The 127,447-nt window shown below is 35.9% G+C and overlaps 2 protein-coding genes across 7 annotated transcripts; one reads left to right on the top strand and one right to left on the bottom strand.

The window, feature by feature from the left end:
- Positions 1 to 13,502: 13,502 nt before the first annotated feature.
- On the bottom strand, positions 13,503 to 39,453 carry LOC131432917 (calnexin-like). Of its 4 annotated transcripts, none has more exons than XM_058599509.1 (7): positions 39,341 to 39,453; positions 38,263 to 38,766; positions 25,333 to 25,466; positions 24,484 to 25,072; positions 24,286 to 24,426; positions 14,341 to 14,472; positions 13,503 to 14,022 (listed from the first exon to the last, which is right to left on the bottom strand). In XM_058599509.1, exons 2-7 carry the CDS (start codon positions 38,758 to 38,760, stop codon positions 13,696 to 13,698), a joined length of 1,821 nt encoding a protein of 606 aa, XP_058455492.1. In that variant the 5' UTR covers positions 38,761 to 38,766; positions 39,341 to 39,453; the 3' UTR covers positions 13,503 to 13,695. The 4 variants fall into 4 exon arrangements, with proteins under 4 accessions (XP_058455492.1, XP_058455493.1, XP_058455494.1 ...); XM_058599510.1 differs by having other exon boundaries at positions 39,345 to 39,441; XM_058599511.1 differs by lacking the exon at positions 14,341 to 14,472 and adding an exon at positions 14,118 to 14,237 and having other exon boundaries at positions 39,271 to 39,418.
- A 14,379-nt stretch (positions 39,454 to 53,832) lies between these two features.
- Positions 53,833 to 114,234, top strand: LOC131432919 (E3 SUMO-protein ligase PIAS2). 3 transcript variants are annotated; one of them, XR_009229993.1, is made up of 12 exons: positions 53,833 to 54,183; positions 87,567 to 87,730; positions 87,789 to 88,362; positions 88,418 to 88,658; positions 88,719 to 88,824; positions 88,888 to 89,016; positions 90,550 to 90,716; positions 90,807 to 90,904; positions 90,968 to 91,145; positions 113,305 to 113,403; positions 113,485 to 113,639; positions 113,750 to 113,791. XR_009229993.1 is itself a non-coding variant. In XM_058599513.1 (12 exons), exons 1-12 carry the CDS (start codon positions 54,142 to 54,144, stop codon positions 113,775 to 113,777), a joined length of 1,932 nt encoding a protein of 643 aa, XP_058455496.1. In that variant the 5' UTR covers positions 53,833 to 54,141; the 3' UTR covers positions 113,778 to 114,234. The 3 variants fall into 3 exon arrangements, 2 of the variants coding, with proteins under 2 accessions (XP_058455496.1, XP_058455497.1); XM_058599513.1 differs by having other exon boundaries at positions 113,534 to 113,639; positions 113,750 to 114,234; XM_058599514.1 differs by lacking the exons at positions 113,305 to 113,403; positions 113,485 to 113,639; positions 113,750 to 113,791 and adding an exon at positions 91,514 to 96,856.
- Positions 114,235 to 127,447: the final 13,213 nt, after the last annotated feature.

Below are 127,447 nucleotides of genomic sequence, written 5' to 3' on the forward strand. Positions count from 1 at the left end.
TAATTTTGCTTATTAACATACCCGCCGAGAAAAATGTGCCTCATCCGAGAAGATGATTTTTTTGGCACGCATTCCGCAACATTACAATGATTATATATATATATATATATATATATATATATATATATATATATATATATATATATATATATATATATATATATATATATATATATATATATATATATATATATATATATATATATATATATATATATATATGTATATATCACTATTTTTTACCTGCAGCTTTTAGTGGAATGTATTCAACAGTTTTACTTTTTCTGTACCATTTAATTCCACTATTTCACTATCACGTTATTACACTTTCACAAAGTCACTCTACTTTAATGAAGCATAACAAACGTTACAATACAGATACGCGTATTTCGGAATGTTACTTACATCCTTCTTCAGTGTATCGGTTTTATAAGTTTGTTTGAAAGAATGCTGTAATGCTGCTCCTTTTATACGAAATGTCTTATTGTCAACGGGTAAAAACGGGAAGAAACAGGTAGTAACAGACGGGTAAAACGGTAGTTTGATTGTCAGCGGAGGGCAACAAACTGGAGAAGTGGGATATTAAGGGATTAAGTATTACCTGAATCTATTTGTATCTTATGTGTCGGTAATAGCTTGAATAGCCAGGAGGGCTTATTTCCTAGGTCACGATTCAATAAAGAAATGGAGTTATTTTTGAAGATTTCTAAACTTTCAGCTGTGTTTAATTTCCATGGGTTGGAAATTTGTCTTATGATTTTTATGTCGTTGGTAGTGAGTTCATGATCTTCAGAAAAGGCATGTTCAGCTACTTTTGACTTGAAATGATGTGGTAGTCCTTTCTCTAATTCTTTAGATGCTTTCGCTATTTCAGCGACGTGCTCTTTGAAACGAATGTCTAGAGTTCTCTTTGTTTGTCCAATATATATTTTATCACAATGAGAACACGAGATTTTGTATACCCCAGATTTTTTCAAATTATCCGTAGGATCTTTTGTGGAACCTAGTAAATTTTTCAATTGACAGTTCATGCTGCTGAATACTAAATCCAAGCCAAATTTATTTAGTTTTGATTTCAAAGGATGTGCGATGTTTGGATTGAAGTCTACCGATATTCTTTTTAAATTTTCCGATGGGGGAGACAGACGCTTTTTGGCTTTTGTTTACTGGTTAAGATATGTGCTAGAAATTGATTATCAGGTATGAGGTGGAACCATCATCATCATCAAGGTCGAAGCAGCTGTCGTTCACACAAAATCTACAATCAACTCAATATTCTATCGATATTCTTCGTTCAAAAAACTAGCCCATGTAACTGAAATAATCACAAATACGATCACTCAACCCTTCCATTGACGAAAAGGGAACGATAATAGTAGGGGGTAGGCTACGATTTTCAGATCATACCTTTCACAGCGAACATCTATTACCATATTACGTTTTCAGTTACAATACGAGTCCACAGTCAATACACCAATACACACCTTTCGAGCTCATATTTTGGAAGACAGGCAAGTATATCACAATCCGTTCAGAGACCCGTTAATTTAGATCCAATATACGACTACGATTCCTATTATATAGAATCTAAGTTCAAAATTCAATCTCCTGTTAAAAAGACTAGAGAAATCAAAAATTGAAAGAATACATAAGCAAAACACACAGATACAATCTATTAGTATATCTGTCGGCGATATAGATTGGTAAAAAAAGATTGGCGAAAACTTGATCAAATCTATTCTGGATTCTTTGACCTTCCGTTATTATTAAACACAAAATCACTAAAGAAACGCAAAAAGTCCACAAAAATAGATTGATAAATTGGAGGTAAGGAAATAAGCCAGTAAGTGAAAAAATCGTATTCGTAATTGTTACAATACTTATTAATACAAAGTTTGTGAGAAACTCTTGAAATTGCAACCAAATTTATTCAAAAAACTACAAGGATCAGCCCCAGGGGTTGTTCGAGCCATTGATGTGGAACAAGGCAACCAAAATTTCTAATGATCTACAATCAAACAGTTCAATCAATCGTCACACTAATGATTCCGCAGTTGCACGAGAGTGTGCTTAGATTAATCTTGATGAGGAACCAACACTGAACATCGTTTGTCTTAATTTGTATTTGTTTTATAGCCGACGAAATTACACCAATATCCCAAATGTATGCATTTATATCTTTTTACATACTTGCGATACGGATTTGGATATTGAAGTTTCTCTTCGAAAAGCTTGTGTTCAAGTTTTGTATGCAAGCAGTTATTTTTATAGCGTTAAGTTTCTCGACCATTCTTCGATTTTGGTTGAAGCGATAAATTTTTTCTCATCATCAATCGAGTTCATCTTATAAAAATTAAAAATTAATCTTAAGCACTCAAAATTTACCCTGAGGTTTTGTCAATTTTTCCTTGAGTTTCTGATTTGCAATCCTATATAGAAAACAAAGATGTGTTCCACATCAAAACCATTTGTTTTATTAAGGGGGATAGTGTAGCATGTGCACACCACATGTCATCAAACTCAATGTTCCTGCGCCTCTAGACACCAAATTGAGTCATGTGCACCGGGCTCTCTTGACTCTCGATTGAACTTAGATTTCAAGTGTCTCCCGTAAAAAGAGTGTAATTAAGAAAACGGTTAATAAATGAGTCTTTATCAGAAAACGAGTGTACTACCAGTGTACAGAAATTATTATTAATGGCGATAGACCCCTTGCAACGTTGTTCTGCATTAGAAAATTGTTCGAAAAATTATTCTTCGACGTCTAGACACTTGGGTCGAGACGATCGGTTTGTTGTCAGATACTCAGTTTGGCTTCCGTAGAAATAAAAGGACAAATGATTGTCTTGCATTGCTTTCGTCTGACATCCACGTTGCTTTCGCTGAAAAACAACAAATGGGACCTGTATTTAAAGACATAGAAGGTACTTTCGATTCAGTTGCCATTGATGTTCTTTCAGACAAGCTCCAAGCATCATGGACTTCCAGCGGTTATAAATAATTATTTGCACAACCTTTTGTCAAAGAAGTGCATGTATTTTTCAACTTTCAGAATTAGCTACATGTGACTCCCGCAAGGCTAATGCTAAGACCGCTTCTCGATAATTTTCACGCGTACGGCATTGACAGTTGTCTACTATTCACATGCACACTGAGATAATTGGCAGATGATGGTGTGGCTTCTGTGGTTGTCGGTTCTGTAGCAGAAAATCCCCAAAGCCCATTTTAAGATACCTTAGATAACTTGCCCGTTTGGGCTGTTCAGCTAAGTATCAAATTCATAGCGGAGGAAAGAGAGATTCTTCTTTTCAATGAAGTATTTTCCCGCTCAGTTTCAACTATATATTATGAGAAGAATGATCGCCCAGGTATTAACTTTCAAATACCTCGGGGTGAGGATCGATTTCCAAAGCACACATGAACGAAATGTCAGCAAGGAGTAAGAGTTTTCTCCGAACAATAACAGGATCTTTGTGGGTTGCACATCAGGAAGATCTAATAAAATTGTATCAGACAACGATTAGTGCGAATTTAGTATCAACGAAATTCGAGCGAATTCAGAATCGTTGCTAGCGTATTTCCTTAGCCTGCATGCATTCGGCACATACAATGAGTCTTGAAATTCTGATGGGAGCTCTTCAATTAAAAGATCGCTTTCGTCACGCCTGCTAATAAGATGTGAGGTACTGAGTCCTCTGGTTATTGATAATTTCGAAAGAATAGTCGAGCTTCAATCTCGAACAAGATTCATGAGAGTATATTTAACCACGTGTCACAGGAAATCAACCCTTAAACATATATTAATTATAGCTTGAGTGTAATCGTCACATTATCTCCAAACTATTATTTCCTCTTCACAGATAGCCTGAGTGCAATTGAAGCCATTCGCTCAAACATGGCTGGCAAGAATGAACCGTTTTTCTTGGGTAAAGTAGAACATTATCTGAACGATATATTGAATAATAATTATCAAATCACTATAGTCTGGGTATCATTGCTCATTACTCCATTCCAGATAATGAGAGAGCCGATAATTTAGCCAAATCTAGTGCTCTTGAAGGTGAAATTTATGTGCGACCGATTGCGTTTAACGAATACTATAACGCATCTCGCGAAATGACCCTTGCCAAGCTTCTTGGGATAAAGATGATCGGGGTCGGGGGATGCACTCAATCATTCCTAAAATATCGACAAAGGCTAGATTTGAGTAGTTATGTCCAGACTCATGTCCAATCATTACACGTTAGACGCAAATCTCCTTCGTATCGGACTTTTCGTGACTAACCATTATACTTGTGGTGAAGGTTATCAGGATATTGATCATGTCGTTTGGACATGCGTGGAGTATCGTGATGGCAGGTCTTAACTAATAAATTCTTTGTGTACTCAAGGTAAACTGTCTCAAGGTTGACACCATTAACATGAAACTCCTTTCAATTTATTTTTTTATGTTAGTCTCCTTCCTCTTCCATGAATTCAACCAACAGCCAGCTATCTTACTTTGAATAAAAGTGATCTACTGATACAAATAAACCAGAAATAGTTATAGGATCATGTTCAGAATACAAAAAAGCTATTTTGGTGAATATTTAAGGAAACTAGTAGTGATAAAACCATACTCGAATGACTACACCCAAACCTCCATTTACGAACCTTATATATGTATGTATATATGCTTACACACTCGCCCGTATGCATGTATGTGTATATATTTGTACATATAAATGATCGCTTTTACTTTACCAATATTTATACGTATTATGAAATACAAATATTTGCACACATGCGTACGTATATTGATACATATATACATATATAAGTTACGTAAATGGAGGTTTGGGTGTATACGACTATATACCAATGACTATATACGAATGACTATATAATCACAGACTAAAAGACAGGACACTCAAATCAGATTCTTCAATCGTTTTAACGGTCATTTCGAATATTCCTTTATTTGGGACAGTACTCACATGTGTCATGATGGCGCCACGTTACCCTATCAAATAAATCCTGTCTGTCATCTAGACTGTTTATTTTTTTCATTTACCAACCGAGTTGCCATTCATACAAAATTACCTGTAATGTATTGATGTAATGTAATGCATACCTCCATGCGAATTTCATGCATATTGCCAAAACTAAATACAGAATTGTGCCTACTTCTCATCCTACAACGCAATACAAAATCGAACCCGTTTTGTTACAATATTTACTTGCTTCTGGTCTGCCGTCACTTAATTTCGGGTGAAAATTACCAACACAATCAAAAATAGTCTAGATGAACAACGTTGAGTAAAATAAATGTTTACCTTCCACCATCGCCAAAAAAGTTAAATATATTATCAACGTAATCCAATAATTTATTGTGACGATTCATTATCAAATATTTTGATGAAATCAGGCAACCCTGCAAGCAGCTGATCGGTGTTGACAAACGAAGGGAAACCAACTAGTAAAAAACTTTTACGTAACACAAGGGGTGTACCGATAGTTCGAATGAATTCGAACGCGACTCGTTTGCACAAAATATTCATATATCAATAAACTTCTTCAAATAAATGCTAAGCCTTGTTGAAATCAGTCACATTATTGTGATTAACCTATGCAAAACGCTAGAATGTATGCCAGTTTAGCTTCAAACGATACGTGTATTCGAACATCATTCGTACGAATGAAAAGTCCCAACTCCTAAAAACTCCCTCTATATACGTGCCTGATTACGTCAGCAAGAATTGCATACGTCGCACAGTGGTCCAAAACTGGAAAAAGACGGTCAAAAGTCAGTACTGACTTTCCCTGATTTTTAAGAGCTATCGTGTCTTCGAAGAAGTTTCACAAGATTATATAACGCTTCTTTTGAAAGTAGCACCTTAATTTTTGTTAAGAAGATAGTACCAATTTCGAATGAAAATAATTTTTTTTTCACAAAAAAATTTTTGTTTTCTGTCTCATTTTGAAGAAAAAAACATTTGAAATATTTTTGCTGAAGATACAAATAATGTAAAAAAATATTTTTTGAGATAAATTCACTTTATTTTAAAAACATTTTGTTTGGATTTATTATTACTCTATTACCTAAGGATCTACTACAAAGTGCTCATGCTTGCACGCGCAACTTAAGCAAATTGATGTAATTTTTGTTTTATTCACTTTTTGACAATTAACAATATTAGAAATAATCTAAGTGGAACTCGATGCAATTTTTTAGGCCTTTTCAAAGTTAGTTTTAAATATTGAAAATCCGAAAAATTATCAAAAGTTCAACACATATGTTTTCCAAACAAAATATGAAAAAGTATTGTAAAAGTACAATCCTTCAGAGCAAATTCAGCAGCTAGAATTTATATATGGAAGATATATAATAGAGCAGAAACTGTAACAAACGTATCCCCAGCAAGCCGTTCTAGTTTTATTTATTCCACCAGTTCTTCTGTCAAATTTAAAGCTGGTCTACGATGCCGTTCTATTTTTTGTATATTTGCTCTTCAAGAGCCGAAAATCCGTTCAGCTTGTAGCTTGTTTCCACCTTACCAGCAGGGATGCCAGGTCATTATTTCAAAAATCTGTGATCAAGCCAAAAACCTGTCTGTGCAAAGTCTGTGCACGTTTCCTCGTTTCCATAATAACTGATTTGAATCATTTTAGCAAGCAAAAAAAAGGTCTCACTATTTCCTACCGCTCTGTAATTTTTGATGCTAAACTGTGATCAATTTCAAAAATCTGTGAAAATCTGTGCCATTTTTTAATCTGAGCAAAAGGTTGAAAATCTGTAAAACACAGAAAATCTGTAAAACACGGAAGATTAATATCAGCTCACTTTAAAGATTCGATTCAGCTCAGTAGCGAATTGCCCATCTCTACGCTTACTGCAAAAGTGAGTTACAGAAATAGCAGACGCGTGACGCCCTCCGTTTATTAACCCATTCATGGTTTCAGCATGGCCATAGTGAAAATGAATCACACGAATATTCTCAATGGAAAATAAATTGGATTAGGAATATATTCTCCTATAAGTATTGTAAAAGTTTGCTGCATTAAGTTGCATATTTCGCTTCGGTACAAGGTTTCCTAGGGAAAAATCGGTAAAATTATGTATAACTTTTCCAGAAAAGAATAAACCTATACATTACCTTCTACAAACTTATAGGATTTTATATTTTCTACAATTATTCCAAACAAAGTATGTATAAAAAAATAACTTGAAACTAGTTATGATTAGAAAACTAGTTTTAAGGGGGTTGTCATAATTCAATAACTAAAACTAACTTTGGAATGGCATAAAAAAAGTTCCATCGAGTTCCACTTAGATTTTTTTTTATAGTATTGGGCATCTTTTCCTATAAATTTTGTAAAAATCAGCTGCATAAAATTGCATATTTCGCTTTGGTGTGAGGTTTTATCATAGGTAAAAAAGGTAAAATGTTGTATAACTTTGCCAGGAAACAACAAACCTATGCACTATCTTCAACAAAAATATGGGATTTTTTATTATCTTCAATTATTCCAAACAAAGTATGCATAAAAAGATAACTCGAAACAAATTATAAATAAAAAACTGATTTTAAGGGGGTTGCCATAAAAACACTTCGTATATCCGAAACGGTGCGACCTACACTTTTGGTATATTTGACGAAGTAAATTATTTTCAATAGTTCTAAAACTTTGTAGAAGAAAAAAAAATTCTATCTCTTCAGAAAAAAAGTTATGGTTATATTTTTTGTCAAAGTAGGTCTTGAATAATTAGGGATAGAATCAAATTACGCGGTATATATTTGTGAATAATTTCTTAAAAGCAACTATATGCATTAAAAGAACGGTTTGGCAGCTACTGACTTATGTCCACGTTTTTATTGATTCGAACCTCTGTGCGTCGTGAAAAAATCATGAAAAACAGGAATTTTAAGAAAACTGTGGTTCAAAATAGTAAAGCTTATTGATCAAGTACACTTCTTAGAAATTTCGCATAAATAGCAAGCAGCTCTCTGTACACCAAATTCTTTTATTAACACTCCTAATACCAAGCCTAAAAAAGTTACGCGAAGCACCAAGCCTCAAAAAAAGTTGGAACGGTAACTTTGAGCTACCATAGCTCAGTTGTTACTTGACCAATTTCGATAAATTTTTCACCCTCGAATTTTGTGAAGTTTGTAGATTATTTTAAGTATATCATTATTGGCAATCTTTTAGGAAAAACTAATGAAAATCAGATTTTCCCGTTCCAAGTTTTTTTTCGAGCTCAAAACGTGCCCTATCTGCATTCATGCGGCACCTGCATCGCGAATCGGATATTGAGAACTTCAACTTTACCGAGTCATAACTTTGTTGTTAGTCAACCGATCTTCCAAATTTGTTCACCATTGGAAAGGTAATACTTCCAGAAATAAAATGCACTGAAAAAACCGAAAAATAGGGTTATCTACCCAAAGTTATAATGAAAACTGTAGATAGATGACCTAAGAAAAGATGAGACTTTTTAGTATGATCGTAAATAATTCGAAATTCAAAGCGATGACCTATATATTTTTATACATCATTCGATTGCTAGTGATACCAGCTACAATTTTCGCACAATTACCATTCCTACACAATCAGAAGAAAACATTGAGAAATCGATGAATTTATAAATATATATGAATTTTTCATTTTTTTTCACATGTTTGTATATAACTCGAAAATTAAAGCGATGACATGTACATTTTTTTGATTCAAAATATTGAAATCATTACCAGAAACAATGTATTGATGATCAAAATTATATACCCGTCCAAAGAATCTCAAGAAATTTGGTACAAATACAGAGAATTTGTGTTATTGGGAAAATTTTGCCAAACATGAAATCAAAACTTTTAAATTTTATGACATATATTTTTTTATTATTTTAGTTGGAAATTTATTATAAACAAAATTTACAAAAAAAAACTAAAACTTGGATTTCACTGAAAATTTTTAAATTTTTAGTAAATAACCTAAAACTCTTAAAATATTTTTGTATTGGACAAACGATCTAAACAATTTTTATGCACAACACAAACGCATTTGATAACTACTAAAATTCTGGTTTTGTTGTAGGTTTGCCGTAGAATCTCGAAAATTAGATAAAAGATCGGAAATTTTAAAATTTCAGAGTTAAATTGCATTGCACAGTGGTCCGGATCCACAATTTAGGGGGCTTTGTGGCTTAACCTTATACTTTAGAGCTATGATGTCTTCAAAACAAATGATCAGTGAAGATAAACCATATGTCGATGTACATAGTATTCAGGTGGCTCTTATTATTAAGGTGATCCAAAACTTATTTTCTGGATGTATTGAGATAGAGGACTGCATTGCAACGGTTTTAGTGTTACATTGAAATAATTTTAAATATTCGTGTTGTCACAAAATTTATTTTATTAATAGAAACAAATTCTACGTCTCTTTGAAACAGATGAAATCAAAACGGATTCCAATATTTTCACTTTGATTTGCAGAAACGTTGGAACGCAATATATATCAGAAATTTTGAAATTTCCGATCTTCTACCGATTTTCTGAGATTTTACGGAAAACCTAAAACAAAAAAACCTAATTTTAGTAGTTAACAATTCCGTTTGGGTTGTGCATAAAAATTGTTTAGATCTTTTGTCCAATACAAAAATATTATTATTTTTAGAGTTTAGGTATATTTACCAAAATTTTTAAGATGTTCAGTGAAATCCAAGTTTCAGTTTTTTTTGTAAATTTTGTTCATAATAAATTTCCAACTAAAATAATAAAAAAATATATGTCATAAAATTTCAAAGTTTTGATTTGTTTTTTTCTTGGCAAAATTTTACCAGTAATAGAAATTCTCTGTATTTGTACCAACTTTCTTGAGATTCTTTGAACGGATATATAATTTTGATCATCAATACATTGTTTCTGGTAATGATTTCAATATTCTGAATCAAAAAAATGTACATGTCACCGCTTTAATTTTTGAGTTATATAAAAACATGTGAAAAAAATTGAAAAATTCATATATATTTAAAAATTTATCGATTGTTTAATGTTTTCTTTCGATTGTGCAGGAAAGGTAGTTGAGCGAAAATTGTAGCTGGTATCACTAGCAATCGAATGATGTATAAAAATATATAGGTCATCGCTTTGAATTTCGAGATATTTACGATCATTGTAAAAAGTCTCATCTTTTCTGAGGTCATCTATCTACAGTTTTCATTATAACTTTGGGTAGACAACCCTATTTTTAGTTTTTTTCAGTGCATTGTATTTGTGGAAGTAGTACCTTTCCAATGGTGAACAAATTTTGAAGATCGGTTGACTAACAACAAAGTTATGACTCGGTAAAGTTGAAGTATTCAATATTTTCTATGCGACGTTTATGCCAAAGGAAAGAAAATTGCAAAGCAGATAGGGCATATTGGGCGCGTGAAAAAAACTTGGAACGGGAAAAATCAAATTTTCATTGGTTTTCCTTTGCCAATCGTCTGCTACAAAGTTTTGGAATCAATCTACGAACTTCACAAAATTCGAGGGTGTAAAATTTATTGAGATTCGTTGAAAAACAGCTGAGCTATGACAGCTCAAAGTTACCGTTCCAACTTTTTTTGAGGCTTGGTATTTGGAGTGTTAATTATCTAGTATTTAGAGCAAATTCAGCAGCTAGAAGTTTCATATGGAAGATCTATAATAGAACTGGAACTGGAATATGAATGAATTATGAATTCTTGTTCATTTGTGACGTCACGATAAAAAGTCTAATATTCGAAGACCTACTCAACTATATTTTTCATCCCAGAGCTCCATTTTACTACACACTGATGCAAATAGACGAAGCAGTTACAGATGTGCCTCATGATGTTCTTAATTCTAATATTCCGCTTATAATCGAAGAGATGGTTGAAGTCGCATTGCATTGAAGTTGTCGTTCCCTGCTGGACTCGACGGTATTCTCTCATCTATTTTGAAGCGTTGAGCACGTGCTCTCAGTTATCCACTTGCAAGACTGTTTAACCTTTCAACTCTACAATGTAAGTTTTCTTCTCGATGGAAGTTCTCCTGTGCACAAAGAAGGTGATAAGCGCAACCTCTCCAATTATCGAGGAATAACGTCATTGTGTGTTTCCTCAAAGCTGTTCGAAATTATTGTGAACGATTTCCTGTTTTCCAGCTGTAGTAACTACATAGATAACGGGCAGCATGGGTTCTATCCGAAACGTTCGGTGTCATCTAATCTCATGTTGTTCACTTCGAAAAGTGTGCAGAATATGGAACGCAGATGGTAAATCGACGCAGCTTATATGGATCTTAAAGCAGCATTTGACCGAGAGGAATACGTCTATCAAAATGGCAACGTCTGGGAATCTCATCGATGAGCATAGAATGGTTCTGAGTTTACCTAACAAACCGTTCTGTCAGTGTAAAAATTGGCTCCTCGATTTCAGTAGTTTACTCAAACTGGTCTGGAGTTCGGCATGGCAGTAATCTTGGTCCGTTGCTGTTTTTGATTTTCATGAATGATTTTTTTCTACTGTTACCACCGGAATGCAGACTCTCCTATGCCGATGACACAAAAAATTTTAAAGTTGTCAAATGTCTTCTGGATTGCTTTGAGTTACAACAAATGATACAAACGTAACGTTGAATGGTGCTCGAAAAACTATTTGTGTTTAAGTGTGACACGAGTGGAGAATGAAAACGATCTTGGTGTCATTCTGGATCAAAATATGACTTTTAGACTTCAATATGACGAAATTTTAACCAAAGCCAATTGTCAGCTCGGTTTCATTATGAAGATTGGCTCAGAATTTCATGATTCATTATGTTTGAGATCCTTGTATTACTCACGTGTACGCTCATTACTAGTCAAACGCTGTGGTATGGTGTCCATACCATGCTCTTTGTAATACCAGGATTGAAGCTGTTTATCGAAAATTTGTGCGATTCAACGAGTTTTTCAAGTATTCCCATATTAATATGCGTCCTGTGTATTTAATCAACACCTACTTAACCTTTTTCATATTGTGCATCGTGATTATTTTAATCCATTTAGTTCATTAATTTGATCAACTTAATTTAATCATTAAGACAAACTATGTCAGATAAATCATAAGAAACAAACAAACAAATATAATATGCTTCAAAACTTTCGCTTAGCTTTCAAAGAAAAAAATATCATAAGTAAATCGCTTCGCGTATCCCAGAGAACACTCGATACATAGGCTCTTATTACCAGGCATGGCAAAAACACGGATCCGTTCTGCACGGTACTCACCTTCACTAGTGAGCACACCACCAGGAGTATTGAATGCTACGCTTCGTGCCCGTGTTGAGAAACACACACCGAACGCAGTAGAAAAAGCACCCGTAGCGGTGGTCGTGTAATTGTCAAACACCGGTGCTTGGATTTTCGGGCAGCACTGAAGTCGAGTGTTCCTGACTTCGGCAAACACCGATGCAGAGTGTTTTCGATTTTGCCATATACGTTGCTTGTACTATAAGTACCTATAGCGCCACGGAATGACGAAAAATGCGTTTGAATGATTAATTTTTTTTTCATCAATACGCGTCTGATTGAATTCAATTGATTGACAATATAACCAACGCATGGGTGCTCTTCGGTGCCTTCGCGAAATTGAAAACACTCGGCTCCGGTGTTTAACGAAACTGAAACACGCGGTTTCGGTGTATGCCGAAGCTTGAAACACCAGTGCCGGAAATAAAACAGCGCCACGAGCACCGTGGCTTCGGATATTGCGTTTCGTGTTTCTCTTTGTGCACTGGCACGCAATGGCATTCTCAATACACGCGGTGGCGGTGGTTATATGAAGCACGCCGTGCAGTGCAGTGTTTGGACATGCCTGCTTATTACCGTTCTCACTTCCACATTCACTTTCACTTCACTTGATTTTACCTATTACCAGTATCACACACAATATAGTGATCACTGTAGTTGGTGACGTGATATTCATAACATTAAGCTCACTCAAGTAATTACCTTTTCTCTGAAGTTTCTGCCGTAATAAAGGCCTACATTCACATCACTTGATTTTCTTCGAGAAGCGATACCGGTAATAAGGGTCATACACTTTTACCAACATTTTATATATTAACATATCAGGTTTTGATATATGAGATGGATGATGGAGCTTAGATGATAATTTCCTTCATAAAAATAATAATACAAAATAGCAAAAATATTTGTAATACATACAACTTCCAATGTTCTATTCACTGGGTGATAGAAGAGTTTCGTGAATAAAGTGTATAGAACAATAGCGTGCATCTACACAATCTATCGGAATTTAACTAGCGACCAGAATTAATAGATGTTACGAGCGATCAAGGCGTCATGAACTAATTCGAACAATTTATAGCGGATGAATATTTTTTTGTTTTATTACGATGGACTGGATGAAAAACATTCTTTATGATAATATTATGCTATGCTACCATTTGTTCAAATGCATTCAAATTTTCAATAGTTGTACCACTTGAATAGTTTTACTGAAAACATGATTGTATAAAGAACCTACTTATTTATTTGAGGCTACTTCCGATTTACTACAGATATTGGTATTATTTGTATAACAGGATGTCGAAATAATAATACAATAAAAATAATCCATAAGCTTAATATTACATTGCAAGCTGGTATTGAACTTATTTAAAACAATCATGTGAACATTAATTCATGATGAAAGGAACCGATTCATTCTCTTCTAGGCTTTCGTTTTTTGACCCCCCCCTCCAGTTCTTTGGCACTGTGGCTTGTTTCTTTCGGGAGTTCATATTCAGCGTCGTTAGCATCAACGACTTTTTCATCTAAATCGTCTTCTTCATCATCCTCATCCTCGTCGTCCTCATCGTCATTCCCGTTTTCCTCATCTACAATACTTGGCTCTTCTATCTCTGTCCTTTTATCATTATTGGGTGAGTTGAGGTTAGCTTTGCTATTTGTGTGAAGATCCGTTTCGTCACTATCTGGTAGATATTCATCAGTTTTTTTAGTCCGAGCCGATACCGATTGTGACGATCCCTGTACGAGAATAAAAGATTAGTACGTGTATTGTATCTAATAAAATTTAATCAACCGGTATCGAGACTAATCGAATCTAGCACCAATTTGCCTACCTTTGGAGAACAAGCTAAATAAATAATAATCGCTAGAGGTAAACCTAAGACTACCACTAGGACCGCCCACATCCATGGATTTTCATTGATGAACTTCAAGGCGCGGGAGACAAATGTTTCCTAGATAAAAGCAAAAATACAATATTCTGTACAAAACTAGCGATACAGGGTCAATAATATTAGCATGAGCATTCTACTATATATGTTTTTCATTTTCCCAAACCTCTTTTTTATCTCGACGTCGAATTAAGAACCAAATATATGCAATAAGTGGAATGGAACAGTAAGTAAAATATGCCAACCAGTAGCTGGGTTTGTATCCCATATATCTCATTACACGATCCCAAAGAGTATTCTGTTTAATATGATTCAGAAGAATGAAAGCAAAATGAAGCATTAGAAATACTGCTTAATATGTAGAGTAGTAATATGTAAAAGGATGTGAAACAACGATCAGTTGAAGAATTTTCCAAGGAATGATAAATACATGAATATAGTGATGAATATATAATGAAAAAATAATTGAATAAATAAATGAGAAAAGTTATTTGTTTCTATGTTCGGAGTACAAAAAAAAAGCGATTTTCACGAGGTTTTCTGGCAAAAGGCTGCCACTTTCAACTGACCTATTCATACTGGGTCAAATGCTCCGAATAATTAAGTTCTCATGCCTCTTTTATTCCTCCCATACTATAAGGTCATAGCATGGTACAAATCTACGTATAACTACGAGAGCGTGCTACTTGAACCAATTTGTTCTGATTTCTAATAGGCATATTTCAAAAATGAAACTAGAGAATGGTGAACAGATGAATTATTTAAATAATCGACCTTCGAATTTAAATAGAATAATCGTCCAGCATGGTAGCCGATCAGAAGCGCGCATGAGCTCTGCGTGTCACTATACTATTGTCCGAAAGAAACAATGCATAATCAGTCTAAAACGATGACCAAAAACCCACTAATAAAATTTCTGTAGCAAGTAGATCAGACCTGGACCTGTTTTTGGTTGTGTGTGTATGTGTGAATGTAACAAATTATGGCCGAACAATTTGAAATGAAACTAGCATCGATTTCTCAAAGATGATTAAATCAAATTACACTAAACTCTGTAATACTCTCCACGCGGATTATAGCGACTGCTTCAAGTTGATCATTTAGTATTTCGGAGGTCGCAAGATCGCTTCTCTACGAACAACCTCAATCAAACAAGGAATCGGGAATCAAAACAAATTAGTTCAAGTGACACGTTCCCCTGGTTATTTTGAAATGTGTGCCCTGCCATACCTTCTCGTCATTTTCCTTGTGGGAAGGGAAGAATAAAAGTAATATGAAATAGACTTCCCTGGAAGAATGTGAACGTTTTGCAGGTGCCGAATTGCACATTTAATATAAATTCCCAAAGGATTATGAGATTTTAAAAAGGCTTTACCAGGTAATAATAATTCTCGGTTTTTGGAATAGGCTCAAATCGCCTCTGTTTAGGTTTTTTTTTCTAAATATTTCTTTAATTCAAGCTTTGAACATTTCCTTGTTCAAAGAAATAAAATTATAATAGACCCGATAATTGAATATTGAAGTACTTTTCGGATATCTCGATGTATAGATAGGAAATATTCATTACTACTAGTACATATAAGAAAAGCATATAGCCTTCTTCTAGTCATCTAGGGGTTTTGGTTACACGTAACCGATTTCTTCCGAGCGCACATGACTGTTTTTATTATTTTTTGGCAGAGAAGTCCATCTCCTCTGTGTGACAAAGACCAAGTAAAACTTTTTCCCTCGCACTGACAACTTCAACAAGAGCTCTTCTCTTTTACATATATACACTGTTGTATAAAGTGTGCACGCATCATGAGTGCGCGTGTTTATTTTATTATACCTCTAGCACTGAATCGCACTGAATGCTAGAGCTGAGCTATCAAATTCTCTGAGGTGGATGCAGATACTTTCACAGAGATGTACACGTCGGTGAGCATTCTGGTGTATGGTTTGCGTGGAAGATGCGTGGGGCATACGAAATCAGTAAAACAAAAACAATTCCTTGCAAGTTTTTCCTTGCAAGTTTTTCATAGCAAAGTCAGATCTACTCTCTATTAATTGAAGTTCACAGAAGTGTTCGCTCACCATCACGCGCCAGTGATCACTTGGGTGTATTTAGGCGAAAGCACGTGAGAGCGATTCATGCGAAGAGAATATGATTCTCTCGCACCAGCTTCTTCCAACACAAGTACACACTCAAAGTCTGTCTAATGGACACTGGGAAGAAGTGCGCTTTCCTTTTTGTTTGGAGCACACCAAATGTATCCGCAGTGTGAAAATGAAACTTACGCACTGGTGTGTCACTTTAGTGAAATACCATCACTGTTTTTTGGTGGAAAATAAATGAATAAGGAACAACAATAATAAACAAAAAAATGTCATTAATGTATCTGTTACCCAATAAACAATAGGTACATCCGTCGTCATCCTATTTTTGAAATGCAGCATGTTTTCAATGCGTTGATGAGCAAATAAATCAAATGATAGCTATAAAAACGCACAAGATATCGATCTATTTTTTCCTGATAGGATTCTAAATGCTAGGCATCTCTCGTGGAGTAATCAGAAAAATAAATAAATCAGAAAGTATGAGTTCTTCATGATAAACTCTCCGGATTTTTGGCAGTTTTATTTCCAATAGCCCAACTAATCTATGAGAAATCCTACAATTGTTCTGATTCTTGCAGATCAATGTGACATTTGTAGTGAGCTGACTTCGATTCAGATCATCTTCAGGGTTTCAAATTCAGCAATGATTATTTCAATTAGTTATGTATACTGCCGGCTAGGGTACTGATTTCTTATCGAAAGCAATGTAAATCGTGAAATCCTAATGGTACATTGAGATTTTGCCATCCATTTTGCTAGTGTGATGAATACTTATTATAAAAATTTACAAAATTCCAACAAAAGCAAATTATTCTTATTTTTCAAAATTTTCATCATTATGGTTCCTGATTGTGAAAAATTGTGTAAGGTTGTGCTTGTTCCTTTGTACGAGGAATTTCGCGCAATCGAAAATTATATGTTCTGATGTGTTTAAGCATTCACAAATTTCGCAGTACATTTCCTCTTGGATTCCCATTTTGCTAAGCCAAAAGGGTGAATAGTCATGGCCGGCTAGAAGTCTGTTTAGGGTTCTTGTTTCGGTATTGCTGAGCTCTAAGTTGTAAAATCATGGTTTCGGGTTGATTCCGGATTGTATTTCGAAGAATTTTCTTCCTTTACCCTGTTCTTGAGTGTAGTTAACATACTACTTCTGAATATCAGCTGTGATGTCGTCTTTTATCATGTTGTATGCGTCATGATGTAGTATCTTGTTTCTGGTTACATAATCTGATTGTAGTCCAGCCTTCACCAGCCTGTCCGCTTTTTCGTTGCCATCGATTTCCACATGTCCTGGAATCCATTGAATGCAGGTATGTAATTGTTCAGCTGTTTTGATGATGAATTGGGTGATTTCATCCCTTTCTTTTGCATGTACCTGTCTTTTGATATATTCGCAACCTGACTTCGATCGAGTCAGTAAGGATTACTGCTTTTTCAATATGATTCCGTACATACGTTGTTTTCTAATCTAAGGCTAAGTTTGAAATTATTACTTTCGTCGAACATTCCAATTGCGCAGACTTCGTTGTTCTTTGAAGCATCTGTGTAGATCTTCCGATGGTTCTTGTAATGGCCGTGCAGCTTACCTAACGTGAGATGCTTTCAAGTTTTGGTTGACGTGCACTTTTTCGTCCACGTATTTTCATTCAATTCTGTTTCAACTTCAAGGCTGTTTTGTGTGTTCGGATGTACCGCTTTCATCTTTGCAATCCTATCAAAGGTCTCGTTATACGTAATGAAAACTTTTTCTAGAACGATTAGTTTTGCCAATGTTCTGCTGTTTGCTTGTGTGAGCTTTTGGACCTGCGACCACACCGGAGATTGGAACTGTGCGTGCTTTATTATTTCTTTGGCTATCATAAGCTTTCTGCGGAAATGCAGAGGAGGTTGGCTCGCTATGGCACATAAGGTGTTTAGCGGTGTTGTTTTCGAGCAGCCGGTGATCTTTCTTAGACATGTGTTGTTTCTTATTGTTAGCTTATCTAGGTTGCTTTTCGAAGAATTTGCATATATGGAAGCCCCATATTCCAGATAGCTTCTTACAATTCCGTTGTATACTAAACCCAACGTTTGTGGGTGTCCTCCGCCCCTGATATTGCTTATCACTTTTAGCATATTGCGTCGTCCTGTTACTATTCTTTCAATTTCTCTGATATGAGCTCCGAATGTTAGCGTACGATCCAATGTCATCTCAATGAACTTGTGTGTATTTACTGATTCTAAGGCGATATCTCCTGGTTTAACATCAAGTATCTTGTTATTCCTTTTAAATAGCATGACTTTCGTTTTGTCTATATTAATTTTCAGATTGAGCCGTTCCGCCTTGTCCTTGAACATATTCAGATATTCCTGAGATCGGAGCTGTACCTCATCTTCATCTTTTCCCTCAACAATCACCAAGAAGTCGTCCGCATATTGAACCAGGATTACACCGTTTACTATGATATCGTGTAGTTCTGAAGTGTAGATGTTAAATAAAGTTGGTGACATCACGTCGCCTTGAGGCAGACCATCGCTAATGCCGGAACGATTGAATTTTCCTCATGCTTCATTCTTACTCCTCCATGCCTCTTCCACTTCTGTCGACCACCAGAATTTGGGTAAAAAATGGTTTTTTGTCTTGCTTTCTTTACAATTTTTTTCATTTCCTGCTGTATAGTAGATATACTGTTCACTCGCGTAGCGTCCAGGTTTGTTATGCTTTCCTTTACATATTTCCGATTGACGAAGGCTCTCTTTGTGAGTATGAGTGTGATATATATATATATATATATATATATATATATATATATATATATATATATATATATATATATATATATATATATATATATATATATATATATATATATATATATATATATATATATATCGATTTCGATGGATCTGTTGTATAACGAATGATGAACGACTATTATCGCTCCTCCATAACCGTCACTTCTTGAAGAAAAATAGTTATTGTAATAAGGAATTTTGTATTTTTAACCTTCGAATTCTTTCTTTGTCCAACTATCAGATATTAATCTAATGGAGTACTCCTCTGTTATAATAACTTTTCTCTATACTTTGAATATTGCATTGTAGAATTTTACAGTTATTTGTGCGATGGTTGTATCGCAAGCATTTTTGGCAGAAGATGACTCTACTGACAAAAGATTTAACTTTGTTTGTGCAGCAGAACATGCGGACTTCCGTGGGCAGCTGATTGCTACGGAATGTCACCCCAATCCGTGTCGTAGGGATTTTTTGCTCATTCTCGAACTTATGAAGTCGAGTTACGCTTAGGATGGGTACAGTACAGGTTATGTTATCCATAATTTCTTCTGATGACATCTCTACTGGTACGCTGGTTATAACGCCAGAAACAGTGAGAAAGTGCTTCGGGATATACGCTTTGTAGTTTTGTGTCCAAATTGCTTGGTTAGCTTGCATATGGTTTGCTGTATATGAATTTGTTACGATTACAAGCACTTTGTTTCTTCCCATCGATTCGAGATTGAGGATATTTTCCTTGTATTCATTATTCTGTGACAGAATTTTTCCCACGGCGAGCTTGTTTTTTACAACATTCTCATTTCTCTCTGCTAGTTGCACAATTAATCTGTACGGTCCTTTGTCGATGCTCTCGTATTCAAAAGTCTGCCATTGTCTTCCGTAATCTTTCGTTTGCGTCGATCCGCCTACTGGATCTGGATCTCCAGGTCCTGTCATTTCTCCGGTAACTTTCTACTTCCTCGACTCCCGATTATTTGAAACAAAAACAGCTCTTGTTTTATTGAAAAACCACGTTTTTATCGACTTCTCTAAAAACACGTGTATCTTTAACCTATAACAGTACGCGAATGTTGCAGTTTGGTCACTTGCGAGCATATACTCGTTTTAAGTGAAAATTTGAGACCACAAGCGAGTATGGATAGTAATCAGTGTCTGTTCCAAAACTCAGTAACCTCAAGACTGTTTGCACAAGGTAATGCTTCTTGTTTCAGGAACACATGCAGTGGTTTAATGTAAAGGAACGCATCAGTAGGAGCTATCGTGGTCACTCCCGTCATCACTCTTAGAACCACCCTTTAGAAGTAATTTAGCTTTGATTGAACTGTCGCAACTTTTTTTTTGCCACTAGACAAAGTATACCAAAGCTAAAATTGGTCTAACAACATTTGTTTAGATTCAATGAATGTATCTGGGTTTAGGTTCCAAGCCTTTTGAAACAACTCCTCCGCATTGGGCACAAACTCATGAATTCAATTCTAAGTACACAAAATATACTGTATACTTCATATACTGTAATTTTGAGTGAGTTAGACTCATCAACAACATTGTCCAAGTCAATAAGAGATTCAATTATTTGATAGTATCCGAAAAATCCAGTAACAATATGTGACAATAGCCAACGAAAAGTTCAAATAAATAAAAAAAGATATACTTATTAACATATAATTCATGTTCAAGCTCATCGGGGACAAGCCAATTTATCATCACATGACAAATTCGGTTAGAGCAGAGAGCTACGTCCAAAATCTTCTCTTTTATATCTCGCAAAGTTGGACGTTTACCTACACCAACTCCCAGCTTTGAATGATAATTTTTGAAGCCAACAAATTTTATTGTAGTAGAATTGTTGTCAACCATATGTTAGATTGCGTTCATACTATTTTGATGCGCACAGCGCACGATTGTGGAAATGAATTTCTGTCTGATACTAAGAATCATAAATTTCTTAATCCGGAACAAAAAGAAATTCAGAATTGTCTGATCCTGAGAATCATAAATTTCTTAATCCGGATTCAAAAGACATATTGATTGACATGTTCATATTGATTTTGCAATGTAAATACAATTGAAACCCATTGAAATGTCGTTGCATTTAATATAATGAATAATAGAACCAAATAGCCAAATAGAACCAAAAAACCAAAAATGTTGGCTTCATGCCAGTTGCATGCAGATAACTATCGTACCAACGGGGGTGATCTGTATTGACTATGTACATATTTGTACTGATCACAAACTCCATCAATTCATATCCTCTCAAAATATGTGAACTGCAGGGTTTGGATGAATGAAGCAGTGAAGATGAGTATACATGCTTCACGGTGTATGATATTCATGAATATACCTGCTTTATGAACCATGTCGCTTTTGAGGAAGCGTGAGCCTTGTTGCTTTATTGAAGTGGCTGTCCATGCACGAGAATAGAAGAGAGCGAACAATATTCACCCCTACTACTGTTTCTCCTTCTCTCGGTAAGAGAGAAGCTCTAGCCCCATAATTCACTGCAAGCAAATTAGCTTCACGGTGCAAGATAGTGATGAAGATTGAATATTCAGTTTTTGCTAGCAGACTGATGACTGGCTCTTAACTGTCGCATGTTTCTTCGAGGTCCGAACGCGATTCACATTTGTTTATACAGAATTGCACATACAGGTGTGCACTGCCACCGCTCGAGCGTTTATTAGAGTAAAGGTTTTGCTGTAATGGTAACATGTGTTTCTTACAGCTCTCGAAGCTTATAGCAATACACAATGAAAATTCAACGAAAAAATGGAATACGCGGAATACTGATTAAAAGACTTATTCTTCATCCTACCCATGCACTACTACGATTAAACCCAATTAAACACTGTTCAGCAGGAATTTGATTTACACAAGTAACAAGAGTTCAGGAGCTAGTTTCTCTTTAACAGCCAGCAAACGAAGCGTTTGTTTGTTTGCAGTATTTGGTGAGATCACCAGATCGCCATTGCGAATTGCTTCGCTCCTGTTACTTCTGTTTATAATATTCAAGTATAACTAAGAATTCTTACCCTCTACTAACTTGACACGAGTTGAATAAGTGATATGCAACAGTTTTCGTGGCATAAAGTCATCATTAACAGCCGTTCGCGTCGGAGAGCCAGTCATCAGCCTGTTAGCGAAAACTGAGTATATAATCTTCATCACTTACTAGCCCCGTGAAGATCGTTAGCCTTCAATGAAGTGTTTGTGACAAGAACGACGTTCAGGACCACGAGAGAGCAAACTATATTCACGGCTACTGTGCTTCATGAAGACTCTAAGCACACTATACCATCTGTGCATATGAGGAATATATTTGCTTCCACTAGCGTTTTGTTTGTGTGGTTCTTTTTGGCTGGAAAGGCGTCCTCTGTGAGCGGTGGAATTGTTCGCTCACAATGCAATGGAAACTATATATTCATTCACCGGTGAATGGATATTCCAAACCCTGGTGAACTGTCCCAAATGATGGGTGGAGCATTCACATCACTGTTGATTATCTGTTTTAACCCATTATGTCCTAGCGTATGATATATCATACAAAAAAATGTTCACTTTAGATGTTTATTACCTAACGACTTCACTAGAGCACTAGTTGATAGTGTACACTTCTAATTGCTTTGTATATTAAAATTGTTTCCAAGTGTCAACGTTTTATTTGTATTATAATCTTGCAAAGTTCACACAAAAGACCAAAGAAAAGTACGCAACATATTCGTTTGAATATTATGTTCAAAACCATAAATAATGCTTCCATCTTTTGACAAACCATTACCAAATATTCAAATTAGTCATTTCTGTAGCGAAATTCCAAAAATATATGTTAAACAATAAAAAATTGTTGATAACATTTGAACGTATGATATATCATACGGTGGGATAATACAGCAGTATTTTTTCCAAAGCGTACCGTTAACCGATAAACTCGAGCATCAGAAGTGTCTGATAAGTTAAAGTCTTTCGAAAATCTCTTGCCATCAGCAAATCAAATCCATATTGTTATATATTATCGAAATGTCGAATATTCAAAAACATGGCTGTAAAAAATAGTGATAAAGATAGGGACCGTTTAGGATTTGACGATTACGCGAATATGGAGTAGAACGCTAACTTAGAAAAGGAAGTATGAATACCTCCAAAACTTATTAAACATTGGAAAAACTATCAAATGAGCTTACGATACTTCCAACAAATCGTACAAATATCTTAATTATCATACAAATACAAATCTGGTAATCCATTTTCCTAAAAATGAAGAAAAGGAAACAAATGAAGTTATTTTTTGATTTTCGATTACACAGGTTTTAACCTTAAAGTCATTCACCACTTCGGGCCAGAAAAACTTTCTGACCCTGTGTGCGGGGTCGAGAATCGAGCCCATGTAGGCTGAATGAAAGGCATCGACAAATTAAATTGTTTATTGCAGCTTACAATACAATATATACAAATAATTATATTAGCAATCACAATCCGCAAAAACCGAAACGATGGTATATTTTGGAAGAAATGCTCCAAATATTTGTGTTTATATTGTGCCTTCATCTCCGATAGTACTTTTACAAGTACTATTTAAAGGACATTGACTAGTGTATATAAATACCATTTTCAAAATATAGACATACTGTATTGTCCCAGCGTATGATATATCATACATAGGCTAATTTCGTTTGAAAATATTTTCAATAGTGATTTGGCATTTCCTAACATCTTCAACTCAAAATATGATGGTATTGATGATATCAACTTTTTTGAAGTCATCGCTCGGCGTATTAATGTCTTGTGAGCTCTGCAAGAACAAAGCCATTGTATTATGTTCATGACTGAATTATTTAGGGATGGAATTATTGGTGTAGATATTTTTTAAGCTTCATGGTTTAGAATAACTCGGATTTTTTGAGTGAGCTTATTAGAGGGATGACCTAGTCTCTGGAGCGACGCGTTGGGTTGATTAGAATAACATACTAAATAAGAAGAGGAGAAAAAATTAGGTAAGACCATGTGGTGTCGTGACGTCCTTCAATTAACTACGTTTTGGTTAGAGTTACCCAAGTAGGGACAAAATGCACATCTATCCAGCGGAAAATTCAGTTCAGTTTTCGTTACGACAGACTACCACAGAAAAACTTGATTTCGTGTTTTTTGGGTTACATACTTTCTGATTTTTTTCAATAATTTAAAAAAAATAACGATGTTTGTCGTTGAAAGTTGTACACTAAAAATTTAAGAGGTTACTTACTGCTTCACGGTCAATAAGTTTTCGTTTTAAATCATAAGTTGATGATGCCCAGTCTCGTGCGACACTTTCGTCGTCAGTTATAATTAGATTATCGAATAGTATGTCACTTGACATAGACCACAGTTCAATACCAACAGCAGCCTATAAGATAGAATATTAAAATTATTATAGGATTGTGATTGATGTTCAATTTCTTACAATAGTTGTCAATTTGAAGGGATTCTGATCTTCGAAAAAGTCTGGATTAGGAATTTTTCTAGGAGCCCATTTACCCTGATAATTTGGATTGTCGATCAACGGTGCCCGCCATTTGCCTTTGTAATTTGGATTCGATATCAAAGGAGTTTTCCATAAACCACACCCTACAGCTTTTTCACATACAGGGTTGGCAATCAAAGGTGCTTCATAATCACCATCTATTTCTACATCCCAATCAGCTGGTTTCTCTGCATTGGGATCAGGAATCATTTCTTCGACATCATCAAGCCATCCTTCTGGTTTAGAAGCGTTTGGATCTGGAATTTGTGGTGGTTCATCTTCATCCCAATCTTCAGGTTTTCGTGCATCAGGATCAGGAATTTTTTCTCTTTCATCCCAATTTTCCGGTTTAAAATCATCGGGATCGTCAATTTCCTTCGGAGGATTAACCGGAGGTGTAAACTCTGTGAACAACGATCCTTCATTGATAATCTTGTGATCGAAACGAATTATGTAGGTATTATCTGGACGTAGAACGAGTTGATAGAGATGAGGTTGTTTATCTTTGAATGGGTCATCCAGGCGGTCTCTATAAGAAGTAAAAAGATTAATTAAATGAATTAGTAGGGTAACGGAGGTATTTTGACCATTCTAACACATTTTGGCCCGGCTCCCAAACCTGTTTGTATGAAAAATAAAGTGCAAATTCATGCCTAATATGTCGAAGAATTGAATAATCTTTAAAATTCTGAAACTCTGAAATATGTACCCCGGACCAAAATTCATGAAAGTGGCAAAAATACCTCCGTTGCCTTACACCTGCTTTTTATAACAGCGCATAGAACTAACTTTGCTTTCCTGCAGTGCTTTTCGGTGATGGTTCCATTGATAGGATTCACATGTCGGAAAATAAAATGCAACTTAATGTCGTTTCCACATTTGTCAGGCCCGAACATGATCGTATAAGGTGTTTTATCTCCAAACTGTAAATAAATTAAAAAGAGAATAAATTCTATATATATATATATATATATATATATATATATATATATATATATATATATATATATATATATATATATATATATATATATATATATATATATATATATATATATATATATATATATATATATATATATATATATATATAATCATAATTTGATCATTTAATCATTTGACAATATGCAAATTCGAGAGCATGGTTATTTTTGACAGATCGATAGTTATTTTCCAACACTGAAAAGAATCTCGCAATGAAAATTCTAATACTAATTCTTTAGTTGAAATTATTTCCAGTGCAAAATAAACCCAAATAACTTTCCACCCGTCAAATTTTGAAATGGGCCACAGTTTTAGTCAAATTTAACTACTCGACACCAAATAAGAATAACCACTCAAGTGTCAGATTTTAACCAAAAGTTAAAATTAACCGCGAAATGGTTCACAGCCTTAAAATACCGATAATTGATACAGATAAAAACGGATTATCGTTTTTGGCTTGGATAAGCATGAGAGAAGGTTGTCGTAGGACCTTTTTTTTACTTACTCAACTGAGCTCCGGCGACATTTTTTGGAAAAATGACCTGGCAACGCTAAACTGTAAGGTTGATCCCTATCTGATGGTGACCCGTATCCCGCCTGCTAAATGGTGAGAACATAATAAATAGTAATATTGAACAGATCATCGTATGAAACACTACTAAAATTTGAATGTTTAGTGTAATTATCACAGCATCTTTATTTTATATTTTAGTTTTCATTATAGCTAGTTATAGGTATGTCAGATATCACACTACGGTTTGCGGCGTGATGAAAGCCATAAGCCAAATGTAAAAAAAATCGATTAATGCATACATTTTCTTATCAATCAATGAACTATTAATGTACCAAATATGAGCTAATGTTTGTTTGAGAAATTCCTCTGAAACTAACATTTTAAAAATGACACATCAAAAAAATAGTTGTATTGATCATGTTTTGTTTATGTTGCCTTTCAAATGCATACGATAAACAAGGGAGTATGAACATCGAAAATCAAAGCAAACATGCTCGTACATAACTGTTTAGTGTGAAAAAGGTTTTATTGACGACACGACCCTGTACTCTGAAGGAAAATCGGCTTCAAAATTGTTCGTTCATGATTTACCATTAGTTACCATAAATTGAGCGGTCCCTCGCTATTGACAAAACAATCTTATCGAGCAACACTGTTTAGTTGCTACGAACTAGTTTCCAAGGAGTCCCAATATAAATAAACAAAGAGTTTGTCTTCAGAAGTTTGCTACAGGTGGTACAAACGAGAGGGTCGGGTTCAGGTTTCCCGTATCTAGTGCAGCGAACAATCTCCAAAAATTCAAATTGACTCGGTCGGTTAAGGGACGATACGGTTAGATTTCGTGTGATGAATATATTGCTGTTTTGTCTGAACCACCGATCCATTCTGGTTCCGGGAACAAGAATCGATCACTCATGAGGCATAAAAACATATTCCGCTGCACTACTGATATCGAGGGAACCGGAACGTTATCGATTAACACGAGCAATTTTTACAATTACATTAAAATTTTTTTTATTGCTACATTCGTCAGCTATACCACTGTCCTCTGCTTTGGTACTCCATACGGAGATATTTGATACGCTTGACAAAACAGCGATCGCTCATAGACATCCAAAGTAAAAACATCGATGCTACATTTGTCAGCAAAATGTGGTCTATGCATTACAAGAAAATACATCGCTACAATTTTCATTTTATATTTTAAACTAATGCATTGAAAATTTTAAAGCAATTGTTTATGTATGTATGAAATAAAATGTGGAGATGAGTCGATTACGGACACTTCATTTGTTTAATATAAACGTATTATTGAATAAATGAGATAAAATGTTTTCATTTACAAAAATCAAGCAGCTGGACAGGTATTCTGGGATAATATCAGTTTAAAATTTTCCAAAAGTTTCAATTAGTTTGCAGCACAGCTTTTGTATTATACTTGTTGTTCGGCTTTCGAACGGGTAACCTGAAAATAAACAACTATTCTAAACAGCTCTCGTAATGCATATTTTTTTAATACCTTACCTAGAACTGATAGACATTTTTTCGGCTAGCACAATCACATATCGGTACCATTTTAAATTATTTTTTTATTTTTCAACAGAACAACATTGGTAACTATGGTTCTGTTATTCGAAATAAACAATTTTTGGCTCTTGTTGCCAGTTTCAATATTTTTTCAAGCGATTTAATTTTGACATTACCAGTTGCTGAGGTGTAGTTAAATTTGCGATACAGTTTTAATAGACGAGTGGCAGGTCGTGTCGTCGGTTTTATGGGTTTTATCATAAATTAAATAAACATAGATTTCCCACTGTACGGTGACACTAACAGCACCTCTAGTGAGAAACGGGTGTACTTTTTCCATAAGCTACTGTGGTTGTGTTAAATGCGCAGGCAACTTTATGCATGCATTTTAGGTGCATTTATGCACCCATTCTCCACCAGACGGTGCTTTTGCTGTCACGGGTTGCTCAACTACACTACTATTACACTGGGAAATCTATGCTTATTTGATTTATGGTTTTATGCTATGCGATTGGAAAAGGGCTTTAGAAAATTTTCTCGTATTCGAGTCTACGACCTACACAATTTATAGTTATTTCAAAATACTACATTTTTTATTATCAGTTTGTTTAGATTTTTTTCAGATCTCTCAAAACATGTTAAAATATACAGTATCCTGATGTACTAACTGTTACAAAACCATCTCCAAGAGAGAAAAAAGGATCATGCTGTAGTAAAAACAGATAAAAATGGTGAAATTTCATCTGATGGTCAGTATGATGATAAACCATTTATCCCAACTGGATCGGCAACAACAGAGCGGCATCTTGTTTCGAATTTGGATACGAATGACATCATACGTGATTTGGGACATTGTCATCACGATTGAAACAATGGAATCTTGTAGAAAGTGGCTTGAAAATAACATCCAAAAGAAAAAAAACACTGAAAGAATTATATTCAATGGAAATTTTGAAGTTGATGGCGTTGACAAAAATCTCGTATACTGTAGTGATTTTGACAAAATGTTTAAATGCTTTGAAAAACAACACCAATCGAAAAATTGGCGCTTATTCATTTATGAATCGTGCAAAAGTGAATCTTTCTGCAATCATGCTTATGCAATAAAAAAATTGTCTGTTAACACAGGTAGTAAATTTAATAAAAATAATTTAATGTTATTACACAACGGAAATCAATTACCATCTGTAATTTTGGCATATTCTACAAGCATGAAAGAGGCATACGAGACTCTGACGAAGATCGTTAGAGTAATTAATTACTATAAGCGTCAATGGGAAATTGTCTCAGACCTTACAGTCCTAACAATTCTTTTTGGGGTGCAAGGAAGTTATACAATATATCCGTGCTATTTTTGTGAATGGAATAGTCTTGCAAAAAATCACTATGATCAAAGAGAGTGGCCATTGCGAAAGCGGAAAAAGCAACGTTATCAATATTGCACTGGTAGGAGCTCCCGGGTTGGTCCCGGGTTGGCGGTTCAATGTATAAGGCACTGGTCTTACAAACCAGTTGTCGTATGTTCGAGCCCCGACATGGAAGGATTCGTAGTGTCAATAGAATCGTAGCACCAGCCATGCAATGGTTCTGTACACTCTGGATCGGCTGCGAAGTCTGTTAAAAACAGAAGGTCAAATTCCACTACAGGAATGTAATACCAAGGCTTTTTTAGGAGCTGACAAAATCATTTTACCGCCTTTACACCTAAAACTAGGTTTCATGAAGCGTTGTACGAAAATTTCACTGAAAAATTAAATCAAGTTGAAAGAAGAGCATGGATGGGTTTCATTTTACTATGCAACAACTTTTTGGGCAAGAAAAGAAGTGATGACTACGTTTCCATTGTGAATGAATTCCTGCAAGCCTACGGAGAAGTGGTATGTAGAATAGCCATCAAAATTCATTTTTTGCATTCGCCTTTGAACATCTTCCCGGAGAATCCTGGTAAATTCATTGAAGAACAGGACGAAAGTTTTCATCAAGAAATGACATTTATTTAACAGCGCTTTTACGGCAGAAGCAAACAACAAATGTTGGCAGATTATTGCTGATGACTTAAGCGAGAAACGAGTGATTCTGCTTTGAAACGACGAAGATCGAGTGAGCATTTTTAATTACGGTTTAAACACCTCATAAAATAACAAAATAAATTGATATAAAAATGAATAAGTGTTGTTCACTTCAAATTATAACAAACTGGCTCAATCGTTGAATTTTGTTTTCAAATTTCATTTTACAAACTGAGTAAAGGGTCTGAAACCAAGTACGCAGGCTAGGCCATATTTTCTATTTTGGAAAAAATAGCATAACAGAATGCATCACATTTATACGATAGCTTCGGATGTGGTAATCGTACTGGAGCAACGAAATACCGCATTTTTCGGAATGATTCAGTACGTACGCCAAGAAGCGATCGTACTCTTGAAGATCCGTCAAACCGTGTTTTGAAACATCGGGCATTGCGGAGCTCTCGTGAGCGCAATTGAATCAAACAGTGTAGTAACGTAAAAATACATATTTTCGTTATAAAAACATCACACACATCTAGTGATAACAAACCGATGATTTCTAACGGTAATCGTTGAATTATTTGTGTTCGGTCAATTATTCAATTAATCTGTAATCAACAGGTTATTTTTTGTCCCCCCTTTGGAAACCGAAAACGGTTTTTCAAATCTTGTGGAGCCAGATGAATCTGACTCTGACGGAAATAGTGAAGGTACTACCCAAGGCTCATAACGGCATTCCTTCCAATAGCTAGCACTTTTTTAAAGCAGTTATCAGCTCAATCTCCAATTCACTCAGAGTTTGTATCATATGATGGATAATGATACAATCAGTATTAAATATGGGTAGTACGACACGGATCCCAAGACCTCCTGCAAGTCCAAGTGCATTTGATTTATCTCTTTGCTGGACTTCAATTCGACTAGATTCATCTGGAAAATATTTCCTCATTTACATGGTAAGGATCATTTACCAATCATCATCTAAATTAGCAGTAACAAATGCATTGCTAATACAGTTAATATATTTGACAAAACATATTGACTGGATTAAATACCAAAGTAGTATCTCTAGTATTTTAAATTGAATGGAAGAGCTCTTCCCACTTGAAGAATATAACTTCCTCGTTTGCTTGATTCTGGAAACCGCACCACAAGCCCAAATCAAACGATTCCCTGGTCCAACGACTAGCAGACTCCCAACCCTTGGTGGGACATAGAGTGCTCCGATGGTAAACATGCGAAACAAAATGCTTGCAAGACGGAAACGGGGAGAGGGAACTACTCTAAACTATGAAAAATTCTTGGTTTTAGAAACCAAGTACAAGAGCATACTTCGGGCCAAGAAATGTAACTATTGGAGACATTTTGTCGAAGATTTGTCAAAAGAAACCTCAATGAGCACTCTTTGGAACACGGCCATACGAATGAGGAATCGTAACGTAGGAAATGAGAGTGAGAAATACTCGAACCGATGGATATTTGATTTTGCGAGGAAATATTCGTCATTTTTCTTGTAACAATAACGCTCCTGGATTGGACAGATTTAAATTCAACTTGGTAAAGAATCTGCCCGAGACGTTTGTTGGAATTGTTCAACAAGTTTCTTGAGCAAAATATTGTTCCACCTGACTGGAGGCAAGTAAAAGTTATCGCCATTCAAAAGCCGGGGAAACCAGCTTCCAATCACAACTCATATAGACCCATTGCGATGTTGTCCTGCATCAGAAAATTGTTAGAAAAAAAAATTCTTCGACGTCTCGACACTTGGGTCGATACGAACGGTTTGTTGTCAGATACTCAGTTTGGCTTCCGAAGAAATAAAGGGACGAATAATTGCCTTGCATTACTTTCGTCTGACATCCAAATACCCTTCGCTCAAAAACAACAAATGGCATCTGTATTTTTAGACATTCAAGGAGCATGTATTTTTCACATGGCGATTTGGCAACATTCATAATTAGCTGCATGGATCTCCGCTCCTCTATACTTTTACGTACATGACATTGATAGTAACCCCATGCAAACTAAGACAATTGGCAGATGATGGTGTGGTTTCAGTTACTGGATCCAAAGCTGTTGATCTGCAAAAACCATTGCAAGATACTTTATATAACTTGTCTGTTTGGGCTGTTCATCTGGGTATCGAATTCTCTGCGGAGAAAACAGAGCTGGTCGTCTTTTCAAGAAAGCATGATCATGAAAGCTGCATGCATTCGACACATACAATGAGTCTTGAAGTTCTGGCGGGAGTTGGCCTCTTCCACAGCAACCATGGCAGCGAGTGCATCGCGATTTCGCCGGACCAGTAGATGGAATCTATTACCTGATTGTTGTGGACGCGTACAGCAGATGGCCGGAAGTTATTTCTACTAAACGAATCACCACGGCCGCAACGTTAACCATGTTTAGAGAAATTTTTTCGAGGCATGGCATGCCGGAAACGTTAATTACAGACAATGGCCAATTCGTTCGCGAACGATTCAAAAGAACTAGTTCATTTGAAAGAATGAATGATCAATAGTTCTTTTTTTGAGAACGGTAGTTCTTCAGTTGAAAGTCGTGGACTTTTTTGGCTCGCGTAAACCTTTTTGAATCTACGAAACCTCAGTTCTAATGAGATCTCGGTGTCATTCAACAGGCAAATTAACTATGAAAAGAACGAACGAACGGCTCTCGAGAACTAGTTCTTTTAATAGAACTCTGCTTCACTGAACGGTTCTTTGAAATGAACTGTTTTGCCCATCTTTAATTTGAAAACACCACCGTATCATCCACAATCAAACGAACTTGCTGAACGTTTTGTGGACACATTCAAACGGACACTCAGAAAAATTATGACGGTGGGAGAGATCCTTCGGGAAGCAATTGATACTTTCCTTCTGTGTTATCGCTCCACACCATGCCGTAGTACACCGGAGGGTAAGACACCAGCAGAATTGTTGCTGGGCAGACGATTGCGAACATCCTTGGACCTATTGAAGCCTCCTACAGCGTTTTACAAATCAGCAGACTCCAAGCAGGAACAGTTCAACCGAAAGCATGGGACCAAAAGTCGGAAATATTTGATTGGTGAATCGGTTTGGGCCAAAGCTCATCGCAACAATACTTGGACTTGGGAGTCCGGACAGGTGCTAGAACGAATTGGTCGGGTAATCTGCAACGTGTGGTTATCATCAGAGCAAAACCTTATCAGGTCTCACTGCAACCAACTACGAAGGCGCTATGGATCTGAAAATTCAGACAAGCAGCAGTCAACCGATATTCCCCTGAACATTCTTTTAGATACCTGAGGACTTCGTCCAGCACCACTTGGGCAGGCGTCTCAAGGGATTATTCTGGAAACTCAAACAACGAATACAGAGAACTCAATTCCCCAGAATACCGAATCTAGGGAGATTCTACAACGTTCCCATACACGCACAACGAGTCAACAAGAAGCGGTAATCTCACACTACTCTTCGCGGACTATAAGAGTACCCGTGAGATATGATCCTCATCATCTCTATTAAAAGGGGAGATGTTGGGAGCAACGTTGCCAGGTATACCGATTTCTCGGTATTTATACAGATATTTGACTTCTATACCGCAATACAGATATGGTATTAGAATCCCGTAACATAAGTACCAGATAGATTTTTGCCCCAAATACAGATTTTTGGTAAAATGACCGGGCAACGCTGGTTGGGAGGACCACACTAACGGCAACACTGTTCAACCGGTAGCTCACAGCTTTTGATGACTGTCAAAAGCCCGTTGACGTTATCGTGCAGGAAACACGCACAGCTGTTATCGTTACGACACTGTACTTCCGATCATGGCTCTCAGTAAAAGTCACATTTTAATGTATAAATTATTTTAGTTGTTTTAAATAAAATATATTCGTTTGCTGAGAATTCACCTCGTTTTACATCACAACATTGATTATGTAATTAACACTGAAAACTGTGTCAGCCTTTTTTATGAGTAATGAAAGAAAAGATTACACAAAAATTTCATTTATGATACTTTTTTATACTTCCCTTCATAATAAAAAATGATGAAACTTCCTTTTTCGACCAGAATGTTTTCTTCTGGATGTAGACACTTCGATTAATGCAATAAAGAGAGACATAATTTATTTTGGACTAAACTACATTTTTTCGTATTAAATAATAAAAATTCGTTAAAACACAGAAAAATCGCCCTCACATAACTAGGGGAACGTGCCACTTGAGCCAATTATCTGATTCTGATAGTTCAATGCATGTTGCTACTAGAAATCGAGGAGTCCTCTGCATTTCCACATGCATCACAGGAAGGGATGTTAGTAAATTTTCCAATCATATTCTTATGTGTTTATTGCTCTGTATAACCGGCTACCGAGAAAACGTTGCAATTTTATCGCGTTTTGTATTAATTGGTGCTTCCTACTAAAATACGAAGTTCCTTCAGAAACTCGTGAAACTTCGGATAGCCAACTAGCGGGAGGTTCGCTATCAATTCATAATTTAATTATTGAACTTAGTGTTTAACCCCAAGAAAAATAGATTCACTGATCAAACGTTCCCCGAATAATCAGTTCAGTTTAGTCTAGCTGATTTTCAGTAAGGAGAAATAAAATAAGACATTCTAAATATAAAAAATGTAAAATATCTCTAAGGAAATATCTCACCAGTACCCTGGTTCTCCTATTCGCATTGTTGCAAAAAAACTCGAGATGACACACCACTACTGAAAAAATAAAATAAAATAAACACTTCAACTGGAAGTGAATGATGATGATTTCAAAGTTAGATCAATTTTAGAAACGAGCAACCTCAAGATATAAACCTGGACAAAAAAAAACGATTTAATATTATGATGATAATTTTCGAGAAAGAGAATTTTGATCAAGAAATGTTGAATCAGTAATCTTGAACCAGTAGACTCAGTAATAGTGTAATTCTTCGTTGAAAAGCGTTGATATTCTTCGCAAAGTGTCGGTAAATACGATGGTAACAATACAAGGAAGAAAACATGTGAAACATTTTATTTTGTTCCTTACATTTATTCTCACTTTCGTAAACTAAGAATAACTGGATACGCAGCAAAATTCCACAATTTCGTTCATATTGTAACTTTATGTTATTAACACATAAATGAACATTGTCATAGTTACATCGCGTGTAGCGATCAGACGCTTGTTGTTTTGATTGAGTTTATCTTTGATACTATATGATATTGCATCTAATAATGTTATATACAGGGTGATTTTTTAAGAGCTTGAGAACTTTTTTAAACAATAAAACGCATAAAATTTGCAAAATCTCATCGGTTCTTTATTTTAAACGTTAGATTGGTACATGACATTTACTTTTTGAAGATAATTTCATTTAAATGTTGACCGCGGCTGCGTCTTAGGTGGTCCATTCGGAAAGTCCAATTTTGGGCAACTTTTTCGAGCATTTCGGCCGGAATAGCCCGAATTTCTTCGGAAATGTTGTCTTCCAAAGGTGGAATAGTTACTGGCTTATTTCTGTAGACTTTAGACTTGACGTAGCCCCACAAAAAATAGTCTAAAGGCGTCAAATCGCATGATCTTGGTGGCCAACTTACCGGTCCATTTCTTGAGATGAATTGTTCTCCGAAGTTTTCCCTCAAAATGGCCATAGAATCGCGAGCTGTGTGGCATGTAGCGCCATCTTGTTGAAACCACATGTCAACCAAGTTCAGTTCTTCCATTTTTGGCAACAAAAAGTTTGTTAGCATCGAACGATAGCGATCGCCATTCACTGTAACGTTGCGTCCAACAGCATCTTTGAAAAAATACGGTCCAATGATTCCACCAGCGTACAAACCACACCAAACAGTGCATTTTTCGGGATGCATGGGCAGTTCTTGAACGGCTTCTGGTTGCTCTTCACTCCAAATGCGGCAATTTTGCTTATTTACGAAGCCATTCAACCAGAAATGAGCCTCATCGCTGAACAAAATTTGTCGATAAAAAAGCGGACTTTCCGAATGGACCACCTAAGACGCAGCCGCGGTCAACATTTAAATGAAATTATCTTCAAAAAGTAAATGTCATGTACCAATCTAACGTTTAAAATAAAGAACCGATGAGATTTTGCAAATTTTATGCGTTTTATTGTTTAAAAAAGTTCTCAAGCTCTTAAAAAATTACCCTGTATGTGAGTCTGTCCATCTATTTATTATTAAGCCGAGGAGGCCGCATTAATATAACTTTCAGGATTTTATTTTGAATTTTTTTGTTTTAGTCCAGGTGGAAAAACAACTTGATCAAATAGGTACTACATAACAATTTATTGTTCTTGTTACATTTAGTTTGGATTTTGCTAAATCAGACCATGTCAGTTATTAACCATTCAGCTGGATTACAGTTAGTTGTTATGGGCTAGTGCTAAAAGATTATTAATTGTTTTTACCATATTTTATGAAAAATAGGTATCTATGGTTATCTTCATGTCACAACTTTGAACTGAATCCATTCGCACTTCCAGTGAAACCCTCAACGAGTGAACACGTCGAATCGTGTTAGTGCGAGTATTTCGCGAGAAAGAAAGGATTTCCATCCGTACTTCGGTGACTCCACGTTGTCACATAGCGAGGGTTTCACTTGTAGTCCAGTGAAAAGAAAGTCCATTGGACTATAAACGAAAACTAACTGGCAATATAGCTAAATCGCTGTGCCATCAATCGGCGTCATCTCAAGTGAGGTGACGCCATCAGAAGTCTCGAAGAAGAAGAAGAAGAATCCATTCGCAAGTCACCGTCGACAAATGAATTCAGTTTTCAGTAATTATTTCGAACCGAGTTAAATGTGGCAAATTGATTACCAAATCACCGAGATACAAGTGCTCCGAATTGGGCCCGGAAAATCTATCTCAGAAAGTTTTAAACTAACCTGTTAGTTTCTAGATGGTCAGACCTGGGACTGGCAAATCATCCTTCAATGTACATCTTCTGGGAACCCCAGAATCCATTGATCAGTACCTGCGCTGGCCAGGCTTGAATGTAGATCGCCTATAAGGAATCGCGTATATACTACTGCGCACTTCACAAGTGTCACGGGAGTAGGATATTTGTTAGTATAAATTTCAGTAATGTATTCGCGCGCAACTCAATATTTTTGGGGTTCATAGGCTGTGAACCTAAATTTTCTAAATGAAACTGCCTGCTAGCAGACCCTGTCAGCTTGGAGCGAAATCAATCTTCAGTTCAACAACGCCATCCCATGGCATCACATTCAACATATCATGTCAATTGTATGGGTGCGCAGCCCTGCTATTTTGGCGCGCACGAATTTGACATTCCTCGTCCCTATACTTCTATGTATGAGATTCGATGCGGACTCACCTGAGGGCGACATGCTCGCAAAAAAGGATGTTGCCAATGATTTGTTCGAGAAATGTGAGAGCTGGATATCTTGTTAATATGATGTCTTTGCTGCTAGACAGTAAACGAGTGAATGGGATTTCGACAAAATAGTTGATTAATTGTAGTGACATATTGAAATCATCCGAAAGCTTTATAATTATTCTATAAATTATATAAAAATATTTAAAATAGCCAAAAAAAAAGGTCACGCGCGTCTGGATTGTTTACTATTTTCATTATATAATAAATGGAACCCAGTGAATCTATTCTTGGTTAGGTTTGTTTTCCGCCGGATTCCACCCGACATGTAAGCTGACCCTGTCCGGAGAAAGCCACTGACAATTCAGCGAGCAAACACATATACTTTACAATCCAACCATCACCTCACCGGACGACTTGCTTTGTTCACAGGCAAGCATTTACTAAGCAAAGAAATGTTAATCAGCATATATTTTTTGATTCCTCTTTGTGTGAAACTTTATATTACGCAGAGCGATGCGTTTTTATGCATTACGCGAAGTTTTCCTACAGCGAACGCAACAGATCTGCTACTAAATGAAATTCGGGGTGTAGTCCAACGATCGAAACCGTCGGCCGTGCACGAAATACTCATAAGATGTATTTGTTCGTCAATCCGATGAAATTTCACTACACGGTCAAAATTATTAAGATTTTGATACTCGTTGATACCAAACAGTAGTTCTTTGGGTAGAAGAATCATGTTCTGAGCGGTTCTTTCAAATGAACAGTTTTGCCCATTCATAGTTGATACGCTAGATCAATAACTTATCACTCTCTGAGTGTAAATTTTGTAAAGGTGCCTCATAGTAATGTCGTATTCACGACAGAGGAAACAAACATGTCATCACGAATTATCCTGGTACTGTGTGATTGAGTGTAGTTCCTAGCCTTTTAAGCTAATTCTTATGAATTTATGTTATGCTAGACCTCATATTACATCTCTACCGATCAACACAGGTTCGCGCCTAAACACTCGACAAAAACCAGTCTTGTTTTAACATTTTGATCATCCAGAAAATGGAGATAGGGCATTAAGTAGACCCGATTGGTTTGCGGCATTTGATAAAATGTATCATGCTCTGGCAAAATTGAAAGGCTCAGTTCCACGGATGCTATCTAGACTAGTTGAAACTTTCGTTGGACGCGAAATGTCGGTAAAAATTGGTGACACTACTTCTGAATATTTTGTCACTATGTCTGCAATTTTCATCTATACATGTCTTGGGGATTAATTGAATAACCTTATGCCTAACGATTAATATTTCATAGGTCTTTGTGCCATTGACAAATTTAGCATCTAAAACATACCTGCTTAAGATCTGTGGTTTCTTTTCCAGCTGACAGCAATTTGATGTACGATCCACCACACTCCTGTCCTTCCTGTAAATTAACTTCATATTGCACCACCAGCGGCTTGCTGTTAAAAACGAACGGTCTGTCTAGTAGAGCAGAAATTGCGGCATGTTTTGCTTTTGATTTTAATACCAATCCCAAGTCTTCGTGTAGCAGTGGTCTTAGAGGTAATTCTACCTCCCATTCACCGTCATATTTTGCTATCTCGTCAGCAGTATCCATTTTTTTTGCCTGTGATTTTACCCAACGTTTTGAAAATTCAAATTTATTATCGAAATGATCGGCAAAATAAAATTTGGCAGGTTCAGCATTCGGGCTTTCATATTTCAGGTCATTACGAGAATTGTCGAACGAAGTTACATCTTCTGGGCTGTCCACCGAAATACTGTCATCGGCAAAACTTTGTTTTGTCACCAGTACCAGTACAGCGAATAGACAATAAAAATATCTCATGTTCCCCTATAGAAAGAATATATACTCTTATTAAATTGCTGGTTGTGTCACATGTAATCAATAATTTTTCCCCTTCTCACATCCATTTTCTCATCTCTTCGATAATCCAATTAACTAGTGAAATAATCAATAGTACAAAGCTTTTCTGTGGAATATTGCTCTAAATCAATAAACCCGAACCGGTCACTTATGCGGCTTCCGAATTTACTTAATATATATTAAAATACTTCATCTTTGAAATTTTCACACAGTAAAGATTCGCACGTATTCTTATTTTATTGGAAGAGATATGGGGTGTCTTTCGGTAATATACATATACACATATATATATATATATATATATATATATATATATATATATATATATATATATATATATATATATATATATATATATATATATATATATATATATATATATATATATATATATATATATATATATATATATATATATATATATATATATATATATATATATATATATATATATATATATATATTTATCACCTTATTAGAGAATGCTTCGCAGACGTTAAAAAGTCTACACTGTAAAACTACCGCGTTCCACCAATATTACCTACTGAATTAATTTCTGCATCAAAAGTCGAAAACTAAACTAGCTGAAGTGACGTTTTGTGCAATAATGAATGAACAATTGTATTCTCTTTTTTATGCACACTTCCAAAAATATATTCAATTTCAAACCAAAAGGTTCAAAACATATACCCCCGCATACGCATAACTGCCAGATGGCTGACTAAACGCTGCCAGCTGGCAAAATATGGCTGGCAGACACCCGCATGAGCATGGCTGCTAGACGGCTGACTAAACGCTACCAGCGAACAAAATATGGCTGGCAGACATTCTGGTGACCGACTGCCTCACCGCTGCCAGATATACAACTCAAACGATACAACCGTATCCACCAGGATTTTTCCACATTGAAATCTTTGACATTTTCAGCGAAGGTGAGAAGATGGAAACGCTCGGCTAACTTAGATACAAGCGACTTTGTTTTGTCAAATTGGATTTGACAACCGTCACTGAATCAATTTTGGTAGCCGTCTGGTGGCCATGGCTGCCCAGGTAGCCAAAACGCTATGCGGGCATTCTGATGACCTACACGCTTAGAAAAAGTTACTCAAAGTTTGAGTACTAGTTACTCATTTTCAAATGATACATGGAAACGTCAAAAATTGAGTAGTTATCATCAATGATATTGAGTAACTCCTACTCTAAATTTGAGTTTAACGCAAGAACTCGTTTTTTTGTTACTATTCGCAAGATCAGTCTAAAAGTTGTAATAACTATTTGTAGCAACAGGTTGTATTTTTTGTTAATGAAATCGTGTTTTTCGAGGGTGAGTCCGACGCACGATGTAAAATACCTGGTGATCACGTTTTTCTATGTGTTAGTGCGGTTGTCATTTTATTTTGGAATAACAGAGAGACGTGAAGAAGAAAAACGTAAACAAATGACGTTTCGGGAGTTGCTTTTATGAAAATATTTAGAGTTGATTCTGTTTGCGAAAATATTGACAGTGAAATGCGGTGTTTTGTTCCGGGATGTTTCAATTTTTAATGCTCGTGTAAGGGCCGCTAATCGTTTTCATCACCTGCATTTGAAATGCCACCCACAGCATAACCACTCCATTATCCATAATAACTGTAATAGATACCACAGTGCGATCCGCCAAATCCTTCCTCCAACGAAATGAACAGAATCGGATGTGTGTAAAATTTTCTATATTTCGACGTTACCTTGCAAGTCCTTGAAGAAAAAATTTTCCAGATTTTCAATAAGTGCCAAAGATTCGCAAGGCTGCGCGACAACTGGAGTAACTTAGAAGTGAAATCCCGATCTGAACTGGTCGTTTGTTTATGTTTACATGCTTGAATCCCGGCGCGCCATACTTAATTTCGTGAGAAAATTACCAACACAACCAAAACTATCTTACCACGCCACCAGTGTATTTTACGTCGTGAGTCCGACGACACGACCAGGCACTTCGTTTGCTATCTACGTATCTATCAAAAATATTTGAATGACAACAAGAATGATAATGTCGTTTCGGGATTTTGGTTTTTTCCTTAACGTGCAGAACCGCGATTTTGCATTTCATTCTTCTCTCTTCCTTTTGGCACAGACCGAGTCGATCCATACAGCTGCATTTCATTCTAATAATCAAAATACCCTGTCAAGACGTTCCCACTGATTGTCTCGTCTTCTACTGGCGTTTAAAAAGAGTTTCAGGCCCTAATAACCGTTCTCACTTCCACTTTCACTTCACACTTATATCACTTCACTTGATTTTCCCTGTTACTGAACTGTTACGCACACTGAAGTAGTCACTGTAGTGAAAAAAATCATTTTTCCAAATAAATTATGTGATGTTCGTAATAACCACAAGCTCATAAAAGTAATTACTTTTTCCTCCGAAGCGACTTTCGTGATAAATACACATTCACTTCACTTGATTTTCACCGTGAAGTGATACCTATAATTAGAGTGCCTATAACCAGAGTGACGACGTCTCATCCGTAATGTTGGCAACAATTCAAAACATTCCATTAGCTTTACATTCAATTGACAGGTCGTTTGCTCGTTTGGAACTGGGAGCTGTCATTCCAAACGAACAGCTGTCGCCACTCTGATTATAGTCACTCTACCTTTAATTAGGGTTTTCACCGTGTAGTGATACTGGTAATAAGGGCCTCATTATATGAATTCGATATAAGGGAAGAATTAAAAAGGGACACTCCGTTTCCGCATTTTACCGTAGGCCACTCGACCTACGGTTGAGTAGTTACGTACATATATCATTAAATGCAATTCATATCAGCGAAGCGCAGATCACAGTTGATTGAAATTGTAATCGCAGCATATTTCACCGGTAACTAAACATTTATTTTGTGTAGGACTTTTATATAATTGAAATATTGGTAAAAAAGTCATATAAAATTTGTGAATGCTGATTAGTACATTTGAAAGTATATAAATAATTGCAATCACGATCGAAATGATTCTTACAAGTAGCAACATCATCAAAATTGCAGCATAACACCAACATTCGCGGTCATACTGTTCATCTGAGTACTACAATGCAATTGGTTGAAGATCATTCTGGTCTCACGGTGAGATTTTCTTCACCCTCTGAGCATCGCGCCGTAGATAAACGCGAAAGGGTTAGTTTCGGGTCTTTACGCACTTTGAAAAGAGGCTACAAGAATACATATTATTAGTGAACAGAATATATAAATAAATACAAAATTAGCAAGCCATAAACACTCTCAATTCCGATTTAGATCCGCAGTCGACGATGAGAACTTCTGAGATGCTCTAGATTGGTCATATGCAATAATGAAACCGAGAACGATTACCTTGAAAAGATAAACAATGGTAACTAGGGTTACTGTAACTGTTATTTTGAAAACAACAATTTCTCTGACCACGTTCCCAATTTTAAACATTTTTCATTAGATATCATTTTGACATTACCAGTTACTGAGGGGTAGCTCGATTTGCGATACAGTTTTAAAAGCGAGTGGCAGGTCGTGTCGTCGGTGAGTCGCTCAACACAAACGGTGTTGTGTCTGCAAAAACCGGAATGATAAACTCCGTGTTGTGCTTTAGAATGAATCCGAATATGCTCAAATGTCATTTATGAGGAATAAGTGTATGATTGGTGCCTGAGCATAACTGACATGTATGTTAATTTGCGATTAACACACTACTCCAAGCAACCACCACTTGATATAGGATTGAGTTCAATTACTTAATATTTTAATACAATACACTCAGAAAAGGAGAATTTTTTTTGCAAATTTGGTATATGTGAAATAAAATTTCACTCAAAATTTGAGTGATAGTTACTCTATTTTTGGTACATGTACAAATAAAGTATTACTCAGTAAATGAGTAGATTTTACCCAAATATCGTTTCCAGTGGAAGAACTCAAATTTGAGTAACTTCGGAGTTACTCTAAATTAGAGTTGTTCCACTTTTTCTGTAGATGAGTGAGATCTTACTCATTTTTGAGTAACTATTTTTAAGCGTGTATAGAAGTGTGATCATTACACTCAAAATAATAATCATATTTCGGGAACGGGTATAGCGTGATGGGATAGTCGATGCCTTTCACGCAGCCCGCCTGGGTTCGATTCCCAACCCCGCACATAGGGTCAGAAAGATTTTCTGGTCCGAAGAGGTGAATGACCTAAGATGTGAAAGCCTCTATAATTGAAACATAAAAAAAAAATAATCATATTATAGTTACGTGAAAAGTTATGTGAATATTTTCCACCCTACTTTTCACGTAGGTTTTAATGGACTGGCATTTAAAAGCTGTTTAATGCATAATCCAGTAAAAGTTACGTGTTTCATAGGTAAAATGTAATGTACTGTTCATATCACATTTATCTATCAGTTCATACCAAATATAGATACCAGAAAATCACTATTTTATATATTGGTTGAAGTCAAAAGGGAGATTCCAGATTTTAGTATAAATCTATGAAATGAAAAATGTCATGAAATATAAAATATTTATTTCAGAAAATTGTCATATAATTCCAATGGCTTAAAAAGCAACTAATAACGTCGTGGTATTTCAAATCGACAAGCTTCCAGAAATCGTTAAAGTTGTCACTGCCATCCAACCGAAGCCGAAGTCGAGATCCAAGAACTCCCACAACACTACCGATGCAGGTTGAAGTCGCATTACATGGTTCCAGTGTCTCTAGCTTCATACCGACGGCCTGTTTGAAGCATTCGGCAGGAGCGGGTAAACTTCCGGACTCACGCAGGCACTCGGTCCAGTTGAACACATGGAAACTTTCATACTTGAATGGTCCGGTCGATGGAGTAAAAAATTGTAATTGAATAACTTTTCTCGCAAATATTTACACTACTTACACTTCGAGGGCCGCTGCTCGCCATTTTCAAAATCGAGTTTTTCACACTGGAAATTCACGTAGATTGTTTGACGTTTGGTCAATTCACGTAAACTTTATGTGATGACTCTATTCATTTCAGGGGATGTTCGTATAACATTCATTTTCGTCACGTAAAATATTCAATTTGACATTTGAAACCATTCTACGTGATTTTTCAAGTGAATCGAACGTGAATTTTTATTTGAGTGTACGACAGGTACACCCTTACCAGCAGCGATGCCAACCCTACGGATTTACCCGTAGATCTACGGATTTCTGTTTGTTCTACGGATCTACGAATAGACCACTCAAAATCTACGGATTTAACATAATTTCTTCAAAAAATTATTGACTATTCATTTTTTATTATTTCCCTAGATAACAAAGAAAAATAATTAAATAATGTCACATTGTTGTTAGCGATGTTTTTTTCCTCATGTCTTATTATCAAACGATCTATCTATGAAAACTATATATATATAAGCAACGAAACTTTAATGATAAAAAGTGGAGTAGTTCAATTATCTAAAATTAGTCTAAGTTTGCCTTTATTTATCAATATGTGTCGCTAGTGCAGAAGTAAAATGGATTACCGAGGAAAATTAGCCTTATTTTTACTTATTTCGGAACATTCGAAAAAAAAACATTCCCAGAAAACCATTTCGTACCTATATCGCAAGCTATAATCGCATTATGCGTTCTGTTATATGTTATATTAAAATCGCAGAGCATATTGCAAATATGGCCTATGCGTGCAAAAGTGGAGGCGATATACATGCAATTTCGAAAACTCAAAAGCTAGATGCGATGTAGTAAAGCATTCAATGTGATTCAGTTTATCAGCTTCAGTGATTTACTTTTGTAATGTATGCGATCGCAAGTATATTTTTTTGAGAGTTTATTCAAGTGTCTATGCAATTCTAACCATACATCCTACTAATAAGCAAAAAATAACAACGAGCTTTTACGAATCGAGGCTCGAACCTGAAACTTGTGGATCGTTTACCGAGATTTTCTACTCTCATCCATACCATAGCTGTTGATAAGCCCGATTTCAGACAAATTCATTCTTCTTTTATCTTACAGATGATTGAGTCACATCGCATATCTAAGCATAACTAAAATCTTACAGTGCAAAATAACTCATTAATAACTCATTTTATGATGTAAACTATCATTCACATTCACACATATGTGTTCACAGTATATCGTAGAAGATAAGGTTTATAGAATTTCTTATTGTGAGGAAGTTCGTATTGTTTCACAAACAAGTCTGTTGTTTACATAAATATTCCATGACACTGATAATTTTCAATTATCCTAACCATTTTTCAAACAAGTGTTCTTGAATTTTCAGTAAAACACTCCGTATTAGAATGCGACCAAATATTTTTATATTCAGCCAGTAAAGTCAGAATTGTGAGCCAATCGCATTGGATGCTAGGAATTATTATCTTGTGCGAGGGGTTTTACGCACAATGCGATATAATTCAGACAAATTTTAAATAATTAAAAGTAATGCGAGTTCAATTCTGTATACGGCAAGGTCGTTCAAACAATTATGCGATTGTGTGCTCATCGTCGCAATAAGCTTGTGCGATAGCATCATATGGGGAAAATATGAACTTCAGTTATATCAGGGGTTCTCAAACTATTTTAGGTCATGGACCCCTTTACTAAAATAAACTTAGGCCTCAGTCCCCCATCAACAAATTCCTTTAAAAATTCAATCGTTTGCTTTTTTATAATGATGTAAAATAGTTACCAATTTCAGCGGATGGTAAAATAAACACCACTTTTTTAGCGTAAATATTTCAAATAACAACTTATATCAAACGATAGAGGGTCGATTTCTAGACCTCGTCGACCCCCATAGTCAGTTTTCGTTTACGTCGACCCCCGCAAAAAGGATATCGACCCCAAGGGGTCTATATCGACCACTTTGGGAACCCCTGAGTTATATGATTATGCGATGGTGATTATGAACAGCGTTTTAAACGATCTAATTCATGCTATCTTATGCGATTTGTGGTTCTCTGGGTTGTAAACATTCTGCAGCGTTATGCATTTGTAACATATCAACCAATAGCCAGCTATCTTATATTAAATAAAAGTGATGAACTGATACAAACTAACTTGAAATAGTTATAAGATCATGTACAAAATGAATGTATTTTACTTAATGCAATTTATAACAACAAATCGCTTGATAAAAACAGTGTTTAGATTAACTAATGAATACTAAAATATTAATATGATATTCGAAATGTATTTGGTTTAAAGTACTATGTATTGTGGATGCCACGACAAGGAAAAACTTATGTATATTGCCTATAAAATAAACGTATTTATGGAAAAAAAAGCAGCACTGCGGGGTCCTACTTGCTCATTTCTTCCCGAGAAGGCATTATATCACTGCACATTTACAACTTTAGTTTAACATCGTTAATGAAGGAGCACCTTAATTCAACACACTTTAAGCACAGACTAACAGACATGACAGTATGAGTAAATTCTTATAAAAATAATTTTTCGTGATGCACTAGTTCCACCTATATTGTGCTGCGCGAACTATTTACTATCTGTACACCCCTTGTGTTATGTACAAGTTTTTTTACTAGTTGGTTTCCCCTCGTTTGTCAACACCGATCAGCTGCTTGCAGGGATACCTGATTTCATCAAAATATTTGGAAATGAATCGTCACAATAAATTATTGGATTACTTACGTTGATAATATATTTAACTTTTTCGCGATGTTGGAAGGTAACCATTTGTTTGATTCAACGTTTTTCATCTAGACTATTTTTGATTGTGTTGGTAGTTTTCACCCGAAATTAAGTGGCGGCAGACCAGAAGCAAGTAAATATTGTAACAAAACGTGTTCGATTTTGTATTGCGTTTAAGGATGAGAAGTAGCACAATTATGTATATAGTTTTAACAATATGTATTAAATCTGTATCCTGCATGAAATTCGAATGGACGTATACAAATCAATACATTACAGATAATTCTGTATGAATGGCAACTCTGTTGGTAAATGAAAAAAATAAACACAGTCTAGATGACAGACAGGATGTTTTTGATAGGGTAACGTTGCCATCATGACCAGAGATGCCATATATTTTCATAGAAAATCTGTATTGCTTTGTATAAAAAATCTGTATTAATCTGTATTCACTAATAAAATGAAATTCTTACAACAAAATGATGCTATATTCCAATAGATTGTGGTTGTAGGATGGTAGATTCAATCAGTCATTGCATTCCTCACAAGAATATACAGCAACGAAATTTCATAGTTTTTTTATCCACAACAATTGAATTGTAATTCCATATATTTATCTAGTTTGAAATTGTAGACGTCATAATTTGACATGGATTTTCAATGCCAAATGTGCAACGTCAAGTCGGGTCATACTACTCGCAATTTGACAGTAAAATTTGATGATGCTATTAATTCCTTGAATATCAGCTCAAATTGGTTTCAAACTATAATATGAATGGATTTCACAACAAATTTTCATATTAATTTGTGATTTGTCCGTTGATTGATGGACTTTTATCTTGTCACTGGAATAAAATACTAAAAGATAGCTCAGACAGAAAAGGTTTTTTTTCTTTCTTAGTTTTTGTGAGATCTGTATAAATCTGTATTAAATTAAGGAAATCTGTATAAAATCTGTACTCTGTATTAAATCTGTATGAGCATGTAAAAATCTGTATAATACAGATAAATCTGTATAAATGGCATCTCTGATCATGACACATGTGAGTACTGTCCCAAATAAAGGAATATTCGAAATGACCGTTAAAGTGATTGAAGAATCTAATTTGAGTGCCCTGTTTGTTAGTCTGTACTTTAAGGGAGCGTGAATTGAATTTGCATTCAAAATAAAATGAAGCATTATCTTAAAACAGCTTTCTGTCATGTTATACATTGGCATTTAGTGCTATATTTTATTGCAATCAAAAATTATCGATAACAGTGCATAGAAATCGAATTGATACATTAAATGAATGCAGTAGGGTTGAAAAGAGTAGAAAAAATCTTGAATTTAAAGCTAGTCTAAATTTAACTTTGGGGACGGGTATAGTGTGATGGCTAAGTCGATGCCTTTCACGCAGCCCGCCTGGGTTCGATTCCCAACCCCCGCACATAGGGTCAGAAAGTTTTTCTGGCCCGAAGAGGCGAATGACCTTAAGGTTAAAACCTCTATAATCGAAACAAAAAAAATTTAATTTTGTTCGCAAATTTAATAGTTGTATACAGAATTATAATGGATTACCGACATTCACTTACATAACGTAGATAGCAAATTATGTACAGATTTATTTACAGAGAAGAGTATATAGGCTACCGGACTACAATTGCATATTACTGCCATCCAAGGATCAACTCTAGAAAATGAGTTTATACTGTAAAAATGAACAAAGTTAAATGTTCGATCCCAAAAAAATACTTCACATGTGTAATGGATAGAAAAATATGTGCCGTGAATTATCGGTAATACACTTTTGCTATTCCAATGATGCAACAAATGAAATTATTGAAATTTGCACTGAATGGGACTGATCTGCGGGTACTCTGCATATGGGGCAGACATGAGTTGATATTTTTTTTCACATTTTACTGAACAAACCCTCAACTTTCATTGCAATTTCTGAGAGTATATTGAGGATAGATTTCATTCATCAAGCTAACTCAAAATTAGCGAAAATCGATATGGGACTGATATGCGAGTATGGGTAGTTAATTGGGTATCAAAATCATTGTTTGCAAAATGACTTGGTGGAATGCATATTACTGTTCTAGCTATGTCGTTATACTATTCAAGCCGTACCGTAAGCAGGAGCAAAAGTTCTGATTTCGTTTACTAGATGCAATATGTGCCATGTAATCAGTTAGATGAATGATATTGGTCATCGTGGGCGTGAGTTAAACAAATAAAATTACAAAAAATCAATGATACGATTCCGCTGTTGAAACAATGAGGACAAACAAAGAGATGTTCCTAGCATTTATCTTACAAATTATGTAGATAGGCGCACATAATAAATGGCAATTAAATGCCAATCGGTAGATGATGATTAGCGTAAATATTTGATTTTAAATTGCTTATTTTTGAGAAGTATTTTCAAATTGGTAAGATAAAGATCAAATTAAAATTATAGCGGAGTTTCCCCAAGCAATCAAAAGTTTCACAATATATGAAAATAATCACTTTTTTGTTGTTTCAAAGTAGACGAGGAGTTTCTGGCAACTTGAAGGTACAGAACAAGTTTTGAGCTATTTTTTTCAGCTGCACCGAGCTATAGTTCGTTCAGTTGTGTTTGGTTAATTTTGAACGGTGGATTATGACATGAAAACGGGTGGCTTAGGATACTATTCATTTACTTTGAAAGTAGCTTAAGACAAATCTTTCCCTCTTTCCGAACTTTGGGTTACTCGAACAAATACATATTAACTAAAAAAAAGGACGACAACTGGTATATTTATTTTACACATTCGCTTCCCCATAACAGGAGTATTGCACATTTTTCCTTCAATTTTGTATGATATTGATTATCAGATGTTAACTTATTCCCTAATTTTAGACGGAGTACTCAGCAAAACGATATGGTGACTCAACTAATGATATGACTATGATTATTTGACGGTTTCAGTGTTCATGTACAAGCTAAAGAACACTACATGGATAAAATTATCGTTTTAACTATTGAATGTAGAATTTATCGCTAAATTTTGGATTCAAAGATTGATCCTGCAATGCAATGCTATGAACATTCATCAAACATGATTATGTAGAATGATCAGATTAGCGAAGGAGCATTTTTTGGACAAACAATCTCAAAAAAATCCTTCCGATAATCTCCAAGGATTTGCCATTAAATTTTAATCAACTCAGGACCACTCTTATTCTAATATGTCGCCACCATTTGTTGGAAAGAGATCTGCTATATATGTTTAATGCATTCGAAGATGACAATTTGAATTCGTTGTAGACCAAGTAGTCAGCCACATAATTAGGTTTTTTACCGTCACTGCTAACCTCAATCGGATGAACACTTTTTGACAGTCCAGCAGTACTGTTTGTAAACAGAAATTTCTTTTGTTTGTTTATTGACAAATTGGATCAGACCATTTACGGTCCGTATCGCCTAAATAAAGTTTTAAAACATTTGTTCACGATTGAATACGGTTCGTTTTTGATATTTATTAAATAAAAGTGACTAGTTGCAAAGTGTAAAGATGATTGTTTTAGATGTGCTCTTCGATTTTTGTTTAAGCTTGTTTGTCAACAGTACCGCTGAACTGTCAAGGATGAATACTTGTTCATTTGTGTCGTCACGATAAAAAACCTAATGGAGAGAAACGCCAACGACACTATAGACGTTTGACCACTCTGCCGTCCGAAAATATAAATTACAGAAAATAATTTTAGGCGAGACGAAGTTCGACGGGTCAGCTAGTTTGAAATAAATCTGCTGTTTATTAGATGGAATTCTAGTATATTATCAAATGATATCAATATGATTTGATTTGAATCAAATTTGACCTACATACTTAATTTCCTTCACCGAACTCAGCAATATTTTTACTGACTTGTACTCAGCTGAACGTACCGCAATCAGTTCAGTAATTTATTTATTGACGAACGTTCCGTAAAACTGAAAATTTTCACTATACTGATCAGTTTAATTGTGATGAGGATTCGGTAATTTTATGCAGGAAGAAAACCGAACGTATCCTCAAAAACAACCGATTAGTTCAGTTATTCTTACAAATATTAATCAATATTAAATATTTACTTTAATGTTTGAAATTTCGGAAAACACACACGAAAACATTTGAATTTCAAATGCATTTTGTTATATATATATATATATATATATATATATATATATATATATATATATATATATATATATATATATATATATATATATATATATATATATATATATATATATATATATATATATATATATATATATATATGTGTGTGTGTGTGTGTGTGTGTGTGTATGTTATGTTATGTTTCGATGTAAGTAAAAGACAAATTTCCTCGGTAATCAATTTTACTTTTATACTACCGACATATATTGGTAAATAAAGGTAAACTTAGACTAGCACATTGACATTATTTTAATGCAGCTATTCAATTTCCTTCACTGTTAATATTAAAGTTTTGTTGCTTCAAAATATAGCATTGAATGACGATATATAGCATTCCCCAGTTGTAGTAAGAGTTCCGATTCCAAACAGTTTTTCTGCAGGGTGGCTTTTACAGACACTTCAAGCACAGACTAACAGACATGACAGTATGAGTAAATTCTTATAAAAAATAATTTTTCGTGATGCACTAGCTCCACCTATATTGTACTGCGCGAACTATTTACTATCTGTACACCCCTTGTGTTATGTAAAAGTTTTTTTACTAGTTGGTTTCCCCTCGTTTGTCAACACCGATCAGCTGCTTGCAGGGATGCCTGATTTCATCAAAATATTTGAAAATGAATCGTCACAATAAATTATTGGATTACGTTGATAATATATTTAACTTTTTCGCGATGTTGGAAGGTAACCATTTATTTGACTCAACGTTGTTCATCTAGACTATTTTTTATTGTGTCGGTAGTTTTCACCAAAAATTAAGTGGCGGCAGACCAGAAGCAAGTAAATATTGTAACAAAACGGGTTCGATTTTGTCTTGCGTTGGAGGATGAGAAATAGGCACAATTATGTATATAGTTTTGGCCATATGTATTAAATCTGTATCCTGCATGAAATTCGCATGGACGTATACAAATCAATACATTACAGGTAATTCTGTATGAATGGCAACTCTGTTGGTAAATGAAAAAAAAATAAACACAGTCTAGATGACAGACAGGATGTTTTTGATAGGGTAACGTGGCGCCATCATGATACATGTGAGTACTGTCCCAAATAAAGGAATATTCGAAATGACCGTTAAAATGATTGAAGAATCTAATTTGAGTTTCCTGTCTGTTAGTCTGTGCTTCAAGTTCATAAAACAAGTGATTGCATGTTACTTACATTTTACTTACTTATATTATTTACTGGTAGAGTGCCTATAACCAGAGTGACGACTTCTCATCCGTAATGTTGGCAACAATTCAAAACATTCCATTAGCTATAAATTGAATTGACAGGTCGTTTGCTCGTTTGGAACTGGTAGCTGTCATTCCAAACGAACAGCTGTCGTCACTCTGATTATAGTCACTCTACTTACTGGATAGTTCGAATAAAGAAGCATCCAAACATTGAACTTTGTTCTAAATTGACTCCAATTTATTCACTTTGATCAAATTCAACTAAAATGCAATATTTCGGGCTAGGTGTTTGCGTTCGGCAAGTTTAACCGAACGATTCGTTAAAAGTTGGTAAACTGCTCGTTAAATCGTTCCGTACTATTTCTTTCAAATTTACCGTATTATTTCAAAGTGCAAACTGTTCGGTACAAAATTACAAAGTTTTCGGTACACGTATTTTACACCGAATTTCGGTAAATTTTTATAAGAATAGCAGACAATCCGGTTATTTGGACTAAAGTGATGGTTTTTTCCGCTAAAACATAACCGAACTGAAAATCCGAAAATAAGCCTACATTATCAGATCCGAATGGATTCCGAATCAATTCCGAATCGGCGAGAAATTTTCATTCGGAATTTCATGTGGAAATCATAATGAATTCCGAATCAATTCCAACTCCAGTGCAACAACCGATTCCGAATGAATTTCGCCTACAACCGGTTGATTCGAAAAACAGTCGGAATTGAGTAAGAAGATGCGGACTGAATTGTCAATTTGTCTTCTTCTTCTTCTTTCCCGATTTTGCACGTTTTCGTGCTGACTTTCAGTTTATTTTCAAATGAAAACATTACATAACTGATTATACACATTGAAATCTTCATGTTTTTCGGATATACAGAACTAGTAAATAACCAGTTCTTAGAATTCCAACATAAACTGTTGAAATTCGCTGGAAATTAACAAAACAGTCTACCTTAGTCAGCATCATCCATTCCTCTAGCTGGAGTGTAATGAAATGGCTTAAGTCGTCTAAATTTTACACTAACACATTCATAAAATGAGCGAATATTCAATGACATTTATAATGTCACTGTCAATCAGGTTGATCGAGCAGCCAACTCAGGCGAAAATTCTAGCACTGAACCGATCGAGCACTGAAAAATCATGCAGTCGAGTAAGAATTCATTACGCATTTCGTCATTTCGGTAATGTGGGAAGTGTGTACACTTATAATAAAGTACTATTCAGACTGTCCATCACCTTCCGTCACCGTCACCGTCAAAATAAATCAAAACCGTGACGGAACTTCTCAACGGACGGAACATGTGAAGGCTCCGGTAAAGAAAGTATGAAAATAATTTTGACGGTGACGAAAGGAGACGAATCGTCTGAATCGTACATAAAACTGCCGAATCAAATGCGGGGATATTAAGTGTAATAGTATGTTCACATTAGCGCTGATATCAAGTGATATACCGATATACTTGATATCCGATGATATCATGTGCGATATCATTTGATATCGCATACAATTTGATGTCAATGCGTATCATCATTTTGGCATGATATCCGGGATATCATGTACGATATCATATCGAGTTGTCAAAATCCGCCACTAGCAACACGGATAATGGCATTGAACGCACTCATTTATGAACGTCACCTTCAGAGTGACAATAAACACTCATTTTAATTTCGAATTTTTCAACAAATACTTGCTTTCGGAGACCATTAAATGCAAGACTTCAATTATTGATTTAATTTTAATAGCGAAAGGTAATATTATTGACCTTTTATATAATGAGTGCATTCAAGATGACAACTTGATTGTCAAACGATATCATCTAGTTCATATGTGAACACTTCGACGTGATATGCATATCATCTCTGTATATCAAGTAATATGAGCGCTAATGTGAACATGATATAAAACACATCAGTCAAACGTGTCGATTTTTATCAGTGTAGCATCCTTACTGCAACCTCCGTTACACTGGTGTAGAGTAATGGTAAAAACGAAAACGCCATTACATTTCTCAATAAATTTTCTGGCATCAACCATCGTCGGAAGAAATGCAAATGCCACACTTTTCATTCCGACAAGGCGGACGCCTGTGTTTTTTCAGTAATAGGAAGTTTGTTGGTAATCTTTAAATGTTCAAGATGCTAATGCAGTTATAAAATAAACGTTAAAAGTAGTTTTACATTTTGTGAATGTCAAGAAATAAGCATTATAAAAAGCTGTATCGTTTTTATTACAATTATTTCTTCGATGCCCGGGTGGCGAAGCTTTGAGAAAAGTGATAAAACAAAGACAGTGGCTGTTTGGTGATTGTCACTCGAAGAAGTGAGATCGTTCGGAATATCTATTGATTTTAGAAGATGAGAAAAACGCGGCAAGCCGCAGAATTTTCAGAACTCAAGGTATTTTATCTCTTAATTTTAATGAACATTCATCTGAGCTAAAAAAAATTGAGATATTGTAATGATACAGTTTAGGACGTTTTATTTGAGTCGAAAATCAATTGTGTTGATTAAATCTGTTTTCAGTTCGAATCGGAACCAAGAATCATTCCGATCCTGAACTGCCGAGCGTATATGTTAATATGAAAATGATTACATTTGTGCTACTGTTTCATCAGGGGCAGACATAGCGTGATGTGTGAATCGATCGTTTTTCGCGCAGAAAACCTTCCCCCTTACAGCCCTCAAAATGTGTGCTCCACCCAGAGATGCCATTTATACAGATTTATCTGTATTATACAGATTTTTACATACGCATACAGATTTAATACAGAGTACAGATTTTCCAAATTTTATACAGATACATACAGATGTCACAAAAAGTAAGAAAGAAAAAGTTATACTATTTTGCCAGAGCTATCTATTAGTTTCTATTTCTTCGCGTTTCGTCTTCGGCTTATCAGTGCTTAAAGCAGATCTTTCATGCAGATGATGAAAACTAAAATACATTAATAATTTGGAACCAATTTGAACTGATATTCAAGTCATGGCATCATGAAACTTTGTCAGCCTGAGAGTTGTATGACTTGACTTGACGTTGAATATTGGGCGTTGAGTTCCAAGTCAACTTATGAAGTCAACATTTTCAAACTATTTAATTTCGTCGATGAATTCTGAGCGCGGCAATGACTTACGAAAATGTGAAGAATGAATGCTCATTAAATCTGTTGTTTTAGCATTATTTTATTGTAGAAATTTCATTTTATTAGTGAATACAGATTTTTTATGCAAAGCTATACAGATTTTCTATGAAAATATCTGGCATCTCTGGCTCCACCGAATAATGTACGTTTCAGACGGTCCGCCTTCTTCCGTCATTGTCACCGGAACGTCAGCTTCCGTCAAAATCAGCTTCATAATTTCTTTACCGGAACGTTCACACGCTTCGTCCGTCCGTTCCGTGACGGTGACGTTACGTGCGAATGGCTCCATAAGAATGCATGTAATTAATGTTGACGGTGACGGAAGGAACCGGATTGTCTGAATCGTACATAAATCGAATGTCTTATGCAGCTACACCCTCATTGAACATAGCACAAAATTGAGTGAAACACCACTCAAATTCATAAAAAGTGCACGTACTCTAAACTTGAGTTACCACCTATCTAATCATTTTTGAGTTAAGAGACGAAGCTGTCAAACTTTTAGTATTTTATACACAAAATAATTTTTTTTTCCAAATTTGAATGAGTCAATCAAAATTTTATTGACTTGTACTCAAAATAATGAAATGCTCTGTTAATGTTTTTATACATACCATGTGATTATTTTTTTTCTAAGCGCAAAAAAGTTTTTTTTAAGTAGTCAGTGACAGTAGTCCCTTGCTTCAGTTCTACACTGGACCCTTGATAAGGTTTGCTTCTATGAGTTTCTATTTTAAATCAACACACACGTTCCTAGGCTATGGTGCCCACTTGGTGACTGTTTTATTTGTGCTGATTCAAATAGAATATATAAAATTGCCCTTATAATGTGTGGTTGTGTTTTATAGTTTAGTTGTTGTTTTTGTGATTACAATGGTCTTTTTGTGTAGTGTTTGTGTAAATTATGTGCTCGTGTGTCTCAGCAGTTTTTGAATGGTCTGTATGGAATGCAATGGTAGTTATTTTAATAGTAATGTAACAATTTTATAATCGTAATAATAATAACAATAATAATAATCTTTCAAATCGATTTACCGGTAGGGTACTTGAGACGCATAGATTCTCAACTGGGCTTTTTCTGATTTCGGGATGTATATATATATATATATATATATATATATATATATATATATATATATATATATATATATATATATATATATATATATATATATATATATATATATATATATATATATATATATATATATATATATATATATATATATATATATATATATATTTTTTTTTTTTTTTTTTCTCACCTTTTTTGTATTTTTCCTTTCACATTCATTCTTCTTCAATCCTTCTGGCATTCTTCATCATTCTTCTTTTCCAAGTTTAAGATCTTCTCTTCATTCGATTTACCAGTTTTCTCAGGTTGTACGACAATCTCTCGAAAACCATTTCCCAGAAAAGAAAGCAACGAAGTATTTTCCCCAGATCGTACCATTCTCCAGAAAACCATAGTCACGAAGGTATCAATTAGTACAAAGACATACAACAGAATGTACCATTCCCCAGAATACCATCTCCCAGAAGAAGCAAATACCTAGAAACTGTTTCCCCATAATGGAAAATAATACAGAAACAACATAGGAACAGATCTTTTGCCAGAAAAGCATCTACTAAAATCAGGCGCGTATACATGGGGGGAGAGATTAAACCCCCCTCCGAAACTTAAGAAATTATTAGGGGATACAGGAGTTAGACCGGACACGTTGTTAAACTGGACAGCTTAAATATCTTATCAACCTGCTAATATTTTAATTCATAGATTGACTTTGTAAACGCGCTTGAAGATGACGCGGTAGAAATGATTTCGATCAAAACCCAGTTTTAATGAATGTTTTAACAATTTCTAAAAATTGTCCGATTTAGCCCCGGTCTCCCCAATATTATGAAAACACACCCCGAATTTTTTTCTGGGTACGCGCCTGACTAGAATGAACCTGTCCAACGAAAATAATTTTCGCGAAAATTTCGTGAATACTCATTAACTGTAATTTCCAAGGCAACTATACTTATTTCAAGCTTTGTTAGTCTGAAAAAGAGGGTTCTGAAAATAACGAGTTTGATAAAAAAATAATCAAATTATACAACGGGTATGAAATCATTTAGCTATATTTATTTAAATTCAAACATAGCTTCTTTAAATTGGATATTTGTTTCTGCATATAGTTTATAGTAGCAAGCTAACCTTTCGTCGTTAATTCGGTCTAGTGATAAAGGGTAGTAAATAGCACACTACCATTTTATATAATTATTTTATTCAATGCTTACACAATATTCTGTTCGTCATAGATGATTCAGGTCGAGACGGCCGAAGGCCGCGAGTGCGCCGGCGACCCGCCGTCGGAAGCGCCGGCCACTGCGGGGGGGCAGCGCCCCCGCAGAAATCACCTCTGTCTAGTTGCGTGCGTTTGCCCGGATTACCCAAAGCTAGGAGCTATCCCTCAGTTAAGTCCGAACGAGCGGCAGCGAGGTCGGACAGCAGGTTATTAAAAACGATGAGGCGTAGCCGCATTAGACCTTTCAAAATCGCAGTAAATTAGAACAAATTCTATTAAGCAGCATGTTTATCTGTTATGCCAAATAACTATTATACCAAATAACCATCATGCCAAACGATATTATACCAATAATACTGTTTTAGCGACTAATGCCTTCGAGTGTATGGTTTTCTGGACTTTGGTACATTCTGGGAAAGTTTTTCTGAATTTTATTACTTTCTAGAGTTTGTATTTCTGGAGATTAGTACTTTCTGGGTAATAAATTTCTGGGGAAAAAGCTTCGGTTTTTTATATTCTGGAGAATGGTTTTCGGGGAAATGTTATAGAACCGTTTTCTCAGTGTGCATTAATTTCATATGGAAAAGAAATATTGAGTGTTTTTATACATGCAGTTTACACATACATATTCATATGCACGCAAACATGCTATATGTATGCTGTACATACAAGAAACGGATCTTTAGACAAGGTAAACGAGATTGAAATATGGGTATGAAATTCTCTGCCGGTAACGTTTGTTGCATTGTTGCCAGACTTTTGCCGGAATTCTGGCTGAATTTGTGTATTTCTTGTTCGAGGAAGAAAGATTTTTCGCGTCCTAGAGTGAATCAATGTTGCCATGCCGCGAAACTATCACCAGAAGTCTCTGTAAAAGCAATTACACTTGAAAACAAGAATATAATCGAAAATAATAATACAATAAAAAAATAACCTAACAATAATCAGGAGAGATAGGCCACTCTTGTCCTTAGCCTGTCACGTTAGTGAAACAGCAAATAAAAAACGTGATTATTCCACCTAGCAGTGAGATGATACCTTTTTTTATCAATCCGCATGTGTTTTTTTTTTTGCATGGATATTCTTAGGTGTTTTAGTTCTCATGACATTACTTTAATTATCGTCGTTTGAAACGGCAAATTGAGATTTTTATCACTCATTACCCTGTAATTTCGAAACTGCAAATTGTATCGAATTTCAATCTTAACGTGTGACAATCGATTGAACATTCCAGAGCCGGTATTCAAAAACTAGCATAACCCAAAATGATTTGAATGGTCATAAATTAATACGTCAAACAATTTACATCTTCTATATCGGTATGAATTTTAAAAACTCATCATCTGTAATTCTAGAATCGGATAAAATTCACCCATTTTGTATGGGACCTTAAGTCCTTTAATTTGAATTTTTGTTTTTGAAGTTCGATTTGGCCTTTTTGAGAAAATGATTGAGCTTTGAGAAACGATTCGATACTGGAACCGAAGTTCTAAAATCGCTGTAGCCGAAATCAATTAAATTCACCTGAGGAGTGTGTAGACATCTTTAAAAAATTGTAGTGCAAATTAAAATTGAATTGCATTATTTTAATTTCGTTTCATATATCATTCTGTGGTTCTGCAATCAGAAGTCGGTTCAAAACGTAATTCAGGAACCTTGTTTGGAAGTATACTACTTTTCATATGAATCTGAGTTTGTAGAAAACGGTTTAGCCATCTCCGAGAAAATTGAGTGAAATTATTTGTCACACACGCATTTGCTGATCTCGACGAACTGAGTCGTATGGTATATGGAAGTTATGTTCTTCCAGCTTTTATTGCTGTGAGTAGTTTAAATCAATATAATTATGTAATTACTTTCAACTCGAAAATGCTGATATCATCTGGTTTACATATGCCATATTCGAACGATTATGTTGCCAAAAACGAACCATGCTAAAATCGGTCCAAGGCAAATTGTCATGAAAAAGGATGCTGTACGCAGTCTTTTTGGTACTTAGAAACAATTGTATGTAACAGTATAAAATCGTGTTTTCCGTTGCTCCCAAGCATTTCTTTGTCATACAGCGCTCAAAACTTCTACTGCTTGAATAGGGTGAAAAGCCGTTTACACAAAAATTGCGATATCTCCGTTAAAAATGGACGAATTTTAACAATCTATGGCTTGTTGGATAGCTATTACCGTGCGGAATCTAAGTCTGAAAACATATTCTGTTTTTAAGGTCAATTGTGACAGATACTGTCAAAAAACTGAAAATTTTGACGTAAAACTTCGTATAACTCAAAAAGTAAACATTCGATCTCAAAACCATTCAATAGCGTTTTGGGTGACTGGGAGACCTTTCATTTGCGACTAGTTTGATCAAAATCGGTCCAGCCATCTCTGAGATCTCGACCTCTTAGTTGACAACACACATACACACACACACACACACACACACACACACACACACACACACACGGACATTTGCTCAGTTCGTCGAGCTGAATCGATTGGTATATGGCATTCGGCCCTCCGGGCCTCGGAAAATTTTTCTAAAGTTTGAGCGAATTCCATAGCTATTTATATATAAAAAACGTGTTCAATCCACCTAGCAGTGAGATGATACCTTTTTTTATCAATCCGCATGTGTTTTTTGTATGAATATTCTTCGGTGTTTAAGTTTTCATAACATTATTTTAATGACCGTCGTTTTAAGCGACAATTTGAGATCACTCATTACTCTGTAATGTCGAAACTGCAAATGGGATCGAATTTAAATCTAGAAGTGTGATAATCGATTAAAGATGCCATGATATGTAAGTTCCACTTTAGAGTTTACGGTAATTTAAGGTACTTCCAGAGCCAATATTCAGGAACCAGCATAACCCAAACCGATTCGTATGGCCATATGACGAATAAATAACAACAGTTTTGAGTCCAACTTTGAAGCTTTTCGGGATTGTCATCTTCTATATCGGTTTGAATTTGAAAAGTTCATCATCATGTAATTGGAGAACCGGAAGTCATAATTGGATAAAATTAATAATTTTTGTGTGTATGTATAAAATTAATTAATTTTGTATATAAGTTTATTTTAATTTGAATTTTTGTTTCTGAAATTTGATCACGCTTTTTTTGAGAAAACGATTGAGCTTTGAGAAACGATTTTATTCTGGAACCGGAATTTTAAAATCGGTATGGCCGAAGTCAGATAAATTTACCTGAGTAGCTGTATAGTTTACATTTGTTTCAAAATATTTGAAAATCAGTGAAGACATCTTTGAGAAATCATAGCACGAATTAAATTTGTAGGTTCCTTCTGAATCGACAACTGAATACCACTAAAACTGAAAAAAGTTAATTTTTTTTATCGACTATCCAAATCTGCTAACCCGATAAACCAGATTAATATATGTGGAATAGACATTTTTATACCAATCACCCTGTATCTCCGAAACCGGAAGTTGGATCTGACTGAAGAGCAAGATATTTTATAGAATCTTGAAACTTTTCATTTGAATCTTAGATGATTCTTAGATTTCATTTGAATCTTAGATCGGTTCAGACATCTACGAGAAGAATGAGTTACACAATTTTGATTTCGTTTCACATATCATCCTGTAGTTCCGGAACCAGAGGTCAGAACCAAACATAATTCAGGAACTTTGTTTGGGAACATACGAATTTTCATATGAATCTGAATTTGTAGAATAGAAATTTTCCGAGAAAATTGAGTGGAATTATTTGGGCACACGCATTTGCTGGTCTCGACGAACTGATGCGAATGGTATATGGATGTTATGTTCTTCCATAAGTAAGTAGTTTAAATCAATATAATTATGGAATTACTTTCAACTCGAAAATGCTGATATCATCTGGTTTACATATGTCATATTCGAACGATTATGTTGCCAAAAACGAGCCGTGCTAAAATCGGTCCGAAGCTAAATGTCATGGAAAAGGATGCTGTACACAGTCTTTTTGGTACTTAGATACAATTGAATGTAACAGAATAAAAAATCGCGTTTTCCGTTGCTCCCAAGCATTTCTTTGTCATGCAGTGCTCAAATTTTCTACTGCTGGAATAGGGGTAAAAGTCGCTTACACTAAAATTTCGATATCTCCGTTAAAAATGGACGGATTTTAACAATCTATGGCTTGTTGGATAGTTATTACCGTGCGGAATCTAAGTCTGAAAATTTATTCTGTTTTCAAGGTCAATTGTGACAGATACTGCCAAAAAACTGAAAATTTTGACATAAAACTTTGTATAACTCAAAAAGTAAACATCCGTTTTAAAAACCATTCAATAGCGTTTTGGGTGACGGGGAGACCTTTCATTTGCGACTAGTTTGATCAAAATCGGTCCAGCCATCTCTGAGATCTCGCCCTTTTAGTTGACAACACACATACAGACACACACACACACACACATACACACACACAGACATTTGCTCAGTTCGTCGAGCTGAATCGATTGGTATATGTCATTCGGCCCTCCGGGCCTCGGAAAATTTTTCGAAAGTTTGAGCGAATTTTATACCTATTTTTTATATATATAAAAAAAGGTAAAAAGGTAAAAAAAGATCTAGTTTTTTTTATTCAATAATATAATATAATTTATGCTAGCCAATTTCATATTTATTTTATTCCATACAATTTGTACAATTCGTGTTAAATTTGAAGAACTCTAACATTTAAATGTGTAAGTTTAAAGGTTATCAATCGGGTCGGAGAAAATCACTAATTGCTGCTTCAAAAATTTAAGTCGAAAATGTTGAATTTCACCAAAACCAAACTTGCCCAAAAGTGAGTAAAAATTAAAAAAATAATATTTGAATTACTTTTTTATCACTCCTATAAGAAGTTAGCAGAATATACCCACTATCTACTTAAAATGCAAAGATTTTACTTTTCCATGATTCCACGTACAAGTAATTGAAAATCAAATTGGCGTTTGTGTATTGTAAAACTAAAGTAATGTCAGAGACATAACAGGATGAGTGAATAAGAGTAAAACGGATATGCATACTTCACAATATCGATAATCGTACATACTAGTTGAGTGATTGTGTGAATTTTGCAAACTCTCAATGTTTAATTTGCAGAGTTGGAACGGTGTGTATTCGTATTTATATTTTACTGAGTTCGTCAACTTATACATTTGTTGTGTATTATGAAAAGCCCAATTTTTACTATCCGAATCTTCTATGGGAACTACCATGTATCTGAGTGTAAGTTTTAAAAGAATTACATAGATGTATAGGTGACCAGTTGACTTAGAATATCATCGATTTTATATACAGATATGATATGCACATCACAAATTTAATATTTTTGGCGAATATTATACAAAGTGGTTCGTCCGGACGCAATGTTTTTAGGGGACCGGCAAACAATCCTTAGGAACTTTTTTATTGTTGCTCATACAAGCGGACCTCTGCCATTTTTGCTCACTAAACCAACGATGGGAACAGCCAATCTTATTTTGCCAGGGCTCCAATTTTTCTCGGTACGCCACTGGAAGCAATCAAACTCAAAATTCTGTATGTTGCTATTTTTGTAATCGTTAGGACCGGCCATTTGGAGAAATGTGAAAAGGAAAAAATCCTTTTACAAAAATTGCTTCAGCATTGAATCAATCCGCACTGTGAGCAGTTCGACGTAAGGGTCTAAAAGTAATTGACAGATTCTCTTTGTTTACTTTGTATTTGGCACTGTTAGAAAAATGGTTTCGTCACTAATACATATAACTTCTAACTACAGTATGGGTGACATCTTAGCGCTGTAAGGAAGGGTTATCAATACATAACAAGTTTCCTTCAAGTGACTTGGGCTGGCTATCCACAATCCCTCGTCCAGTCATCAATCCGTCCGATGCCCTGGTGCTCCCTCCCTTTTACGCCCTCGTGCAAAATGTTTTATATCGATAAATACAATGAAACATAGTACAATGAAATTATTATAACATAACATGATATAAAAGATTACAAAATAATATAATATAACATAATATAATATATTTTAATTTAATATAATACAATGTCATACAATATAAAAAACAATATATAAAATAACAGTTAATGTAGAGTGTCAGTTATGCTCTTCTATCTTCGCAATACTGCAGGAAGTAGAATACTTCTCTTCTAATAACAATAATAATATCCACATCTATAAAAATAATATATGTTATTATTATTGATGACAAATTAATAATAATAACAATAAATATAATAATGAAAATAATAATAAAAAACGGTTGTACGACAATCTCTCGAAAACCATTTCCCAGAAAAGAAAGCAACGAAGTATTTTCCCCATAATGTACCATTCTCCAGAAAACCATAGTCACGAAGGTATCAATTAGTAGAAAGACATACAACAGAATGTACCATTCCCCAGAATACCATCTCCCAGAAGAAGCAAATACCTAGAAACTGTTTCCCCATAATGGAAAATAATACAGAAACAACATAGGAACAGATCTTTTACCAAAAAAGCATCTACTAAAATCAGGCGCGTATACATGGGGGGAGAGATTAAACCCCCCTCCGAAACTTAAGAAATTATTAGGGGATACAGGAGTTAGACCGGACACGTTGTTAAACTGGACAGCTTAAATATCTTATCAACCTGCTAATATTTTAATTCATAGATTGACTTTGTAAACGCGCTTGGAGATGACGCGGTAGAAATGATTTCGATAAAAATCCAGTTTCAATGGATGTTTTTACAATTTCTAAAAATTGTCCGATTTAGCCCCGGTCTCCCCAATATTATGAAAACACACCCCGAATTTTTTTTCTGGGTACGCGCCTGACTAGAATGAACCAGTCCAACGAAAATAATTTTCGCGAAAATTTCGTGAATACTCATTAACTGTAATTTCCAAGGCAACTATACTTATTTCAAGCTTTGTTAGTCTGAAAAAGAGGGTTCTGAAAATAACGAGTTTGATAAAAAATAATCAAATTATATAACGGGTATGGAATCATTTAGCTATATTTATTTAAATTCAAACATAGCTTCTTTAAATTTGGTATTTGTTTCTGCATATAGTTTATAGTAGCAAGCTAACCTTTTGTCGTTAATTCGGTCTAGTGATAAAGGGTAGTAAATAGCACACTACCATTTTATATAATTATTTTATTCAATGCTTACACAATATTCTGTTCGTCATAGATGATTTAGGTCGAGACGGCCGAAGGCCGCGAGTGCGCCGGCGACCCGCCGTCGGAAGCGCCGGCCACTGCGGGGGGGCAGCGCCCCCGCAGAAATCACCTCTGTCTAGTTGCGTGCGTTTGCCCGGATTACCCAAAGCTAGGAGCTATCCCTCAGTTAAGTCCGAACGAGCGGCAGCGAGGTCGGACAGCAGGTTATTAAAAACGATGAGGCGTAGCCACATTAGACCTTTCAAAAACGCAGTAAATTAGAACAAATTCTATTAAGCAGCATGTTTATCTGTTATGCCAAATAACTATTATACCAAATAACCATCATGCCAAACGATATTATACCAATAATACTGTTTTAGCGACTATTGCCTTCGAGTGTATGGTTTTCTGGACTTTGGTACATTCTGGGATTTTTTTTGGATTTTCTTACTTTCTAGAGTTTGTATTTCTGGAGATTAGTACTTTCTGGGCAATAAATTTCTGGGGAAAAAGCTTCGGTTTTTTATGTTCTGGAGAATGGTTTTCGGGGAAATGTTATAGAACCATAAAAAACAATATAATATAGTACAATGAAATATATACTAAATAATAGAATGAATAAAATGATATGTTGCGATATGCTATGATATTCTATTACTTGAATTTATATGTCATTTCTCATCCTCTCATTCTGCCATCAACGCATTCCATCGACCAATTGTCACCACAGACACATGTGTAGGCATGAAACAGGAACCAGTGAGGACCAAGCTCACCTTGTGACGACCTTGATATTTAGTTAAAAGATTACATTAAAAATGATAACTTATAAGAAATCAAATTTATATTTCGCACAGAGGTACGTAGTACTACTCATAATAAACCCTATAATATAATATAATATAATACAATATAATATGATATAATGCAATGCAGAATAATACAATACAACATAGTATATAATAACATAAAATAGTGTAAGGCGATAATATATGAAATAATAATAATAATAATAATAATAATACATGATGTAATAAACAACAGAATTATATGTTGTAATATACTATGATAAACATTGCACTATAGGATGGGCTTCAACCTACAAGCCATTTCGCACCCTCTTATTCTGCTACTAACGCAGAAGGCGATAGCACCCAGTCGACGCCGTTTTATTGACCAAATGTCAACATAGACGCTCGGGGAGGCATGAGATAGGGACTTGTGAGGACTTAGTTATCTCAGCATTTGACGACCATGAAATTCAAAATTACATCTTGTATGAAAAAACTCATAGTTGGCACGTGCGATACCTGATCAAATATAGTGACTAACCCTAATCTTAGTAACGATTTTCAGCATCATGATTTTCCTGATTCAAGAAGTGAAAATTTGAAGGCAATGTTCAATTTTGTATTTGAGTGAGAAGTTCAGTAAAAGTTTTGAAACATCGTATTGTCCCACACAGGTTTTATAATGCACAATTCATTGGAGATGAGGCCAACATCCCATGTTTCGTTCAACAATTTTTTTAAGGGTTCGGCAGCAATTTTTAATGATTAGAAAGCATAAAAAATTTCTTAGTTATCAATGACAGCACATTGAATGCTCACAATGAAAAATAATTTGACTGCTTTTGCTGGATTTCCATTAAATTTCAGAATAAATTTGTATGTAATGATTACAACAGGAATATCGGGTAACATATTTAATAAAATTATGAAAAATTCTTAGGAGCCTTTTTTTCAAATAAAATTTTATTAGGCTCATTTGCTTTATCTTAACGTGGCCGATTGTCTTGTTGTTAGGGAGAGAGGAAGGGATGCCGTATTACGGGGCGGCATACTCCCCTAGAGTTAGTAAAGGGACATAGGGAGGGTGGGACCTACACAGTATTGAATTGAAATTTGAATACATTATTCGTTTGTGGCATACATCTTTTAGACACACTTTGCGTTCGATGAATCTTCATGTTTTTCAGCTTGTAGCAGACCATTTACAATTGTAGGTGTTGACTACTGTGGCCCTTTCTATTTGAAACCTGCACATCGTCATGCAGCAGCTTCGAAAGCATATATCGCTGTTATCGTCTGTTTTACTACAAAGGCAATACATTTGGAAATTGTTAGCGATTTATCGACGGTTGGATTTATTTCTGCTTTTCGTCGCTTCATTGGACACCATGGAGTACCAACTGAGATTCATTCGGACAATGCAAAAAAATTCTCTAATGCGCACCACGAACTATATGGTATTTTGAATAACGAGACAAACCGAAACTGCATAGGTCGCAACTTTTCTCAACAAGGAATTTTATGGAAATTTATCCCACCCAGAGCTCCCAATTTTGGTGGACTATGGGAGGCAGCGGTTCGTTCTGTGAAAACATCATTGAAAAAGGAAATCGGTACTAATCAGCTCAGCCTTGAAAATTTCTCCACGCTTCTAGTACAAATAGCTGCTGCATTGAACTCCAGACCACTTGCCCCGCTATCTGATGATCCATCGGATTTAGATGCGGGGGGCGCATTTCCTAATAGGCTCTATGAAAGTCTTACCTGAAACAGATCTGAAAGCCTTACCTGGAAAAGATCTTCGTAGCATTCCCACAAATCGTTTAGCCCACTACCAGCAAATGTTTCAACATTTCTGGCAGCGTTGGAGTAGAGAGTATCTCACAGAGCTTCAAACCGCTAATAAAAATCATCAGTCAACTTCAATTCGTGTTGGTGACGTCGTGGTGCTACGAGAGGACAATCTGTCACCTCTATGCTGGCCTTTGGCTAGGATCATCGCAGTTCATCCCGGTTCTGATGGCGTAGTAAGAGTGGTAACCGTGAAACCCATCAATGGAATATACAAACGACCCGTATCCCGAATTTGTCCTTTGCCATCTGCAGAAGTTTTAAACGATCAACCAGGAAAGTTAGGCGAGAAGCAGAATGATAATTAGTTTTAGTTAAATTAGATTTTTTTTAATTGATTGTTGTTGCTTTGTTAGTAATGTTGTTTTATCGATGTATGTTGTTGAAGCTAGTTCAAGGGGGGCAGTAATGTTCGCAGATCAGCTCAATTTTTTTTAAATCTAAAAACTACACTTATATAGTCTCCTCTAAATTATTATATATTTATTGTTAGTATTATTATTATTTTTTTTTTTTGAACATCTCTACCATTAGTACTAAAACATTAAAGCTTGATAAGTAAGACTATATATGAGAGCGAACGAACGAAAGCGAAGAGTGATAGCTTATAAGAATGTAATTGCTAAGTGATCAGTAACCACCCGTTAGCGGTCAGAAAAAGATTGGAGCAATAAACGTTTGATTTTCGTTAAATAGAGGGAAGAAATAAAGGCTGTATTTTTTTGCATAATATTCGGAGGTTTGTTTGAATTCGCAACCGGTTATAATCATTTATGCTGTGCAACGTAGGCAATGGTTCTACGAATTGCTCAACCTACGAACCAGCTAAAACATAATCTAAACACTGTTTTTATCAAACGAGTTGCTATTATAAATTGCATTAAATGAAATACATTTATTTAGTACATGATTGTACATAATGGTTTGTTTGTATCAGTTCATCAGTTTTATTTAATATAAGATAGCTGGCTATTGGTTGAACTCATGGAACAGCAAACAGTCTAACAAAAAATAAAATTTAAATTGGAACTCCAATGGACTTAATGAAATAATAAAGAAGTTTCATGTAACTGCGACATTGGATAGTCTACCTTGGGTACGCAAGGAATTTATTAGTTGAGATCTGACATCACGATACTCCACGCATGTCCAAACGACATGGTCAATATCGCGGTAACCTTCGCCACAAGCACAATGATTAGTCTCGGAAAGTCCAATTCGAAGGAGATGTGCATCTAACGTGTAGTGATTGGACATGAGTCTGGACATCACACGAATGAAATCCCTACTCACATCCAGTCCCCTGAACCTTTGTCGATATTTTAGGAATAATTGAGTTCGTCCACCGACCCAGATCATCTTTATCCCAAGAAGCTTGCCAGCTGGCAAGTGTTCTTTGGCGAATTCGTTGAAAGCAATCGGTCTGTCATAAATTTCACCCTCAATAGCACAACTTTTGGTTAAAATATCGGCTCTTTCATTGACTGGAATGAAGGAATGAGCCGGGACCCAAACTATTGTGATTTGATAATTATTATCCAATATGACGTTCAAGCACTGTTTTATTTTGCCCAAGAAAAAATGTTCATTTTTGCCAGCAGCGTTTGAGCGAATGGCTTCAATTGCACTCAGACTATCTGTGAAAAGAAAATAATGGTTTGGAGATAATGTGACGATTACACTCAAACTATAATGAACTGCTGCTAACTCTGCTATATAAACAGATGCATGTTTTTGAAGCCTAAATGAGACCGAAACATTATTTTTGAATCAGTTCGTGCTCGACGCAGTCGAAAATCATTTACGGTCGCAAATCATTTACGGTCGAAACAACAGAAACAAAGACAATACAGTACAGTGAACAATAGAGTGTACGGAATGGTCAAATACGATTTAACAAAGCCTGAATCTTGGCCTACAAGACCAATTTCAATTTGTATAGATTTCAAGCGTTGCAAGGTTAGACCAACAGCAAATGAAATCTAGACGCAAATGCATCTAGACGCTAATAATGTAAGTGAGATTCAATTTAACAAAGCGTCTAACTGTGTGTACATTATGTTTAAACGTGAAAGAGATGCAATTGCATTCGCTTCGGTTAACAATGAGGTGCACAGCGTTGAGTGTGATAACATTAAATACAAAATCCCTGTACACATGGTGGACAATGCCACAGAAGTACGCGTGCATGACCTCCCCCCGCAGGTCACCGATCAGTACGTTCGGTAGAATATGTCGCGGTACGGTGAAATCCTTTCCATCGAAAGGGAAGTATGGCGGATTTTTTTCCCCGGTATCCGGAATGGCTTGCGAGTGGTACGTATGCATCTACGTAAGGCAATTCCATCTTACATCATTTGTGGTCAAGGTGGGACACATTCGTGTAAAACGCTGATTACCTATGAAAATCAGCTGGTTACATGCCAGTTTCGTGAACAACCTACTACGGTAAACCTTGCACCGAAACTGCGAAAATGACATCTTCAACCAAAGACAAGGTCAACCGTTCAACAATGGAAACTAGTGAGCGTAGTACTCCTGTTTCACCATCAAACCAACCAGCAACTGCAACCAATGTACAACAAGGCGCATCTACAGCAACTAGCAACGAGCTCAAGACTGCGAACATCAAGGAAAACGAAAAGATGACGGAAATCAACAACAAAACCACCGATGCGGCGATGGATGACGAGACGAGTCACGAACAAAGTGCCCCTCAACCCTCACAGGAGGGAAGTGGAAGCTCTTCTCCTCCTAGAAAAAAGTGACAACGAGATCCACTTCAAAAAACACATTATTTAAAAAATCGGCTAATTCGGCCACGTAAAGCTTGTACGCAAATAGGCCTGAATAAAAATACCTTTTAAATAAAAAAAAATTATTGTTGAATATACCAAACCCAGTACCCTCTACAATTCGTGATCCGTCCGTGTAAAATGTTTTCTCAGAGTCAATATGCCTGAACTTACTTGTAAATATTTTTGGGATTTCCAACGAGCGTAGGTGTTCCGGGATTTCACGCAATTCGCGCTGCATGGATGTGTCGAAAAATAAAGTTGAGTCAGGGACATTTCGGAGGCTGACACCGATAGGAATACATCTCGAAGGGTTGATTTCCTGTGACAAATGGTTAAAATATACTGTCATGAATCTTGTTTGAGATTGAAGCTCAACTAGCCTTTCGACGTTATTAACCCTTATGCACTCGAATGGGTACCCGGGTACCTTTTCGAATTTCAAAATAAGAAATTTCTGAGTTAGGTTTAAACTAAGATTCTGCAATTCGGTCAATTCCAAGAACTAGTTGGACCATAACTTCTCATGCTTTGACTTTTCATTTTACAGTAAGGGGGGTCGAATGGGGGGGCTCAAATTTTTTTTATTACGTAAACACCCGAATGGGTACCCGGGTACCCACAAATAAAAATGCTTGTAACTAAGGCAAATTCCATCCGATTTGAATTTTTTCAGTACGGGTAAATTCAGAAATTTATCCACTTTTCGATGGCCGTGTATATTGCTGTAGTAGGTTCTTCTGGTTCCCGTTAATCCGGATTTCCGTAGAATGTTCCGACACTTGTGTTTTCCACCATAAATGTCATTTACTAATTTGAAACTTTTCCAAACCAGCTATTTGAGAAAGGCCGTACCAAAATGAACCTTTTGTAGAAAAATGACGTCATCTAAAGGGTAGTTGGCCTATTCTGGACTTACTCTCATAGAACGAAAAAAAGGAAATATAAATGAGAACGAAACTGTTTGGGAAGTAACTTCGTGATGTTTCGAAATGTTTGTTGCCAGAATTAAAAATTGTATTGCGTGCTCCTCGCAATAGGCCTGAAGTACATAATAATTTTCAAACTGAAGATAAGAAAGTGAAGTATATAAGGGAACATACATAAAGTACGTCACGCGTTTAGGGGGGAGAGGTTTCAAAAATACGTGACAATACATGGTGAAAAGATTGAGAAATGCTCGACAAAGGGGGAAAGGAGTGGTAGAAAAATTCAAAATTTTATGTTACGTACATAACGGATGCCCCCTGAAATATATAAACATAACAACTCAGCATAGCACTTGATTTCATATAGCAATTCTTAGATAAGATTACAAAAATACGTGAAATCCGTGTATAAATGCCTCGATGTCGGAACTCATTTAGGATATCCGGGTTCCTGGGAACCAGGAGCACCATGTCCATCTTTATGGGTACCAATCCCAAAGAGCTTAAGTTCCTGAATCCAACAGTGCTAAAATTACTTTAATCGGTTGAAAAATGCTCAACTTACAGCGATTTAAAAAAATGGGTACCCGGGTACCCATTCGGGTGGTTAAAGGTGTTTTTTTTTTCGAGTGCACAACGGTTAATAACCAGGGGAATCAGTACCTCACATCTAATTTGATAATATGAGAGTTTGCAGCGGAACGAAATCAAACGCATCCATATTCCATCACTGAAAGTATCGTTGTCTGATACAATTTTATCAGATCTTCCGGATGAGCACCCCACCAAGATCCTGTTATTGTTCGAAGAAAGTTTACTCTTTGTTGGCATTTTGTTATCAGAAACCTAATGTGTCCTCCCCACGTGCATTTGGAATCCCCAAGGTATTTGAAAGTCAAAACCTGTTGGATCATTCTTCCCATCATATGAAGCTGAAGCTGCGCGGGATCATGCTTTCTTGAAAAGACGACCAGCTCAGTTTTCTCCGCAGAGAATTCGATACCCAGATGAACAGCTCAATCGGACAAGTTAACTAAGGTATCTTGCAATGGTTTTTGCAGATCAATAGCTTTGGGTCCAGTAACTGAAACTACGCCATCATCTGCCAATTGTCTTAGTGTACATGGGGTTACTAGACAACTGTCAATGCCATTCACGTAAAAATTATAAAGGAGCAGACTGAGGCATGAGCCTTGCAGTAGACCCATGTAGCTAATTCTGAATGTTGCCAAATCGCCATGTGAAAAATGCATGCGTTTCTCTGACAAAAGGTTGTGCAAATAATTATTTATAACCGCTGGAAGTCCATGTTGAAGGAGCTTGTCTGAAAGAACATGAATGGAAACTGAATCAAATGCTCCTTTAATGTCTAAAAATACAGATGCCATTTGTTGTTTTTGAACGAAGGCGATTTGGATGTCAGACGAAAGTAATGCAAGGTAATCATTCGTCCCTTTATTCCTACGGAAGCCAAACTGAGTAACTGACAACAAACCGTTCGTCTCGACCCAAGTGTCGATACGTCGAAGAATAATTTGTTCGAACAGCATTGCAATGAGTTTATATGAGTTGTGATTGAAAGCTGGTTTCCCCGGCTTTTGAATGGCGATAACTTTCACTTACCTCCAGTCAGGTGGAATAATATTTTGCTCAAGAATCTTGTTGAACAATTCCAATAAACGTCTTTTTGCAAGATCGGACAGATTCTTCACCAAGTTGAATTTAATTCTGTCCAACCCAGGAGCGTTATTGTTGCAAGACATGAGTGCTATGGAAAATTCCATCATTGAAAAAGGGCTATCAATGGAACCATTGTTTGGAAAAGATTCCCTAATAATGCTATGCGTAGGAACAGAATCTGGGCAAACTTTCCTCGCAAAATCAAATATCCATCGGTTCGAGTATTCCTCACTCTCATTTCCTACGTTACGATTCCTCATTCGTCTGGCCGTATTCCAAAGAGTGCTCATTGAGGTTTCTCTTGACAAACCTTCGACAAAATGTCTCCAATAGCTACATTTCTTGACCCGAAGTATGCTCTTGTACTTGGTTTCTAAAGTCAAGAATTTTTCAGAATTCTGAGGAGTTCCTCCTCCTTGTTTTAAAAACGTCTTGAAAGCATTTTGTTTCGCGTGCTTAGCATCTGAACACTCTTTGTCCCACCAAGGGTTTGGAGGCCTTTTGTTAGACGATGGACCAAGAAATCGTTTGGTTTGTTCTGCGGCCTCCAGAATCGAACAAACGAGGAAGTCATATTCTTCAAGTGGGGGAGCTCTTCCATTGAAGTTAAGACACGTGAAATATTACTTTGGTATTTAATACAGTCAATATTTTTTGTCAAATCATATGGAATACTAACTGAAGTAGCAATGCAATTACCACAGCTAATTGAGATGATAATTGGTAAATGATCGCTACCGTGTAAATTAGGAAATACACTCCAGGTGGAATCTAGTCGAAATAAAGTCGAGCAAAGAGATAGATCTAATGCACTTGGACGTGCAGGAGGTCTTGGGATCCGTATCATGCTACCCATATTTAGTACCGTCATGCTAAAATTGTCGCAAATATTATATATTAAAGATTATCTGCTATCATCGTAAACGGAACCCCACATCATCCCGTGGGAATTTAAATCTCCTAAAATCAAACGTGGAGCAGGAAGGGCTTCGACAATTTCATTAAGCTGTCGCTGTTCAATTTGAGCTCTTTGAGGATTATATATCGAAGCAATGCAAATATCTTTTCCTTTAATGTTTATTTGACAAGCAACAACTTCTGTACTAGAAGTAGATGGAATGCTTAATTTATAAAAGAAATAACATTTCTTAATTCCTAAAAGCACTCCGCCATCGGGGAGTCTCTATCGAGACGTATAATGTTAAAGTCATTAAAATTTAAGGCTATGTTTGACGTAAGCCATGTTTCGCACAAAGCAAATACATCACATTTTTGATTATGCAACAAAACTTTAAATGAATCAAGTTTTGGCATGGCGCTTCGACAATTCCATTGCAGGACAGTGATTGAATCATTTGCGGCGAATGATAAATTATCCATCAAATGATACAAAACCTGAAAGAACTGGCTATTGAGTTGATAACTGTTTCAAAAAAGGTCTAGCTATTGGAAGGAATGCCGTTATGATAGTCTTTAGAGGTTCAGAAATATTGAGTGCTGCGAAAATCCATTCTACAATTTCCGAAAACTTCAGTAAAGCCCACTGGATAATTGTCTTTTCTTGAGCTAGTTTCTGGGTTGGTTTGTGAATTTGACACAGGCACAGGTTTTGGTTTTAAATTTGGTCTTTTAGCTTTAACACGGGGATCTTTTTTGAAGGTGTAGTTTTAGGTGTCTTTTTTGGTATTTTGTGGTTTGGTTCCTCTTAACCGACCCTTGTGGAGTGACAAACGAGGTATCTTCACTATTTCCCTCAGAGTCAGATTCCTTTGGCTCCGCTAGGTTTGAAAACCCGTTTTCGGTTTCCAAAGGGAAGACATGTATGACCGTTTTAAGCATTTCTGCATATGTGCGCTTAGACCGTGCTTTTAAAAAAAGCTTCATTTTGTCTTTACGCAACTTAAATGCAGCGCATACTGAAAGATCGTCATGAGGTCTCTCCCCACAATAAACACATTTTTCAACATCTTTATCGCAAAGATTATCCTTATGAGGTCCTTGACATTTGATACATTTGGACTTATTACTACAGTAAGTAGCTGTATGCCCGAATTTTTTACAGTTCGTGCAATTCATAACATGCGGTACGAAAAGCCGAACAGGAAGACGAATTTTATTGATATAGACATGGCTAGGCAACGCAGATCCGGCAAATGTTACTCGAAACGAATCTGAGGGACGATAAGACTTTTTCCATCGACAATAGATGCTGAGTACAATTGCTTGCACTCGAGTATCTTAACTCCCTCAAGCATGGAGTTTTTGAAACGACCAACTCCATTTTTAAAAAAAATCATCGGCTATCAGACTTGCTTCAGTCACAACACCGTCAATTTCCACCTCCTTCGATGGAATGTAAACTTCATATTCAACAGCAAATAATTTACAGGTTACAATATCGTTTGCCTGTTTCAAGTCGTTGACAACAACTCGAATTTTATCTCTGTTAACTTTACATATTTCTTTAACTTCAGAGAAATGTGATGTCAAATCCTTTGTAATTTGCATCAAATTTAAAATCTTTTCTTTTTTTCGAAGATTGACTATCCATGGCCCAGTGGTACCCTCTGGATACTGTTTAGCTCTCGGAGTATTTAAGAAAAACCTGTTTTAATCCACCTAGTGGTGTAATGATGCCTTTCTCATATCAATCAAACTATCATATATAATACTGTGGTATTCTTCAAAATTATTTTTCTTCGATTCTCAAAAGAATAATCGAAATAGATTTGTTTGACCGTCTACTGATAAAAACTATCAATTGGAAAAGATTTGAGGTCGATTTAGAAAACTTTTTACGGTTTTTCGCTCTTTGCAGTGATGGTATAAAATTTTTAACACACTTTACCCTATATTTCCGGATCCGGAAGTCGGATCCGGATGAAATTCAGGAATTACGTATGGGACCACAGGACCTTTCATTTGAACCTAAGTTTGTGAATTATTTATTATTTTCATTTTTTTGCGCATTTTACCCCATAACTCTCGAACCGGAAGTCGGATCCAAATAATATTCAGGAATTTTGTATGGGACCTCAAGACCTTTCATTTGAATCTAAGTTTGTGAACATTGGTTCAGCCATCTCTGAGAAAAGTTAGACCTTTCATTTGAATCTGAGTTTGTGAAAATCGGTTCAGCCATCTCCGAGAAAAGTTAGTGCAAAAAAACGTTACATACACACATACGCACATACACACACACATACACACGCACACAGACATTTTGCGTACTCGACGAACTGAGTCGAATGGTATATGACACTCGGCCCTCCGGGCCTCGGTTCAAAAGTCGGTTTTCACAGTGATTGTATAACCTTTCTATATGAGAAAGGCAAAAATAAAAAAATAAATTAAATTAAATCTACTATGTTGCTGTTGTCTCTGTTCCTCTATCGTAAAGAACGACGTGAAGCTCATCCAAAGATTTCCAATTGGCAGTCTTCTGTCTTTTTCGGCTATCTCGGTTGCTCTGCCGTCGTTGTGGACACCACTGAACTTGGTGTGCTGCCTGTACCTGACCCAGGTACAGTGCTTTTGCTCTTGGTGGCGATCAAATGTGATGCTTGTAGTGTAGCACCTCGCGATATATGTCGTCTCTTTCGATCCTACGCAGCGTACAAATTGTGGTACCTGGTAGATCAGCACTGGGTTGCTTTAGCACCTCTGTGCCTTTGCACCCCTTCGTCTTCGCACCTTTATGCGATGGCACCTCTGTGACTCGTCACTTCTATGCTCTCGCAACTCTGTGTCTCTACACCTCTGTGCGTATGAACGGGATGGCCTTCGTTGTTAGCTTTCCAGTCGGGAAACGCTCCGAATATTACCTTTGCTATGAGCAATTTAACTACCTGAAGCTTAGAATTGTCTCGGTAGCAGCCGTTGACTCACGAGCCAGTACAATCGAAACACAACCTCTACGCTTGAATGGTTTTTACTTAATGAAGCCCCCAGGTTGCATATAATAGTTTTTACTGAAGATATCCGTAAAATATAATTTAATTGTAATTATTTATTTTCCAGCAATAAATATCGAAATAACTGATTTCTATATACCTAAGACAAATGAATACAAATACTAGAAAAAGTCCTATTCACTATAAATAAAGAGTTTTGTATAGTATTTTTAAATTCAAAACAATATTCTTGTAACTGTAAATCTTTAATACTTTCATCTTTGTGAATGTAAATCTTTCATACGAAATATGTTTTGATTGCTAATGCGTATACGAATTTATTCGAGATCTAGTGTTTGATTAATTTAGAGCGTTAACTTCTTGTGTCAACCTTTTTAATCATTTTTACGTGAATGCTCAAACAAGGAGTATATGGTTGAAAATAAGTACTCATTTATGTTGATTATTCGATCCACTGGGAAAGCTCATTGAATGTGTGAATATCCTTTTCTCAATAATGGGTCCAAAATTGGGTGCTTCATTACCCAGTTTCATATGAGGTAGCGAACCGAGAGTGGGTAGAAAAAACTCATTTCCACAGAAAACAGGTATATTGGCCCACATATGAACCGTGTGTGAAATCTTCTCATTCAGCGTGGCGAACACTTGCAGATATCACCGCGATAGATCCTATTTTGGGTGTTGCATTCACATCGCGACATTACATTAACTTAACGCTAAATTTTTGTTTTGCTGTTGGTTGAAATGACAAGCTTATTTTTGTATTATTACGGTCGAATTCTCGTGAGATTTATTCGACATGGAAATAAAGTTATCTTTTACACTTAGGGAAATCGTGTGAACTGTGTTCAAATTGTTGTAGTTGGAATATTACTATAACATGCAGGATTCCGGAACGTAGTTGAACGTTTGAAAGATCGCAGCGAATAATCTAACGTATAGCAAATTTGAAATTTACGCTGGATTTTGATATTTTTTGTCCAGTCTGTGTATTTATTATCTGTGCTATTTCTAAAATGATTCAGAAATCAAACATGATGTATTTTTAAAGGTTGTGCCAACTCCTCTGACCAGCAGTAAGTAGAGTTGGAAATTGAAGTTTCTGACCCTTCACTGTCAGTGTATTTCCTACTCATTCAATTGACTTCGATTGACATACTCAAATGAGAATTCACAATCGAGGTTCACAATAGAAAAAGTAGTTGTTGTTGAATTTCATCCGTATCCTACTTCTGTTTCCAAAACTACAGGGTGAAGTGTGTTCAAAATTTCAAATCATCATTTTGAGCAACGATGGAGAAATCGGGAGAAATTCTTATAAATTTTGTTATTCAAAACTGTTTTGTGCCTCAATAAACTTTCTTGTTTTATTCACGATTCAAAGAATAGTTTTTCCGAATATGCTATAGTAATATGTATGAGAGTATGAGTAACATGAGAAAGGCATCTTCACACCATGGGTGCCCATTGCCGATACCGGCAATTGAGCGGTAACAAGATCTGCGTATAAAATGTGAAGTTAAGAAAAGGAAGATTTTTCCATTTTTTCAATAATGTAAATATTAATCAAAAGTAAAAATTAGCTTGTAGGATAAAAAAAATTATCTGAAAGTGATAACTTCTCTAATGAGAACTACGATTAAACATTGAAAATATTCAGTAATGTGTAAAATTTGGTTAGGTTAGTTAAAAAATGTTTTGATACAAGCGTAATGCTCCTTTCTAAATAAATTTTATTTTTTGCACATTAAATTAAAATCGCCACTATCACCTCAAAGCAAAAACTGTTTTCTTCCACTTCTGGAATGATTTTATTAGGACTTTGTCAGTTTTTATAAGAAATTGATAAAAACAATTTTGCAAATATAAAATTTTCCCACCTAATTGAAAAATCCAATCAACTGTTCACTACGAGACAGCGTGATGGTTATTCTTTTGACATATCGCATGTGTCTATAAAAATTTCAGACAAATTTTTCAATTTACTTAAGTTTGAACGAATGCAGATGGTAAAACCTTACAAATATGTGTACAAAATTATTACTCGCGTGTTGTCAACCAACTTATGATTTAAACGATTTATTAATTTTTAGTTGGTTTAACGTAAAGCCGCCATAACTAAGTTCAGTTTTGCAATGACTGAGCGGAAACATATATTGGAGAAGCCAAATGAATGAAAAACTAACAGAAAAGATGATTTTTTGGAAAAAGATACGCTCAGAGACAGGACTCGAACCTGCGTTCTTATGCATTCCGTGCATACGCGCTACCATTTCGCCACTCTGAATCTTGTTTTAGTCACTCTAAAACGCCAGTCAGAAACAGTAGCACGTATGATTTAAAACTGTATATTCAAAAATCTTGAAATTATCAGTTTACACACAGATTTGATTCGGGCGACTAAAAGTGTAGATAGATGAATTAAATAAACATCTATCATAATTTATCAGCGAATCTCTAAATCCATCCATAGAAAATTAGAATTTGCCAAGTTTGGAAATAACTCCAAACCTCACTTCTTCGTATGTGATTTTTCATTTTACAACTGATTTCTCCTTAATATATGAATCGAATATACCACGGAAAGTCACTATCAATGATCGAATTTTTTATACAATTTTCATATGTTTTTGTATGTTAGTAGTTATGAATTCATGAGAATAATATTTAAAAAATGCGTCGAGTAGGTTTGTGTGCGTTTGAAACTGGTCAATTTTTCCCTCTACCTTTGTGTGATATATCTTCCTCCGGACCGATGCCGCGATCTACCGCTAATCGATGCACACATACAGTCGTTGCAAGAAATTTCTTCCACTCATGCACTACCCGTAGATGAAGTCCTTGTTGTGGGAGACTTCAAATTTTCCAGCATAAAATGGCAGACAAGTTCCGGTGACTTCTTCTTTCCTGATCCGGCGCTCTCCACTTTCCACATTGGCATTACAACCTTGCTCGACGGCTACAACCTCAACCTTCTTCGACAGTCGAATCCTGTCGTTAATGAAAATAACCGGATGTTGGATCTTTGCTTTTCAAGTAGAGAAGATGTCGCACCAAAGATTAGTACTTCACCGTTCCCTCTGGTAAATTCTGTTCGTCATCATCCTCCATTATATATCGTGCTCGATTCGAATCGCTTACAGAACGCCTGCATTCTAACGGACATCATCTGCTATAATTTTAGTAGAACCGACTACCCCAATATGACCGACTACTTGACGCAAATCTACTGGTATGAAGTTCTCGACAACGATGATGGCAATGCTGCTGTGCAGACGTTCTTTAATGTCATGAGCTACGCAATCGACTACTTTGTAAACGATCGAGTCGGCAGACCCGGCATCCTCCATGGCTGACCGCAGAAGTGAGACATTTGAAAACGACCAAATGAGCCGCTCTAAAGAGGTACTTTAAACATGGAGGATTGTCCCTGCGTAATTACTACGTGTAGATAAATCAGTTGTACAAGAAAACCTTTAGGCACTGTCATGCCAACTACTTGAACAACGTACAACGAAAACTAAAATCAAATCCAAGGTATTTCTGGAAACACACACGAAATCTGCCAGATGTTTGCGGAAAAGTTTTCTAGGGGTTTTTCGAATGAAATCTTGACTCAGCAACAAATTGCTACCGCGACACTTAATGTTCCCCTGTCTAATAACACATTGAACTGCGTCAATATTGACGAAGACTCAATACGGACGGCGATTGTAGGAATGAAAGCCTCAAATTCTCCAGGCCCTGACGGAATACCGTCAGTTATTCTTAAAAAGTGCTCGCGTGGAGTAATCGCTCCCCTCTGCAAATTATTTCGAATGTCAGAAGTTTTCCCCAATTTATGGAAAGCTTCCTTTATGTTCCCAGTTCACAAGAAAGGCGATAAAAAGGATATAAACAACTACCGCGGCATCACTTCCCTCAGCGCTATACCAAAGCTGTTCGAAAAGGTTATACTGACACCAATTTTCAATCACTGCAAGCAATATATCGTCGATACTCAACACGGTTTCATGCCTAACCGCTCAACAACCACAAACTTACTATCGTTTTTGTCTTATTTGATTGATGCAATGTCTAACGGTTTACAAACGGACGTTACCTATACAGATCTTTCCTCCGCTTTCGATATAATCAACCACGACATCACGGTTGCTAAATTGGGCAGACTTGAATTCAGTTCGTACATTATTCGTTGGTTGCAGTCGTATCTTAGGAATCGTCGTTTAGCAGTTAAAATTGACGATAATACTTCCGGAGAGTTCCTCGCATCATCCGAAATACCACTGGGAAGTCATCTCGGACCGTTAATATTTTCACTGTACTTCAATGATGTCAATTTTGCCTTGAAAGGTCCTCACTTATCGTTTGCTGATGATGTCAAGATCTATCACATCATCCGCAATTTAGAAGACGCAGCCTTTCTCCAGCGGCAATTGTTAATCTTCGCAGATTGGTGTAAAGGTAACCGTTTGATTGTAAATCCAGACAAGTGTTTGGCCATTACGTTCACGAGGAGAAAAATGTCATTCCATGTCGAATACTTTCTGGATGGATCTTTGATGGGAAGATCGACTAGCGTTAAGGATCTTGGCGTCCATCTCGATGAACAACTTACATTCAAGCATCACATCAGTTACATTGTAGCTAAAGCTTCCCGTAGCTTAGGATTCTTAATGAGAATGACTAAGCACTTTACAGACATACACTGTCTAAAATCACTTTTCTGCTCGCTTGTTCGTTCAACTCTCGAATATTGCTCGGCAGTTTGGAACCCATGCTACCTGAACGGTGCTCATAGAATTGAGGGAATACAGCGCAGATTTGTTCGCTTCGCTCTTCGCCGATTGCCGTGGACCGATCCTCATCAACTACCTAGTTATGAAAGTCGCGGGTTATTAATCGGTCTCGACACATTACAAGTGCGACGGGAATTATCACGCGCTCTGATAATAGCAGATATATTCAACGGTAGGATCGACTGTCCCGTTTTACTCAACGAAGTTAATATTAATGTGCGACCCAGAGCTCTCCGCAACAGTGCTTTTCTTCGACTTCCTATACGACGTACCAACTATGGCGCAAACGGTTCTTCACAGTGCTTCACCGTTCCCTCTGGTGAATTCTGTTCGTCGTCATCCTCCATTATACATCGTGCTCGATTCGAATCGCCTACAGAACGCCTGCATTCTAACGGACATCATCTGCTATAATTTTAGTAGAACCGACTACACCAATATGACCGACTGCTTGACGCAAATCGACTGGTATGAAGCTCTCGACTCTTATGAAGCTCTCGACAACGATGATGTCAATGCTGCTGTGTAGACGTTCTCTAATGTCATAAGCTACGCAATCGACTACTTTGTAAACGATCGAGTCGGCAGACTCGGTATCCACCATGGCTGACCGCAGAAGAGAGACATTTGAAAACGACCAAAAGAGCCGCTCTAAAGAGGTACTCTAATCATTGAGGATTTTCCCTGCGTAATAACTACGTGCAGATAAATCACTTGTACAAGAAAACCGTTAAGCACATGCCAACTACTTGAACAACGTACAACGAAAACTGAAATCAAATCCAAGGTGTTTCGGGAAACATGTTAATGAGTAGAGGAAGGAATTCGGGTTACCCTCGTCAATGAACTTTGGAGATCGTACTAGTTCGTGCACACACGAAATCTGCCAGATGTTTGCGGAAAAGTTTTCTAGGGTTTTTTCAAATGAAATCTTGACTCAGCAACAAATTGCTGCCGCGACACTTAATGTTCCCCTGTCTAATAACTCATTGAACTGCATCAATATTGACGAAGACTCAATACGGACGGCGATTGTAGGAATGAAAGCCTCAAATTCTCCAGGCCCTGACGGAATACCGTCAGTTATTCTTAAAAAGTGCTCGCGTGGAGTAATCGCTCCCCTCTGCAAATTATTTCGAATGTCTCTCGCTACAGAAGTTTTCCCCAATTTATGGAAAGCTTCCTTTATGTTCCCAGTCCACAAGAAAGGCGATAAAAAGGATATAAACAACTACCGCGGTATCACTTCCCTCAGCGCTATACCAAAGCTGTTCGAAAAGGTTATACTGACACCAATTTTCAATCACTGCAAGCAATATATCGTCGATACTCAACACGGTTTCATGCCTAACCGCTCAACAACCACAAACCTACTATCGTTTTTGTCTTATTTCATTGATGCAATGTCTAACGGTTTACAAACGAACGTTATCTGTACAGATCTTTCCTCCGCTTTCGATATAATCAACCACGACATCACGGTTGCTAAATTGGACAGACTTGGATTCAATTCGTACATTCTTCGTTGGTTGCAGTCGTATCTTAGGAATCGTCGTTTAGCAGTTAAAATTGACGATCATACTTCCGGAGAGTTCCTCGCATCATCCGGAATACCACAGGGAAGTCATCTCGGACCGTTATTATTTTCACTGTACTTCAATGATGTCAATTTTGCCTTGGAACGTCCTCGCTTATCGTTTGCTGATGATGTTAAGATCTATCACATCATCCGCAACTTAGAAGACGCAGCCTTTCTCCAGCGGCAATTGTTAATCTTCGCAGATTGGTGTAAAGGTAACCGTTTGATTGTAAATCCAGACAAGTGCTTGGCCATTACGTTCACGAGGAGAAAAATGCCATTGCATGTCGAATACTTTCTGGATGGATCTTTGATGGGAAGATCGACTAGCGTTAAGGATCTTGGTCTCCATTTTGATGAACAACTTACATTCAAGCATCCCATCAGTTACATTGTAGCTAAATCTTCCCGTAGCTTAGGATTCTTAATGAGAATGACTAAGCACTTTACAGACATACACTGTCTAAAATCACTTTACTGCTCGCTTGCTCGTTCAACTCTCGAATATTGCTCGGCAGTTTGGAACCCATGCTACCTGAACGGTGCTCATAGAATTGAGCGAATACAGCGCAGATTTGTTCGCTTCGCTCTTCGCCGATTGCCGTGGACCGATCCTCATCAACTACCTAGTTATGAAATTCGCGGGTTATTAATCGGTCTCGACACATTACAAAAGCGACGGGAATTATCACAAGCTTTGATAATAGCAGATATATTCAGTGGTAGGATCGACTGTCCCGATTTGTTCAACGAAATTAATATTAATGTGCGACCCAGAGCTCTCCGCAACAGTGCTTTTCTTCGACTTCCTATACGACGTACCAATTATGGCGCAAATGGTTCTATTATTTGTTTACAGAGATCGTTCAACCGTGTTTCTTTTGGGTATGATTTTAATGTGTCACGAAGCAGAATACGTACAAATTTTCTGAATATTATTAGGAATTATCACTAGGACCAAATTGTGTCATAATTAGGTTAAAACCGGGTCTAAATAAAACTTATAAAACTAAAATTAAATTGTGTCTGTTGATTGTAAATAAATAAAGAAATTTTCGACTATTTCATTCGAAAAATCATAGCAGAAAAAAATGTTTAATGTCACACTACTTTTGCAGGTATCGCTACCCGTAATTGAGTTTTTTGGCAATGTGCCAATTGAACGAAGATAAATGGGAAGTACTCAAAAGAAGATAGTTTTGCGGTATCGTGTACTTTTTCGTCTTCGTGTAGATTTTAACTGGATGCTAATGAAAAGAAACGCTTCGTGTATAACGGTGTAATGTCAATACAACCCTAATTTTCTAACAAGAAAAGCAGACACGCCGGTTTTCTTTGGCAGCCCTGCTGGTCGCAAAGAGAAATATGAGCAACATACAAATCTTTTCATTGTTTGCTCTTGTTAAACAACTTATTTTATGTATTTCGAGTGATTTTAACATTTTTCATAGTTCCAGTAATTTACTCGAGTTCTGGTTTGATCTATACGGTGCTAGCAGAGATAATAAAAGGAAAGTGCATTTCTTTCGATAAATTTGAGGACGTGAAAAATGGAAATAAATACAGGTACAAATAAATAATGGCGAGTAATTTGTTTTCAATTGTTTCAATGTTTTTTGTTTTCGAATGTATCAAAACATTGATTTGAATTGAATTTATGTTTTGTGGAAAAGTTGCTAGCTAAGATAAAAGATTTCAAATTGTGCCAATGTATCTGAACAGATGATATTCTTTTAGAGGACACAAAACAAGGTTCATTTATTTATTCAATAGGAAACTAGAACAATACTATTAATGAAAGGAAAATAGTTTCGTAAAGTTTTTGTCAAACTTCTTAGATTTTCCCGTTTGATCTGTTGTTGAAATTCAGTAACACTGTGATACTTGTCGAAGACAATCATTTTAAAAGCCTGTTCGCATTATACCGAGACGGGACTATCCGGGACGTTTTTTCCTCATCGGCGATGACTGAGCTGCCGGCGTGTGGAATTCCGTATTGGAATTCCGGATCCGGGATAAAATCCATTTCGTTGTGCCGACATTCCTTGCCGAGTTTTTCGCACCGTCGGCGCTGGAAAAAACTCGGCGAGGAATAACGGTGGCAATTAAATGGATTTTATCCCGGATCCGGGATTCCAATGCATACACACGCCGGCAGCTCAGTCATCGCCGATGAGGAATCGTCCCGGTATAGTGCGAACAGGCTATAAGTATAATTTTGTTGGTGTGTTTGTACATTAATGAAAAAGCAAGGTGATGCTTTGCTGTTTTATCAAACGACAGGGTATTACCTGTGATTGTGTGGGAAATATCTAACAAAATAAAACCGTTTGAAATTATGTGAAAATTATGATTTATTGCTAATTATACAGGGTGTCCAAAGAAAAATTTCGATTTAAAAATGCAATAAAAAACGGTTTGATAGATTTCAATGGTTATACATTTATTTCAAAAATTGATTCATAAAACTTTTATGAAAAATGATTTCGTTCAAATGACCCCCACGGCTGGCTTGAAAGTAGCCAATCCAATCCGATCCAAGATGCCAATTCACATCACCATTTCTGCTGATTATTCAATTGGACAGTCCCACGACAAAAGGGCCTAACTGCAAATGAGAGCCTCTCTTTGTTCACTTTATCTTTTGATTATTACGGAGCCATTACTGCAACTTCTTGAAAATTTCCAATATCAATCGAAAGCTTGTAGTTTAACTTGAAAGTTTTGCAAAGAGTAAGGCGTCAAATATAAAATCAATCCGGTAAATCGTGAAAGAAAAAGTAAACAAAGAGAAACTGTCATTTGCAGTTAGGCCCTTTCGTCGTGGGACTGTCGAATTGTTCGCAGAACATTGATTGTTTCGTTAGCTGTGTGGCACGTAGCGCCGTCCTTTTGAAACCAAATATTTTTCATAAAAATTTCATGAATCAACCTTTCAAATAAATGTATCATCATTGAAATCTTTCAAACCGTTTTTTTTTGTGTTTCATTTTTATATTTGAATTTTTCGTATGACAATACTCGATAAACATTAAAAAAGGTCCCAAGTGCAAATGACAGTTTCTCTTGGTTTACTTTCTCTTTCAATTATTACGGTAAATTCCAGTATTTTCCAACAAATTCTACAGTGCCTTTCGAAATTTGATGGTTTTTGCTATTATCCTATGTGAAATGTTAGATGGAAGGATTGCTAATTGAACCGTAATACTCGAAAGAGAAAGTAAACAAAGACAAACTGTCATTTGCACTTAGGACCCTTTCTCGTGTTTGTCTTCAATATGTCGTAAGAAGGGCCAAAAAGAATTGAAGTGGCTGGTAAATATTCAATTCCACTAACACGTACTACGAAGACGTTCAAGAGACACCTTCCGAAAACAAGATCGTATGAGTTGACTTCCGGTGAAACTCTCAACGGGTAAGCACGTTGCATCGTGTTAGTCCGGAGAAAATTCGAGTATTTCGCAAGAAAGAAAGGATTTTCAGCCGTACTTTGACGATTCGACGCAGCCACACAGCGAGATTTTCGCTTGTAGTCAAGTGAAAATAAAGTCCATTGGACTATAAACGAAAATTAACTGGCAATATAGCCTTAGTTGCTGTGCCATCAATTCGGCGTCATCTCAAGTGACTGCGTTGTTCCCATAGTCATATCATTAGTAGAGTCATCATGTTATTTAACCAATTACTCGACTTTCAATTAATGAATTGGGATAAAATCGAATACACCGAACAGATACAGCAGATTTAACTCTAGCTAATTGTTTTTTTTGCATATGAGATGACTACTGGAGCTAAGATGTTTGGGGTACCGTTACTATATAAAGAAATTTAATTAAAAGCAGACCGAATACAAATACTACACGGAAAAAAATCTGCGCTGCTATTATTTCTAATAACACTGTATATGAATCTTAATCACCCTCATTCTTGTTTACGGCTGTATACGATACGTTCGAAAGTATGTCAAATTCGTATCACCGTTTACGTTTTAATCAACCACACTTTCAAACATCGTACATGCATAAGAACAACGCCAACAATCCAACTTTGAACTAAATAAAAAAATATATGAACGAGCATCAGAGAGAAAAACTCATGGCGCGTGTTTGCCTTTTTCTGTGATAGTGTTGAGTCACTGTAGCTTATTGATTTGTGTATGGATTTCTATTCAGAAACATTCAACTTAACATGAACAATTAGGATGTAACATAATACAAATTGTATTTTGGGGATTTGACAAGAAAATTTGTGAAATTATGTCAAATTAATTCTTAACCTTGATTTACAAATTCTAGATGGTGACAAACGAATCATTGAGTATTTTTGAAATTTGAAATGAATGAGTTTGAAGATTGCATTTTTAATGTCATCGTAATCGGTCGTGTGGTAAAAATCTCGTTCTTTTTTTCTCTATTTTATTCCACCTTATTGTGTTGTAGAATATGCTGGTCAGGGGCGGCGGAACCCCTTTTAGTAGTATACTGAAGTCCACACCTGGAAAATGTTTGGGTGAGGAATTCCACACTTGGAAATGTGTTTTTTTCATTCTCCCTAAAAAAACCCCTATTGTCTGCCAGTGATTGTTGTTATAAACAATTAAGATATGTTGCCGAAGTCGAATCGTGATAAAAACTGAACATGTTTAAATGCCATGTTAAACACCAAATCTGCAAGTAATTGCAATGAAAATTGTGTCGTGTTTTGCTATTGTCAAAAAATGACAAAAAACTTTCTATTACCAAAAAAGTAAACACATTTTAAAAACTGTTTTAATCCACCTAGTGATGAAATGTTACCTTTCTCAAATTACTCAAATTTTACATTGGAGTTGTATCCTTGTCCACTCAAGTTTGTTATTTTACTATACATTTACAGGATCTGGTACACCAACTTCGCATATCTGATTTGCAACAGTTGCTTGGGGAACATAACATCAGTCGAAGTGGTCGAAGAAGTGAACTTATCGAACGAGTACTGATACTGGTCCGACAAAATATTTCTGTGTTAAAATATAAAGTACGAGATCTTCACAAGAAAGCGTAAGATAAATAGTAACTGCTGTAGATTTACGTTTATTTGAGTTTGTGTATTTTACAGTCAAGAGGAAGTCGAAGCATTAGCAAAAGAAGTTGATATCCCTAGTGCATTAAAACCTCCAGTAGTAAATCCTCTGTTTACCTCAACACCGTTGACGAACAACCCAATCTTAAGCACTCCAGTGCAAGTTGTTTCACGCGCAACTTCCAGTATGTATCAGCAACAATACGCCAACGCTGTGCAAAATGACAATCGCGGAGGACAAGTACATGCTAACGGTATCGTACCAATTCCTTACCCGGAGACGACACCAAATCCAGGTTACCCTATACATCCGGATGTAAAATTGAAGAAGTTGGCATTTTTTGATGTACTAGCAACATTATTGAAGCCAGCGACACTCGTACCAAGTAACACAACACAGCGAGTTCAAGAAGGTTCCTTCTTTTTTCACTTGACTCCCCAGCAAGCAACTGATATAGCAACCAACAGGGATATTCGGAATGCTAATAAAATTGAACACACAATTCAAGTTCAACTGCGGTTTTGTTTATTAGAAACATCGTGTGAGCAGGAAGACTACTTTCCTCCAAATATTGCAGTTAAAGTGAACAACAAGTTATGTCCGCTTCCGGTAGTAGCATTTTTGCTATTGAATTCCTCGTGTTAATCATTCGGTTCCATTTCAGAACCCCATACCAACTAATAAACCTGGAGTGGAGCCGAAACGTCCTCCACGTCCAGTTAATATAACGCCAAATGTAAAACTCTCCCCTCTTGTTGCGAACCATATTGCAGTATCTTGGTGCACGGAATATAATCGAGGCTATGCTGCTGCGTGCTATCTAGTACGCAAATTAACTTCCACTCAGTTGTTGCAGCGCATGAAGACCAAAGGCGTAAAACCAGCAGACTACACGAGAGGGTTGAGTAAGTTAATAAATAGACTTTGATCATGTACATCTTTATAATCATTCAAAATATTTCAAGTAAAAGAAAAACTAAATGAAGACGCTGACTGCGAAATTGCCACAACGATGTTGAAAGTTTCTCTTATTTGTCCTCTTGGTAAAATGAGAATGGCAACTCCGTGTAGGTAAGATTAAAACAAATTATTCCTTATGCTATGTTATGCATGCTCATAAATTGTGCTTTCTAGGTCCTCCACATGCTCACATCTACAATGTTTCGATGCGTCACTTTATTTGCAAATGAATGAACGCAAACCCACTTGGAACTGTCCAGTATGTGATAAGGCTGCCGTATACGACAACCTTGTTATTGATGGGTAAGTAATGATTAAAATATAGAGGTACAGAGAATAGCCACGACTGTTATTCAGAAAAAAGGTTTATACTACTAACCACGGGAGGACGAAAAAAACAAAAAGGGGTGAAAACTATTCCATTTTGTGTGTTTAGATTGATCAACGCACCGAACAGACATCGAGTGGACGCAGTCCGACGTATCGAGGTCGGGAAGGCGCAAATTTTTAAAGAAAAGTGCGTCATCCACAATATTGACACTGTAAAACAAATTCTGAGAGCGAAGTATGAATTGTCAAGTTATTTGCACTTTTATATAATAAGTATTCTATTGTTCATGGAATCCGGCGGGAAAAATGAACCAAGAATAGATCCACTGGGTTCCTGCTTCCATGTCGTAAAAGGCGACAATTGCAGGAGTTTCTTTTTCTTTTAGTTATCAGATATTATCAATGTTTCACTTCTGATTACTCTATTTTACTAAGTTATCTCTTCATTCAACCTATCAATTTCCGTCTAGCTTCGGAGAAAAGTTTTATTTGGAATGTTTTCTTCTTTTGAATCAAGACGCGCGTATTTATTTTTATGATTTATTTTATGATTTAAATCGATTTTATAACAACTGTTTAGAATATGTCTTTGCAATGAATCAACTATTTTGTCTAAAACCTATTCACTCGTTTATTTTGTATCACGTAATTTCATTTATTAAAAATAGGAAAGTTTTTAATTTTTTACGCGGTAGTATTGCAATTTTTTCTTCAGTTTCCTCGAATAAGAGCTGTGAATCAAGACTTCCCGGGAATTCATTATAGGATATTGTTGAAACGTTCACTCGGGAAGTTAGTGAGTTTAGTAGTGCATCCGAGCATCTTGAAATCGGAACATACTGAGTCGCGCGCGAATAATACCAATACTGAAATTTTTACCAACAAATATCCTTCTCCCGTGACACTTGTGGAGTGCGCAGTAGTATATACAGCCTATAGTAACAACAAGTGTTGGACTAACATCCCTTTCCATTCCTTAGACGATCTACGTTCGGGCCTGGCCGGCGCCGGTACTGATCAATGAATTCTGGGATTACCAGAAGATGTACATTGAAGGATGATTCACCAGTCCCGGGTCGGATCATCTAGAAACTCCCTGTACAATTTCAGCTAATCCCGATCAGTAACGGAGTAGCAACCAGGAGTGGTCGCTCAAGCTCAAGCTCAAAAAATCAAACGCCGGGCGGCACCACTTTTCTGTTTCCGAATGCTAAAGTATTTTGTACATTGCCGCTTTGGAAAACTAAAATTAAATATATATATATATATATATATATATATATATATATATATATATATATATATATATATATATATATATATATATATATATATATATATATATATATATATATATATATATATATATATATATATATTAACTTTTTTCTATAACTTTTTTGTTTTTACATCTAAATCATAAATCATATCTGAGACTCATTACATTTTCCCTTAGATTTAAATGCAGTAAAGATTACAAACAATAATAATTTCGTTCGTTTGTAGCTACTTCCAGGAAGTTCTTGCTTCAAACAAATTATCTTGCGATGACAATGAAATACAACTCCACAAAGATGGGTCATGGAGTACACACGTGAAAACGAATGATACGTGTACTCTTGATACTCCAAGTAAACCTGTGCAAAAAGTTGAAGTCATTTCAGATGACGTTGGTAAGAAAATATTTTACTGTTTGACTACATGTAGCGAACGTTTCATTCTATCGTGCATATAATTATGCGATTAATCATTGTTCCAATCAGAACTCATATCGAACGATCCTCCGAAGTCAAGCATCAGCCAGACCAGTGTGATATCGAGTAGTGAACCATCCTCTACAACTGCAACTACTAACGAAACTGTAATGTTTATTGTCATATAAAACATGTCAAAAAGTTTCACTACAGATTGTTTAATATTTTAGGTCGATTTAACATTGAGTGATTCTGATGATGAAGATCTGCCCTTGAAACGTAAAACAGTGACACGCTCTGCGGCTCAAGGTAACGTGAGTGGGAGTGCCACTATTACTACAATCACTAGTACTTCAAGCACAGCTGCCACTTCTGTCGCTACGTTAGTTTCAAAGCCAAAAATCAATGGTAGGTCTCAACAACAAAAAATTATTCAATCAACTGAAACTAAAACAGTACCTGACTCGACGACGTCCACAAGGACGAGACGCAAACTCGCTCGGTTGGTGTAACGTTTGACTTACCGGACAATTTTCATTGGATGCTTTTGAATTAACAATAATTGGGTTTGTTATAAGATTTTGTTTTTCTTCTATGACTTTTATATCGGATTACTTTTTATTTAATTTTTTGCGTTGTACTAAAACAAAAATTTTGGATTTAATTAACAATAATGAATTTTAAATACATGTGTTATCTATTTTCCACTTCCCTCACGCCACACACGGGTTGACTGATCTTAAACCAAAAAAAATTGTACGTAATAACTAACGCAGAAGAAGTCGTCGAGAGTGAGAACATTGTTATCAATGAAGAGCGAATGGATAGTGAAACCAATTAAGACATAAGACTAAGGATGAAAATACTGTTAATAATCATTATACTTTTTTACATCCAAATATCGAATCGAATAAACAAGACATTTTGTTTTTGTCTCAGAGCACTTTCACCCTTTTGCTCTGTTTTAGTTTAGAAATGATACGAAATTGATTATTCTGTTTGAAAGATATTGTAGCAATAGCGATTCAGGATTTTACTTTGTTTATTTGGTTTACATTTGTCTATTTGAATCGCTAATACAGCATGCAGAACATTTTTTTTAGGAAATCCATTCGAAATTTTACCTAACATACATGTTTAGTGAAGGAAACGTAAGGGTTAACGCTGAAAAAATCAAATTTACGTTGTTTATTAAGTTCGCTCTAGTTAAGGTTATTCTGCAACTTTGCTGTGAAGTTCGGTTTATTAAACTCTACATAAACAACTTTTACACCGGAAGGTAAACATATTGAATAAATTTTCATATGCACTTGTCAGACTGACGAAAAGAATTATGGTGATATCATGTGATCTTCGTGATCTTGCTAGTATCGTAATATATGTATTAATGATTTTAATAATCTAGTTATGCAGCTATGTCTTTCTTCGCACTATTCGATCGTAAATTTCCATACATAATTGCCCTACTTGTGAAAGGAATCCCAAGGAACGCAATTACAATCATGCATAACACGGAATAGCAATCAGTTCTCATTTCTCTTATTTTTCCCACATTTGTTATTCGCAATGTCTGAGCGGGAAAACATAGCGTGTTTATCCTGTATATACATTTCTACGACATGAGCTTTTAGTAGGAAGTTGTGTTTTTGCTGTGTTTGAGTGTCGAACACCGATTGTACACAGAGGGTACTTGCGGAGTGCATTGCTTTAACGGGTCCTTTTTCGTTTTCCTTTTTCTAGTGCAGCTCAATAGTATGGTTGTGATATAGTGGTAAATGGTCAATATACAACAATTATTTACAAACAAATTAAAACTTCATTACAAGTAATGCTACAATAAAATATAGAGTACTGAAAGTGCACGAGTGTGACTTCAACTCTTGAGAAGAACTCCTGTAATTCTTGAAAGCAGACCTTCTTGATACTACTGATAGCTTTGCTCAAAACTAGATTCGCCGCTCTGAATAACACCCTGCGTTTATCTATGGTTTTCGCAGAGCGAGCTCTTGGCATCTTTCTCCTAATCATTAGCAGCGCGAAGGTCTGCTATGTCCTCGCATCATCAGTGCGCCGGTTTTCAGTTGCCACTTTCCTCGGCATGGTGAAATTGCATGTTCGTGATAGCACTGCCACCAGCTTATCCCCTCTTAGGCTCGCTGTATGCTCCTCCTGTACTAGAGCCGCTCTTAATACTTCGTGGTCGAAGTTCCTGACCTTCCACGAGATAGTTTTGGTGGTACTTACCAGCCCTATTCGTGCTGTTCCACTAGCGATCTTGAAACGAGCAGCTAGGTGGTCGCTATGAGTATAGCCGTCATTTACCCTCCAATTCAGGTCACCTACAATGCTGGAACTGCAGAATATTACGTAGAGGATTGACTCGGCCTCATTCCGATGGAAGATGCTACTTGAGCCGTTGTTTCTTAGCACCACGTCTAGTTTAGCCTCTAGCAAGGTTTGTCGTCTTTGGTTGGTGCGCGGGTTTTCCAATGCTGTAGTCCATGCGTTAAAGTCGTGTGTGTGTGTGTCGTGTGTGAGAGAGAGAAAGAAATATATACTCACTTTTCTCCGAGATGGCTGAACCGATTTTCACAAACTTAGACTCAAGTTACTATTATGATCGAAAAATCTACAATTTCAGAAGTTTGTCTGCATAAAAGATGTAAAGATTATCTCATTTTACAAAAAAAGTTTCCTGTAGTACCGGAAATAGTGATTGAATACTTCAAAATGAAGCAAGCTCATTTTTTTTCACGACGGCTGATCCGATTTGATTTAAGTCTGACTTCCGGTTCTGGAATTAAAGGGTGATGCGTGTTTGAAATTTCAAGCCGTCGTATAGTGGGACGATAAAAAGAGAGAAAAGTTCACCTTCGTTAAACTCAAAAACTGTTACAATTTGTAGGTCATGTAAGTTGCTGACCACATGATACTTCAGTTAAATCGGTCTTCGGAATCCAGTTCCTGAAGTACAGGAAATAGCGGTTAAAACTCCAAAATGAAACTCACTTTTCCGCAACGGCGCTCAATCGATTTTCTCAAACTTAGACCTACAGTCTTACGTAAGGGACTGTGTTTTTTTTTTTGTAAATAGTTAATTAGTTTTATATTGAATACTTCGAATTAACAAACAATGATGATCACTTTTAATCTAATTACGGCATTGATATATTTTTGTTAATTTCTTATTTCTAGTAGGGTAACTGCTCACTTAATCATCTCAGTAATCCCAAAAAAAACCTGAAACCGCGGGCGCAAAAAATATACTTACACAGATCGAGCAAAAATTTTGCAGTTTCTATGGCGGATAGAACTTTTCGTTTTTTTTCATAAAATTATGACCCACCCTAATATACACACTGTTTGCGATGCTCGATTTCCTACACGGGGTAAAGAAAACCAACACCGAAGCTCGGTTTTGAAAACATAACCGAGTTTACATGAGCACGATAATTCAACAGTATTTAAGAAACCCGAATCACGATGCAGATACGAATGTCTGTCTCTCGAAATGATATTGGTTGAACACGGTGGTAAAGTTGAGACAAATCATAGCAATTTACCCCGGTGATGTAGTGATACCAATGAAAACTGCTAATAATATTTACGTACATGCTATGACAAAAATTTATTTAAAGCATGCTTATTTATGCAGCTTATTTAAAAATATACTGTTTAGCTTGAATTGCATATACAAGGAATATAGCAAGTAAGCCAACCAACTGGAATTAAAACAGAATCTATATCTATTCAGAAATGGATATTTTTTTCAAAGAATTTGTTACTAGTGAGTTATCCTTAAATACTTAATTTATATTCCTTAATTCCTTAAAACTAATCAGTAAATTCTTCTAACATGCAGTTTTTTATCGAACTTGGATGTAAATAAATAGCTTTTTTAATTCGGTTGGATTTTATCCGGACCAGACATCTAGTTTTGAAAATACACAGTGACACAAAAAGTACGACATTTCCATAACAGTTTTGAAAGCTATTTGTACCTGTAGGGCTATTTGATGGTCGTAAATGGTCATGTCCTAGTTCCGGTTCTGGATACAATTAGTAAAAATCTCCGATATGAAATTTGAATCGATTTCTCATGAAATGTTGATATCTAAATGAGAAAAGCATCATTACACTACTAGGTGGGTTGAAACAGGGTTTGAGAGTGCGAGTCAATTTACACTTCTTACAAGGTTGGAAGTTGGACACAGTCGGAGACATAAAAGACTATAATAGAAAGCAGCACAAAGACCGAAACGGATACAACACAAAATTATCCGAAGTTTCATTAACGAAGACATTGAAAACACAGAAGGAGTAGGATGATAAAATACCGATACGATACAGACGCACGACCCAATGATTGACTGGTTACCGGGTAAAGCACATTTACTGCCCAAGTGAAAAATTCTCTGGCAAACTTTCAATAAAAGATACTTGTATCTTTCGTTGCAAATGGGTTACCGTGAAGGAATATGTCGCTTGGGTTACATGCTGGAGGAGTTCCTCCTTCGTTAGCAGTGTTCATTTGGGAACCAAAGACTAGTTCGTCCGATATGGAAAGTGTGGAGCCTTGTAACTCCTACCCTCGGCCGAAGCAGCCCACAAAGTTATTTGAGGTTGATTTTTGGGTTCTTAAAAGAACCGAATTGTTGATTTTTTTAACGCTGAACATGTTCAAATGAATTCTTCATGAATGCAAAGCTTCTGTTACTAAATATTGAAGAAAATAATTTTCACAATAATTCGGCTTGAAATCGGGCAATACGCAAGTTACACACAGGGTAAATCTGATCAATACCATCACCCCTATTCTGTATTTCAATTGAATTGGAATATACAGAATAGGGGTGTATTGCTGGTTTCGTGCAATATTCTGTTTGAGGATATTCGCTAGTGCGACAGCCTTTTTAATGCTATTTCAGGTAATTTGTTTTGAGAAACCATTGAAACTAAATCATTAGTATATTTTTTTTTAAAACAATCTTTGGAAATTTTTTGAAGTCAATTCGTGAATTATTTCCGGAGGATTACACCGATCAACAGAAACATAAGTAAAAAAAGGTGATTATTTGAAATAAAAAAAAATCAAAAACTTTAGAGAAAAAAGTTCAATCTAGTAAGTACTAAAAAATTAACGAAACAATTTTGATTCTTTTAGTTAAACTTGTATATGCGCTAAAGTTGTATATGCGCTAAAGATTAGGTGTATAATTGAGTAGAAACAATCAAATGGATGTCATGGCAGCAGTTTTAAAAAATCCTACGCGTGTAACTTCAAATCGTGTAAAATGTTTTTCCCACCCGTATACATGTTTTAGACGTGATTTTATGAAAAATAAATTAAGAATCTGACGTACTAGATAACCCCGTAAAGTGCCCAGTTAATTTTACTCTTTTACAAATGAAGGCAGAGCGAACATGTGCAAAAACGTAACTGAAGTAAATAAGTTTCAATCTCGATCTATTGTTTCACTAGTGATTCTATTATTTCAAAGATAATATCGCAGTTAGTTCTTTGGGATAAATTTACTGGTGCTGAGAAGAACCTATTGAGGTTGTAGTGGAAAATGAATGTGAAGGATCACTAGAATATTGATAAAAAATGTCTATTTCAAAAGAAGAATTTTATCGTGTTAGTTATGGAATTCAATTGCGAACCGATCAACAAAATCGTAAGTTGCGTATTTCAGAAAGACATAATTACATAATTAGAAAATTAAGATAGATTTATTGCTCATCACTTAAAACGGAATTTTTCGTGAAACTATTCGTCGGGTTGTATACATAATCTAGTCCTTCGATTCGATTGACATTAATTGTAAATAATAGAATTTAACCTAATTATAGTTATGTAAAGAATTACCTAGTAGCCAAATGTTAAATCCCTAATATCAAAGATATTGCTTGTTCGTTTTTTTCCTATCAGTATAAGATAAAGTTATGTATCTGTCTTTTGTTAGTGGTAAAAACTTGTTCGAGCCTGTACTGAAGAAATATCATGACGAAAGAAAAATTATACAGATATGTAGAAATCATTTCAAATTTAAGAAATTGTACGTAAACCAGTTTAAAAATTTGTGTTGGTATGGAAATAATATTCAAATTAGAATCTATGATAACCTGTAGTTTTATTAATCTGAGATATCCAATCCACCAAAACATGGCCATACTAAAAATTCATCAAGTAAACGTGGCCTCCTAACGCAATTTTTTAATTTGAAATGGTTTCTTATTAGTCATTTATTTCTAAATTAATCAAGTTTTTTATTTGAAGTAGATCTTTTCTGTTGTTTTTTTTTTGTTCTATTTCTTCACGATCAATTGGCAGATTTTCCAATCCATCAATACACGTGTCTATATCAAACCTCCATGATCGGGAGAGACGGTTTTTTACTCGAGTGTAAATGTTCCAATTTAACTAGAACAAAAACCTTTAAGCGTCATGCACGAATTACGTCACGCTTCAATGAGGGGGCGGGATTTCAAATATTGGTCCTTATTACCGTTCTCACTTCCACATTCACATGTCACTTCACTTGATTTTACCTATTACCATTATCACGCATAGTGAAGTGATCACTGTGGTGGAAAAAAAAACTATTTTTTTCAACAAAATGTGATGTTCATAATGGCATCAAGTTCATCCAAGTAATTACTTTTGCATCTGAAGCGATTTCCTTAGTAGGAACCTAAATTCACTTCACTCGATTTTCACCGTAAAGTGATACCGATCATAAGGGTCACAATCACTTCACTTGGTTTTCACCGTGTAGTGATACCGGTAATAAGGGTCATTGTGACAAATCCTGACAATGGGGAGAGGGGGAACAAAAAAAAGTTACGTCACGGAAGTTTTATTTTGAATACTAAAGTATGTGTTTTTAATTCGAACTTTCGGCTTTCATATGTGACATAGTATTCGAAAATGGTGCAAACGTGCGGAAACAAATTTTCGAAATAAACCCTAAGTTAAGAGAATGCGCTCGAGTCTCAATTCATAGGGCGCTGGACTTACTAGCCAGTTGCCATATGTTCGAATTCCAATCTGGAAGAATTGTTAGTGTCAGTCGCAGGCCCGTGCCCAGGATTTCATTTCGGGATGGGCCCAAAAATTAAAAAAATAATGTTACTGAAGATTGCATGCGGGCATACACTTTAAACCTTTCTACTGGAAGTGGTATTGTATTATATTACATTACATTACATCACGTTTATTGTCTTGTTATTTCTGTAACACATGTCTGAGGCCTTCTAAATAATTATATGTTTTTGATTTCGGGAAAGGCCAGGTACCCCTCTGGGTACGTGACTGGACAAACCGCGCAATCGGTTGAAATTGCATATCGAATCAAATGCGTGATACTAGGGAGAAGTAAATCATGCTCAACATGAAACCTAAACTGACTTAGAGCATGAAATGATCAATAACGTAGATGGCCACACCCATGCACGTCACTGTGGGAAGGAAAGAAATGTTAGTTCAACACTTGCTACTACTAGTGACCGAGGATTTCTCTGCATCACTACAAGTGTCACGGAGTGGTGTTAGTGGAGTGAGGAAACGATCAGGATAACTTGGTAGATAGTACGACCTTATTATTTGAAATGGAAAATGACCGCTTGATTTATAACATGCATTGTTAAATTTGTAACGATGTGTTCGTTTTTAAACCTATAGTTCTTTCCTCAATCCCCCAGACAGTCAGATGCTAAGAGATAAATATGGAGTCATTTTAATTGAAGGCCATTTATGTTAGTGGAACAATTTTCTTGCTGACGAATAGTCATATTCGAGAAAGATTCAAAGTCAAACTGTGCTCACCACCAAAGGCTTATAATATGCTTTAGAAAATTAAATTCTTAAAATAAGTTACTATGGAAGCATGTGATATAAGAAAAACTACTCAAAAAAAGGCGACACAATTCTAATAAAAGCTTCGCTAATGAATCACCCCATGAGAATAAGCGATGAGAAACGCGTATGAAATGAGTTCACGGGCGATAAATATCATAAAACATGAAAATCATTTTAGATTAGACTATTCTTTATAACTCGAGGAAAAAGATAAAAAATTCTCTCGATGTGATAGGGTTCTGATAGCTGAAAGTAACTCCTGCAATTCGTAGAAAAATAATAGGTTTTATCAATTATCCATTGAGCCCCATACCCCTCAAATTAAAGGTGATTGACTGAAGCTCTGTTGACCCCATTGGTTTCCAATTCCAGTTCCGAGAGCAGCAACTCAAAGAGTTAGATGTGGAATGTGTAATGTGTATTGAAGAGACGAGGTTTTATGCATGTTTGACAAAAAATACCTCCTATGGGCTTTTCCCTGCACCAAATAAATAAATAAATTGAAAGGCATCATTGTACCAATATAAGAATTATTAAAATATAATTTTCGCTGAGAAGAATGAGGGGGGAGAGGGTCGAAAGTTGTTACGTAATTCTTAAGAGGGGGTTTCAAAATTTGTGACCAATTGTGACACGGGGGAGGTGGGGTTAAATTTATTGAAATTTAGCGTGACGTAATTTATGTATGACGCCTTATATGTATCATCGCTATATCAAAACTATACATTTTTGTGGTATTGGAGTTGGACAGACATAAATATTTGGTTGAAGTGAGAGTAATTTTATCAATTGTCATCTAATTTGTATACCAAAATGATCTTGTAACACGTGTAAGAATCACATTTTTTTTAAATCACTTGCACTCTGGCAATCAACTCTGGCGTTAAACATGCTCACCAATCAGACTGTATAGGAAAAACTACAAGGATCAGCCCCAAGGGAGTTGTTCAAGCCATTGATGTGGAACAAGACAACCATAATTTCTAATGATCTACAATCAAACAGTTCAATCAATCGTCACACTTTTGAATCCGCAATTGCACGAGAGTCTTCTTAGGAACCAACACTGAACATCGTTTGTCTTAATTTGTAATCGTTTTATAGCCGGCGAAATTTAACCAATATCCCAAATGTCTTTGTACATACTTCCGATACGGATTTGGAACTGCTTGCATACAAATCTTGAACACAATATTTTTAAAGCTTCTCTTCGAAAAGCTTGTGTTCAAGTTTTGTATGCAAGCAGTTATTTTTATAGCGTTAAGTTTCTCGACCATTCTTCGATTTCGGTTGAAACGATAAATTTTTTCTCATCATCAATCGAGTTCATCTTATATGAATTAAAAATTAATCCTAAGCACTCAAAATTTACCTTGAGGTTTTGTCAATTTCTCAGATGAAACGTCAGGATGGACATTGCACTTCGTTGCAAATAAGTGATTTATGAGAGGCAAATAGTTTACTTCTGCTTAGCGGATTATTTTTATCCGTCATCTTCAACACAATCCGGTACACATGAGGTATCAAAACCTCTGAAAGATTATAAAAGACCAATCTCAATCCATTATAGCAATCAATTTATAATAGAAATCAACTGTAAGCTAAATACAAAGGGAATCTCATATTTTGACGTTTTCGATTGTACAGTACCGTCCTTCCATTGTTTCGTGAATAATGAACAATACTATATAACTCACCACATTGTGAACAATACATCTATTGATAAACGATATCAGAACATGCTTCCCTCCCCTGCATCGGTATGGATAGAATATTAATATAGTTAGCATTCCTTTAGTTATTTGACTGGATTCCTTCAATATAATCCTTGAAAGTGAGTTTTTTAGCAAGTGTTAAATCTAAATATTTTCTGTGATTCGGAACATGGAAAATCAAAACGATCTATTTTTTGATGGTACGATTGTTGTTTTGTTTATGTTTAGGACTCACGGGGAAAGATAACAAAACATTTCTTCACGAGACAAGACTTATAGACGAGATGAACCGTCAATGGTTTAAGTCGTTTGTCAACAGACAACATTAAAAACTACATATCATCGCAGAATACAGTTTACTGGCAGTGAAAATCTGGAATACGAGATGTAAAAATGTTGTATAGGGTTGTCCTTCAGAAATACCTGCTTAATTGTTCTGATCAAATAAATTGGAAATCGGACATTATTATGATGTATGGCGTTTTGTGTTTTCGGCCTTTTGTATTTCGGCTATTTGTTTTTCCGCTTTTCGTATTTCGGCCTTTTGTAGTACTCCCGTCAAACACTGTAGAATGTTTTTTCTATGTCTAAAATAGCTACTTCTGTGAATAAACCCGAAGTTATATTTGTTTTTATTATTTCAGTTACTCTATCATTCTAAATTAAAATGCTCAGGATGTAAGCTAAATTGCTTCGAGAAAGATTTCTCATTGATATGAGTTATCACTCTCATTAAGAACCTTTTTTGAGATGTTTGGAAGTTTGTTAGAAATATTTGATTTCCTTCTCAGAGAACTGATTTTTTTTTCTTAGGTTGAATTAAATCCTTAGATATTTTTCAGAAAGATTCAGATTATGAATCAGCGGAATTTGGATTTCGCAAAAAATTAAACCTTGTTTAATTTTCTTTTTGTAGATTCTCTACACTACACATTACAATATTCAAAACTCTGAATTTTATTGGAAGATGATATGAGTCTTCGTGAGTAATATCATATGTGACTTTGATCTTACAGAACCAAATCCATTGTAGAAGAATTTTAAGAGATACAAGTTTGGTTACGCACGAATATAACTGAATAGAAATTAGTAGAACTAAATTATTAAATAGTCCGTTCTGTTTATTTGTCGGTTATTTCATATGTAGGTATGCTTTGCATTTGAGCAAAACCCTCAAAAGGAACGAGAAGCATTAAACTGAAAAAAAATTTGTGGTTATGATGCATCAATTGTCAAAGCAAACTTTTGGCAGTTTCCTTCCTATGAGTTTTCCATCACATAATAATGTGGTCACGTCGGCAACTCTTTTAAGGCCAAAAAATATATTTATAGGCTGTTGTGATTTGATGCGCAAAATCTATAATATAATGAACGGCTCTAACGACTGTAAAAAGCAACAATCACGTTATTATATTATTATGTTTAGGATTTGCATTTTCCCTGGGCGTTAGCACAACCTTGAGACAGATTGAATGATGCTGTCACGGTCCCAGGGTTTGTCTGTATCCTTACTCAATGGAGAAGTGTGCACACTAATGGTGCCATGGGTAATGTCTTACAAAAAGAGGCACCAATACACATAATGGGAGCAATAAAATGGATATGTTCCTCTTTCTGATTGTGCCATACTTGTTAAGCATTGTCCATGCTACAAAAAAAAACACTTTGATCTAAGGAAGAAAAGCGATCTACTAATCAAATTTGATCTCTTTTGCCGTATGCAGTTGGTTTTATGATGACCGAATAATATACTCTTTGTTACCTTTTGGAACCGCAAATGGCGTCCACTCACTCATCATTCATAACTCATATGCTACTATGCAAATGCAAAACATACATTTATTTCCTCTTCCAAGATTGTAGATTAAGTACACCATCAAGCCATATTTAGTAAGTATAAGTAAGTTTCACCCTTTTTCTAGGGGAAGATGAGCTTCCATTACCATCTAACGAGGATCGAGGGTCACTTTGTGCGTGGCTTATCTCATCATCCATTGCTTCATTGTCGGTGTTGTGTGTGATTTCCGTTTTTTTAAGTTGTTAACTGCAGCTGCTGTACTTTGTTCTATAGGGAATACTGATGGTTTCGTTGAAGGGGATGGGGTTGCTTGGGGTTGAGGTGCAGGAAGCACCGTTGTTCTTTGGTATAGTTGTCTCCTTGTCCAGTTTATCACATGGCTTACCGTAGTGAACAGCTTTTTGACAATATTGATATGTGGCCATCTGATGGTCGTAGGTAACAAGTGATTTGCACGGAATTCTTGTATCCTGACCAGCGTTGCTAGGTCATTTTCCCAAAAATCTGTATTCGGCGCAAAAATCTATTTGTACCATATCGGTATCAGAATCTCGTCAGCATAAGTTCACGGAAATGTCACCAAAGCTCATTTTGGTGAGCAAAAAAAAGGTCTCATTGCAACCTTTTCTCCTGTCTATCCATGCCATCAACGAAAATCGGTATTTGTCAGTATGATCCGAGAATTATCGGTATTTTGGAAGTACATATCTGTATTGCGGTGTAGAGGTCAAATATCTTTATATATACCGATAAATCGGTATACCTGGCAACGTTGATCCTGACCGAAAGTCACAAGCGCATGCGTAACAAACGTACACCATTTAGAATACCGGGGAAAAAGTTGGAACTTTTCTTTTTTTGTCGATAGAAAGAATCTATCCGTATTGGGACATAGTTTTGCGAATATAAGGATCGATGAATGACGCTTGAGGAAAGATCATGCAAACGCACTTCTATAGCACTATCTTCCATATATACTGGAATGTTGTACTTAATGTTTTCGTGCTCCACATAGTGCACACTGTTATTGTCTTTTGCGAATTGAATTGCATCCAACTCTTTAAAAAACTGGATGTAACCAACATTATTTGTCTTATTGCATTGAAGTAAATGCACACAGCGGCGGTAGCTTTTGTTCGTTTGGTTCTCTCATTTCGAGATCGTTCTATTGTTCACTACACAATACTGTACTTGGCTTCTTCCGTCGGTAAACGTAAGCGATTTTGTTTTATCGACTGACTTGGATGAGATGTGAAAGCGAACTGGTTATTATTATTATTATTACTATTACGATTATTACTTTTTATTATTATTATTCTTGTTAATATATCAGTTTGAGATATTAGCAGGTTTCTCTGGTATAGTCAAAACAGCAATGCAATGGGGGAAAGGAAACATAACGTAACAGCCACAAAGATAGAAACAATCAGAGTAGATTAGAAGCAACGTGTGAAGCAACCTTCCTGCCCAAGTGACAAACTCTCTCTCGAACTTGCAATAGGAGATACTCGCATCTTTCGTTGCAAATTGATAACCGTAAAGGAATCTGTCGCTTGGGTTACATGCTGTAGGGTTTCCTTCTTCGTTACTAGTGTTTATATGGGCACTAATTCGTCAGATATGGAAAGTGTGGAGACTAGTAACACCCACCCTCGGCCAGAGTAGCCCATAAAGGGGAAAAAATTATTGATTGAAAGTCTAGTAATCGGTAAAATAATATGGTGACTCTACTAATGAGATGACTATTGGTATATTAACCCTAGCTAGAATCTATTAGAATAAAAATAATAACACAATATTACGATGTTTGCTGGTGGAATATATGTGTGTATATGTACGTGTCGTAGTTTGTGTCTGTGTGTGTGTGTGTGTGTGTGTGTGTGTGTGTGTGTGTGTGTGTGTGTGTGTGTGTGTGTGTGTGTGTGTGTGTGTGTGTGTGTGTGTGTCTGAATTCTAAATCTAAACTAAATCCATATTTTATAAAATCTGTTTGAATCAACACAAAAAAAAAACAATGACCAAGTGGGCACCAAGCTCATAGCTGCAAATCTTATCAAGGGTGTACAGGGGTACAGAGGGTTGTACAGGGGTGACAGAAACTAGTTGTGTCAAAACAATGTTTTCAATTGTTTCATTTATATATTGGCACACTTAGGTCAACAGACTGTATATCACGTGTGTTATATCGATACAGCCATTCATAATTTAAATCATTACATTATTGAAGTTAGGAGTCTATCAGTTCCAAAAACTCAAACTTTAATTCTCTCCTCATCTACATCAATATTAACGTTCTTGTGATCCTACTATGGAATAGCTGAGGACTTTTAAATGAAAATTAAACATAGAATCACTGAACAAATCAATCCTTATTCATAACCTTTCTAATATTCTATACTAGTTCTCAGAAATCAGTTTCAGCTCTCAAAGAAAGAACTCAAATACTCCCTGCAAACGCTGGATATGAAGAAACATTGACAACTTTTCCAATTTTGAGCATAACAGAAGTATTGTCTCAAGATGACATTACTGAGACAAATTTTGATGAAATAAGGGCAATCGTTAGCGAACTTAAAAACACGAAGGCTCCTAAGAAATTTCAATATTCTTTTTTTTAATTTCCCGCTGCTACCTTGAGACTTCGGTATCAATTTTGCAATTGTGTGAATACTTATTCTAAAAATCCGACAGAAGCGTCCAAATTATTCCTATTTTTCAAAATAAGCTTTCATTGTGCTGTTATTGATAACAACTAAGAAAGTTCTGATGCTTCCTGATTGATTTAAAACTGGTGTTTTTCCAGATTGTAATATTTTCCAGATTTTTTTTTACTAAAATTCCCGACTTTAGCCCGGTGAAACCAAATTCCTCACTTTTTCACGATTTTTCAGATTCTCTCGATCACTTGCCACCCTGCATTAGTTAGAGTAAGATCTGTTTTCTCTGTTCGATAGATTGACGTCAAGAGTAAGATGAAATTAGTAGCATTCGCTTCGAGTTTTCGCTGTAACAACAGTATTGAACAATTTTCACACTACTTTTTCTGCGGTATTGCATTTAAAGCCGGAGCAAAGATAGTGTATTTGATTTTAGTACAGTTCATTGATTGAAATTTTAATAATCAGTAAAATAACATAGTGACTCTAGTAATGAGATGAATTTTTGTACAACAGTCCTAGAATTGTTCTGGAAAAAGTTTTGTACCGAAGTACCACGTCTTTCCTGACGTACCGAACGAAAACGTTGTTTTCGGCTTATTCTGACCGATGCAGGTATTGTCATTTAGGGGTTAGCCTATGTTTGTGCTTAGGGCACATAACAGTTTTTACTGTTCTTTACGTTTCGTCTTAGACTCGTCAGCACCAGACTCATGAGCGTGTGCTATTTGAGTAGTCCACCTTATGACAAGAGACAATAGAAGAGCGGACACTGTGTGCTTAAAAATTATATTATATTATTAAATAAAAAAACGAACACTCAACTCAGCGCGTGAGCTAGCACATGAGTCAGCTCACGAGCTAGCTCCCCATTCCAGCTCATGAGCCAGCATCGCGAACTGGTTCTTCGAAGCATACGACTCTCGATCTAGTAGCAACACGGCACACGAGCGTGTGCTTTAGACTTCGTGTGCGTGTTTTTGAAAAGGTACAGCACACGGACTGTATGAGAGCTGGCTCGTATGCTGGCCCATCGCTGGTCATATGTATATCAAAAAACCGTTCTCATATTACTCATAACATCATTAATATTACGGTAGAATTCGCAAAAACAATTGTTCATTGAATAGAAATAGGACAGTTTCGTCGGACTTAATCTAACAAACTCTACAAATCCTGTTTACCCTGTAGTTCCGGAACCGGAAGTAGTATCCACAACAAATTTAGGAATTCCGTTTGGAACTGCAAGACTTTTCCTTTAAACCTATAAGTTTGTGAAAATCGATTTGGCCATCTTGAAAAAAAGTAAGTGAGATCCTTTCTGTAGTTTTTAATCACCATTTCCAATTCTTCCGAAACCGGATTCAGATAACCGGAATAACCGAAGTTGGTTCGTTTGCCAGCAACAATATGACCTCCAAATTGGAACAATTATAAACCTAGTTAAACCTAGACTTACTATCTCATGCTCTATTTCGATTAAGGAGCGGGTAGGGTCTAACCGACGACACGACCTGCCACTCGTCTATCGAAACTGTATCGCAAATTTAACTACCCCTCAGTAACTGATAATGTCAAAACGAAATCGCCTGAAAAACTATTGAAACTGGCAACACAAGTTAATTGATTATTTATTTTTAATAACAGTTACCATAACCTTGGTTACTGCATATTCCCTCCCGTGGTTGATGGGCTTGACGGTATTGCAAACATCATCAGATACGATTAATTATTGTTACAATTTAATATAAATATGTGTTATACCTTTTAGTTTAATTATTGAGTTTATTGAGTGAGGCATGAAACGATTTGAATAAGATGTTGATTGCAATACGCTCCAACATCCGGGGTTGGAGAGGCCGGTAGGGCTTAACTGAGCTCTTTTTTATGTTTCATTTTCATACTACCGGCCCTTATTACCGATGTGAAGTGGAAATTAAGCGAAATGAACGTACCCCACTCAGGTTTCACACGATAACGGAATAGTTGAATGGTGAATTAAGTTCATCTTTGACGTTTATTCTGTGAGGTTGTGTCGTGCTCGTTTGGGATCTGATGGATGAGGTGATATGTGAGTGAAGTATAAGTGAAGTGGAATGCAAGAACGGTAATAAAGGCCACCGTTTCAGCTCAGGACTAACGATCGACCAATAAAAGAGATAGAAAATGGGTGACGGCACCTCCATTCATCTCAAATCCATTAGTCATTTCATATATGAAAACCATTAGTTAGAGCGAGATCTGTTGTGTTTGTTCGATAGATTGACTTCGAGAGTAAAATGAAATTAGAAGTATTTCGCGTCGCTATAACAGCAATATCGTACATATTCTGAACTACTTTTATGCGGTATTGCTTATCAGAGATGAAGCAGAGATTTTGTATTTGATTTCATCACAATTCATTTATTGAAAGTCGAGTAATCGGTAGAATAATATGGTGACTCTATTAATGAAATGACTATTGGCACAATGAATTTAGTTAAAATCTATTAGAATAGAAATAGTAAATCAATGTTACAATGTTTGCGTGTGAAATACATATTTGTATATATGTATATGTATGTACACATGTGTGTGTATGTATGTATGTCAGTATGCCTTGGTGCCTGTATATATTTATACATGTATGTATGTATGCGTTGTATCAAACCGTATATTATGATACCTTTCGATTGTGAGTGAAATGTTGATTGCATTACGCTCCAACATCCGGGGTTGGAGAGGCCGGTAGGGCTTAACTGAGCTCTTTTTTATGTTTTATTTTCGTACTACCGGCCCTTATTACCAGTGTGAAGTGAAAATTAAGTACAGTAAACGTATCCCAATTGGGTTTCACACGATGACAATAAATGAACGGTAAATCGAATCCATCTTTGACGTTTATTGGTGGTTTGTGTACCATGGAATACTGTGGAATGAAATAGAATATTGTAGAATATAATAAAATAATAATGACTGAACCAATGAGCAAACCACTGATAGCTGTCAAACGATGTTCATCCAGTTTGTATTGTGAGGATGTATCGTTTGGGACCTGATGGGTGAGATGATGTGTGAATGAAATGTAAGAGTGAGTGCATGCAAGAACGGTAATAAAGGCCACCGTTTCAGCTCAGGACTAACGATCGACCAATAGAAGAGATAGAAATTGGGTAACGGTACCCCCATTCATCTCAAATCCATTAGTCATTTCATGTACGAAAACCATTAGTTAGAGTGAGATCTGTTATCTCTGTTTGATAGATTAATTTCAAGAATAACATGAAATTTGGAGCATTTTTTTTTGTTCGTTAAAACAGCAGTATTGAATCATTTCTGAACTACTTTTATGTGCCATTGCTTCTTACAGACGAGGCAAAGATTTTGTATTCGATTTTATCTCAATAAATTTATTGAAAGTCGAGTAATCGATAAAATAACATGGTGACTCTACTAATGAGATGACTATTGGCACACAAATTTTAGTTAGAATCTATTAGAATAGAAATAGTAACTCAATGTTGTGATGCTTGCTTGTGGAATACATGTAGGTATGTATGCATGTGTGTATGCGTGTGTGCCTGTGTGTATGTATGTGTTTTTGTGTGTACAACATACATTATACCGTTCCCTCGGGTGTGTTGTATCAAATTGGTTGTGACACATTTCGATTGCGAGTCAGTGTACCAGATGTTCAAAAGTGCCTGAGCGGATGGTAATCTACTGTCAAGGATCAACCGAAGATAACGAAATGTGAACATGCTGTAGCAATACTATTAAACCCAAGTGTTATTATCATTTAAATAAAAACGCATGTCCTCAGTTCTTATCCGTCAAACCATGATGAGCTGCTCTACAAAGATCAATAAAACACTAATTTTTTTTTTTTTTTTTTTTTTTTGGCAACGGATGACTGGATGAGGAACAAGAAATTCACGATCTAACGAACTAAAAACAACAGAAACAAAAAATACGAAAATGCTGAAAGAATTAGAAAGGAATCTTGGTAAGAATATAAACACCATTGCATACAACTAACTTTTACATTTAAGGAAGCAACATAACATGCCAGCAAAAGTACGGAGTGAAAAATGACAACAAAAGACACGAATCACAGCTGAATAGAACACTGGAATTAAGGTAAAACAGAATAGAAACTATGAACAAAGGTAAGAAAACCAACATGAATAAATAATAGAAACTGCTGGGTAACAATGTAATTTCCTCATATTGAAAGAGGCGTTTATATGGCGCGCATGCGCTAATTCGGCCTGATACAAATTAACGGGGAGGGCAATACATTTTGGACAGGGCTGTAAAAAGCTGATTGGAACCCTTTCCCCACCAAAATGTAATATAAGGAAACTATAAGGAAAACTATAAGTTACCATAACCTTGGTTACTGCATATTGAAGACTTGGAATATGTAAACAAAACAAACTGCTTCGAGTGGAATTATCATTTAGTTTAATCGGATAGAGGTCTTCGTTAAGGCTTGCTGGAGCTCGAACATATTAAAAATGACTTCCAGACAATTCAATATCCATGGATGTTTGTTAAAAGGTTTAACGTAACCATACTTAGATCTATAATGACTATCTGCTATGTAAATTAGATTTTTAATGGTGTTAAGTTTTGCAATCATTCTATCCGACATTGCGAAACTTTTTATCAGTCCGATCAACAGAATTTAGTATCGAAATAATATTTGTTCTTTTATAATGTCTTTCTAAAGTAAAACCATTTCAATTCGCCACTTGTTCCAAATCGTTCAGCCCTCGTTGCTAATCAGCATACATGTTGTGACAAAATGCGCTGTCATATTTTGGAAACTTCTCTTCTTCTACTCTCAGTGATTTGAGGTCTTCGCAAAGTGCGTGTTTACTTTGATGAATATGAAAGACACTTGAACAGCACGGGAATCAAATTTCTCAGGATATTAGATCTGATCGAAATTATAGGCTTTGAAATGCACATCGAAAGCCTTCAGTGAAAACGGGTCTTTTTCAAATAATTTTATTGTTTGTGTCTCAGAAAACAGACTGTAACCAAACACAAATATTTGTGTTTGCTGTAACTACGGTCTACCGTAAGGCGGCTGGAACTTGTTGAAATAGTCAAATATGAAGAGTGTAGGATACAATTTAACAATGAAGTCTCATTTTCGTTTCGTGAAGACTGGTACTAACTTCCGGATTGGTTGACAGTATATTAAGCAAAAATGATGTGTTTCGGAAACTCGACTGGATATTTCTAAAAAGAAAGACCGTCATCATGGATGAGTTAGATGAATACAGTGCAGATAGAGCTAATGGGTAGCTGTGGATGATATAGGACGACGCCTTTCTGTAGCAACACTACTTCTAGTACCAGATTTAGTTATTGTACTATTGTGGTCGGCGCAAATCTAAAAAGAGCGTTGTCACAAAATTTAAATTTATAGAAAAGTTTCACAACTTTCTCAAATGATATGTTTATTTATTATAGCGCTCCTAGGTAACTATTTCATAGCAACTCAAACAGTGTTGCTCAAGAAGATTATTTTCATGATTATCGAGGGGTCGTTATATTTATGGTAACTGGCGGTAAATCACTCACGAACACTTTTTGTTCAGATTTTTCTTCGGAGTGCCTGGTCGTGTCGTCGGTCTAACACTTTTGAAAAAATCATTTATTACTTTCATTCTGTTTTCTGATAGTAAAACATTTCAAGAATATTCTGTGATATTTTGAAGCCTATCGGAATGTAACTCCGGAACCGGAAGTCGGATCAAAATGAAATTCAATACCAGGGTATGGGACCGTAAGACGTTTTATTTGAATCTTAGTTTGTGAAAGTCGGCTAAGTCATCTCTGAAAAAAGTAAGAGCCTATTTTTCTCCTTATTTTTGGTACATATCATCCTATATCTCCGGAATCGGATGTCACATCGGGATGAAATTCAATAGCAGGCTATGGGACCATGAGACCTTTCATTTGAAACTTAGTTTGTGAAAGTCGGCTCAGTGATCTCTGAAAAAAGTGAGTGCAATTTTTTTTCCATTTTTTGGTACATCCAATATCTCCGAAACCAAAAGTCGGATCAAAATGAAATTCAATAGCAGACTATGAGACCATAAGACCTTTTATTTGAATCTAGCTTGTGAAAATCGGTTCAGCCATCTCTGAGAAAAGGGAGTGCATATTTTTGTTATATACATACACACACATACACACACACACACACACACACACACACACACACACACACACACACACACACACACACACACACACACACTCAGAGAGACATTTACTCAGTTCGTTGAGTGGTATATGACGTTCGGCCCTCCGGGCCTCGATTAAAAAGTTGGTTTTCACAGAGATTACATAGCCTTTCTGTATGAGAAAGGCAAAAATAATAAAATAGTTATGTTTGCTCGGAAGAAATCTGTTACGTGTAAAAAAAACCCTAGATGACTAGAAAAAGGCTTTATGCTTTTCTTATATGCACTAGTAATAATGAATCTTTCCTATTTATACATGGAGCTGCCCGAAAAGTACTTCAATCCTCAATTAGCGGGCCTATTATAATGTTTGTTTTTGGCCATGGGATATCTGTTTAAAGCTTGAACTAAATAAATATTTATAAAAAATGAACAGAGGCGAAAATCCTGGAATTTTTATTTTCCAAACCGGAAACAAATCGGGAAATTGATCTCTGCAATTCACTTGCCACCCTTCTAATTGTTTTCGTCGACCCCCTGTCACGACGACATATTGATGAGATCAAAATCGGAACTTCAAAATTAGCTGATTGCAATGTAAATAAACAATCAATTATGCAATTGTTTACGGTTTACCTTGTTACGATAACTAGGTAATTATTTAAGCTTACTTGCAAAAATAATTATACTCCCAAACAATTTCAATGGCGGACAAAATCAGGCGTGGAGGCATGTTTTTGAGTTCTTTCTTCGTTTTATTTATCTATTCCTCAATATTCGCAACAAAATTGTTGAAGAGATCTTACGCTTCAGGTTGACCCAGGAATTCTCGATGGGACGCACCTGGAGGTGTTGGGCGAGTTCGCCGACTTGGGTACGACATCGATTTTCAGCCGCTCCATCTCCTCCAACGATCACTTCAAGTAACTTCCCCGTTCACGGCCAGTCCGGAAAGAAAGAAGAGCGGCTTTGACATCACCTTCTCGCTGAATGTTTGCCACAGCAGCATCTTCTTAGAAAACTTGATGTGTGTGATAGTGTTGACTCGAAGCGATCGTTCCAAAATTCAAAATCATCCCGGTATAGAAAAAGGAACGTATCCACGTCTAAAACTGAAAGTAGCTTTATGTGAATATTACATACAGTAAATGCTCAAATTCGAAAGTTAAATGTACTGCAAGTACGATTTTTTGTGGATTTTTGGGTAATTACTATTAACATTACACTTTGCTGCATTTTTTCATTGACTCTGATTACATCGCAATTCGATGATTATAGACCATGTTAAGAACACAGCAAATAAAGAATTGTAACAATCGATATGAAAAAAATAGACGTACTGTACATCAAAGGCCATAATTTTCTGTTTTGGAGGAATATTGTAGATAAATCACACGTTATTACATCAAAAAAACGTATTGAGTACATTACATCACCTTAACTGAGTACTGTATATGAAATTATGCATCTTTTCTTGTAATATTACAACCTTTAGAACAACACCGAGATTGAAACGATATTGTATCGTAATCGCTACACATCAGTAGTGAACAGTGATGTGCAGCAATTTTGATGTAATATCACAAATGTGTTGGTGTCGTTCTAAAGGTTGTAATATTACAAGAGAAGATGCATAATTTCCTACCAGAATCGTCTAAGTATTCAGTCAAGCAGATGTAATCTACTCAATACTCAATACGTTGTTTCGATGTAATAACTTGTGATTTATTTGCAATATTTCTTGGAAACGGAAAATTATTACATTTGATATTCAGTACGTCTAAATTTTTTTCACATCGATTGATAATCACATTGAGATTGTTACAATTTTTTTTTTGCTGTGATGCGAATCACTAAACACTGAACTATTTTATACTCATACACCCATATTTTGTACTTCGATCGAATGTAACAATTTACATTCTGTAAATGGATCGAGTTATGCTTTTGCATTCTGTAATTCGATCGGATGATACTTTTTTATGGAAAACTCGAACTCGATCGAGATACAGAATACACAATTTGGCATTCGATCGAAATACAGAAAAGGGGTGAATATCATTTGACTACGGATAATTCCTCTTAAACTTTCATATATATGCTAAACCCGCACAACCCCTCTTAAACTTTCGTAAACTAATACCACACAATTCCTCCTAAATTTTAGCAAATCATCTAAATATTTTTTGGACATAATTTCGAATGATTTGACCCTTAAGACAAGCACACTTCTTCTGAATAACAACGTATTGATTTTTCGATCAATTGTTGTATTCGGTTAATGAGATCACCCATATAATTATAGTATTTGTTTACTTGCAACATTTATTGTTCATACTTTTACTTTACAGAAGATGCTTCGCAATCAGTTATATCGTTAGACTCTCCATCGCCACCATCGACACCAAATCCGCCTACATACGGCCACAATGTATCTTCAATGTCCAACAGTAAGTGTTTAGCTTTATGCTAATAATGTATCATCTTTCGTTTATTTTTTGTTTTCAATAAAATATTTTATTATTTTTAAGACCTTGAATTGTTATTCAATAATTTATGAACACATACACATACATACAGATGTTTCATCCACTACTGCTAGTACGCCTACTATTCCGTACCAACTGCCGATAAGTCCTCTAGAACAAGCTAGCAATTTGCAACTCAACCCACTTGCAATGAATAGGTAAGTATCAAAAATGCGTGTCTTATTAGAACATGTATTTTTTTCGTCTCTAGTGGAGTACATGTAAAATAACTGCAAGAATAACGACTAATAACTCACCAATGCTTCAGTTTTTACGATTATTTCTCTAAGATTTGAAACTGCGCCGGATGACTGGCAGTCGTATATTTATAACTGCCTAGTTAATGATGTCCAGGATCTTTCCTACCTGTCCAGAGAATGGAGCGTACAAAACTTAATGTTTAATACGGTAGAATGCAAAGGAATGCACAATTAGCAGTTCAAATCCTTAAACATAGCTTCGATAACGGCCTTAAATGCTACAAACTTTGAAGTTTAGGTACAAAATTATTGACAGGAGCTGAACAAGACTTTTGAAGATACCTATAGTGTGAACTCGTATATTGAAAATATTCTATAGGGTTTGAATTAATTTATTATGAAACTAAAAATCATTCTTTCCGTTATTACAAGGAAAAAATACTATCATAGGTATATATGAAAAAGTTTTGCATAATTTTCTGAATCGTAGAAGAGGTATTTTATAGCTATAGAAGTATAAAACATGAACTGATTTAAAAAGTATCACCACATACTCAAGTTGTCCATTTATTTTGAAAGAAAAACCATATAATAAAATATGTAACGTAATAATTGAGAATCGACTTTTGAATCGTATTCCATTTAAGTGCCATATACTGGTGTGCACGATGGTAAATGGACATTTCTCTATGCGGTTGTATTTTTTTTAAATGGGGAATGAATATGGGGAAGAAAAATGTAAACATCGAGCATTTCAAGATCATCAGTCGAATTATGTCCAATGTTTATAACCGAGAACAAAGCTTTATTTCATGTTTACCAAAACGGAAATAGTAGATAACTTGGACAAATAAACCACATATCCGAAAACCCCACATATTGATTTTGAAATAGTAGAAAAATCCCTGCACCATACTTAATTTCGTGAGAAAATTACAAACACAGCCAAAACCGTCCTATCTCGCCACCATTGTTAATTAGACACAAGTAAACATTGGAACGAAACATGGCTCGAAATTCGATTTCAGAGCTAACATAAGCGGCCCTTACACGATCATTAAAAGTGTCATTATTAAGTAATGACACTTCTGCTCAAACGCTCGTCATTACTGTACATCATTACTTTTTAGCATTACACGTTCATTATCAATGATAAGTATTTTTAACTACTTCAGCACGGGGCTTGAAACCAGAATAACTTTCCCTCAGCAATTAAAGAATATTAGCAATATTCTTTATCTTTGTTTAGCTGAAAATAAATTTGATTTGCCATTGAAACATTAACATTTTATATCTACACTTTGTCATTTCCAGATTTTTTTTTCACGTATAGTTCTGAAGAGAATGTTTACTTCATGGTTGGCAAATTTTCTCATCTAATACAACTAACGATATTCAGCACTTCCACAAAAAAAAAATAATAAGAAATAATGTTGGTAATGATAGAAAATCCGGAATTCCATCATTACTCGTGTCATTACTGAGCTTTTCAGCTAAAAAAGATAAAGAATATTGCAGTCACGTACCCAGAGGGGGGGGGGGGGGCCCGAGGGGCCCTGGCCCCTCCCGAAATCGAAAACATATAATTATTTAGAATGTCTTCGGCATGTGTTACAATAATAACAACACAGTAAACGTAATAAAATGTAATACAATATCAGTTCCAGTGAAAAAGTTTAAAGTGTACGAGGTCTGTTCAAAAAGTTCCCGGAATTTTTAAATTGCGCGCGTCTGGAGAGTCCGGTGGTCAAATTTTTTTTTTATTGTGTTGGTACATATGTCCCTAATGTATGGTGACATTTTCAGCTGTATTCATTGTTTACATTCTGTCTTGTAGCGGCTGGTGTAGACGTGTTTTTTTGAGCTCGGCGATTTTTGTTAGTTTAAACAATGGAATTTGTATTAAATTTTGCGTGAAAAATGAAATAAAGTGTAACCAAGTGTGCGAAATGTTACAGAGAGCCTACGGTGAGTCTGCTATGAAAAAAACAAGTGTTTACGAGTGGTATAAGCGTTTCCAAGATGGCCGCGAAGACGTTGAAGACGACGAACGCTCCGGTCGACCCAGCACGTCAATAATCGATGAAAATGTGGGAAAAGTGGAAAAAATGATTATGGATGATCGCCGAATCACTATTAGAGAAGTTGCTGATGAAGTTGGCATATCAGTTGGCTCATGCCATCATATTTTTTCAAATGTTTTGGGCATGAAACGAGTGGCAGCAAAATTCGTTCCAAAACTGCTGAATTTTGATAAAAAAAAACAAACGCATTACCATCGCCCCAACCTCCTTATTCACCAGATATCGCTCCGTGTGATTTTTTCCTGTTCCCAAAGTTGAAGAGACCCATGAAAGGACAGCGTTTTTCATCGATTGAAGAGATAATGGCAGAATCGCTGAGAGTGCTACAGAGCATTACAAAAAGTGACTATCAGGGGTGTTTCGAAGACTGAAAAAAACGCTGGCATAAGTGTATTATATCTAGGGGGGATTACTTTGAAGGGGACCATATACATGTAGACGAATAAATAAATATTTTTTTTAGAAAAATGAGAATTCCGGGTACTTTTTGAACAGACCTCGTATGTTAAAAACCGCCGTAAAAGGCACACCGAGAATTAGGTACATTATTTTTTATCTTTGGGCCCCTCCCGAAATGAAATCCTGGGTGCGGGCCTGGAATATTGCTAATATTATTTAATTGCTGAGGGAAAGTTATTCTGGTTTCAAGCCCCGTACTGGAGTAGTTAAAAATACTCATCATTAATAATGAACGTGTAATGCTAAAAAGTAATGATGTACAGTAATGCAGTAATGACGAGCGTTTGAGCAGAAGTGTCATTACTTAGTAATGACACTTTTAATGATCGTGTAAGGGCCGCTATTTACCATAGTGAATCCCGGCGCAATACTCAATTTCGTGAGAAAACTATCCTCTCAGTTGGCGGTTCTATTTTGTTGGTCGTTGAGCGCTTATTGAACGACATACTGCACGAAATATTCGTTCAGTTTGCTGGAACGGTTTGTTGTTTTTTCTCTTGCAAAAATAGTGTGAAATCTAGGTGTTACCTTCATATAGAAAGAAGATTTGTTGTTATTCTACGTGAAGTAGAAGTATTGTACAGGTATGTAGTGTTAGTTAATAAAAAAGTGGAAAACACTTCGGAAATTGTGCAGTAAAACTAGTCCAACGGGGCTCCAACTCCTCATGTTAAAAATGGTTCAACAATAGACCTCTGTCTGCCGGGTTTGTTGAACGAAAAAATGGCATTCGGTTCAACGGTCTGTTTCAAAATCAGCAAACGAAGGTTGGCCTCCTGTTAACGATTGATTGGACGTTCATTGGATCAATGATCCAACGTATTGGACCAATGAAGGACCACTGTTGAACTCTAAGATGGTACAAACATGGCCAAAACCGCCCTATCTTGCCACCAGGTTTAATTCTACATCGTGACTGGTGTATGTGTCCAGGTCGTCAGTAGCAGAATGAGAGGGTGCAAATTGATATCAATCATAGACATCTTATCAAGATTCCAGCTCTCACATTTCACGAACAAATCGTAAGCAACGTAGTTTTTCGCGAGCATGACACTATCGGCTGATTTCGCATCGAATCTCATACATACAAGTAAAGAAAAGATACTTCGAATTCGTGTGCGCCACAATAGGAGCACTGCGCACCCATAAAATTGACATGATATCTGTATGAAATGTTCAAAACGACGAATGTAACAATGAGAGATTCTCTTTGTTTACTTTCTCTTTCGAGTATTGTGGTACTGTTAACAATCCTTCACTCCAATTATTTACCGATAATAATAACTAAAGCTATCATCTTTGAATCTACACTGAAGAAATTACCGAAAAAAGCAGGAATGTTTTGCAATAATCAAAAGAGAAAGTAAACAAAGAGAATCTCTCATTGTTACATTCGTCGTTTCAAACATTTTATACAGATATGTTCACTGTGATACCTTGCTATGGCATAGCTGAACTCGATACTGAGCTCCCTCTAAACTGGCAGAGTCTGCTACTATCTAAGTGTGTATGAAATGACCATGAAAAACAAGTTACGGTTACTGTTAACAAGCCTGGTAGATAGTTTCGAAAATTTCCAAGTGGGTAAAATAACCACTCGGAATCCTAAAGAAATTTTCCAATTTATCGTGAAAAATGTGAGCGCGTTTTGTATACTTTGTATACTGTCAAGCCGAATAATTAGTTTGTTTACTTAATTAATTTAATAAGGCACACTGCTTTAGCTCTAAGATGCCGTGGGCATTTCTTAACAGTAGTACAGATAACAGATATATAGGCTCGAACTAAATTTTTCAAAATTCTGTGTAAATTTCAAATTGGTTATACGTTGGAAACACTACTGCCACCTACTCGACTATCCGCCGCGATCCTTCAAAATGTTACTACATTCTACATTCCGGAACGATAACAAAATCCACCTGCATGTTTTATAAGTATTCTAACTACAACAATTTTAACACTTATCACAAGATTTTTCTAAGCGTTGAAGGCCACTTTTTTCCATGTCGCATAAATCACACGGGAATTCGACCGGGATAAAACAAAAATCAACTTGTCATTTTAACCAACAGCAAAACAAAAATCTAGCGTGAAGTGAATGCTGCACCCAAAATTGTGTCTCATGTGAAGGTGGCACTCAAATCGTGGTGGCACAAATGACACAGAAAACAGATATCTCGGTTATTTTTTCTAAAGGGCGTATAAGCAAATGACAGTTTCTCTATGTTTACTTTCTCTTCTATTAATTACCAAGCGATTTCCACGTTCATCACTCAACTCTTTGCATGAAATGATACCCGAAACTTTCAAACAGAATAGTGATATCGACGACACGACCTGCCACTCGCTTTTAAAACTGTATCGTAAATTGAGCTACCCCTCAGTAACTGGTAATGTCAAAATGGAATCGCTTGAAAAAATGTTGGAACTGGCAACACAAGTTGGTAAATTATTGATTTTGAAAAACAGTTACCAGTAGCCTTGATAACCCCAAAAGAAATGTAAACAAAAATAAGAGATTCTCACTTAAAACGAAACCACTGAGTGTAATTGGCCCGCTGGCAGGTATTAAATTTATTCTTTCAGAGATCTGCCATAGCTGCATAATCTGCCATAGCGATTGTGTCGTATGCCGCTTTGAAGTCAATGGCGCGATGTACTCCCGAAACTTTTGGAGTACTTGTCTCATAACGAATATGTAATTCGTAGTGGCGTACCGTACCGGCAACGCAAATTGTTCACTACTAAAAATTGATTTTGGTAGTTTAAGGCATTAAAAAATTTCTCGTATGTTATCTTCAGAGGGAATATATTCATGATTGAATGTAGATTTTTTGATAACTCGCTCCAGGCGACTTGTAACTTCACTAGTAATGATACTAACCGAATAATCATAATCCATCATAATTTCTTGGTGTGAGGGTAGTTTTGAACGCCGTTAATAAGGCGTCGACTCGCACTATAATGAATTGTATAAATGTTTCCCAGCTTCATACGATGCCAACTCTTTTTCAGCGAGGTTGTGATTGTGATTGATAAATTGGTCAACCCACGGATCCAAACGAGGTTTTAAAAAATTTTGCACGTGCCTGTTCAACGTCACTAGTTTGGATTGAACTTTGAATTGCCGATTGGGCTAGATCTATGTAACCGGTAGGGTAACCAGATTTCAGAGATGATTTCAAAGCGTTTATGAAGTCTGGTTCCAAGCAACTAGCAGCGTAATTAACAACAGCACACACTCCGTCTAGCGATTGCGTTCCACGTTCCACGTCGAATGCACTTCCGAATAATGAAAAATACATCATCCAACATGCTGGAGCATTGCTGCCCCGTTTCAATGCTGTACAAAATTATCGCTTTCAGTACGCTTTCTTCCATGAAATAACGGTCTAAAAGTAAATATGTCCCAAGAATTTCCTGCATTTGCGTACTCAATCGGGACTTTTCAATCAACTCATTTAAAGTTTTTAGCTTTGCTTTCTAAGTATTTGGTTCCAGAGAACTTTTTTCGAGATCGAACTAAAAACACAAAGCGAATTAGAATATCATTTACACTCACCAAGCATCGGCGTTTGACGAACTTTATATACAATTCAGCGAATGAAGTATTGTCATTTTTTGCAGTTTTTTGTAAAATTTGTTATAACCATGAAATGTGGAATTATTCCACAACTGTTTCAAACTGTTTGTTTATTTACTCGGATGCTCCTTGGTAACTAGCTCATAGCAACTTAAACAGTGTTGCTCGAATAGTTAGTTTTTGTCATTTTCAAGGGGTCGCTATATTTATGGTAACTGGTGGTAAATCGCTCACGAACACTTTTTATTCCGATTTTTTTTTCGGAGTGTCTGGTCGTGTTGTCGGTGATATCAAAGAAAATCTTTTTAATCACATCACAATAATCGAAAGGGAGAGTGATTAAAGAGAAACTGTCACTTGCTTATACGCCCTTTTGAAAAATTACCCGAGATATACAGGTTCACATATGAACTGTGTGTAAAATATCTGCATGGCGAACACTTGCAGATGTCACCACTATCGACACGAGGTGCCACCAAATACAAATAATAATACCCCTAAGTCCCATACAAACGATCCGCCAATGTTTGGTCCACAGCATGAACAAGTAAGCCTAGCCAATATTTCCCTTTCATTGCGAAAGTTTGATAATGTGGAAGGAGATCTTTTCCGGCAACGCTTTATGCTAGTTGCTACGGTGCAAACAAACTTGTTTGTTTATGTTTATCGTTGCTGTATTAAACCAAATACAAATTATAATACGGAGTACTCCGACGAATTTTCAAGGACACATTTTGCATCGTGCGGTACATTGTCGTGATACACTGTCAGAGTGACAATGTACTTTAACGAATTTCCTATAAAACTAGCAACACTGAAGGGTAAGCACAAGTTCACTATAGTTACTGTTTATTATAGTGAAATATATGTAAACATATTACTTACATATTTTGATCCTTAGGAAAACTATGGAGCGATATTTCGGACGACCCTATTCGTGTGTCACATCCCTCTACTAAGCAACTTCTTACCATTTCGGAAGCTTCTCGGTTTATTAGCCGGCGATATTTAGCCTGATTGTTGCTGTTTAATACAGCAACGATAAACAAACAAGTTTGTTTTGCACCGTAGCAACCAGAGATGCCAGGTCATTTTTTCAAAAATCTGTGATCGAACCCAAAACCTGTCTGTGAAAATCTGTGATCGATTACCGTACTCCAATAGCAGTTCTAAATCAAATTTAGCGAGCAAAAAAAAAAAAAGGTCTCACCACCCGTTTTCCGTTCCATTTCAGGTGAACGAATTCAATTTAGTGAGCAAAAAAAAAAAAAAAAAAGGTCTCACAACCAACACGCTCTGTACTTTTTGTTGCTAAACTGTACTCGATTTCCAAAATCTGTGAAAATCTGTGATTTATTCAAGAATCTGTGAAAATCTGTGTCAATTTTAAAATCTGTGCACAAAACTCAAAATCTGTGATACACAGATTAATCTGTGAACCTGACATCCCTGGTAGCAACTAGCAAAAAGCGTTGCCAGAAACGATCTCCTTTCACATTTTCAGACTTTCGCAACGAAAGGGAGATATTTGCTAGGCTTACTTGTTCATGCTGTGAACCAAACATTGGCGATTCGTTTATATGGGACTTAGGGGTATTATTATTTGTATTTGATTAAACTGCAATAATCAGTCTAAATATCGCCGGCACTAGCACATAAGATGAGAAATGAACACAAACACCCACGAATCTACAAATATCAATATAATCGAATATACTATTCGCTAGTTCTATTAATCACGATATGAATTACCTTCACAGTATATTGGTGTAATTAGTAATAAACAGAAAACTAGTAGTGAATCATGTCTCGTTTTTGTGTATCTTAATTTTACTCCTGTTTTAACTGTAGAAGTCGTTCACCTAGGTCAAAGACATCATATTAACAAGATATCCAGCTCTCACTTCTCCCGAACAAATCTTTGGCAACATCCTTTTTTGCGACCATGGCGCTCTCAGGCGAGTCCGCATCGAATCACGTACATAGAAGTAGGGTAGAGAAATGTCGAATTCGTACGCGCCAAAATTGCAGCACTGCGCAACCATACAATTGACATGACATGTTGAATGAGACGCCGTGCGATGGCGTTGCTGAACTGAAGATTGAGATCACTCCAAGCTGACAGGGTCTGCCTAGGTGTAAGATCTATGCGTTGCTAGTTTTATAGAAAATTCGTTAAAGTACATTGTCACTCTGACAGTGTACCGCACGATGCAAAATGTGTGCGTGAAAATTTGTCGAAGCATTCCGTATTATAATTTGTAGAGTGACTATAATCAGAGTGGCGACAGCTGTTCGTTTGGAATGACAGCTCCCAGTTCCAAACGAGCAAACAACCTGTCAATTCAATGTAAAGCAAATGGAATGTTTTGAATTGTTGCCAAAATTACGGATGAGATGTCGTCACTCTGGTTATAGGCACTCTAATAATTTGTATGCCGGGATTTGGGTGCCGCTTTCACATGAGACACAATTTTAGGTACACTGAAAATCATTTCTACCTAATTTTTGGGGAGAAGTCACTCATTGTCGAGCTCTTTTATAAGCAACCCAAAATTAGTTCGATTCTACTCAAACTTTGAGTTGATCGGTAAAAAATGGGTAGCGTGTTTTGTTATGGCATAACACTTGTACTAAACTTACATTTACCTAAATTTTAAGGTCATCACTCGTTACCCAAAATTGGGGAGATGCACATTAGTTGATTTTGGGTAGGGTTTGACCCAAAAATAGGTAGCGGCTGGTATGTGTGTACAACATTCACTTCATGCAGACCCTGTCAGCTTGGAGCGAAATCAATCTTCAGTTCAACAACGCCATCAAACGGACTTACATTCAACATATCATGTCAATTGTATGGGTGCGCAGCCTTGCTATTTAGGCGCGCACGAATTTGACGTTCCTCTCCCCTAATTCTATGTATGAGATTCGATGCGGACTCACCTGCCCACATTATCGAAATGACGGAATGAGCAATGAAATCTTACTCGACTGCATGATTTTTTAGTGCTCGATCGATTCAGTGCTAGAATTTTCGCCTGAGTTGACTGCTCGATCAACCTGATTGACAGTGACATTTTAAATGTCATTGAATATTCGCTCATTTTATGAATGTGTTAGTGTGAAATTTATGCGACTTGAGCCATTTCACTACACTCCAGCTAGAGGAATGGATGATGCTGACTAAGGTAGGCCGTTTTGTTAATTTCCAGCGAATTTCAATAGTTTTTGTTGGGATTCTAAGAAGAACTGGTTATTTACTAGTTCTGTATATCCGAAAAACATGAAGATTTAAACTTGTATATTCAGTTATATAATGTTTTCGTTTAAAAATAAACTGAAAATCAGCACGAAAACGTGCAAAATCAGGAAAGAAGAAGAAGAAGACGAATTGACAATTCAGTCCGCATCTTCTCACTCAATTCCGAATGATTTCCGAATCAACCGGTTGTAGGCGAACCGGTTCATTCGGAATCGGTTGTTCCCACATTATCAGATCCGAATGAATTCCGAATGGATTCCGAATCAATTCCGAATCGGCGAGAAATTTTCATTCGGAATTTCATGTGGAAATCTTAATGAATTCCGAATCAATTCCAACTCCAGTGCAACAACCGATTCCGAATGAAATATCTCCAATAACCGGTTCGTTTGGAAATCATTCAGAATCGAGTAAGAAAAGCTAAATGAATTGACGTTTAAGATTCTTCTTTCTTTTCTTTTTGTTTTGTTTTGATATATATATATATATATATATATATATATATATATATATATATATATATATATATATATATATATATATATATATATATATATATATATATATATATATATATATATATATATATATATATATATATATATATATGTATGTATATATATATATATATATATATATATATATATATATATATATATATATATATATATATATATATATATATATATATATATATATATATATATAATACAAATAGAGCAAATAGAGGTTGTATTTCAACGATATTTATTTATACATAAATTCATAATAACTGCAAAATAACGTGTTGAGTTCATCTTCCCATTTATATTTTTATTTAACACGGCTCTACGTTGATCGAGTTAGGTAAAGAAGGGAAATTACCTTGGCGAAACCATTTCAATAGATCATTTACTGCTATTGTTGATATATTGTAATGTGAAGACCACGATATGAGCTTGTTGGCTACATCATACACTTCTACAGTAGCAGATTCATCATCCGAATCACTGTCCATTACGTATTCATTCTCTTCATCCCGATCCAATAATTGATCCATGACATTATTATCATCTTCTAACGGTCCAGTCTCGTACAATTCCACTGTTTCGTTCCGAAAATCCATAGAATCACCGAAATTTTCATCGTAGACAACAATGTCGTCCATTAGCACAGATCTTTCGTCATTACGTTGTCTAATTAGTGGAACCCCACTTTCCTGTAAACGTACGGCTCTATCGATTTCACGTTGCACTCTTCTATATCGGGTGCTTCTCGACATTTTTATAACTAATATAGAGTTTTATAATCATAATAATAGTAAAAATCAAAATTTACCTTCGAAGCTGAACGAACACAAACTTTTTTTTTACTTTTTTCACGTTTTTCACATGTAGTTAATGACGTTTAATACAGAGGTGTCAGACGAAAATTCTAGCACTGAACCGATCGAGCACTGAAAAATCATGCAGTCGAGTAAGAATTCGTTGCTCATTCCGTCATTTCGATAATGTGGGTTGCACTGGAGTTGGAATTGATTCGGAATCCATTATGATTTCCACATGAAATTCCGAATGAAAATTTCTCGCCGATTCGGAATCCATTCGGATCTGATAATGTGGGTGAGGGCGACATGCTCGCAAAACAGGATGTTGCCAATGATTTGTTCGGGAAATGTGAGAGCTGGATGTCTTGTTGATATGATGTCTTTGCTTCACGTTAGATTTTTCCCACATTATCAGATCCGAATGGATTCCGAATCGGCGAGAAATTTTCATTCGGAATTTCATGTGGAAATCATAATGAATTCCGAATCAATTCCAACTCCAGTGCAACAACCGATTCCGAATGAATTTCGCCTACAACCGGTTGATTCGGAAATCAGTCGGAATTGAGTGAGAAGATGCGGACTGAATTGTCAATTTGTCTTCTTCTTCTTATTTCCCGATTTTGCACGTTTTCGTGCTGACTTTCAGTTTATTTTTCAATGCAAACATTACATAACTGATTATACACATTGAAATCTTCATGTTTTTCGGATATACAGAACTAGTAAATAACCAGTTCTTCTTAGAATTCCAACATAAACTGTTGAAATTCGCTGGAAATTAACAAAACGGCCTACCTTAGTCAGCATCATCCATTACTCTAGCTGGTGTGTAATGAAATGGCTTAAGTCGCCTAAATTTTACACTAACACATTCATAAAATGAGCGAATATTCAATGACATTTATATCGATCGAGCACTGAAAAATCATGCAGTCGAGTAAGAATTCATTACGCATTCCGTCATTTCGATAATGTGGGTTGTTTTGCTGTTGGTTAAAATCAAAGACATTATATTAACAAGATATCCAGCTCTCACATTTCCCGAACAAATCATTGGCAACATCTTTTTAGCAAGCATCGCGCCCTCAAGTGAGTCCGCATCGAATCTCGCACATGGAAGTAGGCCAGAAAAATGTCAAATTCGTGCGCGCCAAAATAGCAGTACTGTGCACCTAGGGATGTCGGAAATTTCGAATTACTCGATTATTTAATAATCGAGTATAATTTTGAAACTAATCGATTGAAATTTATTCGATTATCAGGGTTATTAATCGATTACTCGATTATTCATTCGATTTTAATATGAGTTTTTTTTAAATTATTCGATTAGCTCAATAATCGAATATTAGTTTTAAGCTAATCGATTAAATATTACAGGATTATCTAGGTTATTAATCGATTACTCGATTAATCGATCGATATTACGACAACCCTATGTGCACCCATACAATTGACATGATATGTTGAATGTGATGCCGTGCGTTGGCTTTGCTAAACTGAAGTTTGACAAGTCTGTTTTTGTTTTATTCCGGTCGAATTCTCGTATGGTTTATGCGACATGGAAAAAAGGGGCCTTCAACGCTTAGAAAAATTATGTTCTAAGTGTTAAACTTGTTGTAGTTGGAATATTTCTAAAACAGGCAGGAGGATTTTGTTATCGTTCCAGAATGTAGTGGAACGTTTTGAAAGATCGCGGTGAATAGTCGAGTAGGTGGCAGTAGTGTTTCCAACGTATAGCAAATTTGAAATTTACTCAGAATTTTGAAAAATTTAGTTCGAGCTAGTATATTTGTTATCTGTTCTATAAGCAACCTTTATATGAGTATCAGTTTTGAGAATCTATTAGTATTTGTTACTATTTTATGACATTAGTGATGAAATAGTAAAGAAATTCTAATGTATTGGAATTCAAAGGATTATTTTGAAATAGTCATTTTTGATGTACAGTTTTCGATTTATTAGTGAATACAGATAAATACAGATTTGTTATTCAGCGTTATACAGATTTTCTATTAAAATATCTGACATCTCTGCTTGGTGTTGATCAATCCGAGAAGTAAACTCACAGCAAAACAAAAGGATCCTGCCAGAGTTAAATCTAAGAAGATTTCTTGCTTGTACTCTGACAGGGTATATTCGATTTGCTGCGAAAAAAATTCCCATCATTTGTCCATTGATTATTAAACTTGTTTCTTGTCACTGCTACCAAAGGTCATACAAAAAAGTTGTATATGATCTGTTCTATTTTTTATGAAATCTGCATAAAATCTGTTTTCCGTATGAAATCTGTATGTGCATGTAAAATCCACGACGTAAAATACACTGGTGGCGTGATAAGACAGTTTTGGTTGTGTTGGTAATTTTCTCACGAAAATAAGTATGGCGCGCCGGGATTCAAGCATGTAAACATAAACAAACGACCATTTCAAATCGGGATTTCACTTCTAAGTTACTCCAGTTTTCGCGCAGCCTGGCGAATCTTTGGCACTAATTGAAAATCTGGACATTTTTTCTTCAAGGGCTTGCAAGGTAACGTCGAAATATAGAAAATTGTATACACATCCGATTCTGTTCATTTCGTTGGAGGAAGCATTTGGCGGATCGCACTGTGGTATCTATTACAGTTATTATGGATAATGGAGTGATTGTGCTGTGGGTGGCATTTCAAATGCAGGTGATGAAAACGATTGAAACATCCCGGAACAAAACATCGCATTTCACTGTCAATATTTTCGCAAGCAGAACCAACTCTGAATATTTACATAAAAGCAACTCCCGGAACGTCATTTGTTTATGTTTTTTCTTCTTCACGTCTCTCTGTTATTCCAAAATAAAATGACAACCGCACTAACACATAGAAAAACGTGATAACCAGGGTATTTTACATCGTGTGTAAAATCTACACTGAAAATCATTTCTACCTATTTTTTGAGGAGAAATCACTCATTGTCGAACTCTTCTATAAGCTACCCAAAATTAGGTCGTTATCTACTCAAACTTTGAGTTGATGGGTAAAAATGGGTAGCGTGCTTTGTTATGGCATAACATTTGTACTAAACTTACAGTTAC

This window comes from Malaya genurostris, chromosome 2 (genome assembly GCF_030247185.1).
Source record: "Malaya genurostris strain Urasoe2022 chromosome 2, Malgen_1.1, whole genome shotgun sequence".
Lineage (NCBI taxonomy): Eukaryota > Metazoa > Arthropoda > Insecta > Diptera > Culicidae > Malaya > Malaya genurostris.

Bases quoted from the DNA above. Each gene is read 5' to 3' on its own strand.
- LOC131432917 (XM_058599509.1), bottom strand. From the start codon at position 38,760: ATGAGATATTTTTATTGTCTATTCGCTGTACTGGTACTGGTGACAAAA. The intron at 25,073-25,332 runs GTTAGTTCTATG...TACTTCTTATAG, and splicing joins AAGCACTGCAGGAAAGCAAA to AGACCGCCTGGATGACCCAT. The intron at 14,473-24,285 runs GTAAGTAACCTC...CATATTAAACAG, and splicing joins AACTTATTGACCGTGAAGCA to AATACTCTTTGGGATCGTGT.
- LOC131432919 (XM_058599513.1), top strand. From the start codon at position 54,142: ATGAGAAAAACGCGGCAAGCCGCAGAATTTTCAGAACTCAAG. The intron at 113,404-113,533 runs GTAAGTGTTTAG...ACATACATACAG, and splicing joins TGTATCTTCAATGTCCAACA to ATGTTTCATCCACTACTGCT. The intron at 113,640-113,749 runs GTAAGTATCAAA...CCAATGCTTCAG, and splicing joins AACCCACTTGCAATGAATAG to TTTTTACGATTATTTCTCTA.